Source organism: Sciurus carolinensis, chromosome 10 (genome assembly GCF_902686445.1).
Source record: "Sciurus carolinensis chromosome 10, mSciCar1.2, whole genome shotgun sequence".
Taxonomy (NCBI): Eukaryota; Metazoa; Chordata; class Mammalia; order Rodentia; family Sciuridae; genus Sciurus; species Sciurus carolinensis.
The window spans coordinates 80,428,839-80,573,017 of NC_062222.1; the positions used below are offsets into that span (position 1 = coordinate 80,428,839).

Sequence of the window (144,179 nt, forward strand, 5' to 3'; positions counted from 1 at the left end):
ATGTATTTCATTCAACCGCACATCAGCTCCAGAGCTGGTTATCAGCAGCTCAGCAAAACCATCTGCAGCCCAGAATTTCCTCATGAGAAGGAATGATGGGGGATTTGTGGGATGGGGTGGGGGTGTGTGGAATGGTTCATGGCACTTCTAAGTTGAAAGTGAATAAATTAAAGAAAATCCTGCTCTTGCTCTCCCAGCTTCCCTAGAAAGCCTTCTCCTTCTGCTTCCCTTTCTCCTCCTTCTTCTCCCTTTCCCTCCTCTCCCTCCTCTTCTTTTTCAAGCAAAGTCAAATCAAGGTCCAGTTCTGGCTTTCTGAAGAATGCAAGCTCTCCCCAAAGGCCCATGAGCAGAGATGGGGGAGCTGAGAGGGTTTTGTGGGAGCACAAGTGTGTGGAATGAGCCACGGCTCTGCATGCAGCAGGCGGACTACTGAGAATGGTCTTGAACCCATTCTTTATTTTCTCCCCTTATGTTTTTTTTGGGGGGGTTGGGGAGCTGGAAGACTGGGGGGGAGGAGAGAAGGAAGGGCAAGGAGAAGAGGGAGGAGAGAGTATTTGGCATATTATGCACAATATGCACTGGTCTCTTTGGTCTCTCTCTCTTTTCTTTTTCTTTTCCTTTTGTTCATTTTTTTTTTTTAAACTTCAGTGGTAGAAACATTATCCAGCTCAGCAGCTCCCTCTCTCTTTTCCTGTCCCCAGGTTTTTTTCCTTTAGCTGTGATGGAAGGTTTAAGTTAGTCTACCAAGGAAAGAGCTATGGACAGGTGAGATGTTGACCTAGGTCAAAAGGGTCCTGCAATGAATGGTTAGTGGAAGAGGAAAGGCATAAACAGCAATATGGTCACATGACTAAGACAAAAAGGAAATTCTCATTAGTTGTGTATGTTCTCTTCCATGCTTTGATATGCATATGTGTTGGTACGTACATCTGTATCTATATCTATATGTATATCTATATTTATACACATATATATGGTCTGTCTTTTCTCATCCCCCTATATCTGATATGAAGTGTGTTACACCTGTTAAACCTATCATTTGCTATCAAAGGAACATTCATTTAAACTAGGAAAGCAATGCATATTCTCAGAGATACAGAGACACATGGAGCAACCAGTCTTTGTTGCATACTTTTTTGTGTACTTCGTTGTGTATTTTTTGTATACTTAGTATAAGGGACAATTGTGTCATGGTAGGGCTAAAATGTTGTTATCAACTTTATTAGGAAGTTCTAATCTGGGTAAAGAGGGGTGGAATGTGATTGCTTTGAGTTCAGCATTGTTACCACTATTTTCTAAGATCTCCCTTGCAATACAGAAGAGAAGCTACAAATGACATTTCTTGGGATCCCCTTTCCTGTGTGGTTCTGACTGGAGTTTGTCTACAAGAGGTTCTGAAACAAGACATGGAAGATAGAAAAAGGCGACGGCATTCCTCTTCAGAAAGTGTTGCTGTTGGGTGTGTGGGCAGCTGAGGCTTCCAGTAGGTTCTTGAGAACCACTTCATTTCCTGTTGAAGCCTGAGATGGTGGCAAATTCCCAGAAACCCTAAGATTTAAGCACTTACCAGCTGGTGGCTTCTTTATCTTTTTCTCTCCTATTCTTTCAAAGTTTGTGTAAGACTCTAAGGTCTACATGAAATCCTTTGTTAAAAATTTAACACATATTCCAGGAATACACAGGCAGGGTTCTTGTTTTTGTCTTCTCAGAAGGACCTTTGTAACAGGGCAGAAATTCCTGGCACAGGGGTTGGTGGCAAGCATTTGTCTCTCACACTTCCTTACAACACCTTGCTTAAACTGACTTGAACTTTTAGATTCTCTGTTCAGCATTGTTGCAGTGAATTCTATCCAAGTGCCTATGGTTAGTAGAACAAGATAGTGCTCTGAACTGTTTCATGAGAGCTACTGTGTGGATCTGGTGACAAGGTAAATGTCAGCCTGGAGACCCCAGATGTTGAGTGGATGACTGCTATAGTTTGTCTGTGGGTCATTCTCTTATGTTAGTTGAATTTTCAGCACTGTAATGAAATACCTGAGTTAATCATCTTATAGGAGAAAAGGTTTGTTTTGGTTCACAGCCGGAAGGTTCCTGTCGATGACTAGTTGGCCCTATTACTTTGGGCCTATGGCAAGGCAACACATTATGGTGTGAACACACAGCAGAGCAAAAGTACTCACCTCATAGTCAGGAGCCAAGAGGAGGAGGAGGCCAGAGTCCTGTGATTCTGCTCAAAAACATGCCCCCAATGACCTAACTATCTCCCACTAGGCTTCACCTCTTAAAGGTTCTATCATCTCCCAGTAGGGCCACTCTGGTGAACAAGCCTTTAATATGTAGGCTTTTAAAATTCAAGATCCAATATAATTTGTCCTACCAAACTCATGCTAAAATTTAACTTCCACTGTAAAATATACAGAGGGTGTACACACTCCATCTATAGTGTTTAGACATGGGACCTTTGGGAAGTGATTGGGATAAGTTTTTTAGAGTAAAGTCCCCATGATTGAATACTGGTGGCTTTTTAAGAAGAAAGCAAACACACACACACACACACACAAATTCCCTGTCTCTGGCCATGTGATACCCTGTGTTACGTTGGAATTCTGCCTGCAAGAAGTTCATCACCAGATATAGTCCTCTGACCTTATACCTCCAGAACTGTAAGCAAAAATAAACTGCTTTTACTTATAACTTACCCAGTTAGTGGTTGTTGGGGGCTATGCCATGCGGACTATGCCAAGATGGTGCCTGGCAGCCAGCCAGAGGTTGTTTTGATCACATCGGCAGTCAGGAGGTTGATTGATATAAGCACACCCAGGTGATTTATCATTGACCATATTCAATTAAGTCCATGCACACAACGTATGCACATGCGTTCCCGAGTGCTCCTGCTCGGGCCTGCTCGTTTTAACCTTTGCTGTGATAGGACAGCTGGCTCCTCCCCTGATCTCAACTGGCGTGGCCCCGCTCTCCGCCTCCTGGAGGGAATATAAGTGGGCAGTAGGTAGAAGGAAAAAAGCAGCTAACAGAGAAGCAGAAGCAGCTAGCAGAGAGAAGAAGCACCTAGCAGTAAGAAGCAGTAGGCAGCGGCAGAAGGCATATCGTAGAGTGGAGAACTGAGAACACACCTCTAGGTTGCACCCTTTAGTTCACAGGATGCAGGACGCACCTCTAAGAAGAAGAAGCAGAACTCTAAGAAGAAATAGATCTCTGATAAGCATAGAAGCCTCTCTTTCTCTAAAACTTTCTCTATAAGCAAAGCCTATCTTTCCCTCAAAGTCTCTCTTCCTCTCAAAGAAGCCTCTTTTCCTCTATAAGCTAGAGAATAAGCAAGCAAGCAAGAAAGCAGCACACTAAAGAGAAAGATAATAGAAGTAGCTCAGTTTCTAGTCCACCTCCAATAAATACCCACGCAATTGTTGCTGCAGGTGGTAATAAATATCCACGGGATTGTTGCCGTGGGCGGTGACAGTGGTATTGTGTTATTGACAGTAGAAAATGTACTAATACAGTGATTTGTTAGTACCAGGATGTAGATAGAGGCTGCTTACAGCCTCAGTTCTGGGGCCCCTACAATTTCCAAAACACCTCAAACCATTGCAGCAACAAGCCTTACTACCCAGGTGTTTGACCACAGATCTACCTGATTTTGAACAGCCTTAGAGTGGGCCACTCTAGGACTTTCCTCCAGGGAAGATGTTTTAGTCGGTTTTTTCATTGCTGCATCCAAAAGAACTGACAAAAAGTATTAGAGGAGGAAAATGTATTTTGGGACTCACAGTTTCAGAGGTCTCAGCCCATAGATGGTTGGCTCCATTCTTTGAAGCCTGAGATGAGGCAGGACATCATGGCAGAAGTGTGTGGCAGAGTAAAGCAGTTGGGGATACGGCACAAGGAAGCAGAGAGAGACAGACAGACAGAGTCTGGCCTATCATGAACACAATATAAACTCCAAGGACATGCCCCTAGCTACCTCCTCCAGGCATATCCTATCTGCCACTCAGTTAATCCCTATTAGGGCATTAATCCATTGATTAGCTTAAGACTCTCATAACCCCACCATTTCACCTCTAAGCTTTCTTGCATGGTCTCACACATGAGCTTTTGGGGGACACCTAAAATCTAAATCATAACAGAAGATCTCACCTCTGCACTGGATGCCTCAGATTGTCCCATGCGCATGGTCCTGTCTGATGGCTGTAGGATATATGTGGTAGGGATTTCTGGCTCCAAGTGAGGATTCTTCTTGGGATTGGTTCAGAGCATGGACCCAGAGACCAACTGTTGGCATTTCAATTCTGCCCCCTGACCCAGTTTGTGACCTTGGACAAATATCTTTCCCTTTTTGACCCTTTATTTCTCATTCAGGCTATAGAAATATTGATAATATGTAGCTCATGGAAGTATTTAGAACAGTATCTGGCTCATAGTGGGTGCTATGTGAGAGTAAGCTATCATCATTACTACTCCAAGGAAAGTCAAGTTGGCCCAATGATGGAGCCTCAGGGTCAGAGCAGGGAATGATTCCAAGGGCAGCATCCTCTAAGCTGCTGTGGTCATTCAATTCCTGCGAGGAGCAAGAAGATCACAAGTGTGGTTCCATGAAACCACAAGACCATGGGGCCCTGTGCTGGCATCCTAACAGGACAGGAGGGAAGGCAGTCTCCCTCTTGGCAGTGAACACAGCCCAGCAGTAGCAGGAGTCAGCAGAGAGGTGACAGTGCCTGGCAGGGAGCATGTGTTTGGGAGCTGACCAGGCTTGCTCAACTGCATGCCAGACACCCTTGAGACTGCCTGAAATAGCTGAGGGGGCCTTTGCAAGGGGTGGAAAGTCCCATGTTAGCAGGAGGTGGGAGGGTCTTAAGATCCAGGCTATATTTACATCAGATCTCAGTCCCTTGAGTAGAAAAAGACTAAGAGCTCTGGTGACAGAGTCCCACCCTTGCCACTTACTAAACTAAAAATACTTAGAGATCTTGTTCATCTTATTCATTATTGGATACATAGATTCAGCATGTGGATAAATGAATTCAATATCCCAGAACCTCAGTTTCCCTCTCTGTAAGATGGGAGGCACCTAAGTTCTCTAATGAATATTTGGTTCATTTCTCTTTTATAGTAAATATTATTTCTTGGTTAAGATAGAAACTTAGTACATTTGTTGACTCAAATTGATGAATGGTGCTTTAGTGAAGTCAATAGAGTCTTTTCTACATTTGTTACACTAGATCCTTTAAGGGAAGAGATCCTACTTCTTAACAAATTTCCTACAATTTCAAGACTTATTTTTGATTCATTGCTTTTTGACAAAAACCAAAATATTAGCTACATATTGGTGAGTGCTATTGAACTTTAGAAGAGTTAGAGATTGAAGATAGGTCACTAAATAATTGAAACAGATTATTATCTGACATGGAAAAGCTACACTTTAAGATAAATATTGAATTGAACCTAAGAATGTATGACGTGTTAACACTACACATTCTTATTAAACCTTTTCTTTATGTGCACATTTAAAGTGCTTTCTGACCAATTCTGTTTAGGCAAACTTGAAAGAATGGGGTCTTTATGCTGTGACCCAAATGACTGAATCCTAAAAACCAGTGAGGGGTGATGGGGGTTTAAGAAAGACACACACACACACACACACACACACACACACACACACAAAGTGGGATTAGGTGGGACACTGATTTCTGATAAATAGTGAACCAGAGCTGTTTCCACATGTTTATTATATATGGTCTCACAATCAGGAAGTTAAAGACCATAGAGGTATTTTTCTTTGTGCATTAGAAAGCTACAGACTAGAAACATTTTTGTACCTATTCCACTACTGCAATGCTAGAAACTTCCTGTGGCACCCAGGAAACCCATTGTCCAAAGTTTCTATTAAGTGGTCAGGCTAAGAGGTCACAGCATTGTGGTTATCTGGCTATGCTTAAAATCCTCTGGGAGCTGGTGTCTAAGGTCAAGGCCAAGACTGATACAGCCTCTGTGCTGATCTAGATCACCACACTCTACATCTTTAGTTGTTTTTGTCCCAATAGCTGGTCCTCAATAAATAACTGAATGTATTAGTCAGTGTTCTGTTTTTGTGACAAAATACCTGATATAGTCAAGATTTATTTTGACTCAAAATTTCAGAAGTTTCAGTCCATGCTCAGTTTGCCAGTTGCTCTTGGGCCTGTAGGTGAGACATTGTACCATGGCAGAAGCAAGTGGCAGAGGAAGTTGCTCATCTCACAGAAGTCAGGAAATAAAAAGAAGGAAAGAGGAGTGGCCAGAGTCCTAATATCTCCTTCAACAGTATGCCCCCAATAATCTAACTTCCTTCCACCATGGCTCACCTCCTAAAGATTCCACTGTCTCCGAATAGCAGGACAGTAAGCTGGTGAGTAAATTTTAACACTTGAACCAGTGGGGGATCCTTATGCAAACTATAGCACTGCACAATCAATTGAAAGTTCTTGTTTCATTCTTGGTCCTCCTTTTTCTTTTTTCTTGTTTCCATTTTTGGTACTGGGGACTGAACCCAGGGGCACTTTACCACTGAGCTATATCCTTATTGCAATTTTAGTTTTTATTTTGAGACAGGATTCACTTAATCCTCAAGTCTGGCCTCAAATTTGTGATCCTCCTGTCTCAGCCTCCCAAGTTGCTGGGATTGCAGGTGTGAGCCACCATGCTCTGATTTGTCCTCATTCTTTATCTTCACTCTTCCCAGTCAATCCTCCACACTATGTCACTGGAAACCAGGTAATTAAACTTACTAAACCTGGCTTTAAGTTTACATCCATCATTTAATGAACAATTTCTAGTTTGCAGGTGATCCATTCCCATGGAGCAAAATGATGGGGATTTGCTGTTTTCTTCAAAATCAGAATAATACCTGGTTAGTTTCTTGGAGTTGCAATTTTAGTTTGAATGACAAAGCCTGCTCAATACTTACATGTCAGATTAAGAATGAATATTCTGAATTTAATATTTTTGAAGGGGAATAAAGCACGTATCCCACATACTGATAATGCCAAAGTACCTTAATACTACTTGAGTACATATTGCCATTCAACTCATTAAATCAAAGTGTTTATTTTTACATCTTCTTTATAAGGCACACAGAATATCTGAGCATAAAATCACTGCTTGGAAAAGTTTCTTCAATGCTGACATGCTTCAATTCTGTTTCAAGATCAGAGAGAACTTCCTCCCCTGCAGAAAATATAATTTATTGATGATGGATAAATTTTCTTTAAGAACAAGTTAGAGTTACTTAAGATGAGCAGTATTAAGCACATCAACTGAATAGCTCAAATAACAAAAATCTATAAAAATGTAAATCACTACAACCAGACACAAGCTTTTAACAACTTTAATTGATATAATTATAATTGGTATGCAATATGTCTTACATCAAATGTAGATACAATGACATCAAATATCAAAGAAGTTGCACATCTTTCCATCTTTCAATTATGTGGTTTAACTTACCCCAAGAAAGAAATCTGGTAATGTACTCTTGGTTAGCACTAATACCAATACCAACTAGCACTTTCAAAATCAAAGCTGAAATGGTACATTCATTTGCCCTCCCCTCCAGGGGAAAAAAAAAAAAAGGGCAAAGGCAAAGAAGGCGAATCAACGTGCAAATTAGCATCTGGCCCAGTTGCAAAATTCATTTCCCAGATGCAAGGGATTAAACCATGCACCTCTGCAAGCAAGATGACGAGCAAACAGATGACATCAAACCACAATCAACCCCACAAAGATATCAGAAGATCTCAGGATAGTGAAGGACAGAGGTCTATACTCTGTTCCCTAACCTCCTGGATCCAGATTCCAGTCTGTGAGACCTATGTCCTGGGCCATCCTTTCCTTTAGAGCTGAAAACCATCATTTTGGTCCCAGGCACAGTTAACCCTGCTATCTGTCAGCTGCATGGGGGTAGCAGAGCTATAATCACTGTCTGATGTGGCTATGACATAATTGCAGTTTTAGAGAATAAGTAAAAACAACACACCAGTATAACAGCAAACAAGAAACTGAGATCACTTATATATCTATGTAATACTTAAAATGTCGATAAATATTTTTTCTCCAGAAACTGAAAACACTGTAGACATGATTTCATTGATCCTCACAACACATCTGTGAGGTAGTATGGGGTGAGGTCAATATGAAAACATCAACCCCATTTCAGAAACAAGACGCGTACGTGCAGAGAGGGCAGGACATTTCATCAGGGCTACAGGAAAAAAAAAGCAAAAACCCAAGTTGAATCACACTCTTTAATCATTTGCAATCCATTGAGGAGAGGCTGCTTATCTCCCTCCTGCTCCGACATTCTCTTTAAAGCATTAGGACCAGTCCTACCCAGGGATGGGATGTGGTTGTGCAAGATCTACTGGGGCCACGTCCCTTGAATGGATCTGAACAGACTCTCCCTGAGGACATCAGTTATTGGCCTTTATTTCAGATGTGTGTATGTGTGTGTGTGTGTGTTCATTTTAAATAATATTTGTAGAATAAACTTGCTAAAATATCTTGACCAATTCAAAAACAAAAAAAATATACATTTGACAAAATAAGTTCCCACCCTTAGGCATGTCACAATGAGTATTCGGTTTAAATGGGAAGTTGTCACCTTGCTGAATTCATCTGCTTTAGGCCCAGATCCCTCTCTTTGCTAGAAGCATTTGGAAGTAATCAGTTAATTGTGCAGGTGCTCTTCTTGCCTAACAGCAGCCTTCAGTATGGAAAAACGCTTGCTGCTTCAGCGACTTATAAAAGGCCAGGGTGCCAGGGAAGAGGCTGGTGCCTCTGACCCAGTGCATATGACAAAAGCAAGGTCCAGAAGTGTACTTCTCCAAAGGTGTTTCATGGACATTGGGTCAAAATGTTTTTGGCTGAGAGGGGAAAAAAAAATGGAAGTTTGGTTTTTGAAAGCCCTGCCAAGGGACTGGAAGTGAGGAGAGGGATAATTATTCAGGCCAAACACAGTCAGAGGGGATACTCTTGGCCATTCTTTGTCATTTTTTTGAGAAGGTCCATGTCTTTTTTTCTTTTATGGTTAATGTTCAGAGACATCTTAATTCCAGGAAGCTTAATCTTCATTGCTGAGTCTGGTCATAGAAGACCTCTGAGGGTCACCCCTTTGGCACCTAAGGAGTTCAGGAACAGATTTTTTTTTTTTCAGAGAGTAGGTTGTGAGAAGTGGTACTGCTCCTGGTCTCTGGCACCAGGGGTTCAGAAAAGCACAGCAATAGTGGTTTTCCTAAACAGAGCCGTGGTGTCAAGTTTCATGTTTAGAAATCTAAACCAATGCAGGTTCGAGTTCGCTATGATGTTAGGGAATGGCACATTTTGAAATGCATGCTTTCTACTACAGGAAATCAGGACACAAGATGCCGATGGCTAATCTCAGAGTTAGAGGAAGACACAGGTGGAGCCCTGAAATAAACTCTCTCAAAACACAAAGGAATAAAAAGGTAACCATCATGCCGAGAAACAACCTATCAGCCACCAGACAAAAACAGGATAAAAATGAGACCTTGCTTCATTTTGTTGAAAATAAAAAAGTATTACTAATCTGTGTCTCCTTCCTTCACAGGGGCGATTTTAATACATCAGGGCTTCTCAATCACAGCACTACTGATGTTTTGTGTCAGATCATTCTTTGTTGTAGAGGGTTGTCCTGTGCCCAGTAGGATGTTTAGCAGTGTCCCTGGCCTCTACCCACTGGTGGTATTCCCAAAGCCTGGCAATCAAAAATGTCACCAGATATTTTCAAATGTCCCCAGGTGGGGAGGCAAAGTCACCTGTTGGTTGAGAATGATTGAAATGGTACTTTCAGAGATGAACATTGTTTCTCCAAATTTGTTGAGCAGAATTTTAAGACTAGATACCCAAGGGTGTATGCTCATATTAAAGGGAAGAAGGAATAAGGTAAGTGTATGGAGAATAAATGAATTATTTGTAGTGTCTGTTTCCTACGGAAATGCCTCATAATGCAACTGTGGACAGACTAGTGCCTCTTTTTTTTTTATTTTTGAAAAGTTTGCAGTCGTTATCTAAAAGACAGTAAGGCAATGAACCAATTGCTTTATGGGCATGAAGCAAGGATTATATGGACTCCTCCAAGCCTTAGTGGGTATTTCTGACAGTTATTGAGACTTGATTACCACTTGTCCCAACGAGGTCCTCAATGATGCTGGTTCCCCCGCCCCATGCCTCTCCTTTCCCTTTAACTAAGCATATCTCATAGCCTTCTCTTTTGGAACACATCTCTGCTTAAAGTCTGTGAGCTGGCATCCCAGGTGCATTTGGGCCACCTGGAAGAAAACAGGTAGAGGGCATGCTGAGATTCAACAGCAGCCTGCTTGCTACTTTTCCTGTAGGCCCCCTGACCTCCTCTGGGGAACGTTCCATTTTCTTCTTTCATTAATTAGGCAGCTAAGAATCAGCTAGCCAGCTTGTAGAGCTAAGCAGGCATCCTGTCAGAGACAACCAGAAATAGAGAGACTAAAAAGGAATTGGAGAAACCCCTGCTTCTTCACATCAGGGTGAAATCCTCCTAGGACTTCTTTCTCCACGTTGATAGTTAATGTAATTTCCTATAAAGAAGGTAAAGAAATCATCAAAACAAAAAGTTCCCCTAAAAAAACCCCCAGCAAAACAACTCACTCCCTCTTCCTTCATCCTTCTTGAAGTAGGTCCTCAGTGGTGCTGAAGCCTCCGCCATGGTGGTCTGACCTGGCCAGTGCAAGACTGGCCCATTGTGGTGGCAAACTGACCTCCACTCACCTTTGAATCATGGTTCTTTTGTACCAAAAAGGGGAAGTTGTAGCAGCCAGAGGAGAGGGATTAAAAACAAAAACAACCATACCAACAAAACAGGGTTTAAGATTGTCATTCAATGCGCGTCAGGTACTTGTTATGAATTCTACTGGATAAGCACTTATAAATAAAGAACAGTTATTCCTCAGCCCAGGCCACAGTCCTTTGTTAGGAGTCGTCATAGAGAGGGTTGTTGTAGTTTCCCCAGGACCCGTAGTCATGGTCATCCAAAAGCCTTCCATAGGAGGAATGCCTGGTGAGGAAGAAGACGAGGGTTAAGGTCACTTGGAGAAGTCATCCACCTAAGGACAGCCCAATACTCTACTGCCTGAACCTGGGAGGCCTACAGACCAGCTAGAGGGAGAGACATGATGTTCTCCCTAAGACAACCCCTTGGCAAAGGACCCATTCACTACCTAAGACTGGGGAGGCCCTCGTTTACCAACACCCTGTAAGTTAGGACCCGTCACCCTGGGAGCCTGATTAGTACTTTCTGTGGAGATCAAGTGGGTCCTTGTCTTTCTCCTCTATGTCCAGTGCAGAGGAAGGAGGAGGAGGCCCCATTTCCATAGTTATTTTGTAAGAAGGGATGGGAGAGGGAAGCTTGCATCCCTGTGTTCTGATTTAGTGCCTGCAGTTAATTTTCCCTGAGATAATACTGACCACTGTTGCTGTCAACACCTCTCCTGACATTTATAAAGTGTTTCTATGTTCAGTTTTTACTTGAGCCTCGAAATAAAACCAAAGGGAAAGGAATAGTTTATCCTTATTTCTCTGATGAGGACGATGGGATTCAGAGATGTTAGCTGCTGTGCTCAAAGTCATTCCACTGAGCTGGGAGTCAAATCCCTGCCTCCTGGATCTAAGTCCAGAGCTCAGAGCTCAGGTCCCCAGGGTATGATAAGCACTTGAGTTCAATGACATGTGGGTTAGACAGGCTTTGGTGGGTCATTCTGGGAAGCTATCACACAGTTATTATTTCTATAAGAAACTGAAGTCAAATGTCATCACTCTCCTGTTCAAAACCTATCAATGGTTCCTCATTTCACACAGAGTAGAAGCCAGAGTCAATACAATGGATTGAAAAGCCCTAAAGGCTTTGGCTCTTGCTGATTTCCTGAGAAAATTAGCTACTATTAAAGGAGTCTTCAGTACTAGCTCAACTCCAACCATAATGGCCTCCTCTTCATTTCCATCCCCGGCAGAGCCTTGCCTCAGGGCCTTTGCATGGACTGTTCCCTAGGTTGTTCACTACCTAATATACAAAACAGTTTATTATTTGTTTGGCTATTGCCTCTTTTCTCTAACTACACTATGAACTCCACAGAGTTCTATTTATTCTTTTCTCTACCTCAAGCACCTCAAAGAATACCTGGCACATAGTGAATCATCAGTATATACTGGTAGAAGAAGCAGTGTTTGGAAAAAATATACCCTTAGTTCCCCCAAAAGCTAATTTGTCCACAAGATGGGAGCTTCCTGATGAGGGATGTGGTCATTTCAAGACTAAAATTAATGACAGGATTGGAAGCACACCACAAAATGAGCATCTGGTGCCTCGGAAGTTCATGCTAGCAGGTGAATTATTATGTCTTGCCACTGGAAACCATGTATCCTAGATTTAGTGCAGAAAAACATGCTAACTCCTCCTAATCCTTCTCTTAGCTAGATATGAAAATCAAGCAAATAAAAATACAATCTGAGAGACACAAAATGTATTTGCTGTACTTATATCTGTTGTGAAAATAATTGTTATTGCTTTTCTGAAGCTCATCTCCCTTGGCCAGGCATTTGCAGAGATGACTTTCTGCAAAGGAGCTCATTTCAAACTCTTTGCCTTCCAAATTCTGATTTATGTCCTGGAAGTTGACTCAGCTGGCTCAATCTATGTACCTGGAAACCTGAAGGTGTTTCACAGTAGACTCTGTATTCCCTAAGGACCTACACGCAATTCCATGGATGTGGGAAGAAGAGGGACCCCAAACAGCAAACCAGACACTTGATCTACAGGAATGGGGGAGGTAGTTTTGATAAACAAAGGTCAATGGATTATCTATGGCCGGCACCACCCAGGTTAAAACCTCCAATTCCAAGTCCTTTACTAGCTAGTTGAGAACTGGAAGCTGTGGAATATGCGAGTGAAATCGGCGCATTGTAACACTGGAGGCCAGCCCAAATTTTCCGCATGACAAAACTGGCAAACATTTATCTGATAAACATACTCTTTTATTGATGAGGCACTGCAGCTTCACCTTTGTAAGGGAACTTAATTTATCACATCATTTTTATCTCTATCATATCATTTTATTCCCATAAAATGTCAGTTCGGTCACAGATATATGTCCTTGAATATGATTTTAAATCCCTTTTTTCTTCATCTATAAAATGGAGAATTAAGAAAAATCACATTAGGGTTATTGGGAGGATTAAATGAGGTAATGCATATTAAAAGGCTTGGCACACAGTAAATGCACAGAAAGTACTGGCCAATACTGCTTCTTAATTTTTATTATTAGGAAAGTTATACAAGTACAAGCTAAATCTGAAAACTGTTAAAAAAAAAAAAAAAAAGGACTCTGAATGAAAAGTGAATGTCCTTCCCACCAGGAAGGGCCTAAAACTATGCCCCAGGCATAGTTATACAATCAGTTTCTTATATTGTTATTTGAATTTTACAAATTATTGTTATGCCAAAGTGGGGTCAGAGAATTAAATATCTTCTGGCTGTTAGGTCTTATTTTCTATGGTTATTTTAGGCAAGATTATTTGGTCAATGCTGGACTCGAGTCTGCTGTATTATAAGAGTAATCTACGATGCAAACACCAGTAAAATAAAAAGACCGATCTTTGCTTTTATTTTTCTTTTACTTCCCATTTGAATGAATAGTGAGTTGAGAAAATGCTGACAAATGAGGAAAAAGATGAAAAAGATATGGATAAAACAAAATAGGGAGTTTACTGAAAACTGTAGGGTTTGTTTTTAATATATTCATAGCCTAAACAAGAAGAATTGGGTGTGTTGAGATTCAAGCCAGGTTTGGATAAATCCAATTCTACTATACAAAGAGGAAGACATTTTATGTATATGTGATGAGGGAAGAATAAATAGGGAGAAAGTGAACTTCTCTCTCTAGGTCATGGCACATTTTGGAAGAAAATAGGGAAGTTTGCAGATTGGCCTTTGGAGAGTCTAAGAAGTTAAAACAACAACACAACACAACACAACAAACAAACAAAAACCACTCCCACTCCCAATATTAGGAAAGTGGAACCCAAGGAATTTAGATTTTGTCAGTATTATTTAATGGTAGAACTGCTACTGAAACCAAGGTTTCCTGATTCTATAAGGCAACATTACTTCATCTAATTTTAATCTGAACAACAAGCTGTAGGAATGATGTCATTGTCAGGTCCAAGCAATCTTGTCTACTCGTTTTCTTAATAGTGATTGGCACCTATCCAACATAGCTAGGTTTTCTATTGCTGTGTCTTGCTCCTCTTGGATGGCAAAGTCTTGAGGGGAGACTATGTGTTGCTTTTCTTCTATCTGAACGCCTAGTAGTTTACTCTTGATGCAATGGCTATCTTATAAATGTCTTATGATGACTGCTTATATCTAGTAGTATACAAATAGTGTATTTGGAGTTGGCTTTGTCAGTGTGGATTCATATGGCCTGCAGCAACTCATTCTACAATATAACTTCAGTGAAATGAAAAAAAAAATTCATTAAAGAATGGCAAAGGTCAAAGCCACCATTATGACTTTAAGGTTAGGAAGGGGAAAAAGAATTATGGTTAAATCCCCACGGGATGATGTGGCTTTAAAGCACTCAGCACATTGTCCATAGTCCCCATCCATGTCACTGCACTTAATTTGTGATTTTGTTGTATTATTTAGTTAGCTAAAAGCAGAATCTGAGAGGGCAAAATAGGAATGGTGTCTTTTCCATCCTTCCCTCCTTCCTCTCCTTCTCTGTCAGCTTCTCTCTAAAGAAAAGCAGCCCTCCCCACTCCTACCCCTAATCGGTGACATTTTGCTGGTGACAACTGGTAAATGTGGTGACATCTGTCTGAGGCCTCCTCCACTACTGTAGAAACGGCACCTATGTTAAGATAACTGTAACGTTAATACTTAATTGTCCTTAAAAACAAGTGAGGTATTGCACTTGTATTGAAACAAAATGTATTTTAGGAAACATCTTCTCCTTTACAAGGGTCAACCCCAGTTCTCCGAGTCTCCACCTCTGACAACTACCACTACTACCCCCTCCACCCTGGAAGCCCTCTCCTCTTTCATCAAGCAAGTCTTGCCTTTCAATCATAAGTGCCTGACATGGCCTAAGAAGAAGGGATACAAAGATGATTAAGACATGGCTTAGTGCTGGGAAAACACAGCTGAACTTGCAACTCATTAGCCTTTAGTAATTAGCCTTCAACTCCTATCATCCATTAGCAAAGCTGTTTGGTGCAGCTGTCACCGTCTCCTCTTTTTTGTTTTCATTGGTGGCTCTTTTCCTGTTTGTTATTCCCTGTCTGGCTTCTTTCATTTAACTGTCCACTGAAAACTTACCATGTAAGAAATAAGCCCTACTATGGGACTTTGTAGATGCCTCAGTCAACTAAAGAGACCCAGATCCCCATCCTCAGGAAGCTTAGATCCTAGCTTGGGGGAGACACAAAATATAAGTGATCAATAATAATAATAATGATATAGTGGATGGTAATAAATGTGGTAGAAAAAAATTAAAAAGGAAGGAGGTTGAGGAATACCAGATGGGAGGGAGGGATTGCGATTTTGAATATGGTGATCAGGGAAGGTGTCATTTGAGCAGACACAGAGATGGAGGATGAGCCACATGGATGTCTGAGATACATCCTACAACAGAGGAGCAGCAGGAGCAAAGGCCTGTGGCAGGAGCAGACAACATCTGTGTGGCAGCTACTATTGGACCCTTACTGTAAAGAATAGACTTTTTATATTGGAATGGTTTTAGATTTACAGAAAAGTTGCAAGAATTCCCATACATCCTTCAAACTGATTCACTTAATACTAACACATTAAATAATTATGGCATATTGTGAGCCATGATTCTGACGCTAAGAAAATTGTGTCCATATGGAGACAACTATTTGCCCACAGTTACTGTAGTGAGCAGGGGCAGAGTATCGCAACTTGGGATCCTATTGATTTCATATCCAAAATTCCACGATGGACGCATTTCCAAACATCATTTTTAAAATCCTCTTGCCATAATGTGAGCTTTCTTTAAAGTTATTATTTTTACACTGATGTTTAAATAATCAACTTTACTCTGAAGAGACAGATCGAAATTGTTTATTTTCAAAAAATGATCTGCCAGATCCTATACTACTGGCAGACACTTATCACAGAGGGGTCTGCACATAGACACATCCGCCTATCTGCAAACAACTCCAGGGTCACGTGGTGGCCAGAGAAAGTGTGTGGTTTAACAGATGCCTGTGGCTTCCCCTTCCCCAAACCTGTTTCTTCATGGTTTGAAATAAATATTGCTGCTTCACCGCACACTTCCCTACCCAGAATCATTCTCTCATCCAATAAACATTTAAAAGCAACTCTGAAATGTCAGGTACTGCCAGGGATTTCTACTCTTCAGTGGAGGACAAATGGGTTCAAGGATAGGGAAGTCAGTGGAACCGAGGAGGCCGTGTGACAAGGAGTGTCTTGTGGAGAGGTGGCAAGGAGGCTCCTAGAAGAGGTTTCTAGACAGCTTGGAATCAGGCAGATCCAAACCAGGTGAACCAAACACCTCTGACAGACAGGACAGCATGAAACAACAGGGCAGTGTATCTGGGAAACTCCACAGCAAAGTGAGTGTTAGGAGTGTTAGGAGATGAAGAAGAGGCAGGAGTATCCAGGGCGAGGACCCTGGGCCAGCAGCACTGCGTCACCTGGGTGCTGGTTAGAAATGCAGACTCAGGGGGCGTCTCTGAACCTACTGAATCAGAATCTAGGGAGATAAGACCCAGGAAATTGTGTTGTCTAATAAGGTCTCTCATTGATTCGCATGTACAAAAAAGTCTTGAGAGTCACTAAATTTGAAAATTAAGTTAGATCTATAGAATTCCAAAAGCTGATCTGAAAGAAAAAAAAAGAACACCTGTGGAGAACACATTCTAGAAGATCTTAGCTTTTGTGGCGGCTGGGCCTACTTTTAAACTCAACAACAATCAGAAGCAATCAGTTGTATGAAATGTAATCACTATAAGGAATAAAGCAAAACAGGTGACTTCTAACAAAACCGCCTTCAAGGCCAGGCCCTGTTGTGTCTATAAATCAAGATCACATTTATTTTTGTGAAGGGAACAGCTGTGCTGTCTGTCTGAGTTCCTGGCACACCTAATTATAGTAGGGTCCACCTCTCTGGCCATGGCAGACACGGTCTCTTGCACAGCGAGATTATCTCGTGGACAAACACTTTTGAACCAACTTCAACAAAATGGACTTACCTCATTCTTTAATCATGGCTAATTAAAGACACCCTTCTGAAACAGATAGGCGGGCACTTTGCTTTCTTTTAAAGTTGCAAACAAACCCTGGAATAAACTCTTCCCAGAGATCGTTTCTATTTATGAACATATAACATGAATGCAACTTCACAGCCATTTCAGAACAGCCCCACTGCCAAAGTGGAACATGGAAACCCGCCATGCCAATATGCAATTAGAAAACTGGGATGCTGTGCTATCTTCCTCCTCCACCTCTCCCCTGTTTTGAATCCCTGATACCCACTGAGTGGAAATGACAAGGATGGGGCTGCTCTTCCAAACCCATGGGCCATAAATGGCAGCCTCCATCTCACAGAGCACCTGTGTTCCCTACGGTTCTGACAGGACCCACTGCACCATAACATCAGTCAGGCCTTCCGCCACTCACATCACACCAGGCACTAAACGTGTGTATGTGTCATAGTTTCATTCACATAACAATTCTGAGTTTGATATTGTTATTGTAATGGTCCCATTTTACAGATGAAGAGACTGAGCACAGTATGATTGACACTTGCCCCAACGTTCACACTATGGTCTTTCCATGTTCTCTACATTCATTTCTTCATTTCACCTCAAAACATCCTTGAGAGAGATTTACTATTAGCTCTACTTTTGCAGGTTGTAAAAATCAACTATAGGGGGATGATAATTTGCTCATGGCTACCTAAGGAATCAGTAGAAAGGTCAGTACAGCACTGAACTTGACTGCAAAGCTCACATTCCTCCCTCACACCACACTGCCGCTGGCTAAAACCGGGATTACTAGCACAGGAGGGCTCGGGTAGGTTCAGAGCAGTTCAATTTTATAAGCCACATCCTAAAGTGGCTCAGGCTATAAAAAGACACAGTTCTCCTGGCAGGGGACATATGACAAAACTAGAGGTTCAAGGTCCTTGGAGAATGGGAGTGTGAAAACCATGGTTAAAGCATTTTCCAAAACCTTTGGAGGAAATGAGATGGGCAGAAAGGTACAAGGATTGAGCCGCTGTTGACAGGGCTTGCGAGGTGCATGGTGTTCTGGTGGTGAAGTCACCTTTTCCAGTGGCCTCTCCCCTTGCATTTTCAGGGACATTGGCTGGGTCAGGGCCATAGCCATGGTTGTAGCCAGGAGCTAATGGGCTCCCTTATAAGCTGTGATCTCAGTCACCTGTTGCTCCAGCCAAGTGAGCTAAAAGACCACAGACAATAGAACCCTTATTGTGTTATTGTTCTCAGAATTCTGGGATGATAGAAAAAGGATAAATTTCCAGCCAAGGCAAAGCTTAACGTTGTGCACACACATACACATGCATAGGCGCACACACGCAGCAGTGAAGCCAACTGTATTTTTGATGAATGATGAGTGGGGTTTTCCAAGAATCTGACAAAGTAATATTTGAAAGGGTTTTAGAATAGCCCTAAGATTCATGAGAACCATTAACCTCCTTACATTATCATTTTGCCAAAATAATTAACGAAAATGTAGAAAGGGGGTTTCCTTAGGGGGTTTCCAAACCAGGGGTGTGATTACTTTATTCTCCTTAAGTTTATAGTCACACATTTAAGTAGCATGATAGACCAGTAGTAATATATTTAAACCATATAAACCTTTCTATTTTTGGGAGAGATAACCTACAATGGGGAGAGAAGCAATGATTAATTCAATTTAATAATTCATCGAGTTTATCTGGTGTTAAGGTCTCAGGGAAAGATAGTTTAAAATAACATTTTATGCAATTTTAATCGCCATCATTAGAACAAGTTTGTAATGTCCTACTAAAAACATTTTCCAAGTACAGTAAGTTCTACGGTGGCAGGACTGGGTCTCATCAGTCAAGTGTCAGTGTTTAAAGGAAAGCCTGGTCCATGGCTGATGCTTAACATCTGTCTGTCTGCCTAACTATCTATCTGTCTCTCTATCTATCTATACATGCTTATATTACTAGGGTTCCATCCAGTTTACTGTTCTGATGATGATGGTGGTGGTAGTGGTGGTGGCTGTGCTATGTACTTGGGAAACAATATCCATTAATCTCTCAATAATGCTACCAGGTAATTAAAATTACTGACCTTATTTCACAGGACAGGGAAATGAGGATCAGTGACTCACCATAACGTGGTCAGGCCACACTACTAGAAAGTGGTGGAGCCGGGATTTAAACTAAAGTCTCCCGGCTTCTGGAGTCTGAATCTTTATCACTATTCCAGACTGCCGGCCTATGGCCAGTGTTGGATTGAGATGGTAAATTTGACTTCTTGCCTCAAGTCAAGAGAACACATTTTTTTTTTTTGAGGGGGTAGGGAAAAAGAAGCCATAAACAAGTCAATGAATAAATGAGAAAGAAAACATAATAATAGACATTGATAACAGCCAGGATTAAAGTAATAAAGACACCAAGAGAATAAATAAGAGGCACCAAACTGGGAGAGAAGTCTGTCAGAGGAAAGGAGAGTCAAGTCAGCATTTGCCATGTGAGGAACAGCTAGAAGCAAAGCAGTTCAGGGTGGGGGCTAGGGAGAGCCAAGGTTCTGGGAAGGCAAGAACCTGTGAGTCCTAAGAATTGGAGGGAAGCCAACCTGCCCAGCCCCATGGTCAGGAGGGAGGACAGAGGTGTGTGAACCAGAAGAGGTGGGAAGAGGCAGGTCTGTGAATGATCTCCAGGGCCATTGTGAGGAGTTAAAATTCAATTCTAAATGCAGAAGGGAGCCACTGGGGGATTTTAAGGGAAGGAGTGATGGGTCAGAGCGGCTTCCATAACAATGGTACCTGGGGCTGGGAGTGGAATGTGTTGGAGGTCACTGAGTGGCTGTGTTCACCATGGCAAAACATGTCCTTCTGTCCCTTGTTACAGGCACTGAGCAGACTGGCAAATAAGACTGCCACTTGCCATCTGGTGTTTTACAGCTGGAAGGACACTCAGAGAGTGTGAATAATGTGGTTTTGAGACTTTTGGATTTCACAGAGCAATAGAAAAAAAAAAATGATGGATTCAGAGTACAGCAGCTTTCAGTTGGCTATGGAAAGTAAAATCTCAGCTGTCATTTATGATCATCTTCATTTTGTGGAAGAAAATACTTTTTATAACTCAAAATGTAAGGATATAATCTCAGAGAATCAAAAAAGCCCAGTTTTTTAGAAAATGCTACACTTTCCTTTTGTTTTTCACATTCTGCTCTAAAAAGAGTGAAAACCTCATTAACAGATCAGGTACAAATGCAGAGATGAGTGTGCAGAGCATCAGTGTTTAGGAACCATTGATCCCACTCCTCTCCCCCAGCATGTGGCTTTCCCAGGACGGTGACATGGTTGAAGGGTAGAGATCCAGGTTCATCTCATCCCATGATACCATAGTGCTGCATATTTCAGCTTATTAGCTCTGCTTTGCCAAGCTTCAGACACTGGACTGTCTACTCCTGACTAGCGTGGAGTGCACTGGTCACATTTACCTATCTACCAGTGTTTATGAGCGCTATGACATCAATTAAGAAAGAAGACCTCAGCAAAACAGCTCTCAACCTGGAGCCCCACAGAATGGAAGGCTCTTCTTTTTAAAGAAGAGTGAGGAGTGTCTCACCTGATCTTCAGATATGCTGCAACCCCAAACACCAACAACACCACAGCAATGACGGTCACCGTAATGGCGGCAATGCTGCCTGTGAAGGAGGAAAGGCAGAGAACAGAAGATAAAGGGGTGAATGTGATGACCGCAGTAGCCAGTACCCATCTTCACCTGATCCCATTTTTCCTCCGGAAGAGGAAGAAGTTATTTACTTTGGATCATTCTGCAGGGAAGTTAGAACTAGGACAAAACCCAGGATCTTTTTTTTGTTGTTGTTGTTATAGATGAATAAAATACCTTTATTTCTGTTTATTTATTTTTATGTGGCACTGAGGATTGAACCCACTTCCTCACACATGCTAGGCTCTACCACTAAGCTACAACCCCAGTCCCAAGTCTCAGGATCTTAATTCTGTTACTAGAACATTATTTATGCCAACTGAGGTTTAGTAAATGGTCAATATTTTTTTTTTATTTTAAACAAATGGGATACATGTTGTTTCTCTGCCTGTACATGGTGTAAAGGCATACCATTTGTGTAATCATAAATTTACATAGGGTAATGTTGTTTGATTCATTCTGCCATTTTTTTCCCTCCTCCCCCACCCCTCCCACCCCTCCCCTCCCTCTATACAGTCCTTCCTTCCTCCATTCTTGCCCCCCTCCCTAAACCCAACTCCAACCCCAACACTAACCCCTCCCACCCCCCATTATGTGTCATCATCCACTTATTAGTGATATCATTCTTCCTTTGGTTTTTTGAGATTGGCTTATCTCACTTAGCATGATATTCTCCAGTTTCATAGTAAATGGTCAATATTATTTCGGTATTTCTTAAGAACTTTGGTTAGCTTGGAATTCAAAGAACAGTGTACAGCTATAATGATGATCTTTTTAAGAATGACAATGGTCAGCCACTGCTGCTGCTGTTTACAGGGATAGTGGATTTTAAATCTCTTGATGTCTTCTTCGTTTATAGGCTCTGGCTCATCTTCCATCATTTTTGAGATACTGGGAGATAAGATGTTTTATTTGTGGGTCACTACAAGTAATCTGATCATTTCTTTAAATAAACCAAACTACACAGTTGTATTTTTAGAGTCCACTTTAAAAGAGTCACTTTGGTATGAGATGCACCCATTTGAATGATGCCAGCATATCAAAGTGTTTTTTAAAAAGCACTTTTGGGAAAGGCGTCCAACTTTCATCCTTAAATAGTAAATTTGGTTTCAAAGAGAATAAAGTCAAGTTTGGTGGACAAAATAAGGTCACGGCTATTTTGTTGTTTGTTGAAGTAACCAGGTACAATTATAAAGTAACAGGAATGTTTTATTCTGTAGTTTGAAATCTGGTTCCCAAAACAACTATTAATGGGCAATTAAAAAAAAAAAACCTTTGAGCACACTGCCTTGTAAGAATAACCATACTGCCTCTGAATACTACCTCAGGCACAACACGCCTTTTGTGTGAGCTTTGGTCTAATAACGTATAAATGGCAGTTTTATTCCACCTTAGAAATGCCAAGAATCGGGCTCTTGTTCCTAATACTTCAAGTAACAGTTTGGCATTAAAGGTGGTGTTAGGGACCCACTGATTCTTTCAGTCCACTGGGAAATCATTTAGTACTTCAACAGATGAATGGGAATCTTCTTAAACACACAGGAAAAATCATAAGAGGTTTGGAGTCAAATATGTGGATTGATATGTGGTCCAACCATGATTAGCTGTGTGACCATAAGCTGTTTACTTAACCTTGCCAGCTTTTGCATTACTCACCTGCAGAGAGAGAGGAATGAGAGTGTTCTACTCACCTCATGTGGCTTTAAGGGGATTAAACGAGATGTCACCAATCTAAAGAACTATCCAGATACATGATCCCAGACCAACTCCTGACCTCATGTATTAGGTCTCAAAGATGATGACTCTTCCCCACATTTCTGGAGATTTATCATTGTAGGTAGTTTTGCCATTCATCCTTTTATTTTTTCCCTTCAAATATGAATGGCTTTTATTTATTGTTCTTTTCATTATCCCTTCCACCCAAAGATTTAGAGCATAGCTAAGAAGCAAAGCTACTTATTAACAGTTTAGTAACTCCCCAAAAGCTTTGGGTGAAAGAAGGCTATATCAGGCACCCATTTCTTAGTGGTTTATAATTTCTTAAGGAGAACCAAAGGGGATCATTGCTACCATGAAGTCAAAGACTACCTCTTAATGTCTCTATGGAGACTGACCACATTCATTCATTTCAATGAGCAAGCACACTTTGGGACACTCACATATTTATTTCTTTGCTCCTGGAGTCCTTTAGCATTAGATTAGTATAATTATCAGTATAATTCTCTTTCCCTTTTTATTATGTAAAGATAAAATTATGGCACTGAATGCTCAAATGTGCAGACGGGGTCAAGTAGAGGAAGTCTGAGGTTGGATCCTTTTACGAAACCTCCATTCCTACTTTGCAAGGCAGCTCTTAGCTTCTTGGCCTCCAAACTGTGCTGAGATCAGAACAATTCAAAAGTTCACTGAAGCCTCATAACAGCTCTTTTAAGAGCTTGTGAAAGGATTATGACCGCAAGGTAAGGAAATGGGGGTATTTTAAGATTGAAAAAGATACAGTCATTGCAATTAGGAGCAGTTAAAGAAATTGACCTTTTAATTTCTCCCTTTTTAGAAAATGGGAGAAGAAAAGGAATATAGCTGATTTGCCTATAAGACTTCTTTTTGCCCCAAGGATACTTGAATATAGAAAATCTTGGGGTTGACCTTTTTCAAAGTTTCTTCCCTAACTCTATGCAGTTGGGTCTCCTCCAACTCTCCGATTTACTGGATTTATTTATATACCATTTCTTTCTAAAGATAAATCAGGCAGTTTCTAACTCCAGCACTGTTCTTTTTTTATTGTTGTTGAGACAGCAAGGGATAAAGTGACCTGCTTCTCCTCCATGTGATGGGTGGCTCCCTAGCTTTCAGGGTAACCCACCTTTCAAATGGGGCTCCTTAAGGCTACCCTTCCTTGTACACAGACGACATCAACAAGTATGACCAGAGCTAGAAAAGTGATTGCCCACCTGATAAGCACTTGGAGGCAGTTGGGCAAAGGTATGAAGCCAAAAGGTCTGAAGTAAAAGAGTTTGTGCTTAAATATTTGGATTTCTTTATTAATTATTCTGCTACCCACTGGCCGGTCTCAGAGGGTGCTAGTCAGGGTGCCAGAATTTTCTGGAAGTAGAACTTTGCCAGCCCTGAGCCTAGAAGATCTTGTGCCCTGAACTGGCTCCCAGGTCCTCAGCAGTTGCAACCTCAGAAGTTTCCAGTAACCTCAGCTCTGGGAAGTTCCACACCTGAGGGCTTCATGATTTGAGCCTAAGAGGGTTGCTGAGCAAAGATTAGCAATGGTAACTGAAAAGGCTTTATTTCCTCCTTGTGAAAACAAATGTCATTTCCCCCGAGTTTAGTTTAAACTAATCTGGAATTCCCCTTGTCTTCCTACTCTCTCTTTTTTCGAGGTGTGGCAGGGAGAATAAAAATGAGGCAGGTGTGGCTGGAGTCAGGGGAGGCTTTACCCCAAGTGGAAGGTGTAAGGTCCTCAGTGGGCTGTGTCCTGGGAATGGAAGGATGGGACAGGTGGCTGGCATTTCAGTTCTTCCTCATTGGGGTTTGTGAGTTACAGATCGGGTATGACTCATGCTGCACAGCTCTGGAATGAACGGAAACTAAGAGAGAATTGGAGGACACTTATCTGTATGTTTTATAAGCCAAGATACAGGAATATTATACTGTGCTAGAACATTCCATTGTGCCAATATATTCTGCCTCACTGAAGAGCTGCTGAAGATCCATAAACCAAAGCCTCCTTGAATTTTGTACTTCCTGGAAGTCTGGGATTTCTCAGGGTGCCTTTCTACCACTTTCCGAATGACCCAGCACAAGAATAAATGGTCACAAGAATAACCATAACTGTCTACGTTTTGTGGGTGGTTACTTTGGGCCTGCACTGTGCCAAGAGCTTTACAGCTCTCATCATGTTTAATTCCCTTTAGGAGATGAGTGGACTTATTCCCATTTTATAGATAAGGAAGTGAAGGGCCAGGGAGGTTAAGAATGTGATTGAAGTTTGACGTCTGGTAAATGATTGATCTAGCAACTGAACCCAGTACTACTGCATCCAGCTTTTGCATTTTAAATCATCAATACACTTACCACCTCCAGCCCTTTTCTCAGCTCATCAGCTCCTACTCTTACTTGAAGATCTAACTATCAACACTTCTGAGAAACATTCTCTTACACTCCCAAGCAAGCCACAGAGCTGCTGTGTCTCTGGTCTGATTCCTTCTTCATCTACCTTATAGCACTTTCCATTTCTTTGTAAGCTTTTAGCACCAAACACAGTGTCTAGCCCACAGTGTCTATCTACCTCTTTTATTTGATATTAAACAAACAAATGTGTTGGTGGGAAAAAGTGATAACTGGAAGTTTTCTGACCCCAATCACTGTGCTAAGAAAGTTCTCGAGCAGCAGTCTCTGCACCTGCTCATTTTGGAATCCCCTGCTCTAGGTCTTGTCTGAGTCCTTATTCCTGTGGTTCTACCACGCCAGTCCTCTGCCCTCCACACTGTACCTGTGAGTCCCCAGGGATGACTGGAGGGGTACTGATTTAGAAATATCCAAAGAGAGTCAGATGATCCTATGAAGCAGCCCCAGCAAACTCCTAAAAGGCTATGCTGCTATTCAGTTCTGGTCAGGCAGTGTGGGGATCAACTGTAGGATCATTTTTTTTTCCTTATTTTTAATTATTGTAAACAAATGGGATACATGTTGTTTCTCTGTTTATACATTTTAAGGAGCCTCTCTCCCCATGTCTACATATCATCCAAAGACGGGTATGCTTTCTCTTGATCACATACTTGGAGAGACTTTGCTCCTCTCTATTCACCGTCCCCAACACTTAACTGAAAGTGCCCTCTGATCTTTAGGGGTTTAGCAATATTCCCAAGTCCCTCTTCTCATTGAAGGATTTCCTCCCTGCCCTTCCCTTTAAACATGAAAGTAACGCTGCATCTGAACTCTTTGGCAGAACTATTCACAATTATATCCAACATGAAAATATTAGGATGTGCTGAGGTGAAGCTAAGTAGGCTGTGGAAGACAGAACTAAACTAGACTCTTAAAAAGGTTTGCTCTTTCTGTGAGAGCTGGGGGTGGAGAAGGTGTTGGTAGAGTTCCCAAGGTGAAAGAAAGGTGTGTGCCTCACTCCCTGCCCATAGTTCCTACTCTTGACCTGCAGGCTCCTGGAGAATTCAGCAGTCTGTGTACTTAGAAGGTGCATGCCAGAGGTTGACCAAGGTCGTGGGAGTGTGTGCATGCCTCTGTGATCTATTTAGAGAAGAGTGTTGAACAAACCTCTTGACTGTTCATCACTATTCTTGCTCCTGGTCCAGAGATTCAGGAAAAAATGGAGAAAGGAGCAGGTGGCCACTTCAGAGTGTGCAGCAGCTCTGTCAGTCAAGGTCACCAACAGGAAAGGAACACTGTGTCTCAAAGGAATTCTTTCCCTCTCAAAGTTTGTGTCTGTGGATATGCTGGAGGATGGAAGTAAGTGACTGGTGAGGAAAGGGGCTTGACAGACCGTGCGTGCCTGAATCTCTATGTATTACACTAGGCTCTTCCATCTTTTTTTTTTTTTTTTAACCAGAGATTGAACTGAGCCACATCCCCAGCCCTTTTTTATATTTGATTTAGAAACAGGGTCTCACTGACTTGCTTAGCACCTCACTTTTTCTGAGGTTGGCTTTGTACTTGTGATCCTCCTACCTGAACCTCCCAAGCCACTAGGATTACAGGCATGTGCGACTCCACCTGCTAGGCTCTTCCATCTTTAGGACAATAGCATCCTTCCTTCCAAGAACGAAAATGACAATAACAGTAATAATCAATAGGAAAAACAGAAATAGCAACTGATGCTTTCTTGTTACGTACTCTGTACAGGGATTTTCTATGGGCTTCACTTAATCTAATTCATTTAAGTCTCCTGAGCACTCTGAAATGTTCTCCTTATAGAATCCTGCTATCTCCATTTTACAGCTGGGGAAACCGAGGTACATGTGAAGGGCCAAACTACACAACTGGTACTTAGAAGGGCAGGGGTGCAAGTGCTGACTCAGAGTCAGTGCTGCTGCCCACTGGGCTCTCCTGCTGCCTTGGGCTTAGTGACAGATCCGGGTACACTTTTAGACAAAACCGCAGCTCTGGTCATCCTGTCTGCTTTTTGTTGGATGTCTAGGAGTCAGGGCATGAGTTGTATTTGGGTCCTCTTGTAGGAACTGTTGAAGGTGAGTCAGAGCTGAATAATTCATTGAAAGGAGGACTAATTAGAAGTGGATAGCAGTCACAGGACAGCCACCTAAACAAGATCCATGTCATTGGTTTCCAGCATGTGTTGTGGCCTAAAAGAGTTGTAGAGAGCTGCCACATGCAGTTCAGTCATTCCTTGGTGTCCATGAAGAACTGGTTCTAAAATTTCCTGTAGATACCCAAACCCAAGGATGCCAAAGTCCCTTATAAAAAATAGTGTGGTATTTACATATAACTATATACACTTCCAATACACTTTGAATCATCTTTGGATCACTTATAATACCCAATGCCATGTAAATGCTATACAAATACTTGTAGTACTGTATTGTTTAGGAAATAATAACAAGAAAACGTCTGTACATATTTAGTACAGATGCAATTTATTTTGTTCGAATATTTTTGATGGGAGATAAGTAAATACAGATGACTGACTGTATATTAAATAACCCAAGATATATGGTAACTGTCATTTGCTTTGGTGATGGTGGTGGTAATGGTGATGGTAGTGGTGTTATTGCTACTGCTGATGGTGTGTGTGTGTGTGTGTGTGTGTGTGTGTGTGTGAAAACATTGTAAGACAGGGAAGAAATGGTGAAAAAAGAAAACTTCAGTTCCCAAATACTACTACCTAGGCAAATACTGATTTTGTTGTTATTGAAGTTGCTTTGACTTTTGGCATTGGGTTCTGCTTGAATTTCACTCCTGTTTTTTCTCCTGCTATATTCCAAGCCAAGGGAAGCTAAGTTTGTCTCCTTCATATGTCCGATCAATCCCACAAGCCTGTTCTGAATGAGCTCATGAACTCCTCTTGAGCTGGGACAGTGTGGATATAGAAAACAACAGGCCACATCTCTGAAGTTTCTCTACCCAAATGCAAAGACAAGCATCAGACCCTGGGAGCCAAATAGGAGAGTGCAGGATGGGATGGACAGAGAGACAGGAAGGTAAGTAGGATGTGGGTGGCACCAAACTCTGTATTTCTACCGGTAACAGAAAGAAGTAAAGCTGAGAGTCTATTAAAACTGGAGCAGTCTTGGGAAGAGGTGGGAATGAAGTTATTCTCTGAAGCATGGGCAGGATTTGGACAGATAGCAGTGAAGGCTCCAGTGGGGACCAGCTAGGAGAAGAGACACCTAATGTTTCTGGGCTTGAAGCATCAGTACTGGGCATGGAAACAGAAGCACCTTGACCGGAGTCCTTATCTTAGAAATGGGCCAATCCCTGCCCTTTCCAGTTCCTGGGGATACAGGGAGGAGCAGATGAGATGAGGTGCTTTGAGAACTATCACAAATGTAGGGTAGGGGGCTGTTGACATCTTTGTATAGCTCAGCCTCTTTACTTTACAGATTAGGAGAATGAAATACCAAAGGAATGACTTAGCAACTTTCCCAAGGTCACATGGTTTACAGAAATGACATAGCTAGAAACTAAGTCTACACAAGAAGGTATCAAGGAAATTAATAGGGGGACCATGAAAAGGATTGGTCCTTGGTATCAAGTCACGGGGAACTCTGAAAGCCAGTCATGGTGTTGGATCTTGATAATGTGGGGAACAGGGCCTACAGTAGTGTTTTGGGGAGAGGGATGCACCATTTTTTGTAGAATCTTATAAACCTCTGGGAATTCACTCCTGGATGGCTGCTACTTTGAGCCTTCTTTTTCTAGATGTTTGCTTTTACTCTGTGTGGCACAATTTAGTGAATTTATTCTAGTATACAACTGATACTGACATCTGTAGCTGTGGGTAGTTATGCATATCATGCATACAGGATAGAGATGTATGAAATACACTGTTAAACTAATGATTTCATGTGAACACATTTGGCCTGCTCTCCAGATTGGAAGTTCCTGAAAGCTAGAAACACCAAATTGTGCTTCCTTATTTGTCTAGGCTCAAAATAAGTAATTCATAAAATAACTTATGTCTTCTGACGTGTAGCTATTTTTTTGTATTGAACTTTATTAGTAGCTATGATGCAAGGGAGAGCATCATATGAGGCATTTATGAGGCACGTAGCTTGCAATTCAAATATTCTACAGAAATGTTTTTAATTAACACAGCCGAAGCCTGTTTCTTTAAGTTTGACCTTTTCCCAAAAAATCTTCCCTAAAAATCTTTAAATCATTAAATGACTAGTCATTTCTTCACACAGAATGTAAGAAGTAAACTTTATCAATTAGCCAAACATTATTACAACTGGAATCTTTTGCCTCATGTTTATCCTCTCATCTAGAAGTTAGTTAGTGGGAAAGATTGGTTAGTGAACAGAATTGGGATCCAAACTTTGGGGCAGGATTCATATCTGATTCTACTTCATGTAATTAGAAGACCTGGTTTGGGGACTGGCTGTAGTTTTATCTAAAAAGCATTTGGCCTACTTAAAGCTGATAATACAGAGTAGAAATATTAATCTTGGCTGAGATAATGGAAGATGTGCACTCACACAAGCCAGATGCTTCCTTCATCTTCCTTCGTGTCCTTCTCTTTTGAGGGCACATTAGCTGTACTTTAAGGAGTAGGGGGTGTGGAGCCTAGGTTTGCAATTAATGCAAACCAGGGTATGTGCAGTCAGGACAGGTCTCAGTTACCATGGTTTTAAAGTGTCTTTACTTTCTTACAATTATCTTTTCCAACACAATTGAGACCTTTTTCTTACTTTGAATTTATTTTAACTACCTCTTTAGGTCACCTAGTCTCAGTTCTCCTTTGACATGTGTAATACAATCTAAATGGGATTTCCAAGAATGGTAAATGTTCCTCATCCCCTTTTCTCAAAGCACAGTGACTGTCTTCCACATTGCATAGCCGGTACCACACAGCAGCTCCTGCTGGGTGGTGCAGGGGAGCACTGATTTTATTCAATTGGCCTCAGGGTGCTCCCTGCACCAAAACTGCAGGGAATGAGGGACATTAGGGCCAGGTTGGGGATTCCAACTCCTAAGTCATCTTTTGTGAATGATGCATGGGGGAGAATAATATATTACAGAAAATTTGCCACTGTCTTGTCCTGAGCTGTCATTTATCTCCATGGATGCCAAGAGAGAGGGTTTTTGTCATTGTTACCTCTATGTTACTTCAGTAATGAAAATCTCTATTACTTCAATGATTACTTCAAAATCTGACTATATATGAAACAATCCTAAGGGGAGAGATAAGTCAGATTTTTGAAATAAGGACTTTTTTTGGATTGCTCTCCTTTTATTATTTCATTATTTTCTAGTCATCTTTTTTTTTATTGGTTCTTTTTAGTTATACATGACAGTAGAATTCATTTTGATATAATTATAAAGGCATGGAATATACCTTATTCAAATTAGGACTCCATTCTTGTGGATGTACAGGATGGTGGGATTCATTGTGGTGTATTCATATATGTACATAGGAAAATTATGTCAGATTCGTTCCACTGTTTTTCCGAAAAGGATGATTTTTGAGAATCATCCAGTCACAGGTGAAGGCCCATTTCCTCTGGGGTTAGGCAGCCTTAGCAAGCAAGACCTTTTATACCATCTGCTTTTCTTTTGGTTCAGAGGACATAAGTAATAAGGAAGGGTGGAACTCTCAGTGCTACGGTCTTTACTCTATTTGCCAAACAATGTGCAAATTTATTGTTTTTATCAAGGAAACTGAGTAGGGAACAGAGAATTACAGTTTCAGGTCACCTGTCCCAATACCTTCTTGGCAGCGATATTGACGTCATTACTGTAGTCCCAAGGACTCATGGATCTCCTGGGAACCATTAACTAAATTTAGCCTTGTCTTCATGTAATAATCACCAAGGCCATGTAGGAACCTGCTTTTGGACACTGTATTTACTAAGTTTTAATTTCTCCCAGACTCTGGCCCTGAAAGTTTAAGAGTTAAAAATACTGGAAAGAAAAAATAATTTCCAAATTCTAATGAAAGTTAAGGGAAGAGTACAACTGTCTACTATTGGAGGCAGGTGAGCCCCAGGCTTAATTCTATCACTCAACTTTATTTGCCCCAGTTCCCCAAAATGCTTTTCTTTCTGGCTAGAAATCTCTAGTTCTTCCAGTTCTCTAACCCTTGCCTTTGAATTTCCTAAGTTTTCTGAAAGTGTTACTGTTTCAAATGTGAACAGAGTTATTTTTCTCCTTCACACTTTTTGGTTATCCTTTTCTATATTGTACTGTTGGCAGGTACTTAAATGGACTTTTATTGCCTAATATGTACAGTAAGTATCCTTTTGGGAGTCTTAAAGTGTTTTACAAACATTCTAAGTTTTCAAGTTAAGAAAATCAAAGTCTAGAGGAGTCAAAGCTCTTGCTGGTATCCACTTGGGAATTAAGGACCCAACTGTAATAATAATAGCTAACATTTATTTAGTGCTAACTATATAAGAGGCACTTTATATACTTATCTTATTTAATCCTAAGAAAAATCCTGTAGAACAGGTACAGTATTATACTCGTACCTTCAACTTATAGATTAAGAAAACTTGACACCCAGTGATAAATGAACTTGCCCCTCAGCTTCCCAACTAGCAAATGGCAACAGTGAGATTTGAGCCAGGCAGTCTGATACTTGCATTCTTGACTTCCTGGAGTCTGCCTTTGGAACGACTCCACAATTCCTCCAAATGGAAATATAATAAAGTATTTTTGATGCCCAACTCTCATGAATTTACTGAGTTTTTATGATTTTAATGTAAGTTCACCTTCATCTTTGAACCTGTGGTCTAACCCTGAAGACTATGAGGTTAATCATGAAAGCAAGATACTACCAAATAAAAGGTCATCTTTTATTGACCAATATTTTTCTTTTCTAGGACCTGAGAAACAAGGCATGCTGAGGATAGTATCAATTCAGTATTTTTTATGTGGTTTCCTGATATACTACTCTGGACTCAATTCTCTGGGATGGGATTTTTAGATCCTTTTCTGATAAGTTGAGGGCGTGATGCTGATCTACCCTCACTTCTCTGACCAGTTACCTTGTAATTAAAAAGGCATACTCTTTGAGTTGGAAGGTGATGGTAAAGGTTCACACTGGATATGGAATCAGGAACATTCCAATCAGTTTTCCCAATGAGCCAATAAGCTGTAGATTCATTGACAACAGTAGTTGTGCTTATAAGCTAAATCTCTCTTTCTCAGTGAAGCATTTCCAAAATCACTTTAGTCATCTATTATTGGTGAAAGTATTTGAAACAGAAAATTGTTCCAGGGGGACAGAAACTCTCCAAATGTAATAAAAGGTGACATTGGGATAATTAAAATATATGATGGAGTTGTCTTGCTACTAGATGACAACAAATGGTAAATAGTTGACTTTATTACCTTGACATATATATTTCAAAGGGCATTCTGGAAATATTTCAAAACTAGATTAAGATTTAGGTAGTAAAAGTAAGCCAAAGGAGAAATGTAAGTAGAGATGAGAATTCAGAATAATTTTTAACTAAAATAAAATCTGACAGTTGGAGCTCCTTATGGGAGTTTGCTTTGCTTTAGCTAGCTTTGAGGTTTAGCATAAGTTTAAAGAATTGGGCCGAAAAGAAAAAAAATGAAACTGCAGGCTTATAACAGTAACCATGGCAGCGCATGGGAAAGTCAAAGTAGGAAGCAGAATGATGGGAAAAGAAAGGTGTGAGGGGACATGGGGAGTGAGGGGAGAAGCCCAGAGTGACTGCAGAAAGTCATTGAGACTGTCAACTGTGATGACAGCATGACAGAGTATCAGAGGTGTCTCTGTGTGCACAGTGAGACCCTTCAACTTTTCTTCATTTTCAATTTAAAGGTCAGGATTTATAAGGCTAAGGAAATAAGTGGATTTATGATCTTACACTTGATATTTCATCACCAAAATTCACTCATTTATTGACTGATTGATTCACTGAGCATTTACTGAGCACCTACACTGAGATAGGCGCTCTTGGGTGCTGAGAATACATTTGTGAACCCAAACAGACAAAGCTCCATCCTTGTAAAGAGGTGAAGGCAGTGAACTAGGAGCCACATGGATAGGTATATAATCACACACCATGAAGAAGAGATGTGACTGAGCTGGGGCAGTTTATAACTGTGAGACTGGAGCTGGATTGGGGGCCCCACAAGAAAAATCCAGAGCAAGTGATGTTTGAGCTGAGATCTGAGGAATAAATTGAAATTACCAGGCAAAGTGCTGTGTCATGAGAGGATTCAGGCAGAAGCATCCCAACAAGTGAAGACCCTCTCTGACAGAGCAGCAGGTTGGTGAACCTCAGAGGCAGCCAGCATGGGTGCTGTGAAGAGGGAGAGGCAGGGGTGTGGATGACCCAGGTGTGGCAGATAGAGGCCACCTTGAGGCTTGGGGACTTCACCCTAAGAGCAGGGGATGCCCTCAAGGAACTGAGATGTAGGCCATAGCAGGTTATGTGTGACCTGATCAGAGTTGTATTTTATCATTGCTCTGGGTCTGGTTTGTACAGAGAACAAGTCAGACTGGGGAGACTGGTGATGGGGAGGAGAGGAAGGACCAGTTAGGAGTTGATGCTGTGGGATTATGGGAGTTTTTGACCTGAGAATGAGTATAAAGAGAAGTGGATGAGTTTGGCATCTACTAACAATTCAAAATCAACAGACTTAGTGAAAGAGAGGAGATAGGAAATAGAACAGAGAGAAATGGAAAGCTGTGAGTGCCGTTCATTATACAAGGCCCAGGCCTGGGCAGGTACAATGATCTGATATTTATAAAATGGAGCCCATGGATTACTGCTTTCTGATACATTCTGGGTATTCTAAAAGAATATGATCAGGAAACTTTAACATTCTTTTATATGGTTGTCTTACAATTGTATTTTATATTAAATCATTGTTTATACCACGTTTAACCTATTTTTAAAATGTTTTTAAACATGATGGTCATTAATTCACTAGGATATAACTATTTTCACTCCCTAACATTTTCTAGGCATACTTTAAAAAATTAACCTCTTTTTTTCTTTCCTATCAGGTTATTATTTTTTCAAACCTTTATTTGTCATGAGGGATATGGATGTCCGGTTGAGCAAATGTCCCTCACAGGTACACAGTGATGTCTTGATGTCTGTACTGCTCAGTGACCTCGACTTAAGGGTACTTATTAGCACAGCTCATACTATAAATGCTGGAGTTCAACCAGCAATTTAAATTTCAAAGGATTTCACCAATTTCCACAATTTCATGTTCTATTTGTAATAAAGAATACAGGACCGCATAAGACCAGGGACACATGGATCCTATGGACAAAAGAGAACATACACTTTGCAGAGAGAAGACTGACTATAATTTTAAAGTTTGCATGTGTAGGCACTGATGACATTTTGAATGTAACTTGATTTGCAATGTTAGTTCATCCCCCAAGTATTCATTGAGTCCTAAACTGTGCATAGAACCACTCATTTTCATTCAGAGGATGAAAAGCAAACTGTAGTCATGGTTTTCACACATGAAGAGTTCTCATTTAATAACACAAGATCACCCACATTTAATATGTCACATCTTTCTTTCTTCCTTTAAAAGTCAAAGGCTGAAAAATGAAAATCAATCAAAACTCATTTCTTCTGCTATGGCCACCTGCTTCTCCTCCAACTGAGCAGCTCTACCCCTTAGACCCAGCTGGTGACATCTGACAAGATCCCATGTAGCTCATTTCCACAGTAGTGCTGGGGGCTGTCAGTCCTTCCTTTACTTTGTATCTCTACTGCTTTAGGTCAGATGGGTCAGTGAGGGAACAGGATTTAGGATGAGTGGGGCCTGGCCTGGTGACTCACTGGAGAACTTGAGTAAGCCAGTTAATCTCTTTGGACCTATTCTACCACCTGCAGAACCACTGAGCTCCCCTCAATCGATGATTCTGAGGATCAGATGAGGGCTACCTGTCAGGGATGAACCCAATTTTTAAGTAAGCCTCTTATGGATATATATGCCATTTCTTCTGCCCAGGATGAACGTTTTATAGGCAATTGTCATAGTTTGGTATGCCCAAAGGACTTGAAAGATTGCTCTCTTTTATTCAGTTTATATCTGAGAACCCTTAATGTTAGGGTAGCTAAGTGACATGGCCCATCATTGACAATGATAAACCAGAAACCGGGTATAAACTGCTATATATGTCTTAAGTCCTGAACTGCCAGCAACTTGCCCTATATATTTCTCCTGTCATTTGAATGCAGGAGAAATTAAGCTAGACTCAGAAAATCAAGGCTTGAATGTTTTATCTTATATGTGGAAGTTAAAGCAAAATAAGGGAAAGAAGGCAGTGGGGTAAGGGTAGGGGGTCGGATATCATAAATATATAGGGAAGATCAGTGGATCTTCTTTTGTAGAAGGTAGAAAACAAGAGGGACAGGAAGGATGGGAAAGGGGAGGAAATAATGTTATATGCATATATAAATATACCAAAGGAAATTTCATCTTTGTGCATACATAACCAGTACCAATCAAAAATATATAAATAAAGGAATGATCAGAAGATCAGTAGAGCAAAGGAAGGAGAATAGGGGAAGGGAGGAGGGGAGGAAAAGGTGGGGATTTAAATAAAATTCCTCATGTGTACTATTTTGTCAAAATGAACCCAACTACTATGTATAACTATAATGCTTTAATAAAAATATATATAATTCTTAGCAAGAGCTGAGTCAAAGCCTTTGGTAACTATATTGTTCTGTTGAGTATAGCTAATCACCTTATCACTCCCTGTGGTTCTCCAACACAAATACTGAGGTGCCTTTCTATTTCATTTGCAGTGTCTCTCTCTGTGCAGTCTGGGATCTGTCAAACTATGTTACTTTCTATGCCCTGTACATACTATACTGTAAACTCCAGGAGAGAAGTGACTGTATTATTTATGGCTATATTCCTAGTACTTAGCCAGATACTCACAGTAAAAGTTCAGTGTTTGTTAAAGATGGTGGATACTTTATGGTGAATGTAATAATGATGATAACTGCTACAGCAAAACAACAACAACAATAATAATAATAGTGAATAGTAGTAAAATGCCAACCATAATCATTGATAAAGACACTGCTTAATAGCCAAATTTATTATCTCATCCAAACCTTAGAATAACTCCATCATGCAGATGCTAACCTTATTCTATCTTACTGATAAAATAGGTTCAGAGAGATTAAACAACTTCCCTGGTGCTAGCTGATAGATTCTTCAATTCATTTGTTCAACAAATGTTATTGAGAGTCTGCCATGGGTCAGGCTGTGTTCTAGGAGCTGGGGTTAGAGCCTACATCTTCCTCCTTGTGAACAAGGCCACTGCTTTCCTGGACCTGACAGTCTAGTTGAAAACAGGCACTCCCCTCATAAAGGAGATAAAGTCAGAAAATAGTAGGCAATTAAAAGATAAATAAAACCAGGCAGAGGGATCAAGAGCAATGGGGTTGCTATTTCAGAAAAGGAAGTAAATAAAGGCTTGCCCTGACAATGGAGAGAGTCATTAAAGATCTGGAGAGACAATGTTCAGGCAGGGACAACAGTAAGTGCAAAGGCCCAGGCAGGAGTATTATTCTCTGTATGTTCAATAAACAGAAAGATTTGAGAGTGAAGGAAGATGAGAGCAGAGGCCATGCGGGTTCAGACCATGTTGAGTCTTGTGAGCACAATACAGACTTTGGTCTTTACTCTGATTCAGAGGGGAGGCAATTATAGAGTGTTAGAGTCAAGGAGCAACAGAATCTGTTCTGAGCTTTTTAAAAAAATAACACAATTTATTTATCCCAATATATCCAAAATGTTGTTATTTCAACATACAATCAATCTAAAAATTACTGTTTCCATTCTTCCTTTAGTGCTAGGTCTTGGAAATCCAGTGTGTATTTTACATTTACAGAACATCTCAATTTGAACTACACATTTTCATATGCTCAAAGCCACATCTGGCTATTGGCTGCTGCATTGGCAGTGCAGGTGTCAACCTAATAAGGTGGTCCTCACTTCACTTTTGACCTTATAGAACTCAGACACAAAGATGGACATGAGCACCAGTCATATCCTTGGAAAAGGGGATCAAGGTCACAGGAGCGTTTGGATTCTGAATTCCTCCTCTGACTAGAAGGCTGTTGGGGTTGGTTATCAGAGAGCACTGCAGAGTTCAGGACAAACATAAAACAGATCCTAAAGTCCTGCGAGTTTTAAAAGGCTCTCTGACAAGGGTGTGGTGAGTAGTGAGACCAATTACAGGAACAGTAGAGTAATCCACGTGAGGGATACAGAAGGATAAGAGGGGATCAGTGCAGATGGGATGGGTTAGACATGGAGTATATGAGGAAGAAAAGAGTCTAGGATGATTACCAGGGTCTTGGTCGAAGGAACTGAAAGAAGAGAGGGTAAGACCCAGGGAGGAGCACACTTAGAGGTGAGGAACTCATCTCCTAGGCTTTCATGATATAAAACAGGGATAGAATTTTATATCTCAGCGTAATCAGGATACAGATGTCATTTAAAGTCATTGGCCAGGATGCAATCATCTCAAGAGTGAGTATGGAGAAGGAGCGGGACTCCAGGATGCAGAGATCCTGGAGGGAAGAAGGCAGGAGTGGCCCTGGGGTGCTCAACATGGACAGTGCAGCAGGGTGAGGGGGTGGAGTGAGGCAGAGGACAGAATAGGTGAAGAACAAAAACAGAACCTGTCCAGGAGCTCTAGTGGAGGCAGTGGTTTAAAAATGAAGGCAGTCACCATGTCATCATTGACTGGGTCAATGGCTGCTGACAGGTTGGGTCAACCCAGTCCTGTTAATTAACCACCAGAGATGAAAAAGTGGATGGCACTGATTCCTCACCAAGGGCAGTGTGAGTGCTCACAACTGGGGGCTGGAGCTCTGCAGCATTGTGTGTGCAACATTACCTGTCAGGCCCTGAGCCTCACCTTCACACACAAGCACTAGGAACAGCCTTGCCAAATCCCCTTTTGCTCTCCTTAAGCCCTAATCCTCTTTATCTCCTGCAGCTCAGCTGCTAGCCCCCTCCACCAGGGAGCCTTCCCCAATCCCTGTAGTAGGCTTAGCTCCCAAAGCATTTATTTACCTTGCCTCAGAATTATTAATTGGTGACTATGTTCTGGTATGTGTTGAGCAGAGGAGTCCTTGGATTAATAGAAATATGCTGTGTGAACCCACTTGAAATAAGCCAGATGACCACACAAAAATTTGGTCTTATGCTGCCACTCCCAGAGGCAGCACATGAGTCTCTAAACAAGAACATCCCTGGTAGTCACCAGAGGCAGAACCTCAAGAGGAGCAGTGCAGTAATGTTGGGTGGTGACAGGGACTTGATTATGGGTTAGGAATCTGGCTCTGGGCCCAGTTCTGCCACTGAACTGTGTGACCTTCAACAAGATACTTTGAACTTCTGGGATGGAGTTTCTTCACCTTTGAAGTGAACAGATTGTACCACTTTGTCCCAAAGATCCTTCCACCCATCTCAGTTCATTCTCAGAAACTAAGGGTGTTGAGAGTTCCCTGTGTTTGTGTCCTTTCTCTCCTTGAACTACGGAAAACTCAAAGACTCAAACATCAGGTCTTACACTCTGCATAAAGCACAATAAACACTATTTCATTTACTAGATCTTAAGGGAAAATCCTCTCTGGGCTGTGAAATGTACCCAGTTTCATGCTTGGTTATCTCCTCCCCACCTGCCATGCCAGTCTTTTCTCCATCCATCCAAACAGTCCTTCATTCATTTACTCTGGAGTTCCTACTGTGTGCAAGTTCCCTAGAACCACAGAGGTTCATGGCCCAATTCTACCACTAATTTGTGCCTCATGACCCAGCTGAGTTGAAGATATCAAGACATGTGGCCTAAAAATCAAGATGAAATAATAGAACAGAGCTCTTTAAAAATCCAAGAAACCAGAGTACTTGTAGAAAAGAATGGATGTGTCAGTTATGAGGATTCAAATATGCCAAGCTCAGACTTTTTTTCAGGACTATTGATCTTCCATGTCTAGACTATGCTGGAGGGGACAGAGAGTAGAGAGAGGGAAAACGGTTGGAAAACAGAAGTAGTGCACAGAAGTGTGAGCAGAAGACTGAATCAGGAAAGAGAAAAGTGATGGGGGTCATGCCTACAAGGCCGTACTCAGATGTCCCCTTTGTAAAAGACAGTCTTTAAGATACCCACGCAGCTCCAAGTATTCCTCTATGCCATCGATGTTACTCTCATGATCAGAGTGAGGGGTGTGGGGGTTGGGATAAAGACAGAGACAGAAGGCACATACCTATAGCACTGTGGTAAGTGCTGGCCTGCAGGTATAAACAGGGTGCTAGTGGGGCAGGGACTGGATGACCTCCTTCGGCCTCTGCAGTTCTACCCTCCACCCTTCTCTGAACAGTCATCCTGGAGGCTGACCTGTGGGGACTACACTAGTGGGTTTCTTTGTTCTTGGTTTCTGGGTCCACATCAGGGAGAGGGGGAGGGGAAGGGAGAAAGATAGGGGGAGGGGGAGAGAGGAGAAGCGGGGAGAGGGAGAGGGAGAGGGAGTGGAAGAGGGAGAGAGAGGGCAGAGTATTTATTCCCTTCCCAGGAAGTTGGCCTTGGATCAGTGGTATCCCTCAACCAAGAATCACTGCTCCCATCAAGACAGTCTCTTCTTCATGTCTCTCCCCTCCAGATTCTGGTCACGACTCCCTCCTTCCCTCTCAGGCCTGACCCATAACTGTCCTGTGATCACAACCCCCCCGTGAATCTCCTGTTCCCCTGTCAGACTTTGTAATTAGTTCCTTTATTTCTCAGTTTGCATGTCCCTCTTGCTGGGACCCTCACTGATATTCTGAGCATTCTGAAACAAGAATTACCATTCTTGGGACTTTTTCCCTTACTGCACTGTGGACTCTTCCAGGAGGCACCAGGTCTTCGCTAATCTTAGTTCTGTCTTCATGCCACACTGTCTAGCATGGTTTTTACTTATAGTGCTCGTTAATCATTTGTTGAAAGATGTAGATTTCTTCTCAGTGACAGCCTTTCATTTGACCCTCGCTTGTCATGCAAGATCCTATCCAGAATATTCTAGCCCATGCTGGTCACAGGCCCACCCAGGGGAAGGGCTGCAACTCCCTTGCCCCCTTCACCTTCTGGCTATTCTCACCTCACTGTATCTCAGCCAAATGACCCAAGCTACCCTCAAAGGCTTTTCCTACCCCAAACCCTAAAATTTATAGCTTTACATTGACAGCAGATAGATGCAGCCTCAGAAAAGACCCTAAATAGTGCCTCACCATAATTTCCAAGATTGCAAAATGAAGATAAAAACAACAACTTTACAGGTTGCTGGGAGAATAAAAACAAATGTTATACCCTGTAAAATGTATTGTCTTTCTCATGAAGTACATCAGTGACAATAAAGAATAAGCAAGCTCTCTCTACCCCCACCCTACTTCAACTGGTTCCCAAGCGGTAAACACTTCTTTAAAACACTGAGCAGAATAATAACTAACATTTCCTGAGCACTTACTCCTTGCCAGGAACTATTCTAAGCATTTTATATGTCATCTCATTTAATCTCCTCAAGAACAGTATGCAGTAGAAGCTATTCTGTGCCCATTTTACACGCGAGAAAAGAGAAAGGCACAAAGAAATGAAGTCACTTGCCCAAGTTGGAAGTCAGAACAGAAATCTTGGAAGCTTGACCCAAGGGCATGATGTTAATCCTCTCAACTATACAGTATCACTCTTTTACAATCCCTGTGACATTATAAGAAGACAAAACAGGTAGGTGACCGTCAGCTACAATGAATAATATGTCATGTGGAAATTATCAAGTGATGAAAATTAAAGTTTGCATTCTTGTGGAAATTCTTGCAAGATATCATTATCCCTAGGAGTCACACTCGAAACTCAAATCATGTCTGGGTAACAACTGGTTCTTAACATCTCAGCATAGGCAAGAACACTTGTGTTTTCTAGATGGAGACTCACCTGAACTTAATGCGTGTTCCACCTCCTGCATGATCAGAAAAGTGGTGGTGGTCTCAGACTCGCATATCACTGTGTCTGGCTCAGTTTCCTGCTGTGTTTTATCCTTGGGCACTGGCACGGCTGTGACCCGGGAAGTGGTTGTGTGACCAGAGCTGTGCTCCTCTGTTGGGGACTCTGGTGCAGCTGAAGCTTCTGTGGGCTGGGTGCTGGTCACAGTGGTGCTGTGGTTGGAGGTGATAGAGGGAACCTCAGGAGGTGAGGCTGACGATGAGGAGGAGGAGGGTGAAGATGCCGGAGCTTGAGGGGTGATGGGTGTAGGGGCCTGTGACCCTGCAGCTGGCATGCCTACTTCAGGACTGCTGGCGTTGTGCTCGTTGGGTGTGGGTGTCAAGTGTACCACACTGCTGGTTGATGAGAATCCAGGAAGTGAGGGGTCTGGGTTTGTGCCTTCCCATTTCGAGGCTGGGCTGGTGATTGCCGCTTCTCTGGGTTCAAGGGACACATGATTGGGCAGTGAAGATGTCGGAGCTGATGCTGTGACTGGGAGTACCGAGGTATTGTGAATGCTGCTGGCTGAGGACGCAGTGAGGGCCGCCGGGTTCTGTGCAGAGCTGTTCCAGGTGGAGGCGGAGGCCGATGGGGTAATTTTTGCCGGAAGAGAAACAGGCAAGGAGGTTGACGTAGGCAGGCTCTGGACCCTCAATCCTGTGAAAGAGCCAGTACAAAGGTGTTTTATATGTGAAAATCACGTAATGCGTGAAATAGCAGCGAGGTGCCTGGACTGCAGCTGTTTTATAGTACTGTCGCAGGTATTTCTCATTTTACACTGTGCCCTCCATGATTGTGAAGGTGACTTTTAAAAAAAATATTCTTCCCACTAATTACTTTCCCCTTGCTTTGTGACTCTCTGTAAGAACCAGCCTGAAGGCTCTGTAAGAGCAATTAGTGGGTCAGTCAGCTTAGGACCAGCAAATAAGTGGAGTGAACTAGACTCGCCCTCTGCTTGCTTAAACCAGTGTTCTCCCAGGGTGAGACCCTCCCTGGATGGCTGGAGTGTTGGCCTCACAACATCTGGGAGGATGCTGAGGTGTGTGCAGTGGGGAGAGAGGAAGGTGTGGTCGGATGTGCTTGCTGACTGGCAGGAGGGGAGGCTGTGTCGGCAGAGGGACTTCAGTTCCAACCCACTCTGCAGCAAAGCCAGAGGACCTCCCTGACTGGTATTCCCTGTCTCTGTCCCTTGGGCACTTAGCACAGGGAGGCAGGGCCTGGTGGCTGTGAGGAACACATATGTGAGCCCATTTCCAGCCAAGGAGGAAAGAGGTGAGCGATCTCAGAACAGAAGCTAGAAGGAATAATCTGAGGTTTAGAAATATTTTCTCAGACTGCAACCTAGTTGGCCAAAATTCTAGCCTGGGGTTTTTACCATCCTTTCATTGTGCCAAGTGCTCTTCACGTTTTGTAGAATTTAGAGTTCCTTTTCTGTCCCTCCCTCTCATCCTTCATTTACCCATCTGTTTCATTCATTCATTCATTGTCTACTGAGTGGCTTCTATATGCTAGCTAATACTCTGGTAGACATAGGGTTAGGATCTCACTTTCTAGGTAATACAAATCTTGTTTGCCTCCCCATACCCTTTTTCTTCCCCCAACTAGCTTTCCCCCTACTCGTTTCCATCTCAGTAGATGGGACCCCCATTCACAAAGTCGCTCATTAAAACCTGGAACACCATCCTTCCTGCATCTTTATCCCTCACACACCAGGTCAAATTAATTAATGAGTCCTGAGGATACTACCTTGAAAATGTCTGGTGTTATTGGAGGGTAAGACTCTTGGCTCACTCTTTGTTATTCCATCATGACATATGACCACGGCTGATATGTTGTTAGTTTTCAACTATTTAACTTACATACCCTGACAGATTTCCTTGGAGCGGGCACATAGGTAAAGGCCAATCAAGTTCAAGATTCAGAAGGAGGAGAACATAGACTAGATACCAGAATAGAAGAAAGGGTAAAAGACCAATCGGGAGGCATTCAGGTAAAATCTGCTGACTTTTCATTCTACCATGTGACAGATTTGAGAGCTGATGGAAAACTGTGCTACAGTCTATCTTCAACGTAACATTTGGATTTTCATCAAAATAATAGGTTTTATTTAAAAGGAGTTGGTGGGGGGTTGGGGTGCAACACAGTAGAGTACTTGGAGTACTTGCATAGCATATGTGTGGCCCTGAGTTCAATGACCAGCACTGCAAACAAAACCAAAACCAAAACCAAAAAACATAAAAAAAGGGAAAAAGAAAAAAAATTAAAAGGGTCAAGACCATGAACTACCAGAGAGTTATGTAAATAGGAAATCAGATAGGCTACATAGTATTCCATGCTGTTATAATGGTCGTTTGGTAGTTATGAACTGTAAACAGTTTTAGGATGAAGACACATTAAGAAATTCTTGAAATATGGATAAAACAACAGTTGGGACAAATATTATTAAAACATTGGACCTTCTTATGTGACCTTTGGAACTTACAGGGTGTTTCCTGGCACTTGCTGTGGCTGATTAAAGATTCTAAGGGCAAAAAGATGACTGTTTAACTACTGTTCATTAGAATCACAGATTGGCAGATGGAGGCAGAGAGCCTCTGTTTGGTAGCCCAGTCAAAGCATCTCTGGAAGTCTGAGACAAACAAGGATCTTTAAAGAAGCACCTATTCATTCATTCATTCATTCATTCATTCATTCATTCATTCAAGCTTTTATTAAGCAGTTTCTATGTCCATGGCTCTGCCTTCGGAGAGTTCTCTATAATAGCAGAAAAGAAAGGATATCCAAATTCCTATAGTATGATGTGGTAAGTGCTTTATAAAAGTAAAACCAACTTGCAATAAGAGCCCTGAGGAAAGATTAATAAGTTCTGTAAGGAGAACACAGAATGTAAAATATACAAATGTAATTTTCAAATGACATTTAGAAAAGTCACAGAAGAGATGACATTTGAGTCGGTTCTGAAAGGATAAGAATGTACATGATGCTGCTTCAGATGTATGTTATTCAGGGTGACACTTGCATTGTCATTTCCAGGGGAGCTAAAAACTGCCTTCTGGAAAACATTACAGTACTAAAGATGACATGCTCCAAGAATTAGTTTTGTTGCTGCAGACTTCCATTTTCTTGTTTAATTCTTACTAACATACTTTTATACTCCTACTCTGCCTGCTTCCAAAGAGGACTGGAAGTGGTCATTCATTTCCCATGATTACCTACTGTGTAATTATTTAGAGTACTTTATAGTCAAGTTCAGACAATTTCTACTCCTAACAAACCAATGATGCATGGAATTGTGTGACAGCATAGCTTATCATCACTTGAACGAGGCATTCGAAACCTCTGCTTTGCCATGTTTGATGGTACATTCCATGCTGCCCTGACTGCCTGAGGGTGAGTCTTGCTTCCGTATGAAGATGGTCAAGGCTAGGCACCATGGCTGTCCTAGAGAATGCTAGCTGTCTCAGTTCACTTGGGCTGCCATAACTAAGTACCACAGATTGGGTGCTTAACAATAAATTTCTCACACTTCTGGAGGCTGGAAAGTCTAAGATCAAGGTGCTAGTCGATTCAGTTTCTGGCAAGGGCCCTCTTCCTGGTTTGAAGATGGTCATCAACCAGCTATGTTCCCATGTACCCTTTCCTTGGGAAATCTGGGTCAGGGGAGGTCGGGGAGAGAAAGGGAGTGAGTGCAGATGCTCGTGTGTCTTTCATAATGGCGATGATCCCATCATGAGGGTCCTACTCTCATGACCTCATCAAAATGTAATTATCTCCCAAAGGCCATATCTCTAAACCATCTCACTACATGCTAAGGCTTCAGCATTCAGAAGCTCTAAGACATTCTGAGGAAATATGGTTTCTACTTTCTTATATGTACATTTTATGTTTCCTGAGGAATATCAAACTGAATTAAGTCTAACAGGGAAGAATACATACTTTCCTAGCATTTCAAAAATATTTTCAGGGCCAGAGAGGGCCTAAGTAATAAGTGAGTACAGCCTCTCATTTGCAAATCAGGGGATAGAAAGGAAAAATGGTATGTACTGGCAGTATCTGCTGAATTGTGTAAAGACAGAGTCGGAACTGAACACCCTGTGGACACTCCCTTGTGCCCCAGCCTCAAGAAGGCTGGTAAATCTTACTGTAGCAGCCTTTATTGCAGAGTAAGCAAGTGGGAGTCCATGGAAAACTGGCAACTGAAGAAGGTAAACAAATGCACCCCCATACATTTTCCCACCTGCAGGAAAGTCATTTACCTTTGGGAAAAAGTAAAAAACAATCAGTTTTAATATTTCCTTAAGAAAAATGGCAGTTAATAGAATGAAGAAGTCAAACCCATGCATTTCTCACATGGAGGTGAATGAGCACTGTTTAAAAACAGAACGACAATGCTGGACATGGTGTGTTCTGCCTAGTAACAGACAGGCCCACATAAATGAAATGGAATGAATCCAGAAAGATCTCTCTTAGACTTAGCCCAAATGTGAGGTCAAAGGGCCTGCAACCATCCTAATCTGAAGTTCCTCCTTGTGAGTTTACAAATGGTGATCTTTGCTGGAGTTTAGTCAGACTCAAGCTTCCATGTTGCAGGAATAGCTGACAGATTGTTGCTCTGAAGAAAAGCAGAGTCTTAGTGGGATAGAAAACGATTTGTTTCTCTGTGTATTGTCTTTTATGGGGGACCAAGATCATTGTTTACATCCCTCTGGTATTTGAAAGTTGGTTTTGGCTTTGTCCCTGGTTTCTTGCCTTATTAGGAGGAGGGATGTAGGGGCTGATGATTGGGACATGCAGGCAAGTCCTCCAAGTGCTGAGAGGAGTTACAAGGCATTACAGACTGGAGAGTCTGCATTCTGTACCTCCTGATCCACCTGAGTATCAGGAATGCAGGTCACTGAGTGGCCCAAACTCTGCCATATTTCCTGGATTTCATGAGCAGCAACCTGGGCTAGTGTCAGAGTCTAGGCTGCCTGATTACCTACATTACTCACCTGTTTCTCTTTTTTTTTTCCTCTTTGCCTTGTCCTTTCTTGCCCCTGGCTTGTCAAGTACCTGATGAAACATGTGACAAAGCTTTGGCAAATCTGGTGAAACTTGATCAAAATGCAGTCAAGCCCTCTCCTGCTATTGCCAAGTCAGCCGGGTGTGGCCTGTGCCCTCCTGGCTCAGGCCCCGTGGCTGCTGGAGGTCTGTGTGCTGAGTGATTGCTAACAGCTACTCCACACAGCACCACAGGGAGCTTCCGAAAAGGCCAAGGGGACACACCCACATACCCACACACCCACACACACCCATACACACTCTGTCAGTGAAGGAGCTGAGTGCTCTGTGCAGGGTCCTATACTGAGCATTTTACGAGCATCACCTCATTTCATTGTCATATAACCTCCACAAGGTGGGCGCCTTCGTTATCTCAGTTTCACACATGATTAGACAGAGGCTCAGAAAAGTTCAGTCACTTCCCTAAGGTCACACGGCTAATGTGTGACACAGTTGAAGCTTGACCCCCAAACCGTCTTGCTCCAGGCCCAATCTGTCAACCACTCTGTGGTACTGAACTGGGAAGTGTAAGGCTATTTTTGAAGTCTGGGCCCCCTGTTTGTAAGACAATCAACCCTCAATTTTCCTTGGTCTCCCCTAATAAATTCTATAGTAAGGACCCCTAGAGTGATCTTAAAAACATTGGTTGTAGGAATCTTCCCCTTCTCTTAATCCTGTCACAGGCTCTTACATGTCCTGGGGATAAATCCTGAGCCCCTTGGCACAACGTGATACTTTTTTGTGGTCTCTCCACTCCATCCTCCTAGACCCTGAGATCTTGAATCATGGTGAGTTCTTGAAATATTCTAGAACAATCTGCCTCCCTGTCTTTGCACCTGTTGTTCTTCCTACCCTGCCTGTTCCTCCCTGACTCCCCTTGCCATCCCAATTCTGAGCAACCCAACTGGATGGGGCCCTTCTCTGTGCAGCTATGGCCCTCAACACAGACTCACTGTGGTGCACATTATCATGAAACATCATTTCTTGCTGCACTTGTCTCCAATCAGGTCAGGAGCCCTGAGAACAAGAATTATGACTGAACTTTTTTGCCTTAGTGCCTGGCACAGAGAAGGTGCTTAACACATATTGAATGAAAACATGGATTTTCTGCCCCTTGAAAACCAGGAATGTTGTTTGGCTTATATGCTGAGTCACCACAGCAGGAATATATCCTCCCTTGGATTAGTTTTTAAGTTCCATAAAAATGATCAGCTAACATTAAATTTTGGATGGGCCTCCTAATAGGCTGCTATTTTTATTTACTTTTTTTTTTCAGAGACTTCTTTTTATGCATGACATAGACCTGAGTCACCAGCTCTTGAAATACTGACCGTGTATGTATGTTTGTATGTGTGTGTGTGTGTGTGTGTGTGTGTGTGTGGTGTATGTGTGTGTGTGTGTGTGTATACACAATATTTTCAGTATCAAAGCTGGGTCTTAATGCCTGAAGGGTTGGGTGAGACATGCCCACACAAGTTTCCCACATTGTCTGGTTGAGGCTGCTAAGGATACCCAACACTCTAGAAAGTTCATTTAACATCTGCAAAACCATTACTAATTGGCGTGTGGTCCACCCATATGGTATCTGAAAGCATATGTCTAGACAGAATGTGTATGCCCCAAAGTCATCCAACTGTGTTTAAGAAGATACTGTTTGAAGTAGAAAAGCTATATTCTCCAGAGTGTTTTGTTTATGGAAATTAGACATAATTCTGTCCAAAAAGAGGAAAGAGCTTCTGTTTTCTGGCCACCAAATCAGAACCTGCAGACCTGGCATATGACTCAATTTCTCCATCGATTAAATCAGTAAAATCAGTACTAATGATATCACCAGGCTCCCTGTGGGTGCTATGAATGCTAATGAGAAAATAACATTTGTGAAGAATCTTGTGCTTCCTGGGGAAAAAATATGACATTTTCTTTCTTTTCTCAGGAGCAACATCTGTCTTTGTCAGTCAAGTGCTTCCCAACACTCACTGCTGCCCCTAGGCTGGGAGGTTGCCCCCAGGGAGGCTGTACTGAGCAAGGAGGCTGACACATGCCTGAAATTCTGAAGGTACCATGTTGAGGCTTCTCAGGTGTGACAGTGGAGAGGAGGAATAACAGTGGAGGAGGGCTAGTAACTTCTTTTTGATCATTTCATGGTTGAAAGTGGGTAGTGTAGTGGGTAGTGGCAAGGGAGAAGAAGAGGCCCTCAGGGCATGTTCAGTTATGAGGGATTTCCTGAGGGACAATGTCATGTTCTCTGTTTCTTCCCTTTCATAGGCCCAATCCTAACATTTGTGGGGTCCAAGAAAGAGCAAACATAGAATTCCACACAGATGATGTCAGATATGCAACTGTGATACACTAGGATGTGGTTGTGGCCATAGCCTGGTTTGTGCTCTGTCCAGGTCTCTGCAGCCCACTCACAAGGGATCTCTGGTGACTCCAAAGCTAAGGGGACCAGGGAGCTGCTGGGGCGGTGCAACCAGAACTGGGCCTTGGTCTACCCAGACCCAGGATGGAGCTGACCTGGACATGTCTCCCCAGGCATCTTTGTGTGCAGTTTCTCCTTCCCCATGCCTCACTTTCCTTAGCAGGATTTTTAGACATTCCCATGCAGAAGGGAAGGAGCAGATGCAGGCCACACTTAGGGTGATTTGCCAGTGGCCAGCTTTCAACAGAGGTAGCGACTCTGGTCCACAGAGTGATTCTTTCCTTCCTCCCTCCCTGTGTGCTCTAGGCCATGCCCTCTGCCCTGCCAGCCCAGGTCAGTTCCCAGGTCCCTTTACCATTTGCTCAATGGGTTACTAAAATTTAAAATGCCTCATGGGATTGGAAAGAAATATGCTTTTGTGTCTGGATGTTTGTAAAATTCAGGGGTCTCTGGGCTGGTTGGGGGGTGGCATTCTGTTCCACCCACCTCTTACAAGCCCGAGTTACAATCAAGTCATTTCTCATCCCTGAGACCCTGCAAATAACCAGAACTTAGTAAAGCCCGTACTATTGTCCTGCATTGAGTCCCTTTCTTCAGGGGTCTTTTTCAGGCTTCCAGTGGCCCAGATGGCTGAGGTGGCCCACATACCTGTGTCCACTTCTTTTCTCACATTGCTTCCAGCTCAACTGCTGGCACCCTCCATGACTCCTTGTTCCATAGAGAACAGGAACCCACTGAGGGGCCAGCTCCCTGGCAGTCTGTCTTTGGAGGTACAGGTCTCCTGGGCACCCAGGCAGATGCACGCTGACCTTTCCACTGGTGAATTAGCATGAGATCTGACTGCTCACAGGATGACACCTATGAAGTGCAGTCATGCCTTGTATTGCTATTGGCTTCATTACCAAAGTCACAATGTCATCAATGGGCAGGCAAGAGATCAGGACAGCTCCAGGACAAAAACTAAGAAAATGACTCAGGATATTTCTTCTGATCCTGGAGAGGGCAGCAGGGACCTTCTGAGAGAGGATCAATAAGTTGGGACCTTGGTGTGCCCCTTTCTCTGCCCCCAGTTCTTCTAAAATTTTCTGCTCAAGATGCCAGTCATGAGTATGTTTCAGGGTTTCTTTCTTTCTTTTTACTTATTTTTAAAATGAAAATAGAACTTACATGCAGTAAAATGCACACCTCAAGTGTACAACTCCATAAAGTTTTGCACGTGTCCACACCTGTGTTACCACCACCCAGATGGGAACTCAGAACACTTCTTGCACCCTGGGAAGCTCCCCAAGTCCTCTCATAACGTGCCCCCCTGACTCTTGTCCCTTAGCTTTGTTTTGCCTGCTCTTGAACTCTACATAAATGGAATCTTGCAGTGTGTGCTCTTTATGTCTCTGTTCTTTCACTCATTCTGAGACTCACCTGTGTTGTGTGTATTTACAGCTCTGCCTTTTTTCACTGGTGAACTGTGTTCAATTATATTGTAAATGTGTTCAAATATACCATGATTTTTTTGTCTGTTCCTCTAATAGTGGACATTTTGGTTGTTTTCAGTTTAGGACAATTACAAATAAAGCCAGTTGTTTCATAGCTTCTCACCAAACACTTTTCTAATGCTTATTATGTACGATATTCTGGGTAATTTGCAAGTGTTAAATCATTAATCTTCACAATATGCTTAGGGTGAGCATTATTGTTATTTTATAAGTGAGCAAACTGAGGTATGAAGGAGTTAAATAATTATACAACTAGAAAAGAGTACGTCTTGGATTCAAACTTTAAAAAGTGGCCTACCTTTATGACTTGCCCTGTTAACTATGGCTGCAATGGTTAAAACTAGAAGTCAAACCATTTATGTGCTGTGTGACCTTGCCCAAGTTTATTAATCACTCTGTTTCTTCATTTACAAACTTGGGATAATAACACCATCTTCACTCAAAGTATTATTGTGAAGATTAAATAAATAATTCATGTAAGGATAATGCTGTTGTTTACCTTATCCAACAGCTACTTCCAATCCCTTCTTGATATCTTTAAATAGAGAATATAAAAGCTAAATTCTACCTTCCTGTCATCCTTTGCAGCTAAAGGGTATCAATGTACTCCAGTTCTATGCAAAGAAATTGTTGGAATATTAGGCTAAGAGACTCCTGGAAAAGTTCCGTCTCCTTTAAAAGGGATATGTAAGAAGGGGACTTTCTTTAATGCTTGTCTGTCCTGCTCATCTTTAAGGCAGATGTGATGTCTGGCATGGTGGCAGTCATTTTTGTAGACAAGGATGAAAGTTAACTCACTAAGGATGAAGAAAATCAAAGAGAAAAAGAGCCTTTCCCCTCGACCTGGGAAGTCTATCTCTAGACTTCATGTTAAATAGACAGCACATACTTGGGAATTAAGGTACTGCTCATCAGGTTTTCCACTGCATGAAATATAAATGGTATCAGGTAAAAAGGTTTATCACAATGTTTGTCACAAAATAAGAGCTCATCAAATATTAGGCTATTAGGTTGATTTCTGTTGGACCCTGAGCCTGAATGTCCTTACCCCTTTCATCAGTTAACGATTTTCAAAAGGCATTTTTAGGCATTATTGGAGGGAGACTCCTCCTCATGGCATTAGCTGTGAGCCTCAGGGATGCAGTGTTTCACACATCCTTCAACAAAGTCATCGGCCGCTGAACCTGTCAGTCCCTGAGGTCTCTCTGGGCTGTTGCCTAATGAAACCCAAGCTGCCTCACATGCTCACAGAACAAACCAAAAAGGCAACAAAAAAACAACCCCCCCCCCAACCAAAAACAAAAAAAGCCACCAGCTAAATATAATTTGTATTTTTCCACCTTATTAAAAGAAAAATTCAGAAACTTCTGGGGCAGTTTTCAGAACGAGTCTTGATACGACATGCATCAGGTTGAGTGCTTCCAGGCATGGAGGAAGCAGGGAAAGAGCACTCAACCACCACCAGGCACCCAGGCCTTGTTATTTTTAGGCAAGCTGGCCTGCCTTTATCAGTGCTATGAGGCACAAGCTGGAACACACTCACCAGAATGGCATTCTACTATCATTTTTAAATTTTAAGCATCACTTAGCAGTTTATGTTTTTAAAATTCTATTCAAGCTTTGTTTAGGTCCAATCTGACAACCAGGTACCGGGTGCCTGCTATGAGCAAGGCACCTAGGCATCTGAATGGGATGGAGGAAGGCTTTCTGGAAGAGGCTCACATTCACTCATATTTCACAGTCTGCCCATTGACTGCTGCAAGTCAGCTCTGTCTCCTCCCGGTGCATGTGGACGCTTATTATCTCCTGCACTTGTCCTTCTGAGTGAAGGTTCCTGATACTGGGAGAGTGGTGTTTCCTCCTATATCAACTTTTCTTCACATAGATTATCTATTTAGTCAAACATACTGAAAGGACAGGGATAAACAGTAAGTAAAGGGATTAGTAAGTGGTTAAGTAAAAGACCAATAAAAGATACTCATTAATTAGAATTTCTCTCCTTTAGTTGTTTTTCTGTCTCCTAAACTCCAAGTTTTAGAACTTACTGAGTCAGGATATAGTTCTTGGAACCTGGAGATCACTGTCCCCTACAGATGTCTAGATGAGAATGTGGTCTGTCATTCACTGGAGTGTTCCAGGCTGGAAGGGCTGAGGCGGAACGTGGAGGCTGAAGTCTGTCTGGCTTTGTGGGTTTCAAGGACAAAGCTCTTGGATGAGTGGATTCTCCTCTGGGATACCTTAATTATGAACCCGCTAGTCCATCAGGGTCCCTCAGTATTGTCCTTAGCTTCTCTGCTGTGAGGGGTCATTTTGGAAACAGGTTGACTGGAGGATGGACACCACGGCCAGAACCACACATACAGCAGGACCCAGACCATCACCAGAGACTCCGTTTTCTTGTGGACTGTTTCCAAGTTCTGACATTCTGTTAAAGACAGGCAGACCATCCTAAGGAAGCAGGGATGTTGTACCCTGCTTCCCCTGAATGAAGAGAGGGGCTGGAGATAAGAAACGCAGTCATTGAGAGGCTTACAGGAACGTGCACATGTTTGTGGGCTTGCACCAAAGTACCAATGGCATAAATATAAAGCAGGGCAGATCTGACTTCCAGTTTAAGTGTGCTATGGTGTGAATGTGGCCCCTGAAGTCCATGTCTTGGTAACTTAACCCCCAGTTCAACAGTGTTGTGAGCTGATGAGGTCATGAGGGCTCTGCCTCCATGAATGGGCTGTTAATGCTATCATTTCAGGAGGGAATCAGTTACTGTGGGGTGTGGTCATGAGGAAAGGGTGAGCCCATTTCCCTTCCTGTGTACTCTCTCCCTCTCAAAGGCAGGCGTGCATGTGCAGGGATGCTGTCTTGCCATACTACCTTCTGCCATGGGATGATGCAGCAGGAAGGCCCTTGCCAGAATCCAGCCCCTTGATTATGGACTTCCCAACCTCCAGAACTGTCAGAAATAAACCTCTATTCTTTATACAACACCTAGTCTGTGGTATTCTGTTATAGTAGCACAAAACAGAGTAAGATAAGGTAGTATTAAGGCAACATATTAATTTTGTAGGAAAGAACCTCTACAGAAATGAACTAAATCAACTGAAATCAACACAGGCAATCATGCTTTATGCAAGAGAGGTTGTGGGTAATAAATTTTAATCACATACTTTAAGTGACAAGGGGAAATGGCTGTTTGAAGAAATTCCATGACAAATCCTCATTTAATGTGATTAATTATCTCCCAATTTGTCACCTTGGAAGCTGCTTTCAGAGCTTTAATTTGCTTAAAATTCTAGACCTAAGCTTTTGCTTCCTAACACATTCACTACTCCAGAAAGAGGAAGCTTATTCTTCTTACTCACCAGAGTTTGCCTCTCTGCTTAAAATTACTTAAATCCCTGCTGGGGCACATACAGTCACACAAACATCTTCTTCAGTGCTCCATTTGTTAACCAGCCCCCAAGCGCTGCTACCCGCAGCATCTCCTGAATGCCTGCAGCATGGCCACCTCTGCTAAAGGAAGTGTCAGCAACACCAACTGGGGAAGTGTCTCTGGCACTGTGATTGGAGTACAGCATAGTTTGATGAAAGTCTTCAGGATCCATTAAAATGCTACTCTGCAGCCATTGCTGACAGACGCTATTAAACACATCAGACTGGAAGGACAGAATCTGGCAATGTGAGCTAACTCAGGAGAATTATGGAAACTGTAGAAAAATTGACTCTGTTGATAGTTCAACACAAAGAACAATTTTGCTTTTAGTATACTTATTTAGAATAAATTTAAATTGTTGCTTAGAAAAAAATACTCAAAAAAATAACTCTCCATTTTAAACTTCATGAACCACTTCTTTGATATATTCCTATGTTCTCTCTGGTAGTGTTTGGATTACATAGCGACACCCCCAAACGCACATGTGTAGTTTGAAGCAGAGTCAGCTTGACTTCATGACTGTCTTTTAAAGGTGACTCCAAGATGTAAATATCCAGCTTTGTGTTCTCTCCTGCATTCTAGTCCTCTAGCTCCAAATGCCTTTTGGGTTTTATACTCCAACTCAGTAAGTCTAACATCAAGTTTATCTTTCCTCATCAAACCAGCTTCTCTAGGCTTCCCTTCTTTTCATCATCACCCTCCCCGCTTACTGAAGTTGCAATGCAAAGTCAAATAGCTTGTAAAAGGGAAAGCTGGGGTTTGGGCCCCAATAAATCTGACTATCCCAACAATTCTTTAGGTTTTTTGTAGGGAGGATCTTATTCTTATAGACATGGAAGCTACCCCTCTCCCAATACAAAAGTTCTCCCAAGAGAACTTATTTTTGCCCGGCCAAACATACAAATTTTTCACATGATTACCCAGAAATAGAGTGGGTCATTTTTGAGGTCATAGAATAGATGCCCACATGTCCTTTGGCAGGAATACCTGCCAGCCATGCCATTGACCTGCCTCTGCTCTAGCTCAGGAGCTGCTTTTAGCACCACAGATTCACATCTGTTCCTAAAAGCGCTTACTAACTGTGAGCCAGGTCTCTGCAGACTGAAGCTCAAGTGCTCCAGCATGGTATGGCTATGGGCTGTAATTGCATTCACAAGTCTTCATGCAGAAAATCTACCTTTTACTAAGTTCTTATCAAATAATGATATATGGAAGAGCCAAAATTATTCTTTGCAAGATCAGAAATAGCATTTCTATTCACTGTGTAATTCAATCAAGAGCATTTTAGCTTTGGCTCCTATCTCTGAAACGAGCCTTTTGCTCACTATCTAAGCAAAAAAACAGCACAGTATAAGACATACAAACAGATTTTCTGAAAAATGAAGAGAAAATTATTTCTCCTTCCATGTATGATTGCACACATGCCTACATATCCTTTGGCAGGAATACCTGCCAGCCATGCTATTGCATGTCAAGGAGTATGTCTGGTAATCATTTTTATTTCTGTTTCACTGCAACAATCTAGGTAAATGCTACTGAGCAGGTGGAGGGAAAAATAGTTCTCTAAGAGCAAAGTGGTAAAATCTCCAGGAATTAACAAATCTGAATCTCCAATGTCATTCTCATATAAGCCCAGATCCCATCACACAGGGCATTTCTTTTTGGATGACATCTTAGCACCATATTCAATAGTCAATCTAAACTGAGAGACTCCTTGCCACCTATGTGGCTCCAAAACACCTTTCCTAAGTGCCAACAGTACTTGTCAGATTTAAAGTCTTCAAAGAAAGTTTGATTTCTTTCTCACTTCTGTTTTCTATAACCTATCAAAACCAATCCTTAATTTTTCTTTCATTTAAAAAATTATCTAAAGCCCACCAAGCATTATGTACCATGCTAATGTTGGGAACAAGATAACAAAATCACTGCCCTCAGAGAGCTTATTATTCAACGGAATGAGCCGATTATTAACACAGGGTTAGAATGCAGTGTATTTCAGGATGGCACAGGGCACTGCCCAGGCCCACTGGAGGGGGCCTAAGGCGGTTCAGGATGGAATATTAGAGCAGATTTTCTGAAAGAGTCACTTTCAGATTAGACATGGGAGATGAGTAAGTCAGTTCATGAAGAATGAAGGGCAGGGTGTAGATGGAAGGAGAACAGCATTTCCAACTTGAAGAGGGTTGTGTCCCCAATTCCTAAAATGAGAGAGCATGAAGTCTTATGTCTGGAATCTAGAATTCAAAATGAGAGGAGTGAGAGACAAAGCTAGAGAAATCCTCGGGGACTGGGTCAGAGAGGCACATATAATAGCTTTGTACTTTATCCCTGTGATTTTGAAAGGCAGGGAGGTGTGATCATCTTTATGCTCTTGGAAGATCACTCTGGTGAGAGTAGAGAATTGACAGGAGTCGACATGGCTGGAGGCAGAGAATGTAGACAGAAGCTCCTGCAGAGGGAAGACGTTGTCTTGGACTAGGGCAGAGACCCTGGAGAGGAGTGAATGCACGCAGGATCTGTCTTGGGCTTGACTTTCTCTAACAGCACTCTCAGTAGCTTATCACAAGGTCCATAGGCAGCGAATGCTGGGGGGATCGCATGCAGAATTCTGGAGCGAGACTGCTCCATCTGAACACTGCCTCTGCTCTTCACTGACTCTGGGACCAAGGTCAAGCTATGGAATCTCTTGGTGCCTCTGTTTTCTCAGATGTAATACCTGGGTATGCATTCCACGGTAAATATACAGCAGTTAGGTAGTTAACACACGTAAGCACTGAGATCAGTGCTGGCCACGTGAGAAGCACTCTGCATACATTAATAATTTACATTAAATGTGTTTGGGATTATACTGCCATTTCTTTTATTCAAAATCTCATCACCATGGATGATGATATATAATGGGGGTGTGGGGACTGAGAGAAGAATGGAGGAACTTTAGATTATGTAGAAGGAAATGAGAGGGAGGGGGCTATGAAAAATGGTAGAATGAGACAGACATCATTACCCTATGTACATGTGTGATTACACGAATGGTGTCAATCTACATTGTGTACAACCATAGAAATGAAATGATGTACCCCATTTGTGTACAATGAATCAAAATGCAGTCTGTAAAAAATAAAAATATATAAATAATTGTAAAAAAAGAATAAAAAAATTCCAAGTGAAGTTTAAAAACAAATCTCATCACATCTTACCCAGTCTACCCCATGATGGCAACATAAATACCCTTCCTATCTCACTCTTTTTCAGCCTAACTTCACCTTGCACATGATTTCTAGGCTAATCTTCATGCCCTCGTTCATAATGTTATTCTGCTCTTGTAGATCTTAAAAGCCTCCCGATTAAGTTCAAAATCCTTAACTAACATTCAAAAAACCCTTCCTTCACTTGATCTTATTTACCCTTCTCCAAATTTATTTCCCAGTATAGTTATGTCTTAAGGTATGCCCTTTTAGTTTCCAAGAACTTAAAATTAAAAAAGGTTTCAGGTAACATCTGCATTGGTTTATGATGCATTTATTCACAGCTATGAGAACTGTTTTGGATTGTGTTGGATTGTGTGTACTTCTCAAATAGCTGAGCACCAGGAAATGATAGGCCCTTTGAGGTCATCTTCCCAATGGTGAAGTATTCCCGGTACTTTTGGTTAGCAAGTTTATAACAGTGGCAATCTTATGCATCATTTGCATTGCTTTTATTGATTTATTTTATCTTTTATGGGCTAAAAAGGAACAGCAAAGGTTTAAGTATAAGATATGCAGTAGTTACTGATGAACAGAATTAAGGCACTTAGTCTTGTCATAGAAAAAATAATGTAGGGAAATTGCCTTGGAAAGCTATGCCTTGACAATTAGTGTCACCTAGTAAAGTGATAGTGTCCATTTTAAGGGGATCTGATGTTTTTTTAGTATAAAGTGGCTTAATTTCAGGACTCAGGATGTATCAACATCTCTTGAAATTAACAGCAATTATGTTTTAGATTTAGAGGAATTTGCCTCATCAGTTTTTAGTAAGAAATTACCCTTCAAAGGTAGAGGAAGAACATTTCTCTGCTCAGGGTTGGACACTGACTTCCTCTTCCCCTCCACACACCGGAACAATTTCTGCTTCTTGGCTTTCCAATACTCTCCCCTCTGCATTAATTACCTCCCCACATTTCTTCAGCCATTTCATCAAAGCCTAACCTAATTGCAAGGTCCCTGTGCAGTCTTTGTAATAATTACAACCCCCTCTGAACTTTCTCTTCTTTAAAACTCTGTTATCTGTTCTTTATACTTTTACCTTTTTGAAGTATAATTGACATAATAAGCAACTCGTACTTCAAGTTCACAAAACTGCTTAAAGGTGACATCTGCATTCTCCCATGAGACCATCACCGATTACCAACTGAAAGGACAAACAGACTCTGCACCCCCGGGTGATTCCTCAAGCCCCTTTGTAATCCCAACCTTCACACCCAGCCCAGTTTCCAGACAACCACTGGTCTTTCTGTCACCAAAAATAAAAACTGTCATACATTTCACTTCTTCATTTGTTATAAAATCACAATTGACTGTTGTTATTTTTGCCTTCAACACTCTTTATATATCTTTTGAAGAAATCTTAAAAATAAGGGAAAAATTATTTTATATGTATCACCACACATGCTTTCATTTCCTCCTTTCTGGTGTATCAATTATACATTGCTGCATAACAACCCCCAAAACTGAAATGCTTAAAACAACATTTTTTCCTCAGTTTCTGAAGAATTTGGATGCAGCTTAGCTGGGTCTTTTCTCTAGATCTCTCAGAAAGCTGCAAACATGGTGTTGGCCAGGGTGCCAGGCATCTCGAGACTCAACCAGGGAAGGAATACTTCAGAGCACACTCACATCCCCATAGGTAGGATGCAGGTCCTGGTGGGCTTTTGGACTGGAGACTTTTGGACATCTCTCCATGGCTCTTGTCCAGAGACCACTCTCAATTATTTGCCACATTGGGTTCCCCATAAGGCAGCACAAGACATAATAAATGACTTTATCTGAGCAAGAAAGTGAGGAGAAATAGTGAGCAAGATGGAAGTCACAGTGTGTACAACCTCACCCTGGAGTGCCGTCCTATCTCTCCTGGTATTGTATTCATTAGTATCAAGTCTCTGGGTCTCTCCTCCACACAAGGGCAAGGGATTTCACCAGGAACTGGGGATCAGTCAGCTATTTAGACACTGACTGCTCCTACATCTTATTTGTATGTATGTTACAAAACTCATAACACCATGTTATTATTTTTGTTCTAAGAAGAAAAACTAATTCCTAGAGCCCTTCATTCCTTTGTTTAGATTCAGATTCAGATTTCCATCTGGTGTCATCTTCCTTCTGCCTGAAGGATCTCTTGCATTGCTTGTCCACCGATAGAACATTCTTTCTGATTTTCTGTCTAAAGAGGACTTTACTGTGCCTTCGTTTTCTAAAAGATATTTTTTGTTGGGTACAGAATTCTAAATTAAATATTTCTTTTCTTTCAGTACTAGAGAAATGCTATTTTACTGTCTTCTCACTTGAGATTTTTTCCAGTGAGAATTTTGCTATTATTTTCAGTTTTGTTGCTGGTACTAATTGTGTTTCTTTTTCCTTACGGTTGTTTTAAAGTCTTTTTATTTTTCATTGATCTTAAACAATTTAATTGAGGTGTTCTTTGATGTTCTTCAATTTCTTTTGTTTGGGTTTACTGAGATTCTTGGATTTCCAAGTTTATAGTTTTCCTCACATTTGGAAAAATTTTAGCCATTAGGTCTTCAAGTATTTTTTCTGTACCCCTCCTTTACTTTGTGGTAATTAGTTTTACCACAACTCTTTGTTCCTCTATTAGTTTATTTATTTATTTAGTCTTTTGTTCCCTCTCCGTTTTATTTTGAAATTTTCAATTGCCTTGTCTTTAAGTTCACTAATTTTTTGGTGCAATATATATGGTCTCTTAGTTATATGCAGTGTATTTTTCTTATTAGACATTGTAATTTTCGTCTCTAGATGTTTGATTTGGCTCTTTAAAAAATCTTCCACACCTCTTATTTAATATGCTCCTACTTTATCTTCTTGAACATATGGAGTATATTTATCATAGTTACTTTCATGTTCTTTTCTACTATCTATCATGTTTATCATTTCTGGATCAGGCTCCACTTTATTGAGTTTTCTTCTCATTATGAATCAAGTTTTATTACTTCTTTACATGCCTGGTAATTTTTAATTAGGTGATAGACATTGTGATTATTTATGCTGTTCAGGTTTATTATTATTTTGCAGTATCTTAGTTGTTTTAAATTTCATCTTGGGAAAGAGTTGAATTGCTTGGAAACATTTTGATCCTCTCAGCTTGCATTTGAGCTCTGCTATTATTAATTTGGCCTCCTACTTGGGCAACACTCTTCTGTGTCCTCAGTCACTGATCCAGGTATGTAGGTTTTCTCCTCTGGCTGCTGGGAATGTGCATTCCTTTCAGTCAGGAATCGCTTGGTCAACTCTTTCCTGCTGGTTCTTCCTTCGACTTTAGGAAGTCTGCACACAAGCAGGCACTCATCACTACTCAGCTTGGACTTGAGGGGGATCATCTCCAGGCTCTAGAGTTCCCTTTCTGTGAAGCTGTGGTACCCTGCCTTGGGAATCCTAGAAGTTTCATCTTGCTCTAAAATTCTCAATTCTGCCCACTCAACTCAGGGATACTGCCTGGCTCTACTTAAGTTCCAGTAAACTCTCTCTAGGTAGTAGGCTGAAGAACTGCAAGACTTATTTTGTTTTCTTCCCTTCTCTTACAGATTACTGCCCATTTTCCAATGTCAAAAAGTTATTCATTTATTCTGTTTGTTCTTCCAGCTGTTTACCATAGAAAGTTACACCTGTTACCTTACTCCATCATGTGTAGAAGTGGAAATCTGGTCTACTTGCTTTAATATTAAGAGTTTACCCCCATAACTTTTCATATATCCCTTATGCTAATGAGAAAGTGCACCTGGAGGTTAGACTCACGTTATCTGACTTCTTTTACATCTAGCACAGTGCTGTGTGAATATTGAAAAATATGTATCACTATTTACATAGTCACTTGGAAAAGTTAGCTGTGAAATCCTCCCTTTTCCTCCAAAATAGTATACACTTTTGATCCTTCTCTTATCTCTGTCTTTCTATATCTAACTCCTCAGATCATTCTATAAACATAGGAGATTCTCTTCACGATGCCACCAAATCTGATGGTTTGTTATTACCTTTGTTAAAATCTGAGTGGTAACTTTGCAACACCAGATGGCCTCAAACTGGTATTTATGTGCCAAATATTTTAAAGGTGAACTCAGGTGAAAAATTCTGCCATCTGGCAAAATTAATCTGATGATTTTAATTACAGTACTTAGCTTGGTTGGAAATCACTGTTTTGACCTATTCCTTACCTTCTGATCCTAGTGTTCTACTCTCCACTGAGATTCTTGGTCCAGTAGCAATTTGTGACTTTCCAAGATTTTCCCTGGATGGTTTAAGTCCTTGTCTTTTGAATCACAAACAGAACCTGAAGTATATTTGCTGTTTCTGATACTTGTGTTGAGGTCAACAGTATTTTGGAGGAACTCACTAATCCTTATTTATACTGTAGTTACAAAACTCTCCTTCCAGCTAGAAAAACTGATTTTACAGATGAAGATGTCAATGAAATTATTTCACAGATGAAAGTATTACACACACACACACACACATTCACACACACACATACACACACTTTGCTCTCACTTCAAGGACCGTATATCCAAAATTTATCTTCCCTGCCAATCTGATCTTTTCCCTGTGATCACTGTTTTCATTAATGATGACTTCTATCTCCTAAATAGGTAAACTCGAAGCTTGGAGTTATATTTGACATTTTGATTTTTTATTCATTGTATCTTATGTGCTTCCTAGTTCCAAAAGTTCCCCTTCCTCTGCAGTTTTACATTTAGTATTATGTCACAAGACATAATTATTATATGTATTATAACATAATAAGTATTATGTTATGGATTTTAATATTCTAATATTTTTCATATTTGTCTTTTCCTCTGCATTCCCATTATCTCTCCCTTGCTACCAGATGTTGTCCCTGGTTCACCTGCTTCTAGCATCACTAATCATTCTACACAGCATTGCCAGGTGATTCCCTCTGTGATATTGTATGACTGGTGGCTGATGGGGGCTGGTCACCACAAAGACCAAGGTACTATCGGAAGGTTGAGGGTCTCAGCTCCATCTCTCAACCCCCAACTTCCAGTTCTGAAGGTTGAGTTGATCACCAATGGTCAATGGTTTAATTAATCATGTCTACATAACAAAGCTGCCATAAAAACTCAGACAGGACAGATCAGTTCTCAGATAAACAAACATGTGGAGGTTTCTGGGAGTGGTATGCCTAGTGAAGCACTGTGTCCCTTCCCACTTTCCTTGTTCAATGCACCTTTTCCATCTGACTGTTAGTCTCCTTTTTTTTTTTTTCTTTTGGTACCAGGGATCAAACACAGAGTCCCATAACCACTGAGCCATACCCCCAGCACTTTTTTCTTTTTATTTTGAGACAGGGTCTTGCTAATTTGCTTAGGGTTTGAACTCACAATCCTCCTGCCTTAGTCTTCCAAATTACTGGATTACAGGCATGTACCACTGTGCCTGGCATCTGCATCTTTTGTAATAATCTTTATAATAACTGATGAATTTAAGTGTGTTCCCTGAGTTTTGTGAGCCACTCTAGCAAATTAATCACACCTGAAGAGGTGGTCATGAGAATCCCAACTTATAGCCTGTTGGTCAGACATGTAGGTGACAAACCTCCTCTTGAAACTAGTGTCTGAAGCAGAATGTTGGCCTGTGGGACCAAGACCCTAGCCTGTGGGACTTTTTTCCAGGAAGATGATATCAGAGTTGAACTGAATTAGATTCCACCCAGCTGGTGCAAGGGCATTCACAGTCACAGTGAGTAGGTCTCCCACGGCAGTGTAAATGTACATGGCATGGAGGCATTTCTGCCACCACTGTGTAAATGTGACATTTCTCCTACAAAAAGGTCATCAAGAAAACAGACCACACCCCACTCCTCCTGACTTCACTCCCAGAGTCTAACCCAGGGCCTCACATGACACACAGTAAATGCCAAATTGAACGGAAATGAATTCTCTGATTTAATGAAATAATATAATCAAACAAGAATCAGAAGGATACTTATGATCTGTTTATGTCTTGAATAATTGAAAAGAGGGCAAAGATCATTTAATATCCCCAGAAGTAGGTGTGGGCTTGCTTCTTTGTATTTGACTTTAATACTTTTTAAAGCAGAAACTAATTCTGTCCTTATTGATCAACCACAAAAGTAGAATCTGACAAGTCTGGTTTATTCAAAAGGTAATCAAGCTAAGTGACAAACCTTAATAAAACTTCACACTTTCATCTATTAACCTTGTCTAATACCTCAAACATTTAATTTTCAATAAACAAAATGAATATTCACTGTACCTATTATTTCAAATTTAAAAAGAATCTTTACCAGTGATTTTACTTCATGATTCCATTTAACACTAAAATAGGGTTTGGTTTACATTCATCCTTCCTTAATGTAACTGTTTACAGATAGGACCGTTGGAATTTTCAATCTCTCATTTATAACTACTAATATTTATAATTAATAAAATATTATGAAATTGCTAAATCTTCTTTAAGAATTCATACTCCAAACTAATAAAGGAATGGACCCCTGTGGTCACACCCAGATACTGATCCTGTCCTCCAATCACACCTGATTGGACCAGAGGTGAACATCTTACTGGTTAATCAGATTTCTTTTTCCAAATAATTGGGACTGAAACTCTAGGTCATCAGTAGGAAGTAATGTTTAAATTATAAGGACATCTTTCCAAGTGCATAAAGAATAAAGAGAAGCCACTTTGCAGAAGGGAAAAAAGGAAGCAAATATGAAAGAGAAGTACAAATAATTTCGAGCATTTAGTATGTTATGTACTACCTCATATAATTCTCACAGAGCTCAACCAACTCAAGAATTTGGAGTCAAGGAAACTGAGGCAAAGAGAAATTAATGAAAGAGGCACCAAAAAGGCATGAATCCAGCTATCCAACTCCAGAGCCCAGCTTATTAACCGTGGCGTGGTCTTCCCCTGGAGCAGCAGAGCAGGAGTAAGAGAACATATGATTCCAGAGGGCAGAGATGGCTGGCTTCCTTAGTGAGATGTTCTGATCATGCCTGGGACTTATCTGAATTTTCTGCTCTTGGATATTATGAGGAAGACCAGTTTTTTGCTTTTAATTCTTCCATCTTTGCTTAAATCATTTCGGAGGTTTCAGTTACCTACACACCTAAGGTCCCCTAGAACTGCCCTGTCCTTTTCATGTTAGGCCATAAGGGCCGTAAATGGCCACTGCCACTGAGTTTCATGTGTATGCTCACACTTCCATTTCCAGCAGTCTCTTCTGCTGTGTGTGTCTGTTTTCCACACATACATACATCATACCCAGCACATCTTGCACCTGCTTCTATACTATCCATACAAATGGGTCCTTTGAAAACAGAGAATAATGCAAAAAGTTTGGAGGAAAATGTTTGGGACTTTATTTCATTGATGAGGCTGGTTAAATAATGAGGAAATATTTTATTATGAGCTGCTTTTCATATTATCTACAATTAATTCTTTTAGTGTAATTAGGCAGTTCAAACATTAGCTAGAGGAAGATAATTGAATCTGTATTTCATATTTCAAACAGCAAAGGAACTTTTCAAAATAACCGTGAAAGGTAAAACTTAGCCAAATCCATTTTTTAACCAGGGAAGGTCTTGGCAGGCCTTGCTGGCATTGAAACCTAACATAAATCTTAAAATGGTTATTATGCATCATAGGCCATATACACTGTAAAAATGCCATCTCTCAGCATTATCGTTATTAAAAAGAAGGCAAAACAATGAATTGCTTTCTCAGGTATATACTTTAAGTTTAGTACTGTGGTTCTTGGCTTCCTGCTAAATGAGCTGAAGCAACTGTATGTTGTTTGTGCTCTGCAGACAGATCAGGATTAAGTCACTGCTCCCCCATACTAATTATGCAACCTTGGATGTTACTTTTGGCCTTAAGCAAGTTGTTCTGTTACTTTCCTTTTTCTGAGTCTTTCTTCAATCACAGATGGGACAGTAGAAGTACTTCCTTCTTAGGACTGTGGTGTGGATGAAAGGGACAACCTTATTGGTCAGGGAAGTCTTCAAGGGGTCCAGGCATCAGTGTCTGTCCTTGCTGAGTGTGCCAGGCTGTTCTCTGATACCAAGACACTTCTGTAGCTAGTTACACAGACAGCAGAGCAGGTCAAGGTGACACAGGACACAACCCTATGACTATGAACTCCCCAGGGGAGTTCACTACCAAAGATGCTGAGCCCCTGGTCCTAGATCCTTCAGCACAACTGCCTGCACAGCTGCCAGCTGGGCCTCCATGTCATGGGGGATTAATGGCCCAGGAACCAACACTGCCATCTGATGCTTCTGTACTTTGTGTGCTGCATACTGCCTTGTTCTGACCTATGGAATCTCACTGGATCCTTCTGCACTGCCTGGAGTTGGGCAAGCCAGTCCTCCTGCTGGCCTACTCATCTTTGGTGCCTTTTCTGGAGTCCTTTTACTCCTTGCCATTCTCTGGGTCAGGGTTGGCAAGCTTTTTCTCTGAAGAGTAAGATAATAAGTATCTTAAGCTTTGGGTAGAAGGTCTCCATTGCATATTTTTCCTTGTGCATTTTTTTCTTTAACAACCTTTAAAAATGTACAAATCACTTTTAATTAATGGATTTGACCCTAAGTCTTATGAGGCTGGGATTTTTCCCTTGTATCCATGTAAATAACTTAAAATAGTATGAGCTATATTAATGAAAAAAATTTTAAATTAGCAATTTTTATTTTGTTAATCTCTAAACTCAAGAAAACTCCACTGGAACTCCAAGGATTGCTTTCAAATAAGAAGGGAATTTTCTGGCTTCCCAACATAGTGCCAAGAGTAAGTTCCAGGTGTAAGGATGGACATTGAACCCTCAGCCTCCAGGGAAGCTGGTCTCCCTCATCTGCACAAATGATCACTTTCTATGTGTGCTGAGGCATGAAAAAGGTTGTTAAACCTGACTTCAGGTCATTAAATTACTGTTTAGTAAAGTAAAGCTTTGGTGTATAATACAAGGTGGTTTTCATTTTTCACCCCATTATTTTCAACAAGACTGTGGTTGGTATGGAAGTCAGAGGGGCACAGCTCCTTTACTGATCCCAGGTGACTGCAGATGGTTTCTCCCCAAAGGACAAGATGCACTAATAATTCACACTAAGTGGTTAACTCTTAGTGGTCCAGCTCAGAGAAGGTGAACACAAACAGCCAAGAAGACAAAGGAGAATGAAGGGAAGGACAGGGAATGGGAATAAGAAAGATAGTAGAATGAATCAGACATAACCTTCCTATGTTCATATATGAACACAAGACCAATGTAATGCCACATCATGTACAACCACAAAAATGGGAAGTTATACTCCCTATATGTATGATATGTCAAAAGACATTCTACTGTCTTATATGTCTAAAAAGAACAAGTTAAAAAAAAAAAGGAAAAAAAAGACATCTGTGATATTATGAATAAGGACTACAAGATGTCTCCAAGTATTGCTTAACTAGGAGACAAAGGGATGAGGGAGAAAGGGCACTGATAATTGAATGTCCACAAGTGCCCAGGCATGGGTCAGAGTTGAAAAGCAAACTCTCCAGGGCCAAACCAGAGGAGAACAGCAGGGGGATTGAGAAGTAAATGGTGGGGGTAGCGGGAGTGTGACATCACTGTACCACGGAAGTTCCATGGTCACGACCTCAAGTCATCCTGAGAAGCAAGAATGATGCACAGTCTGTTTTGTTTTCTGAGTTAGGCAAGTGTACATTGCAAGGATTTCCTTCAAATATAGTTATGAGCTATGAATTTTTTAAAAAATCCCTTGGTAAAAAGAATAAAGATTTTAGTTTTCCATGAAACCTTATTCTCAGACCATATTCTCTGACCAAAACCACACAAAAATCTACCATGTACTGACATCTACAATGGATATAAAGATGTGAGAGGGGCAGAGAAGACTAATGCTCTGGATGGACTTGGTGACACATGTCCTGGTCCTGAACTATACTCAATTCCTCTGGTTTCCCCTCTAACTTAGTGTAAGATTATGAGTTGTTATTGTAGGTACATGGCATCATCTGGTCCCTGAAATTTTTTTTTTTTAATGGTGTCAGTGGTAAGGTAAGGCAGTGGGGAGCTGAGTTTTTTTCCTATTACAGTGTTAATGGAAAAGTCGGACAAGGAACGCCTGAGACTAACAACTGTACTTTATAGGGTCAGAACAGAATCCTCTGAATAGTGAGCTGATTGACTCAAGGGGTGATAATGATTTTCTGTATAAAAGGAATTAGAACTAAACTGTATGTGTCTTAGAATAATGGCAACTTAATTCAGGCATATCTTTGGGGAAATTGCTTTGGATTTTTTTTCCTTTAAAGTTAGACTGAAGTTCTTTAAAAACGTTCCCAGAGGGTACTGTTTCTGAAAGTTATGCTGTAAATGCAGGGCTGTTACCTCTGGAGCAAATTCACGTTTGCCAATGGTATAGCAGGTTTCAATCCTTCATTTCAGAAGTCATTGACTTCATTTGAAAAATATACTCAAGAATTAGTGTTGAACAGTGATGATCTTTGGGTAGTAGGAAGAGGAAGTTTCTATTAAAACAATGCGTGTTTGTCTGAATCTTCCAATTTTCTATGATATCTACATATTACAACTGAAATAATGGGAAGTTCACTAAAGAAAAAACAACAACAACAAAAAATACCCAGCTGTTGGGAGGGTTGATTATATGATTATATAGAGTTCGCTGAACTACCAATTTATTTGTCTAAGTAACCTAACCAAGACAAGGAACTAATCTAACTGACACGATTAAAGGAATTAAAGGCAACTCACTATAAGTCTTTTACAAACTTCTATGGGACATAGATTCCTGTAAAGTTTCTGGGAAATGTTAAAACCTAGCAAGGATTATCCCTTCCCTTGTGTTTACAGTCATTGTTGTATCTTTCAACTCCTCCCAAACTCACATAGTCAATCAAGGAAATTGAGACCATTAAACTGCTTCTGGGTAGAACTTCATGTTGCATGCTTTTGTTTTGTTTAAAAAAAAAAAATCACAACGTAGCATGACTGGAAAATGCAAAGTTCTCATTAACTAAATTATCTGGTTGTGTGTCATCAGAACTCATTTGACTAACTAACCAGGTATTTTGTTTGTTTGTTTTTAAAATGACACATAAGAACTTAACGTATCAAGGGACAACAATTCTCAGTGACCCATCCTTCTGGGTATCTTTGCTGTGTCAACAGGGAGCTGGTGATCTGTGATGGCTAATTTTATGTGTCAATTCAATTGGGTCATGAAACATCCATTGTTTCTGGGTGTGTCTGTAAGGGTTCTTCCAAGTGAAATTAGCATTTGGATCAGCGGATTCTGTAAAATAGATTGCCTTCCTCAAAGTGGGTAGGCACCACACAATCCACTGATATCTAAACAGAACAAAAGTTAGAGGAAGAAAGAATGCATGCCTTCATTTTCTGCCTCACTGCTTAATTGGAGACATCTCATATCCTCCAGGCCTTAGACTGGCTTTCCTCATTGTGAGGCCTTCAGACTGGAACTGAATTATACCAATGGTTCTCACCTTTCCAGCTCTGGATGGCAGATGATGGGACTACTCAACTTCCATAATCTCAAGCACCAATTCTCTATAACAACCCCCTCCCGACTTTACACACACACACACACACACACACACAATGTTTCTCTAACCCTAACGTAGAAGCCCAGTGTCCTGAAACCTTCCAATTGATGACCTGGTTTTCCTTGCCAACACCATCAGAACTCACACACACACACAATGTTTCTCTAACCCTAACGTAGAAGCCCAGTGTCCTGAAACCTTCCAATTGATGACCTGTTTTCCTTGCCAACACCATCAGAACTTGTGTCAGGAAAGAGGAGACAGCTGGGAATCTGCATAGTGTGGACAATATGGCTACTATCTCTGAAGAATGCACATTCAGTTTCATGCCCATCTTGAGGTGTGTGAAAGAATGTTTCTCGGAGGATCAGAGGTTATCCATATCCTCAGGGCACAGTTCTGTATTCAGTTTGGACTCTTCCAGAAACCACATGCAGACAACGAACCTGACTCCCCAGTGACCTCCAGAAGGCAGACGACCCCAGCCTACTCCTAGACCACGCTTTAATCCTAGGGGACAGTGGGAGTCCTTGACTGTTTTCAAGATGCTGAAATTTTTATGGAGGAAATAAAAGTCCTTTATATGCTGAGATTGTTTATTCTTTCAAATACTTTGAAAGTCTGTTCATATTTATTGGGAAGAAATGTGACTGTGTTCCACATATATTCTCCAGCATTTCCTAGATGGCAGGTTTCATTAATTTTTCTACTTCAAGTTTATGTTCCATACAATGTGTATATGTGAAAACATCCAGATTTTACACTTTGTTGATTGAAAAAACAAAAACTAAAGCCAAAATTCAAACCAACAAAAAATTTAAGGCTTCCAAAGTAGTATAGAAATGGGAAGGAGTAAATGTAAATACCTAGTATGTGATGGGATTGTAGAATGGACATTTTTATATTATTTTATATAATTTTCAGAAAAACAATGAAATATGATTGTTTCATTATTTACAAATGAGGAAAAAGAGGTTCCAAGGACAAAAGCTCATATGGCACTTCAGGGGCAGAGCTAATGATTTATTATTTGACAGAAAACAAAACCCTAACTTTCTCCACAATACTGTATGATCTTCCAGTTGTCCCTAAGCTTTCAGTTCCCAAATTGTAAATTTTCATTTCACCTTACTGCTGGATACATGAGGGCACCATCAGGACTTACTACTTCAAACTTTTAGAGAATTTAGAGTTTCCTGTGAGATTCTGCCTAGATCATGTTCTTAGGGTCTCTGCTGATCCTAAGAAGTGGTAGAGTACTACTTTGTGTATTTGCCAGGAGAATTTTCACAAGTGTGTTAAAGTAAATGACAAGTCTCTCAAATATAACTCTTGATTCTAAGAAGCTATTTATGGCAGGATGCCAGAGCTTGCATAATGCTACTGAGGAACTGCACTAAAAGAAAATTTTGAGAACATTCAGATCCATTTGTGGACGCTTAAAAAAGGCAAGGGTTTGAGAAAGGTTTTAATTTCAATGTGTACTTCTTTCTGAAGTCTCCTTATTGCTATGAAACATACAAATACACAACTCAGTGGTAAGTGGAGGTTCTGAAAGGAACACAGAGGTTCCAAAGCCAAATGAAGAATATAGTTGAAAAGAAAGGGATGGCACAGGCACTTTTTAATATTGTTAAAAACAATATTAAACAAATCCAATGTTTAAGCCAAAAAGCAGGGATCCCCAGCAGTAGAGCCAGGGCTTACAGATGCTCAAGTGATTCCAGAGTCCTGTGGCACTGTCTCTGGCTCATGTTTGCTCTTCTCTGTGATCCATGGGAAGGTGGTGCAGCAGCACAGCCCTACCAGGCACAACTCAGAAATTCCGTGTTTCCATCCCTGTTCTGCTCTGCTCGGAGGCAGGGCACATGTCTATATTCTTGCTCACCCTTGCACTATGACCTCAAGCATCACTACCTCAAGCATGTGACTTGCTCATCATGCCTGTAACCTCAAGCATCACTACTGGTGACGTCAAGATGTTACATGGGAATGAAAAAGTATCTGTGACAGAAAATCATTATGCTCCTGGCTGTAAAATAGGTCCTGTGTCCATGGTAGGGGCAGACACCATTCAGCAAATTGGTGCTGGAGAAAGAATATCTTTCAATACCTCAGACTTCTCAAAAACTTTGGGAATTGTCTCCTGGAAAGAAGAGTCTAGACTAGGTTGGGAGATTAGGATTAGAAACATGGTTATTTGAAGGTTAAGTCAGCTCCTCATTTGCCCCACCAAGGAAGGAGGTGATGGAATAGAAAATTCAGTAAATCAGAATTCAGAACCTCAGAGAGGAAGGAGGCCTGAGAACTTGCTTAGCTCACCTGCTTTACTTTCTGATTAGTAATCTCAGTTCAGCAAACAAATCTAAAACATACCTACTATCAGACACACTGCTATTTTATGTATCATTAAGAATAAGAACAGAAACCAAATGCTTCTGATAAACCATGATCTGTGACTAATTGTGAGTTGCATCCTAGTTCCACAGGTGGTGAATGTAAAAATAAAGATTAAAAAAAGAAGAAGAAAAGAAAAAGAAGAAGAAAAATAAAGAAAAGAAAAAGATAGAATTGATTAGAATTGATGAGCTATAAGCTATAATAAGCAACTTACTCTCAATCGCTCAGTACTCAGTTGTTAGGTCTCTTTTTGTACCCCACTACTATGCACCTTTATTTCACAGGTGAGAAACCTAAAGTCCAGAGGTTGGATGACTTACTCAAAGTCACAGAGCTAATAATTAGGAGTAGAGCCAGGGATTGGATGAGGCCCCTGACTCCTGTGAGCTGGCTCCCACAACTCTATATGGCCTCTCACTCCAAGGGATTTATCTCTGGCTCTGGAAAACAGAACTAAATTAGTCTGCAGAACATTTGCCTCCTGATTAGGTTTTGCTTAGGATAACATAAAAATTAGATTGCTGCTCTGCACACATGCAGGCAGGTTGGAAGCAGCTTGCGTAGATGTCTGCCAATCTGAGATCTAGCAGCTAGCATCCCGAGATAGGAAAAGTACTCAGCAAAACATATAAAGTAGGCAATCCATGTGCCAGGCAGTGGAATAGCTTTGTCATGGTTGGATTTGATGTTTAACTAGACCTATTGGAATGTGGGAGAGGGTGAGAATGATTTATTTTTCCCATAGGCCTGGTTCTTCTTTCTACCACACACACGGATGAATCTCTACAATTTCTCCAAAACTCCTGTGCCATTGTTGAAATGGTGGAAGTTTGCCATGCTCTAAACTATATGCCTTAATGGCTGACACCAGCCCTATGTGGCCCAGAAGCCCCTCAGACTTCAGAAGAGGGACACAGACACACAAAGGAGAGTTCTCTGTGCCTCCACTGGCCAGGGTGGCATCAAGTCACAAATTACTGTTGGAAGAGAATGATCTGGAATGTCTCATCTGACTGGGGCCCACAGAAAATTCCAGAGACAGTATCTCTCCTGTTCACACATTATCACTTCAAAGTTTAGCTTGGGGAGGTGTGGCCTCTAACTCTTCATATGGGACATGCTTCCTTAAACTCAGAGCTGGAGTATACGTGTGTGGAGACATTGTCACTGCCCACCCCACCTCCAAGAACCTATGCTGCTCATCTGCGATCAATTGCCTTGATTTTCTGAGTGAGCCCATGACTCCGACAACAACCAAGGTTGCATCCAGACTCACTGGGCCCCTGTGAGGAGGCCTGGGAGCTCACCTGATGGATCTTAAGATGAAAGTGCAGTGTATATCCATTTCTACTATCTCAAAAACAAAGGCAAACAACACTCCTGCTGCTCCCTGGCCACTTTATTGTGGCCTGCTGGTTGACAGCAAGATGTTGAGGGGTACCCAAAAGGGAAGGAGCAGCCAATATGCCTATGCTGGGACAGGAACAAAGGCATCTACCTTCTCATGAGGGATTCAGTTCCATCACACAACCACTCAGTGTTCTGATCTTTATTTTCTTTGCCTTCCCTGCCTGGTGAAGAAAGGTCAGTCTCAGAGCTATGTGTCCAGACCAGTGCTTGAGAAAACACCTCATTCCTCTGGAGACACTGGGTGTTTTTGCAGCAGGATGATACTTTTGCTTTCATGATGAAACATGAGGATGTGCATCTTCTCTGCCTTCCTCTGGCTGTAGAGGGCCACCATGTGAGTCTGCATAGCACAACACACATGCTAGCACTGGGAAAGAGGAAGTGGCAGCTACACCCATATTGGGTGTTTGCTTGCAATGCAACTTGCAGGGTACAACATTCTTGGTGCTGTGCTGCATGCCCTGGCATTTAAGTCCTTTCTTACAAGTTAAGTAGGAGTTCAGGTTTGTTCTTTCTCTCTGTGTGCCTGCAAATCCTCCTTAAACCCCAATAGTCAGGAAGGGTTCTTGGATCCGCCAGCACCACTGCCAGAGTCCTGTGAGCTTGGTTTCCCAGGAAACTTCTTAAAGTGAGAGAGAGCAGCAAGAGGACCCCAATGGCTCTTTTCCACCCATCATTAGGAGAAGCCCTTCCTGCACACCATGATCTGCATTCACAGTAGTCAACCACAGGAGTGAATGGCCGCCAAGCATATGTACCTGCATGCCTATATTCAGCCCAGAATGGTTCTCTGTCTGGAAGGTTATTTCTATTTTTGAACATGAACCACTTTGGCAAAAGAGCGGCCCATAATCTATTATTGTCTTTCAAAGCATTTCTTCAATGTGGGAACACACCACAATTCTCAGAATGATTAGAAATAAAAAATCCTATGGATTTACCTGTATTTTTAGAATTCCGTTTTGATATCTTCCCCCAAGTCAAGCTTCATTTCATTTTTCCCAAAGAAATTATACCATTTATTTTGCTACTTTTGGATAATGAGGAAATAGAAGTAAATGATCAAAAAGGAAGCGTTCCTTCTTCCAGAACCAATGAATGAATAAGTAAACAGGATGATTACTGGCAAAAGAAAACACAGTAGACAACTGAGCCCAAATTTCTTTTTCTGCCGTCAACAGGACCATGTCAGGGGATCATGGCTAGTTTCACAATTAATTTGTTTCAATTAATTTACAAGGTAGCATTATTTTTCCTTCCTCTTCACCCTTCTATGAATACCAACAAATAATCAGGGTGTGGTATACAAAAATTTCAAATCTTATTTGAGGTTAAGATGGCATAGAATTCAGGAAAGGCTAAAGCCTTATTATAAAATACAGCACCCACACAAAGGGTAAGACTTAAAGTCAGGATAAATCACCTTTCTTGTTTCCTGACCTGTACAAACTTAATTATCTAGACCTGATATTTTAGTAATCTGATTTTCAAATGATACAATGTTCTTTTCTCTTAATTTTGTCTTGAGACAAATGCTATAATTTTATTTGCCATGGTTAGGGGAAAGCAAAGTTCAATGTCTAATTTCTCTGATATATTTAGATCTCTTTCCCACTGCTTTCCAGGAGACAAAATAGAGAAACAGAAATGGGATCAAATTCTATAAATAAATTATGGTTGGCTTGTCCTTAAATATCATAAACCGCTGAAGAGAAATGAAGTCATAGACATACATTAATTTTATTTTGAAAGCTGGCTAAGAGATGGTGTTAAAATTAAAGAGTTTTGCAAGGAGGAAAATGAAAGGAGGGGAGAAAACCTATAACACTTCAGAAATAATGAAACACCTACATTTTCTTGCCAGACTCTTCCAAGACAACAGAATTCTGTGTTTGGGGCTTTACCCCCAAAGCACTGAGGGTACTGGCTGACAATCTGTCCATGTGTTGCTTGTTCATAATGGTTAAATTTTGCCCAATATTCTGGCCACAGTTTCACCTTCTCCCTATATTAAAATATCCCCTAGGGAAAAACCACAAGTTAAATAACCATGGAACAAGAAGACCTCACAGGTAGACAAGTATTTGGATGGATTTTAAGACCTTCTTTCATGTTCCTTCAGAATATTTATGAAGTTGGAAGAGTCAGACTGTGTTAGGCTATGATTTTTTTTTTAACTGAGACCTAAAAAAGAAAGAAAGAAAAGAAAACCACCTTTGAATCTGAGTTTTCACCAGCCAATGTCAACTTATGCTGGCCCTCCCCAACAAACCCTCTGCCTTAATGCTCCTGGTGATGCAATCCATCTCCTTGCAGACAGAATCCTAGGGTATCTCCACAGCCAAAGTCAGGTGGAGAAATGGGGCTATTGTGCACATGCTTTTAAGTCAGAATACAGGGTGAACCAAAACTGATTCTGTTTGGAATTGCCTGACTGTTCTCGTGTAATCTTTTTGGCTTTGCATGGCAGGCACTCCTCCAGGAATTACCCAAATGACAAACAACCATGACATTCTGCCCCAAGAGAAATGCAAAGCAGAGACTGAATTGATCAATTTTTGTGAAGTTCTGCACACCTGGATATGTTAATTTGAATAGATGTGTTAGACTGGCACACAAGAAAATAAACGTCCTCCTGTTGTTTATCTTCTTCACCTAATTTGACAGTTTTATGAAGAATTCACATTTGCACTATATGTAAAAGTCTTACATCTACAAAAGCATCTTTGGACTGGATAGATCAACGTCTTTCAAGGTTTTTAACCCTGGGAGCAGACTGCCGGTCGATGCTAGGTACCAAGTCATCTGTAAAATCACAAGCCTAATCCCAAAAGTTTGCTGCCTCCAGGCCCACAAACCAATCATTTTGGGAGGAGATTGGCCAATCCTGTAATCCCAATGACTCTGGATGTGAAGTCACAGGGGGAATCTGCTTCCAGGCTGCACCATGCCAAGACTATGATTGCAACTAAATCATATGGAGAGGAGTCAAGCTATCAGGCAAATGCTGGCAGCGCAGATGCCACTCAAATTAGAGTCAGATGGTATTAATGTGACTGACGATGACACAGACTATCTCCTCCACCCAACTTCAGTCAGGCTCCTCTGAGCCATCTTCTCTGCCTGGGCCCCTGTCCTGCCTGGTCCAATCTTATCATGAATCCTCCTAAGTCAGTCCAGTGACAGTCCCTCTACCCTGCATAGTTGATCAAGTTTCTCACCCCACCTCCCCACCCGTCCCTTTGCTGCATAAGTCCTTGGACTGCCTTGAAGAAAATCCTGTTAAGTTGATTTGGCAAGAATCCTTCTCATCTCCATGTCTGCTCTCAGTGATTTTCTGTCCACTGACCTCCACCCACCGATACACATATTGGCTATAAATCCTCACTTTTCTTTTTTGTTATGTCTGGAGTTGATCCTGCTCTTTTCCCTACTATGATTACCTTGACACAATTGCAGTAGCCCTGGATGAAGTCATTCAGAGCAGTTCTATCTTTATCAATTATGATCATGCTACAATAGCAAAGGATCAAGGCACTTTGGTGACAATAAATGTCATTATCCACTAGCAGGGACCATAAGTTTTCCTTTTAAAATTATTTTTAAGTAAGCTCTTTTTTTAACCTTGATTATTTATTTTACTTGCTTCTGCTACTAGTTTAACAGGGGGACAAATTGACTAAACTATTAAAATTTTTGAGGAGTTTTATATTTTTAAATTTTTTTAGTATTGGGGTTGAACTCACGAGTGCTTAACCACTGAGTCATATCTCCAGCCCTTTTTTATTTTTAAACTTTGAGACAGGGTCTTGCTAAGTAGCTTAGGACCTCACTAAACTACTGAGGCTAGCCTTGAACTTACCTGCCTCAGCCTCTGGAGTCCCTGGGATTGCCGTTATGTGCCACTATGCCCGACTGAGGTTTGACCTTTATATTATCTATTTCCTTGGATGGAACTGGAGAATAGTGTGCTAAGTGAAATAAGACAATCCTAAAGAACCAATGGCTGAATATTTTCTCTGATGTGCAGATGCTAATTCACAAAGGGAGTGGGGAGAAAAGAGGTATTTTGGATTAGGCAGAGGAGAGTGAAGGGAGGGGAGGTGGTATGGGGAAAGGAATGATAATTGAATGAATCAGACATTATTCCCTATGTGCATATATGAGTACATGACCTGTATAACTCTACATCATGCACAACCAAATGAGAAGTTATACTCCATTTATGTATGATGTGTCAAAATGCATTTTATTGTCATGTAGAACTAATCAGAACAAATAAAAAATTTTAAAATATAGAAAATGCTAAAAAAACAGAAAAAATCTATTTCTTTTGGAATAATCTTAGCTCTACAGAGAAGTTGCAGATATAATACAGAGGGTTACTGGTTTTCTCCATTGCTAATATCTTATTTTTCTTAAAATTAATTAATTACTATAAAATAAAATCCAGATTTCATTTGGACTTCATTAATTCTTTGACTAATGACCTCTTTCTGTTCTAGAATTCAATCTATGCATTCAGTTGTCATGTCCTACCAGTCTCCTCTAGTCTGTGGCAGTTTTGCAATTTTTCCTTGCTTTTATCACCTTGACAGTCTTAAGAATACCTGTGAGGTATCTAGGAGAATGTCACCAATCTGTGTTAGTTTGATGTTTTCCCCTTGATTAGACTGGGTGTATGAGTTTTTGGAAAGTACACCATGGGAGTGCAGAGACCTTCTCATCACATGATCATGTTTCGGTGGCAACTTTCAATGTTCTGCACATTGTAAATGTGGCAGCCTTTGTTCACTAGTCTCAGGGCAGGGCTCCTCATATCTCATCACTGTCCAAAGTAAAACCCACTACCCAGGACATTAGGGAGGGATTTTGCCAACAATATCATGGTGGAAGGTGAGGGATGGGAAGGAGAAAACAGTTACATCGCATGTAATACAAAACAAGTTAATGGACTGCCCCAGATAAAAGTTTCTTCCCCTTTTTAATAAGGAACATCAGTCCTTGTATTCTCCACCTGCACAGGCAGTTTCTGAAATCCACCAGCTCCAACCCACAGGCACCTCAGAATCCAGTCTTCCAACTCTCTTTTATGTCTGCACAACCATCATCCAGTTCAAAAAGGCCCTTCTGAAGCCCATCTACCCAGAAGGCAAGTAGGGACCATAAATAAGAAACACTCTTTCAGTCACAAATAACTTTTTATTTATTTAACACAAAGTGAGGTTTATTAAAAACTTTTCTATGCACAATCTGTCAGTGAGAAGTGACTTTGAGGTAGTGTCCACTGATCCAAAATGAACTGGAGGGTTGAGGCCAGTTATTTTTTCTCTTTTCTGGGTGGTGGAATATATAAGAGCTTACTTTGTCCAAATGGTTAGCACTGTACTTCCTTAACAGTCACATTTGTAGGTAATCACAAATTCACTGATAACTTTAGTTGTTTGCCACTTATTCCTCCTCTGTGTGTCTTAAATTGTCTTTAGTCGAGACTATCCCTAGATTTCCCAGAGAAGTAGAATTAACCTAGAATTCTCAGGAGGAAAGGTAATGTATTCATTCATTCACTCAACTAAAAATTATTATTTGTATTTAGTTGCAAAGTAACTAGTTTCTACCCATTAATAGTTATTCTCTTCTCGACTTATGTTTTAATTGAACAGATATTTACTGTTTTCCTATTAAGTATCTGGGACTGAACTAGACCCTAGGGATAGGGTAGTAAATGAAATAGGCCCAATCTCTACTCTCATAGAATCTATAGTCTAACTAGGAGATAGATGGAAACTAAAAACATAATCATAAAGTATCATTACCCACTGTGACAAAAGGCATAAAGAAAACATCAAGGAAGAATGCAGTGAGTGTATGTGTATGAATTTGTGTGTGTGTGTGTGTGTGTGTGTGTGTGTGTATTGTGGGGTAGGGGGAAACTGGTTTTCTTGAATGGGGTTAGGGAATGCTAGTCCAGGAGCAACATTTGCATGAGACCTGAAGAATGATTAACAGTTAAACTAGCTGAGAAAGAAAGTGCAGACTAGGCCGAAAGCAGGGCCTACTTGAATATTCTGGGACTAGACCACTGCGTGTTTGGAGTGGAGAGACTGAAGTGACCTCAGCAATCACACAGGGCCAGGTTAAGATCAAGTTCAAGATGGAGAATGCTATCCTTCATGCAGGGCACAGTGGGAAGTGTTCAGGAGGGCAAGAGTTAAGTACTTCTTGATGTCATGGAATAGTACTGTTTGTAATACGAATAAAATGCTAACTGACCTGTCCCTATTTCCCTTAGCTACCAATCCTGGCTCCTTCCACACCCAAACCTGTCTTAGAAAGGAGGGGAATGAGGGAGCAAATCTGAAGTACCCACTCAAACTCCATGACAACACCTGCCATTTCTTAACTAGGGTCTTCTGCAACTAAAGGTTCAGACTTCTCTCTGCAGAAGGAAACAACTACACTTATGTAGATTAGGTACCATAGCAGTGCCGTTCAGCACCCCTGCCTCTTAGTTCAAGGGAAATTAGCTACACTGGATGCTGTAAAGACTTATACCTGCACTTGATCACCTCTCTGTCTCTATCTTTGGTGGAAAGATCTTTCTCTCTCTCTCTCTCTATATATATATATATATATAGAGAGAGAGAGAGAGAGAGAGTGTACATATATATATACGTACACTCTAAGATTTGCCATTTTAACCATTTATAAGTGTAAAATTTGGTGACATTAATTACATTCATAATGTTGTTCAACCAATACCAGTATTTCCAAATTTCTTTTTTTTTTTTTTTAAACTCAGGGTCGCTTGATCACTGAGCCACATCCCAACCCTATTTTGTATTTTATTTAGAAACAGGGTCTCACTGAGTTGCTTAGTGCCTCGCTTTTGCTGAGGCTGGCTTTGAACTCATGATCCTCCTGCCTCAGCCTCCCGAGACGCTGGGATTACAGACATGTGCTACTGCACCTGGCCCCCAATTTTTTATTTCTCCAAATAGAAATTCTGAACACACTCATGGAATAGTACTGCAATCACTCACATCCCCTGGCAATAATTAATCTACTTTCTGCCTTTATGGATTTGACTACCCCAGATAGGAAGAATCGTTCAATATTTGTCTTTTTGTGACTGACTTATTGATAGGCACCTCTGTTCTCTTGTAAGGGACCACTTGTTAGAATATCTTTTTCCATCCTTTCATATGCAACCTATTTGTGTCTTTAAAGGGTCTTTGTAGTTAGCATATAGTTGAATAATTTTTGAAAGTTCATGCTGCTAATCTCTGTCTTTTGTTTGGAAAGTTTAATCCATTTACATTTAAAATAATTACTGGTAAGGAGTATTCTGTCATTTTCCTTTTTTTTTCCTATGTGCTTTAGAACTTGTTATTCCTTATTTCCAGTCTTCCTTTGGGTTATTTGATTTTTAAATTTTTGTCCCCAGTGCCTTGTTCCTCTAACTAGGTACCACCTCCCAGTAATCCATTCAGCCATCAAAGAATTAATCCACTGATGAGGTCAGAGGCCTTATGATTTAATCACTTCCCAAAAGCCCTGTCTCTGAGACTTTGTGGACATTTCAGATCCAAACTAAAACAGTGTCCCAAAGCATAAACTAACAACTTTAAGTATCAGTCCCTTAAATATGTAGAGGACAAAATGTGAAGTTACAAACCAAAGTTACAAGAATATTAGCTGCTATTCTCTGGATGTTAAATGTTCCCCAAAGTGCAAGTGTTAAAGTGTTGGTTCCAAGGGTGGTGCTTTTGAGAGGTGTTTAGACCTTTAGAAGGTAGGGCTTTATGGGAGATTATTAGGTTACTGTGGGTGTGTCCTTGAAGGGTATTGTAGAACCCCCTCTCTTCCTCTCTCTCTTTCTGCTTCCTGGATTATGATATAAGCAGTTTGCTTTGGTACATGATCCTACCATGATGTATTGCCCTCACAAGAGGCCCAAAGCAAAGGGGCACTTAATTTTGAACTGAAATCTCCAGAACTGTGAGATCAGATCAACCTTTCCTTTTTCACAGTTAATTGCCTCAGGTATTTCATGATAGTGATAAAAAATTAATAATATTAATATTTTAAAGTTAATGGTTTTTTAAAAGTCTCTTAAATCAAGTAGAATATAAAAAGTGAAGTTAAAACCAAAGTTAAAATGATACCAATTTTTAAGTTGCCCAGGTATTTATCTTTACTGGGGTCTTTATTCCTTCATATGGTTTCAGGTTACTATCTAGTGTTCTTTCATTTCAGCTCATAGTACTCCTTTTAGCATTTCTTGAAGGGTAGCTTTAATAGTAATGAACTTCCTCAGATTTTTGTTTATTTGGGAATGTCCTAATTTCTGCTTTATTTTGGAAGTGTAGTTTTTCTGGATATAATATTTTGTTTGTTTTGCTTTTCTTTCGGTACTCTGTATATATCAGACGATTGCCTTCTGACCTCCAAATTTTTTGATGAAAATCTTACTAGATTCCTTGTGTGTAATGAGTCACTTCTCTCATTGCTTTCAAGATTCCTTTTGTCTCTGTTGCTTATAGTTTGATTACAACTTGATTTGGTATGGGCCTCTCTGAGTTCATCCTGCTTGCAGTGAGGTTCTTTAATGTTTATATTTATGTCTTTCATAGAATTTGGGTAGTTTGGGGCCATTACTTCCTTGAATAATATCTTTTTCTTTTTTGCCTCTCATCTCCTCCTGAGACTCCCATAATATATATGTTGGTCTACTAGACCATGTCTCAAAGATACACTATACTCTTCATTTTTCTTCATTATCTTTTGTCTTTCTCAGCTTGAATAATTCCTCTTGTTTTATCTTCAAGGTCACCAATTCTTTCTTTAGTATGCCTTAAACTGTCTTTGAATCCCTATAGTGAAGTTTTCACTTCAGTTATTTTCTTTTTGGCTCCAGAATTTTTGTTTCTTTTTAGGCTATCGATTTCTTTATTGCTCGTACTTTGTTTCTCTGAATTTTTCCACATCTTCCTTTAGTTCTTTGAGCATCACTAAGATGGTCATTTTAAAGTTTTTGTCTAATAAAGCCCTTATCAGGTCTTTTTCTGAGACAGTTTTCTGTTGTTTTATTTTCCTTTGAATGTGTCATATTTTCCTGTTTCTTTGTATGTCTTGTGACTTTTTTTTTAAACTGTTGTTGAAAATTGAATAATTGAATCTAAGAATGGAGTAACTTTGGAGATTAGCTCTTGCCCCTCTCCAGGGTTTACTAATTTTCATTTTTGGTTTTTGATACTGTAGACGGTATCCATGGTGGCAGTCACAAGCACAGGTATCCTCAGATCTTTTATAAGCTTGTTCCTTGGGGCTAGCTCAGTTGGTAGGGTGCTTGCCTTGCAAGCACAAGGCCCTGGGTTCAATCTCCAGCACTGCAAGGAAAAAAAAAAAAAAGCCCAGGTCTTTTCCTGAGCATGTGTTGTGATTTTCTAAATTACCTGCATATATGTGGTAACTTTTATTTTTTTCTTGGAACCCAGGGTTTTGTACATAGTAGGTGCACACTCTACCACTAAGCTATTGCCTCAGCCTTATGTTGTTGCTTCTGAATGTTCCATACTTTAGATCTTTTGCCTCCTATAAGGAGGAAAAGAGAAAATGAAATTGGAGTGTTGGGGGTCAGGGGAGAAATAATAAGACAAATGTGTGCTGGCCCTTTGGCTACCCTGGAAGTTGCCTCAGTCAATGGGAAAGAGGCTTGCAACAGAGAAGAAGGTGCAATAATGACTCCCAACCACGTGTCTTCACCTCCAAGATCAGAAGCAGCCACATGCAATAAGAAGATATATCCCCAATCTTTTGGAGGACAGACATTTTTGTTCATCCTAGCTCCCACGACCTGTCTGCAAGTTACTTCTGAGTTGCTGCTACACAGACTAGAAGTTGTGAGCTGAAATTAAAATTTACCACAAGTTTTCATTCAACCCTTTCCCTGGAAGTTGTAATCCTTCTAGTAGATTCCAGAGTTCAAAAGTAGTTAAGTCAGAGAGATCCTTCCAGTAATTGTTGTCTAAATGGGGAGACAGATTCCTGGTGTTTCCTATTCCACTATCTTCTCCCAAACCCCTGATCATCCTTTCTTGACCAATGACTTTGCTAAATGGTTTGATAACCTTGATTTTCTAATAATGTAGAATTTGGACTTGTGTTTTTATAAATGATTTAAGATTTATATTTTTGCCAACATTCGTTTAGCACTCAGGTAGAGTAATAAAAATTAATAACAACACATCAGCAGCAAAAAAATTATACTAGTTATGAAAACAATAGTATTGGGTATTTCATGCTAAATGAGCTGCTACCAATACATAATGTTCCTATTAGTATTTGTCAAAATAAGGAGCTAAGTATCTGTCAGTGAGTTATGAGTTATACCGTATCTACAGGGTGCAGCGTGTGTATTATATGAGAAACAAAAGGTGGAGAAATGTGCCTGGTGGAGGAAGAAGAGGAGGCTGAGAGGGACGTCAGAGGACATGATGCTTGGGCAATAGGCACTTTCTAAAGTGGAAAGAGCACAATTTAACCAGACCTCATGATAATGAGACTCTTGCCCAGGGAGCCAGAAGAGCTGCTGGAGTCTAGGACCATGTCTGTCATTAACTAATTATGTGAACTGGGCATGTCAATGACCCTCTCTTACCCTCCTTTTCCACATTTGTAGACTGGTTTCAGGAGGGGAGGATGAGAGCTTTATTTCAACCTCTAATGTCTCTTATAAGTAAAACATTTAGTGAGTTCACGGCTCTAGACCTCCACTGTCTAATAGAGCAGTGATTAGAGTACATGTGGTTATTGAACTTAAATAAAATGAAAATTTAAGTTCCTCAAGTATACTAGTCACATTTCAAATGCTCAATAGCCAGACTGAGTAGGACAACACACAGAAAAAGACTTCCAACATAACGGAAAGTTTAATTAGCTATCCCTAGTCTAGACCTTTCTTTTAAAAGATCCTTGAGAAGTCTAATGTGAATATCAATTTTCTTTGTGGGGGATTATCAGGAATTGAATTCATGGGCACTTAACCACTGAGCCACATCCCCCTGCCCTATTTCGCATTTTATTTAGAGACAGGGTCTCACTGAGTTGCTTAGCTCCTCACTGTTGCTGAGTTTGGCTTTGAACTCATGATCCTCTTGCCTCAGCCTCCTGAGCTGCTGGGATTACAGGTGCGTGTGCCACTGTGCCTGGCATTGATGTGAATATTATTTCAGTTCTTATGCAATATTATTGATTTTATTCTGAAAGTGATTATTGCTCTTAATGGGTGCTACTGAGGTAACATCTGTTGAGCACAACTTCCTGTGAAAATTGTTTTAAAGTCCATTTCGACTCAAACCTCATAACCACTCTGCAAGATAGGAACTGTCACTATGCCCATTTTTGTAGACGAGGGAAGCAAGATTCAGAGTGAAACAAGATTCTGAGTTATTCAGAGCCACACCTTAGAAGTGACAGAGTTAGGGCTTGAGTCCACATGACTGTCCTAATCCAGATCCCCACGTTTCACTCTGGTCCCATGCTTGGTCTCTGATCCCACTGCCTATGGCCATGCCTTACAGATTCCAGAATGCATTATGGTCTCTGTTTACAAGTCAAGTCTCCTACCAGACTGTTTTCTTTAAGATGAAGCTGTACCTTGGTCTTTTTTTTGTCTATTCCCAATTGGAAGAAAGTTCTGAGTCAATGAAAGTATCAAAATATCTTTCCACGATGAAGAATCATCACTATTCAACCACTACAGCTCATCAATATGCTTTCTATTGTTCTTGGAATGCCCACTTTAGATGCCATTCATTGCCTGCGAGCAGAGGGCTCCAGCACCTCTGGGAGCAAAGTAAAACAGACAAAAAACAACAACAAAAATAAATATTTCTCAGATGCAGTTCTTCCTAAGAATCTCTGCAAGAAGTCTGTCACCTCCTACTGCTGCCTACGTCTACCAGTGCTGATGATGTTTTGTCCACATTTTCTACCATGCACCAGGCTTTGATAACACTCTGGGCTACCTGCCTACAATGACAGAGGCCACCTAGAAATATACAAGTCTGTTAGGATGCAGTTCGGCTGCTGTCTTGCTTTCATGCCGCCCCAAAGCAATGGACTCTAGCTGCTTAACGTAAAAGTTGTTTGCAGAACCTGGGTATACAGTTAAAGACACCTGGAAGTCCCACACATTCTCCGAGGAACACAACAGCACCACCCTATTTCTCACCCAGATCTTTGCAGTTCTTCACCCAAATAATTAACAAAGGAACAAAATGTTACTCTGACTTTCCTTGTCCTCAAGAGTCATGGACATACTACTATTTTGAGCTATCATTTTGCTTCTGTGTTTTAGAAAAAGCTGAGGTAGGCTCAAATTTTAAAACAAAACAAAACAAAAACTCGAATCAACCTAGAAAACAAATCAAACAGCAAAATCAGAGTTATTACCTGAATAAGGTTAGGAAGAGAAATACTATTTATCAAAGATGTCTTTCATTATTGGAATTATTCTGGGTAAATTAATCTCCTATGATCCAATAATTCTAAAAGGTATGCTTAATCATCTCGTTTTACAGATGGAGATATTGAAGCCCAGACAAAACTACTGAAAAACAGAACAAGCTTGAACTTCACGGCAGAGAGATCTGAGTTCAAATTTGGGAGCCACTAGCTCTGTAACTTGTATGCTGCCAGGCAGGAATTTTTAGGGGCAAGCAGCAGTACTTGCTGGTAGTGGGTTGTGTGTGTTTTGGGGGGGGTGTGATGATGCTGTCCCTTGAAATGACTATTAACATTCCTTCAATTTTTAAAAAATTTCATATAAGGTCCTTCAGGAAGAACCAGCTAACATAACTAATTGATGCCAAGTCACTTGGTAAACTTAGAGTAAATTTTGCTCATTATAATCTCATTTTAATGCTAAGTTCTCTGCCCAGGAAGCATTCTCATCCACCATTTCTGAACATGCAATATATGAAGAAGAACTGAAGAAGAAAAATTGAGCATGCTCAGGAGTGAGTCCATATCTGCATGTCAGGATGAGACTTTCCAATATGAATATGTATGACTCACCCCTCCTCCCCCAAACATGCTTCTTGTTTTTCTTTGTTTATGGAGACACTGCTTTGGGAGTTATACTCAGTGCTCTTGTTACTTGTTCTAGTAAAAAAACTTCTTTTCATTCTTTTATCTCCTGGTTGTCTTTATTTGTTTTATACTCACCAAAGGGTGAACTTGTTGTGTTTGGTTACAGTTTTAGGCAAATTTTGAGCCTCATTAAATTTGTTTTTTTCATGTATAAATAGAGACCAAAAATACCAACCTTCCAGGCTATTGTGGAGTCAAATATGAAAATGTCTGTCGAGTACTTAATGTAATTGGCATCTTATTAGATTTAATAAATATGGTTTCCTCTTCCCTGTCTGTTGCATGGCAGAGTTAGAATTCAAAAGCAGTGTCATGGGCCACCACACCAAAGTTCTTTGCAGATTTGTAATAAGGACTTGTCTAAGCTGCTCCTCCATCACCGTGGTGATACAATCAGACTGGCTGAAATTGAATGATTCCTTTATACTGGCACACCACAGTTTGTTATTTCATGTATCTATGCCCAGATATAAATCTCTTAGAAGTCAAGATCAAAATGCATAAATCATGCATTCTCCAGTGCATTTTAATGCACCTTCAGTCCAGACTGATCATAAAATACCTTGCCCAGCCACTTAATGTCATAGACCTATTTAGGAAACAGGCTTAATGTTGGCAAAATCATTATCATCATCATCATCACCATCATCATCATCGAATAATTACTATGCTCCAGCTTCTATGGCATTTACAAAAAGCCAGTAAGACATAGGGAACAGCAATAGCCTTTCTCGTCCTAAATATTTTTTGCCATCCCCTTGTTTTGAATCAGGCTGCATTTTCCTCTGGAAAGTGCAAGTCCACAAGAAATGTTCTTATAAAAAGTTGCAGGCTGCATTTCCAGCTGGGAAAGATTTCATTCTCAGTAGTTTTCTTGCTGGCCATAGGTATTTTTGTCTTTTGTTTGCTTGGTATGGAGAAAGATTCTGTACTTTCAGAAAAATTTTCAACCTTGGACTCTAGAGAATGCATTGTCTATCTTACTATGGAATTTCTTTTATAGACAGCTCCTACTCTAATACTTGAGTCTATAAAAATTGTCTCACCAGGCCACATACTCCCCAGCTTGTGTGCCCCTCCCCTATGCCTAATGTGGGGAAACACCGTAGAGATAGCTGAGATGCCATGAACAAGTGTGAACTTGTAATTATGAAATCAGCATTGAGTTCTAGTTCTGCCCTTTACTCTCTGACTGTGTATATATTACCATAATTCTGTCTTGATTTTTCTCATCTCTAAATGGAAGCATTAGCTGACTACCAAAAGCTTAGGATGACTGAAAGCCAGGTTGCGACTGAGGATTCTGAGGAAGCCACGGGTATTCCATGAAAAAAAAAAAAAAAAAAAAAACTCAATTAGAATCTAAAGAACAGGAGCCCGAAGAACTCTATGCTCTGAGTGTTATTTCCATTTTTACACTCAAATTCAAACTTGCCAGTCTGATTTCTTTGGATCAGTTCTTATGGGGTCTAAACCTTGGTGACCTCTGCTAATATATAAATTGCCTTTATGATAATCTACATAATGGACTGTAATGGAAGGCACACCAGACCAAGAAGCCAAAACAGCCCTGACTGCTTGCCCTGCCCAGTGACACACCTTGGAGCCCTTCTGCCCTCCACTCCCTGGTTGGTAACTTGAGAGGTCAGACTCCGCCTTCAAAGGTGACCTGAGGGCAAGATGAAAGCCTGTAAGAGCAACCTGCAGAGTGCTACGGCACCCATTCAAGTTAAGCACTGGAACATCCTGAGGAGGCTTATGAATTTTCAAAGAAAACCTAAATCATTTAATCATCAAATTTAATCACAAATGGATGTTCGATGGTCTTAACCTTACTGGGAGCACAGAGTTCAGGTACTAGAGAAAATCCATGGATCTTCTCCCAAGGAAAAAAAATGCATGTAAGTACATAAACACGATGTTTGATATAATTTCATGCATTTCATGGACTTCCTGATACTCCTTGATGGGTCACATAAGTTTTGGTAGACCTCAGGTTAAAATGCTATTTTTGATCAAAAAGAACAGAGACTAATGATCATCATTTTAATTCTTCTGATGGATGACAATGGTGCTGTTGAACTTATCAGTGACCTTACCACCATGATTAAATATAGTTTCAGTTAGGTTTTCTTTTCCATTTTTCAAAATCTGCAACTTACATTACATAGAGTAAGTTCAGTTATTTGAACTATTTCAGGTACCAGAATATTTCATTTTTTATCCCTGTGAAATTGAAACAACCTTTTGCATATCTTATCCATTTTCCATAATATAAACTGAACTGGTACCTCAAAATAATGCTGTATAGCAAGAAAATACAGATTGAATTAATCCAGTGGTTAAAATCAATTAATCCAGGACTTAAAACCACACTAAGGCTCTTGGAAATTTTATCCACATAGCTTATGTTTAAATTCTCAGATAAATTTTGGTTTAATAATTAATCAAGTTTTCTGAATTTACACAGCTCCTCGCTAGTTGCCTATGTTCTGGCAAATACCTTATCACAAGAAAAATCAAGTGTTACTTAGGTCTGATGCTAGGAAAAAAAAGCATTTTTAATAATAAAATGAAGGAAATGCACAGCAGTTTAATCACATATTTAGGAATCTGGATGAGGGACAACATTACCATTGCAGATGGGCTTTAGGACAGATTCCCTTTCCTCTGTCCTCAACACCATGGGCAATTGCTTTCCTGCAAGTGCAGCGTTGGTGAGTGTCTTCTGAACATGACACTAGAAGGGGCCATCAGCACCACAAAGGGAAAGGAAAGTGAGCAGGTAGAAGCACTGAGTGTACAGCAAGGTGGGAGCTACACATCGTGCTCTGTGTAATTCCAAAACACCAGCAGCATGCTTTGGTTCAGCATTATGAGTGGAACACAGGTCAAATGTGTGTGGTTACAAACCTTGTAGTTAATGCTCAGCAAAGAACACAGGCACACTTCCAAATACAAGCTGCCACTGCTGGAGAAGTTTGACCAGAATAGACCCAGCTTAAGAAAGAACATGCACAATGACACTTTTACTAGCAAAGTGAAGAGTCAAATGGCACGTGTCAAAGAACCGGTCTGCTTTGGTTCCAGTGTTCCGTGCCTTCTCACAGTCCTAACACTCAATTCAGAAATCAGGTCCTTCCCCAGAACTACTGCTTCTTCACACACTATCTCAGAAGGCTTTTGGTCCTGGGACGCTCCTGCTTCAATGGCAAATGTTCTCTTCCCACTAATCTTGAGAATTTCCCGTGATGCTGAGCATTTTTCAGAAGATATATTCCAGACTCACTGCCCCAGGTTTGGACTCATGTTCATGTCAAGTCTCAAGCTACAACCCATGCCACCCTGGACGAAGTGACCAGGCCAGCCACGGGAGCAACCTGGGCTGCCAAGAGAGATAGTTGCTCCACCAGACATGACCCACTTCCCTCCCTGTCCTGTCAGGCCCTTTGGGGTCAGAGCCCCAGCTGGCTCCTCTGCTTCCCTCAGTCAGGTATCTCTGGAGAGGCCAGGATGTTCTCAGATATCAGTGGTGGTGGAGATCACTTTTCAAACTTTAATGTTTCTTCTCACTTCTTTCATTCTGCAAGAATTATCACAAATACGATCTTCCATGGAAATGTTTGTTCATCCTAAGCATGTGCACCCAACCAGATATACGAGCTGGTTGACCTGTTCACCCCTTACATAACCTCAGATTTCCTGATTAACTCTTTTAATCGTAATTGTTTTAGGGGAAAAACAAAAATCCCTCAAACCTCTAAAACTCTTTACTCCTGGTCTCCTGGGCATCAACCTTGGGTCTCAGGCTGTCTTGTCACATGACTTTGGCAACACAATGACTCTCCCTGGGATTTTAAAATATCATGAAGCCATTCTCCTGCTTTGTGACTTTTTATCTCAGCATGAACTCAGTTCTCATCAAGGAGCTTTGTTTATAGTATGAGAGTTTTAAATTGTTTTATCCCTTACTGAATAATTCAAATCAATAAAGGCTTTAGACAGTAGACCTCTCATTTTTCTTTGAATATTTCTCTTACCTATATAAGCAAATTAAGTAATTAAATCTCCTATGTGAAATTATATTTTTTTCCCCAGAGGAAAGAGTTTCAAATGCTGATTTTCATTCTGACTTAAAAGGATAGCCATGATTGCAAGAGAACATCAAATAGGCAGCTACAGTATCAAACAAATTTCCATGCTCACCTAATAAATATCTTAGTTATTAATCAGAAAAAATTGGTGGATATCATTATGGTTCTTAAGTATATAAAATATTCTACATACTTTAGGGGAGGAAAATAAAAATTTAAATTTTTAAAAAAAATTGTTCTAATTAGATGTACATGACAATAGAATGCTTTTATACATTTTGATAAATCACACATAAATGGAGTGTAATTTCTCATTTTTCTGATTGTACATGTCGTAGGATCACATTGGTCATGCAGTCATATACGTATATGAGGTAATAATGTTATATGTCATACTAGATAAAGGTGCCAAAAACATTCACTGGAGTAAAGATAGCCTATTCAACAGATGGTGCTGGGAAAAATGGAAAGCCACACGTAACAAAGTGGAGTCAAACCTTTATCTCTCACCCTGCACGAAACTCAACTCAAAGTAGCTCAAAGACTTAGGCACTAGAATGGAGACCCTGAAACTACTAGAAGAAACAGTAGGCCCAAATCTTCTCCATGTCGGCCTAGAATCTGACTTCCTTAACAAGATCCCTAAAGCACAAGAAGTTATAGCAAGAAAATAAATGTTTTATACTACAGAAATATCTGAATCCATTGTATATTAATATTTCCTAAAAAAATTCTAAAATGCAATTTGAATGTTCCCATTTTTAAATTCTTTTAATTATTTTGGTAAGACAAGAAACACACACACACACACACACACACACACACACACACACAAACACACACAGACAACCCTTCACACCAGCAAACAGAAATCCACTGTTCTAGAATGTCATGGTATGCATTTTTCCATGAAAGATTCCTGTGGCCTCTTATGTTCCCACATCTAATAATACATTACACAGAACAACAACAACAAAAAGACATTTTGGGGTATAAGCTGAGGAATGGGATAACTGGGTCAAAAGGTGGGTCCATTCCAAGTTTTATGAGGAATCTCCATACTATTTTCCAGAGTGGTTGCACCAATTTGCAACTCTACCGGTAGTGTACAAGTGTGCCTTTTTCCCCACACCCATGCCAACATCTATTATTGTTTGTGTTCTTCATAATAGTCATTCTAATTAGAGTAAGATGAAATCTTAAAGTTGTTTTAATTTGCATTTCTCTAATTTTCAGAGATATTGAACACTTTTACATATATTTATTAATCACCTGTATATCTTCTTCTGTAAAGTGTCTTTCCAGTTCCTTGGCCCATTTATTGATTAGGTTCTTTGTATTTTTGGTTTTGTAAGTTCTTTATTAATTTTGGAGATTAGTGCTCTATCTGAAGTGTGTGTGGAAAAGATTTTCTCCTACTCTGTAGGCTCTCTTATCCCACTCCTTGGTTTACACCCAAATATTTTAAAATTAGCATACTACAGTAATGCAGTCACATTAATGTTTATAGCAGCTCACTTCACAATAGCTAGATTGTGGAACCTACCTAGGTGCCCTTCAACAGATGAATGGATAAAGAAACTGTGGTATATATACACAATGGAATATTATGCAGACATAAAGAAAAATAATATTATGACATTTGCAGATAAATGGATGGAATTGGAGAACATCATGCTAAGTGAAATAAGCCAATCCCAAAAAGCCAAAGGCCAAATGTTTTCCCTGATAAGTGGATGATGATATATAATGGGGGTGGGGGAGTGAGAGAAGAATGGAGGAACTTTACATAGATGGAAATATGAGGGAGGGGTATGAAAAATGGTGGAATGAGACAGACATCATTACCCTATGTACATGTATGATTACACAAATGGTATGAATCTACATTGTGCACAGCCATAGAAACGAAAAGATGTACCCCATTTGTGTGTATAAATCAAAATGCAGTCTGTAAAAATAAATATTTTTTAAAATGATAATTTTTAGAAAGTGAACCCTTCCCCACACCAACAGAAGAAAGGTTCCATTTATATATTGCTATGAGCTAAACTGTTTGAGCAGGAGGTTACTTTCACCTCCTATAACTTTAAACTTTTTGCTGTATTTTATACTCTTCCTAACTCAAGGCAGGCACAGCTTTATTTTTGTGGGTTTTTGTTTGTTTGTTTGTATTTTGGTACTGATGATTGAACCCAGGGGTGCTTAACCAATGAACCACATCCCTGGCCCTTTTTAGCTTTTATTTTGAGGCAGTCTCGCTAAGTTGCTTAGGGCCTCACTAAGTTGCTGAGGCTGGCAGTGAATTTGTGATCCTCCTGCCTCAGCCCCGCAAGCTGCTGGGATTACAGATGTGTGTCATCGTGCCTGGCCAGGCAGTTTTGTAAGCAACAATATATTATTAAATATGGTGGCGAAGGACTGAAATGGTGTTCAAAATTTGCCATATATATCCAAAAGAGTATTCAGGTTACCACTAACCCTGCTCAAATCAGAATGTCTGTAAATCCACTAGAGGCCTCTCACATTTGGCAGGCTGGCAGGGTAACCAGAGCTGTCACTGCTCAGTACAAAGAGGGACATTAAACCCCTCATTAGTTTAGGCTGTTGGTTTTCAAAGAGTCTGATATTTTGAAAGTGTTTGAAGGTATTTCCTTCCTCCTTTACTTCCTTCCTTCCTTCTTTTTTTCCTGATTTTTTTTTTTTTTTAACTTGTCATGCTGTGATGGGCTGACAGATCTGGCTCCATGAGAATGTTTTGGGCCAGACTCTAAGGGAAATGACTAAACAGACTCCATTTTGCTCTGAGACTCCATGTTATGTAGGAAATAAGTTTCTCCCATGGGAACACCCCGCCTCTGTGCCCATCATCATTTACTTGGTGTGACATGTTTAATAATATACAATGGCAACTCCTATGTAGTAAAGAATTGCTCTCTTTTGATTCCTATTGCTCCTAAACAATGTACCATGTGAATGGTGATTGTGTGGATGTTAGTAACCATTCTTTAGTTTGTACCTAGGTAAGGATCATTTTGACCCACTTCTCCCTCTGTCGATGATCTCATAATGTTAATGTGTAATTTTGAATCAGCAACAGACACTTATGATTAATGTAATTTTTGGTATAAGAATCCCTACAACCCTGTGGTCGGGGCTGTTCTCCCAATAGCCATTTTTTGGGGCATTGTGTGAGACAATCAGCTGGCCAGCTTAATAAAGACTCTCAAATTTGAATTTCTCAGTGGTGATTGGTCTGTTCTTAAGTTACACCCCATATCAATGGGTGCTACAGTTATTTAATGGTCAGAGACTAGGGAAGTCCATGATGGTTGAAGAAATATCACTCTTCAAATGCCTACAGTACTCAAGTTGAGAAATGCCTGATTTAAGTAGTGTCAAACCAGTCTTTTCCCAGCAAGAACAATAAATAAAGAAGTAAACAAATAAAAGTACTTCAAGTGATAGCAACTGCTATCTTGAATAGAACTGATTAATACTTGATTAAGCTATTGACTACTTTTTTAATCTATGGGGAGAGTCTTTCATAAACATGGTTAATTATGAAAATAATGTAACTGTTATAGGTTGAACTGTGTTTCCCTAAAAGGATATGTTGAAGCCCTATGCCCTGGCAGTTGTGAAAGTGACTTTGTTTTGAAATATGGTCTTCGCAGATGTCATCAAGTTAAGATAAGGTCACAGTGAATTAGGGTGGGTCCTAATCCAGTATGACTGGTTGGTGTCCTTCCCAAAAGGGAATGTGGACACAGACAGGAAAGAGCAGGAGAAAGGCCATGTGAAGTCAGAGGCAGAGGTTGATATTATACTGCCACAATTGTGGCCAGGAATGCCTAGGACCACCAGAAACTGGAAGAAGTAAGGAGGGATCATTTCCTGGAGCTGCAGAGAAAGTGTGACTCTGCTGAAGATGTGATTTCTGTCTTGGAACTTCAGAACTGTGAGGGAATAGATGCCTGTTGTTTTAAGCCATTCAAGTCTGCGCTAATTTATTATGGCAGCTCTTGGAAACTCAGACAATGGCTAATCTATATTTATCCCAAGTATGACAGGTTGGCATAGTTCAAGGGGATAAGTAGCTCATTGTGGTTTGCAGGGAGTAATGTTCAGAGACAAGACACTCATCTCGGCACCCTGTGCTGCTGGGTAACTGAAAAGACAGCAAAAGTATATCCCTTCCTGCCCAGGAGGGCATACTTCATTCCAGATTCCTCTGGTCTTGGTTGATGACACCAGGACAGATTTCTAGAGGCCCAAGTTCAAAGGAAGAGAAGTGACATAAAAACCCAGAGAGGAGATGAAACTTCCTTCTTTGTCACCCCTTTGTGTTGCAGAAACAGATTCTGTTAAATACGAGAAAGGGACCACAGGCACGTACCTCTTCTTCATTTCCATAGGACTTGTTTGCCATCATGAACTCATGTTTATTGCCCTCGTTTAGGTTGTTTTGTCAACACATTTCAAAGGTTAAACTGGATTGCAATGTTAAAATAAGAAAACCTTCCTACACAGAAACACAACTCATATCTTTTTTCCACTGAGTATAGAACCCAACAAACAAATACATTTTTCAGAGGACGTATGCACACTGTCTCTTTCCTCTAAAAACCTCCCCTGAGCTTTACACTGGCTAGTTCTATCTGTGGACCTTTCAAAAAGACAATCTTTATTGCCTTCACTTGTCTAGAGTGAAATTTTATTTTACAAGGATGCGCAGGTGAGGGTGTTTGCCCAAATAGAGCAAAATTGTCTGGAAAGTGGTTATAATTCCTTTCCAACTTTCATTTGCTGATGTGCAATCACAGGAAGCAGGTGACCTCCATCTCCACAGCCTCTTGCCTCTCCCTTCTGTGCTTCCTCTGTGTCCTTCTAGTTTTCCCTGCATTCATGAGGCCCCTCTGTGTAACTCCTGATCCAGGTGTGTCACAGGTCCCAGGTCACTTTCTCTACCTCGACATATTTCTCCTGTCGGTCACTCCCTTGAGGCTGTGCTCTCTGCATGCCTGTGCGAGGCACCAGATAATCACTTTCAGCTACTCTAAGTTGATGTATTATTTCTCTCAGAGATCATAAAGGCCCTAAATCTTAATTCTTAAGGAGAAAAGAGCAAGGCTGAAGGGACTTTGGGGTCCATGAAGTCAGGGGACACAGATTTTCATGAGCTTTGTCATCTAAACTCAGCTACTATCTAGCTGTGAGACCCTGGGTTCCACATCTCCGGACCTCTGTCTCTTTAGTTCAGTTTGACAAGCTCTGAGCACCCACCATATATGAGTTCATACAAGAGAGGAGGGGACAGGAAACTATGACATGATCCCTGCTCTGCCTAGGCTAAAGGACTAGTAATGCCAACATGTGCAAACAACCCAAGGAGAAATTTAAGCCTGCAAACTGCAGAGAGCAGAGTATGGCACTCTAGAATGTGGAAATGACCTGAGAGCCTAAAGGTATGTGGCAAGTGTTCCCTTCTTGGGGAACCTTTCCAAACAAGAACGACCTATCTGCTTCTGTGGCCTCTCATGTCATACTTCCCTATACCACATTTCTTTGGTTCTGACTCTAATTCAGATCCTAAGCCATTTGACAAGGTTTGGACTTGTTTCTGTAAACAATGCGGAGATCTGTTAGACACTTTAGACACCTTAAAAAACGTTTTATGATGGAGAAATGTATTCATCAAGCAGGAGAGAAGAGTATAGTGACTCCCCCCATGTTTCCTTCACTCTGTTTCTACAATTACTAATTCACAGTTTTTTTTCTTATAACATTCCCACCTATTTTCCCACTCTTTATGATTTCAAAAAAATTGCAGCATTTCCTCTGTAAATATAATGGTATGTGTCTCTGAAGTAGAGAAATATTTTTGAACGTCTAATATCGTGTGTGAAGTGCATACATACACACCACTGATTCTCACTGTTTATGGGTTCCATATTTGTAGATTTTTTTTTATTTGCTAAATTTCTTTTGTAACCCCCCAATTAATAGAGTGGTTTGTGGTCATCTGACGACATGCATAGAACTGAAAAATTAAAGTCAGCTGAAACATATGTTCTCAGCTCAGGTTGAAGTAGGCTTTCTTTTTTCTTTGTTCATACTATAAATGAGTGTCATTTTCACGGTCTGTTTTAATGTCATGCTTTTTACATTTTTGTCCTTTTTGCTCTGATTTCACTATTTAAAATGGCAAACAAATGTAGTGCTGAACTGTTATCTAGTGTTCCCATTGCAAGAAAGCGTTTTACCCCCTCCCACCTTACATACTGGGGATTGAACCCAGGGGTGTTATTACCACTGAGCTACACCCCCATTACTCCCCCTTCCTTTTTTCCATTTTTAGATAGGGTCTTGCTAAGTTGCTCAGGTTGGCTTTGAACTTGCAACCCTCCTGCCTCAGCCTCTTGAGTACCTGGGATTATAGCTGTGTGCCACTGGGTTGGGAACAGGCTTTTCTTTTTGTGGAGAAAATATTTGTGTTAGATAATCTTAATTCATACATGAGTGAGTTATGGTACTGTTGGTCATGAGTTCAATGTTCACTAAGCAACAATTTGCATATATCAAATAAGGTGCCTTTAAACAGATCTGTTGATGAAATGTGACTGAGGCTAATGGGAATCTAACCCTGCATTTCTTCTAGGAGCAATGATCCAGTGTTCACTAATTCATTGCTTGCAGTGACCTTATAGAACATATAAGAATAAACTGTGTGTGTGTGTGTTGTGTGTGTGTGTGTATGAAAAAAAGAGACATAAGTTGTTGAAAGCCTAGGGACTACATCATTATCATGCTTAAAATATTAAAACCTTTAAATCACAGAATATCTAGTCAATGTTCAAACTTGTGATTGTTTCATAAATGTCATCATTTATTTTTACAGTCTTGGTTTGACTCCAAAAAAGGTCCACAACTGTGATTGTGTGCTATGTCCCTCAAGTCTTTTTTCAGTCTACAAATTTTCCCTTCCCCCAACCCATCTTCCTATCAATCTCTTTTTTCCCTTGCAGTGTACTTATTGGAGAAAACAGTTTGCTCATCCCATAGAGCTTTTAATTGCCTGGGATTTTCTGACTTCACTCTCTTGGTGTTGTTTAACATCTTCTCCAGTCCTCTGTGTCTCTTGAAACTGAGTTGTTGGATGTAGAGGCTGGATCAGACGTAGGTTCCTTTTCATCTGACAAGACTGTTTCAAAGGCAAAAGTGTGTGTCCTTCCATCGGGAGGTAGAGTCCTGGTTATGTCACACTTCATGGTGTTGGCAGTCACTGATGAATAGCAGCAAGATGCACTAACTCATTAGGCTATGTGATGACAGTGATATTCTGTTCCCATTGCACCTTTTTTACTTATAATAAGCTAAAATATTGCATAAGACAATCAATTAGCCCATCATTTAGTATTTGATCATCTAGTGGTACCCTTCACAAAATAAAGGTAGATTAAGATAAATAAATAAATAAATAAGATTCTTTCTAGTTATCTACCATTTTCCTAAATAATGTGTTGGTTTATTAGATTGATTATAGAAGATTGATAAAGACTGCATCATATTATTGTCTTGTTTCTGGCATCATTTTGAACTCATGGGTAAATGTATTCAGTGTGTTCCTGCAATTGCTCTCTCCATCAACTCCCATCTTTTGTCTGGGAGCCCAAATTGGTTCTTTGTTCTTCTGACAGGATGTTAGCAGTCTTTGAGAATATCTTTGCTCCTTGTATATTAAGATATTCTACTCATACATTTCCTAAAACAGATCTGCCTGGATTTAGTCACTTCTCCAAGGATCCTTCATTCCTGCTAGTGGATATGGAATTTAGGAACCAAAATCGGAGCACCTAGAGGAGTCTTTAGCAGATTGAGATCTGTATCTCCTCCTTTCGAGAGGAGCTGGCTACTTGACATGGACTGAATGGATCCCAAAAGATTGGTGTGAGAGCCTGTCAGCCTCTAGGGACTACATCATTATCATGCTTAAAATATTAAAACCTTTAAATCACAGAATATAGAAATATAGAGGGTGACCAGTTAGGAGTTACTGCCTTTACTTAGGAAGAGATACCAAGGTTCCCAAAGAAGGCTGCATCTGTGGGGATGGAGAAGAGAACCAGAGTGGGCAACACAAGAGGAGTTAGCAACTGATTTGGCAGTTTAAGGCCCTGGGGGCAGAGTGGGTAAAGATGAGAGATGTAGGTTATTAAACCTGCTCTGCTACCTATTAGCTATATTCTCCAGAGTTCTTTACTTAACTATTGAACCTCAGCAATCTGAATTGCAAAATGGGAATAGTATTGCCTACCTCAAAGGGTTGTTAGGAGGACTAGGTGAGGTTGCAGATAAAACCAATGTAGCATAATGTGTGAAATCTAGTAAGACTAAAAATTTAAAAACATGACCCCCCACTCAAGCCAGGGAGTCTAGTTTTATCTATAACAGAGGGCTGACCTAGCTTATGTCAAAGCTTTTTCCTGTCCTACCTGCTCAACCGTCTTCCCCAGTCACACCTACATGTGTTCTCTGATAATGCCATGGAGGATTAATAATGGATCCTCTAGCATTTGCCCAAACCACATTTTATTGATTACTTTATGGAAAAGATGATATAAGAAATTTAATGTTGCCAAAGGAAAAACAAGTTACATATTCTTCTGAGTGCTATTTTTCTTATTTAATATCTAAGTTGGCAACTTTCATTTTGAGCAACTTAGAATAATGTATTCAGAAACTGTCCTTAGAAGTGATAAAATCTGAAGAGATTAAACAAAAAATATACACCTAACAATGTACCTTAAATACTGATAAGTTAGCTCAGAGCCCCTTAAAATACTATCCAAGATGGTCATCCCAATCAATGATTTAAAAAGCACTCTAGTTTTAGAAAATGTAATATTACTCTAGGTCAATTCCTTCCTAGAACCTTCCCTGCTCATTACATCAGCAATGCTTTGCAAACCTTTCTGAGGTTATTTGCTTCTTTAAGACCTCATTTTTGATGGCTCTGTCAGAATGCTTTTTGATTCAAGAGTTTGAGGATTAAAACAGCCACCTAGTAGTCACTATGGTCACATTAAAAGTTATTAAAGAGGGACTTGAAATATTCATAATATCTTTTTTTAAAAATTCAGGCAGGGAGAGAGAAAGAAAGAGGGAGAGAAAGAGAGAGAGAGAGAGAGAGAGAGAGAGAGAGAGAGAGAGAGAGAGAGAGAGAGAGAGAGAGGTGTGTATGTGTAGAGACAGAAACAAGACTGAAAGAGAGAGAAGCAAAACTGAACCAAAATGCACTTGCCAGAGATAACCACTACATCATTCCAAACCTTTCTCTGCAGGCACATACATATGCATAATGTGTTACATGTTTCATCACAATGCCATTTTATTCTGTAGCTTGCTTTTTCAATATTGGAAAATATAAAGTTACCACATATTGATTTAACATATTGTAACCACTTTTACATGCTGGTACATAATGAACCACTCCATTCTCTTAAGCAATTGCTTATTATTGCCCAGTGTGAATGTTAAATGTATGCTGCTTGATTGGCCAGCTTTTTGAGTGAGGTAGTCATTTGTGCTCTTTCTATACCACATTTGCCTTTGAGGTTTTGGGTGTCATAAGCCTTCTCTTGTGTGTGCTCCTTTTCCTTGCAGTCAGATATTAGGCCCTGCTTTTCATCTCACTCAGGGAACATGGTATCACCCATGGGAGGAGGGGTGGGGGAATGGCCACCTGTCCTCCAGTGCCAGGCTCACAATACCAGACACAAATCCTGGGGCCTCCGCCACAGGTCAGGGTTTCTCTCCTTTGCACATCTCTGCTTACTGCCAAGGCTGCTGAACTTCAACATGGTGGAGTCTGCCCTCCTCGAGAATGGGCAATGGACCTCAAGGAACCAACAAGGTCAGTGTTTTTAATAGTATCATCCTTCCCCTTCTTTGCTTTATTTATAAGTTGCTCCTGGAGTTGATATAATCAACTTGATTATTGTTAGTTTTTTAAAGCTCATATTCCTTTTGGCAGCTACTATATAACTAATCATTCCTATTTTGAGTAAGTCAAAAAGTATCAGGAGTATTTACTGCATGATGAAGTTGGGGGATATGCCAATCTGGGTGACTTTAATAGCAGCCATGTCAAGAGGTGGCAGCTCAGCAGGGTGGATGATGTATCTTCCCTCCACCCCCAGGAAACAGGTTTGATTTGAATCAGAACTTCTGCATTACTTCTATTGCTCAGTCTGAAACACAATTTGTATTTCAGAATTGCTAAGGAAGGTAGAAGGTGGGATACTTCGAAGAAAACTCCCATTAGGTTCTTGAGTTTATTAGTTACTAACTTACACTTCCAACACTCAGCATCTAAATTTACTTAACTTTCTCAAACTTTACTGGGAAATTGCCAACTGAGCTTCCTTTAGAGTCAAATCACTTTTCATTACCAGGCTATTTTTAGTTATTCAGAAAGCTCTCGAAAATGTTCAAATGGTAGAGATAACAGTACCCTCCCTAGCTGAGCTCAAAGGTGACATTTTAATTGGCCACAGAGTCGAAGAAGTTTCAGTTATTTTAAAATGATGTCCATGGGGGAAAAAAAATAGCTTAAAGCTTACATTTTAAAATGAAGCGTTTTGTATGTGTATAGCTAAAAATATAGCTGATTTTTAAAGTTTAGTTTTTGAAATCCTCAGTGAAGACTAAAGGCCTGACCATTGCTTTTAAAAAAGTTATTTGGGAACAGTAGACATAAGTACCTGAGAGTAAGCAAGTCTGCGAATGTCTCGTTTTTGGGCGATCTAAGGAAAAAATTTGAATTTTCATTTTGCCAGACCTCAAAAATATATTTTAATCATTCAATTCAACAGATAGATTTTGAGCACCCACTATATGCTACGCAGTGTTTTTGAACTGAGGAATACAACAGCAAACAAAAGAGATGAAAGCCCTGTCCTTCTGAAGCTGTGTTTTAATCAGAAGTAAGGGGGAGGGGAGGGAGAGAGACATTACGGAAAGTGTGGAGGCGAGAATCAGACAATGGGCACTGGGAACATGGTGTTGGCAGGTGGAGCAGTCTGCAATTTTAAGATGTTGGTCAGGGTAGGTCTTATTTAGAAGGTGATGTCTGAGCAAAGTTGCTATAGTTAGGATCTGGAATGCCCCCAAAGGCTCATGAGTTTAAGGTTTGGCCCTCAGCATGGCACTATGAAAGGTGGTAGAAACTTTTAAGAGGTATGGCCTACTGGGGTTTTAGGTCATTGGGGCCATGCCCTTGAAGAGGATTCCAGGATGCTGGTCTCTTCCTCTCTTCTTTCCCCTGCGCCCTACCATGAGCCAGTCCTTCAAGGCTATGTGCTTCCACCATGATGTCCTGTGCTGCCACAGGCCTAAAGCAATGGGGCCAATCAGTTAGGGACTGAAACCTCCCAATTAACCCTTCCCTCTTTTTAAGTTGATTATCTCAGGAACTTGTTATAGTAGTGGCAAGCTCTAACATAAAAGGTTTTTAAGTCGGTAAGGAAATTAGTTACAAGGATATCTGGAGAAAGTATGTTCCAGACAGAGGAACCAGCCTCTGCATACTATAAGGAGGTCAGTGTTTTCTATAGAGTGAGCAAAGGAGAGAGTAGAAGATTGGGTTGGAGAACAAATGGAGTACCAGCTCTTGCAGTTCTTGATGGTCACTTTAAGTGACATCCCCATGTATTGCCAATGGATCAAATGTTGTTATGTAGAAAACAGACCTTAGGAGGGAAAAGCTGAGAGCTGGCAGATCTGGAGTAGGACACTGCAGTATTCCAGGAGAAAGACAATGGTGGCTCATTCCAGGGCAAGGACAAGGGATCCTGTATATATTTTAAAGGTAGAGCAAACAGATTGTCTTGAAGGATTGGGTGAGGGATGTTGAAAGAGAAAGAGGACCTAAAGATGACACATGATTATCAGCATGAGCATCTAGAAAGTTGGAGTTGCCATTCACTGAGAAGATCAAGGCTTCAGGTGGAGCCTCTGGGGGAAGGCAAAAAGTCTAAGAGCTCAGTTTTGACATGTTGGGTTTGAGATGTCTATAACATGCTCAACTGCTGATTTTCTTTTTATGACACCACAATTCCTCATCCTCAGAGAATGTTAATTCCCAGAGGGTAGAGTTCTATTTAATTTGTTATTGTTATCTCCAGAAACTTGAAAGTATTTAGCACAAGTAGAGTCTCAATTAAAATTAATAAAATGAATACTTATTAAGCACCCACTTTGTTTCACTCTGCTGGGGATACAGCCACAGATCAAACAGCTAAAATTTGTTTTCATTTCCACTACAATATAGTAGTGGAAGGCAGACATGGAAAGGAAGTAAAATAAAATAAATCTATCCATTGTTGTAGATGTTTAATAGACACTGGTTAAATGTCCACCCATAAGGCACTCTACCCATAACATACCCATCCATACTCTACCCAGTATCATAATACTATGAGGGAGAACACTGAGATTCTAGAGGTGGCATTCCATGAAAACTTATACATACTTCAAAACCCGCTTATATATACCGTGTTGCTTCTCATATATAATAACGCAAATTCCATCCTCACCTGATAAATATCAGGACTGTGTTTCTCTTCATGTAAGCATTAAAAGGAGAATATTCACAATAGGACTATTTTAAAAGTAGTCTAGGAAGGCTGCCTGAAAATGAGCAACCAGAGCTAACGACGTTTCTGAATGAGACTCAAACACCTGAAATTACAGAACACATTCCCATGAAGACTTTGAATATGAAGACTGGGTATGTTTTTGTATTACCAACGATTATAGACTTCTAATATTTAATTATCAGTGTGGTTCAGTAAGCCTTTCCCTGACTTACCTATCCTCTACACATGTGTACACATGGACATGTTGAAGATATTTCCTTCAGTTCATGTCTGATAGGTTGCTTTGGGTCTAAAATTCAAATGGGATTAATTGATAATATTCACACTTAACCTTAAATACCTATGCAGTCATGTTGGGGGAAGGTTATGATATTACCTCAGTACCACAAAGTTTATTTCTGTACTTGAGTTCTTCAGTTACAGAAAGTAGAAGTGATTTAAATGGCACAGTATATATACACATATATATCATTTTATTATCTTTTAAAATTGATTGGAGCCCTCTTAAAGAAATGAACATGTTATGTATGTTTGCTACCTGGATTTTCCTGAGTAATTTGAGGGAATATTTCAAGTTTCAGTAAATAAAACAAACCCTTTGGGAGAAAAAAAAAAAAAGAAAAAAAAAAAAAAAAAAAAGAGCAACCTAGGCCACTTAGCCCTCCTTATTGACCCAAACTATGCCACTGAATTCATCTTGACATCTCAGGGCAATTCTTACTTGCTTTTTTTTTAGTACGCATTTGACCAGTGAGCCAGTGAGTTACACCACCAGTCCTTGGGGATTTATTTTTTTAGGTCAAGTCTCACCAAGTTCCCCAGACTGGTCTTGAACTCCTGGGCTCAAGCACTTTGCTAGCCTCAACCTCCAAAGTGCTGGGACTATTGGTACTCATTGTAGCTGGCTATAAGACATTTTCTTATTCTATATTCCACTTTACAATGCTGAAGGTACCTTAATTACCTGCTACAAGGGCTGCTGAATTGTTTAATCTGACTCCATTTGCAACCTTTCACAGAACTAAAATGGTATAGTTAAATAAACTTTATATTCATATACATTGAGGAAGTATTACTTATCTCCCCTAAAAATGAAATGATGAATTTTTCATTCCCAACACTAGTAGTAGTAGCAGTAGCAGCAGCAGCAGCAAGAGGTGGTTTGGGCCTTTGTACACTCTTATTTAGGCTTCTGATATTATCTGAATCTCATGCAATCTTGATTATATTGATGTAATCTCTATAGCCTATGCAGAAATGCTGAAATAGCCCCTTCTCCACCGACATTTTCCTACAAGGTGAATGATGAATGATCCTTTACCCTAAAAATTGATAGTCCCTTTTTCCTGCTCTGACCTGTTTGATCAGCTTTTCAAAAAGAGAGGGAGAAAGAAAGAGAGAAGGAGAGGGAGGGGGAAAGGGAGAGGTAGGAGGAGAGGGACAGAGAGAATGAATCAGGGATCAGAGAGAGAATGTCAGGGATCTCCTCTTGAACATTATCTCCATCAACAGTTTAATTTTTAATACAAAACATCTTGTGTTTGCTGTTAGTTGAATGTGATGATGGCATGAGTTTTTGTGCTGTCCCTCACACAGCAGAGCCCATCAACAGGAAGAATTCGCATTATTGGCAGAGTTCAAAATTCACTAAGAACTTGTTTCTTTCCCAGGTCAAGAGACAGATGTCTCCATAATTTTTTAAGATTGTCTAAAAAACAAGTGACAGAAAGGTCCCTCTTATGTTGTAATTCTGAGATATACTGAAATCCTCTCAAAAGAAAACATATTTTAACTCAACAGAATGACTGGGATCTTTAACATTTCCCTAAACACATATAGACAGTGCACTGTAAGTATTATATAGCACATGAAAAGAATACCCTTTTATTCTTGCAATAATTGCTACTGTTCTTCCTGAAGAATCCAAATTACAATACAAAGCAAGGTATGGAGAGTTTAACAATCAAATCAATGTTCAACACCTGTTTCATGGTACCTGCTGGCTACCTGTGGGGTCATGCTAGGGTATAAATGTTTTTATCCCCCCAAAATTCATATGTTAAGAAGCTAACCCAAAGGTGATATGAAGAGATGGAACCTTCAGGAGATGATTAGATCATGAGGGTGGAGTTCTCTTGAATGGGATTAATGTCTTTATAGAAGAGGTCCTGAAGAGCTGCCTTGCCTTTTCCGCCATGACAACACAAGAAAGCACCATCTATCAATCAGAAAGGGAGCCCCCACCAGACACAGAATCAGCCAGCACCTTGCTCTTGGACTTCTCAGCTTCTAGAATTATAAGAAGAAAATGTATGTTGCTTATAAGTTACTCAGTTTATAGAATCATGCTTTTATAGCAGCCCAAATGGACTAAGAGCTTATAAAAAGCTTTTCCAATGAAACTGAAAACATTTCAGAAGAGATAAACAGTGCCAATAACCTATCTGTAATAAGGTTATGCTTCGGACTATATGAAGTTGGTAAGAATATCACAATGTAAAACATAACATATATTTTATTAACACTATATAAAGAAATATAATGTTATCTAAGTGGGAAGTCTGCATGGCAGCTCTAAGTTTACAACCATGGCCAAATAAAAAATGAAATTGTCTCTCATCTAATTCCTTTCATGTACAACACCTGGACTAAAGTTCCCATATCCTTATTTTGTTGCCCATGGAAAAGAAAATCAGGTGTCAAAATTTGAAATGTAAGTGAAAGATATTATCATCAAAGATGTATTATACTACTCACCCTTTATACTGAATAAACATATTTTCTAAATATCACACGTAATTTTCTGCAATTTTTTTTTAACAACGAATAGTTGGCAGTTCACAAATTTCATCTTAGGTATAAAGGATACACATTTCCAACATAGTTCAATTGCTTAAGAGATTAAAAAAAAATCTGCCTTAAAATTCTGTCTAATATATTGCTTCAGGCTCCGAACAGCCACAGCTTTTAAGTGATATCAATAAACCTACCCAGCAGGACTTATAAAACTTATATAATTAATATTTGTAAGATGTCTTAAGATCTTGGCACAAAAGACAGCACTAAAATGCAAAGCTATTCTATAATTTTCTTTTTATAATCAGTTGCCAGACATATTCTAGAAGGTTTCTAGTTCCAGCTCTGAGGCAAAAACATTGCTATTATGAGACATATACTTTTTTTAAAGGAAGGGTCAAAAGGGAATCGTTAATGTAGGTCAGGGAGGCACAGAAACTCCACCAATTGTTTAGAAGCACACAGCAATGTACAGTTAACAAATCTGCAATCAGAATCAAAATATATCACTGGAGTAAAATCTGCCCCTAAATCCTAATCCACGTGGTTGCCAACAAGGACAGCTGCTCTTAAATCTCCATGTTTCCCACAAGCAGATTATATTTAATGAAATGGAACAGGGCAACCAAATCTCTATGAGGCAAGATTCAAAATAAAGCTGATTTTACATCAAACCCATTGCATAGATGAACTGCAGATAAAAGGCCAAAGTCAGGTTGCCAGGCAAAATATCAGACACTCAGTTGAATTTGAATTCAACATTATATATAACATTCTTAGAATTGTAGTTTATTTGAAATTCAAATTTGACTGGGAAACCTGTATTTTTATTAGCTAAATTCAGCAACATGAGCCAAAAAAAAATTAAGATAATATATTTTAAATTGACATTATACCACCCTGCACCAATGGAAAGCAAATGAAAAGAATTTCATAATTCTCTCTCATTTTAATGATTTCTATTACTTACAAAATGGCAGAGATCGCTAAACAATGGTAAAGCAGGTGAAAAAAAATAGGCTTGCAGGTGGGAAGGTTTATGATGAGCATTTAAAGGTCCACATATCAGAAAACCTGATGTTACATAAACTCCTGCCACCTAAATAATTTAAGATGCAACTAAAATAAGAAATGTTGTAAACTACATACACAAACCAGCCTTATCTGATAGTCACCTGGCTTGCCCATTAACTGGATGATAACTTACTAGCTTTACATTTCCAAGTAAAAAGCAATGGTTGGTTAAAGCAGACGCTTAACTACCTGACCACTTCTAAGAACTACCATTGACTTCTACATGAAACTTTAACTTTTCCAAGCATTAGCTTCATTTGATATCTCATAAGAAAGGCAAATATCTGATTCCTAAACTAACCATTTTTTGTTTGTTTGTTTCAGGAACAGATACTTTCAAAAAGAAGCACAATGTTGTAACTACTATTGCAGGATCCCTTTCATTTGCCACAGATTGCTCTTAGGAGATAAGATAGCCAATACCTTTTGAAACATTTGAAACATGTTACTTTCCACCATTTCCAGTGGGTGCAATTCCCCCCAGGGAAAATTATGGCTTGTGAAAATCTGCTTAAACAGTCTAAATACTTGAGCAATATTTTCTTCATGAAACACAAGCACAAATAGGCCAGGTCCAAATGCTAACATTAAATTAAGGATCTGGCAATTACTGATGATTCTGGGTTCTGGAGAGAGCCATTCTGAAAATGTCAGAAAAAAACTGTTTGTCTTTTCCTAAGTAGTTTTTGCCCAAAATTTTGTGCTCTGAGTGCCCGACCTTTAAGGTTTAGCTGACTTGGGCGTTTGAAACACAGTAGTTTGCAAAAGTCCTTCTAGAAAAAATGGTGAGACTTTACTTTCATTTGTTACTGTATACTTTTTGAACTATTATACTAACTCTGAGCTGGCACATTATTAACCTTTTCAAATTAGGCATTTAGTAGGCTCAGCTGAATATTTTCTTAATTTGCACATTGGGTTTGCTGAAACAGCTGGCATTGAAATATTAGTTGAGATCCTGATTTACGTAGTCCAAGTGCAAACATAAACTCTGCTTTTGAAGAGGATGGCCTGCCTATTTAGTAAAGACTGACAAATTTTATTAATGACAATAGCAACAAGAGCTAACACTGCACATTACCATGATCCCTGCACTGTCAACTTGCAGGTATGTTCAGATATTTAACACTTTTCATACCTTATGAGGTCCTACTTTCCCTAATTTTGTAAGATTAAGAAAATTCAAGGTTAGTTAAGATCCTTGCCCTAAATTACACAATTAATAAGTAGTAAAACTTGGTGTTGTACCTAGGCAACCTAATTGGAGAATCTGATACTTCTGTAAATGCACCAGGTAACAATGAAGAACTTCCACCTTCTCAGTTCAGGGTTCATAAGAAGGAGGTGTCCTGTCTTTGACTGTGACCACAAATTTCAGGTGAATAGTGGTTGACTGGGCCAAAAGAATGAAAACAACTCTCACCTACCACCCATAACAAACCAAAGGCAACTCTGCCATTCCTGTAAATGTGTATGCAATTTTGGTTTAATATATTTGTGATAAGGCTTCTCAACTTATGCGTATCAGAACCAGAAGTATGCACAGAGTTAACCGTGTAAGGAAAGAACTTCTTTCAAGGATATGGACATTCTAAGTACTGGTTAATTGGAGAAGAATGACAGATCTAGAATACACAAAGGATCCTTTGCTGACTGGTAGACTGGCAATTGAGCTCTGCTATTCTTTTTTTTCCCAAGAGATCAATAAGTTTGCCCAGAGTGTTTAGCAATGGTATGGAATACACTTTTCCTAAAGGGAGATCAGGGCCAGACTTCTCTGAGGGCAAAAGTAGGATCATAGGATTTGTGCCTCTCTTACCTATTAGGTGTTTCTCTTTTCTTGAGTGTTTAAAAGTAATTGAAAGTTCCAGTATATCTCAGTGAAGGAGTTTAAAAAAAAAAAAAAAACTTAGGACATAGAATGTCAAAGGGCGGCAATGGTGGTGGGAATGAAGAATGAAGGAAGATAATCCACAGGTGAGCAGGGTAAGTCTGAAGATGAAAGTTACTCAATAGCAGGCCATCTTCCCTCCCTGCTTGGTTCCGGTGCCAAACCTTGGAAGTTCCAACTTGCATTTTAATTCAAAAGCAGTGCTCCTATATGCCTTGTACTGGCATAATATAAGGGGTGTCTGAGAATAGTTTGTAACATATCGGTGCTTGTGTGTGTGCTACCATAATAAGCTTTGAGAGAACTGAAGTCCATCCAAGATGTCTCTGTTCCTCCTATTTAAAATACAGGTGGGTAAATGTAGAGCTTTACCCCGACTGGATTGTTGACAATGCACAGATCATCTTCAAATGCTCATTATAAACCCTGGAGGAAAGGCTATAGTATATATTGAGAGGATATGTTAAGACAAAAAATAGGCTCCTGCCTAACCCTTTTCCTGGCTCAAGAAAGTATCATTTTAAGGATTTTACAAAAAGATGTTAAAGCCTCTAAAGCTGGAGGAAAAACAGAAAACAGAAAAGAAACAATGGCCTGGGGGAAGTTCTTACTAGAGTTTTGCCAGGGGAGCTCCAGGATAGGTGTGGAAATATGCCTGCCACTCCGGAGAACCTCTTTGCAACACATCTGTTTTTTTTTTTTTTTCCACTTAGAAAAATGATATTTTAGATCCTGAAAACATTTTACTTTTGAATGCAAATAATCACAGGAGATATTTACACCAATTTTTATATTATTTTTCTGACAATATATTGCAAATAACTGTAACAATGAACTGAAACCTAAAGAGATTGTTTCAGAGGCACAAGCTTCAGAGGTAAAGACAAAGCTTCCATTAGTTCCTCAGCTCTCTGGGATAGGTCCATAGAGACCTAACCAGGGGAAAAGAGGCAGTGTGCCTTCCTGGCTCTCGGGAGCCCAGGAACTGTTGTGATCTTATTGTCTCTGATCCCTACAGATGTACATGGGGGTACAGATGGTGCTGCTCCGCCAGTCCCTGGCCCACCAGTCCCCTCTCTTTGGCGGTGGATGAGGACAATATTCCTTCTCTCCTAATAATGAGGTAGGCTGTTAGGTTGGATTAAAAAAGAAAATCTTAAGCTTAGAAAAAAGATGCCAAAATCAACTGCTTGTTAAAGTTAATTCCGGTTTTGTCGAATGCCTGGACTGTTCAAAGTATAGAAATATAAAATAAATATAGAAGCAGCTACAAATCAAATTAGCAAAGAAGCCCATCCACTGGTTTGTTTTCTGAACGTTCTGAAAAAATTTTTAGGTAAAAGTAAAGGTGCATTCCACGTCATTTCGAAAACATCTCTTGGTTTGAGGACTATGGAATTACCACGCATGAGAGACCATCCGGGAGCTGCGGACCAACGCCAGATTACACCTTCCAGATTCCAGCTCTCTCACCCCAACCCGAGGCTGCGCAGCCAAAGAGCCCGAGGGTTCCGGTACCATCTGCAGATGAGTCTCCAAACCGTGCAAATTCCAAAGCATACGTTCAGCAAGTAAAGAAAATAACATGCTTGTACCTCGACTTGGGAAACTTTTCCTTAAAACTGTCTGTCCTTTGTAAGCTGTCAGGGAACCACTAGTTTCTTTTCGAGGGACTGTAATGACTCAGAAGCACAATTACAGGAATCTTAAGGAACTTGGAGGGGAGAAAATACACTAACTAAATAAAGCTTGAGTCCAATGGGCTTGCACTATGTGGCTTCGGATCGTTCTTAACAGACCAGTGGCCACGCACTCGGGTTACTTTTATTCACCCGTGCTGTTGTCGTATCCACAATCGTCCCTTGTCAGGATGCATTTTCTGGAAAAATTGGATACCCAACTCTAGACTCAGCATTATCTAACTCTCTCTCCAGCCCCTACCAAGACGAACTCTTGTCTGCTGGCTCCACTCTCCCTAGAACACCCGCCTAAGGTCGTGGCGGCTGGTAGTCCTAAGACTTGAGAGGCGCGCGTGGGGACGCGACCCCGAACCTGTATGGGAGAAGTGAGAATAGGGAAATGGGTGGAATTGGGGTGAGGGGAATGCTAGTTTTAAACAAGTTCCTAGTTTCTTCCTAACGGTACATTTTTGGAAGGTTCCGGGACTCAGGATAGACCTGCACAAACCCCGGGGTGAATTCGCGAGCTTGACCTCAGCCAGGGCCACTGTCTCTAGGACCTCTTGTGCCACATCATCCCTAAGGCTAACTAGAAAGGGACCTTCTTGACCCAGAGACCTCCAGGTCTCCTGAAAGCAGACCAGCCCCGCCGGGCAGGCAGTCACCGCCCAATCCTTCCGAGATGCCACTGTCCCGGAACCCCACTCCTTCCCCTGCTTTTGCATCCCTCCCCAGGCTGAACCGCGACCAGAAGTCTGATCCCGACTCTGGCTGGTGCGCTCAGAGACCTCGACGAAGAACGCGAAGACTAGAAAAGCAGACAGTGTCGCCCTTGGGGTTTCGAACGTGCTGTGCCAGCCAGCCACCTGTTCCACAAAGCAGGAGTTTGTGCGGCTCCGGCTGCAGTAGGAAGGCTCGGTCATCCCTTCCTTCCGCACCGCTTAAGACTGCCAAATCTAAGTGCGCACACACCTGCGCGCAGCCCCGGAGGCTCGCACCACTCAGGACCCAGCAATCGGCGACTTACTTCCCGGTCTACCCGCTTCAGGTGGGGCCCCAGCTCTGGCCGCCGGGGCCACACCGCGCTTGGCCCCTCCTTGAGGTCTACGCCAAGTACCTGCGGTGAAGATGCACAGAGCGATGAGAGTCTTGCAGACCATGATATCCCGGTGCTCGGTGCCGAGCCTGGGGCGGGCGGCAAGGAGTTTGCTGGGGCCGATCGAGCGCTCCGAGCGCGGGAGGCTCCTTTTCTGCCCGGTGGACTGCAGTAGGAGCCGGGAAGTGCAGACGGCTGGGCGCGTTAGGCTGGGGCAGCTCCGGTGGCAGGCGGCGGGGCGAGGCGAACGCGGCGCGGCTCAGTCAGCTGCGTGCCCTCCGGCGCCCAGCGCACTTCTGCTCCATCCCAGCAGCCAGAGGCCGGGGCCGCCTCCACCGCCAAACCCCTCCCACAAGGGCCCCACGGCGTTGACAGGGCCACCCCCTGGCTTCCCTCTCGCAGCTCTCAGGCCCCAGGAGCTACAGCCCAGGGCGGCCTCTGCTGGACAGTCAGTATGGGAGACCGAAGGTTTAAGTGGATTCAATAAATGCTTAGAGCGCCTTGCACTGTGCTAAGGGGATGTAAAATGTGAGCAGATCTCTGTCCTCAAGAATTCATCTCAGTTTTTCTTACATGAGTTACAGCCTTTAAAGAGGTGAACTACCACATTTCTTTCCAAGTATGAAGAAATTTCTCTTCGTTTCTCCGGATATTTCCAAGTATACGTTAAATCTTCACCCACACTCTACTCCACTGCACTTCCTGGTCTTCAAGGTAGGGTGTCTGTCACTTCTTATTTAACTTTCTACCAGAAGAAATAATGTCAGAACATGCATCGTGAGATAAACGAGCAAGGCGCTATTTTGGGTGTTGTATCATGTCTCCTTTTAATAACAGCAAGACATGAAAATTTTTACTACTCGATTTTACGGATGAGAAAACAAAGACACTGAGAGGAAAAATAACATGCTCAAGATTACATAGTTGGTAAGAATAGTTTGTGCAGCAGACCCATAATAACAAAAGACTGATATTTGCTGAATGATTGCTGTGTGCTAGGCACTGGACAAGCAGCTGTACAGATCTTAATCAAGTCATTTACTCCCCACGACAATCCCTGGAGATGGGTGCTGTTGTATATGGGCGTCACAGTATATTCATCTTCAGGGAAGGAAATTGCAGCAGAGAGAGATTTGAATTAAGGTTTAAGACTTGCCCAAGTTCACACAACTAGTGAAGGTAATAAGTTGCCTGAATAAGCAAGCTGGCTAAGGCACCCTGGCTCATCTTCTGTATTCTGCTGCCTCTACAAAGCCCAAAACTCTTCCGAAGAACAAATCAAACTGTCCTTTCACTTAATTCCCTGTCCCCCTTCCTTATGCCTTAGACTTACTGAGTTCTCATCCCTTAGTCAAACAAGATTTTAGATCCTCTGATGCCTGTTTTTATGAGCCTGATGGTCCCTTAGTCACAAGAACTGGGAACTCCAGGAGTTGAGGAACGTTCCTAAAGAAGTGAATTGCCTGGTACCATTAACAACTCTGGAGAACAGCTTTCTTTAATCTGTGACTTCTTTCTCATATGCCAGGACTCTTTCCTCACTCTCTGGGGTGTCATTGATTTTTCTGTGGTAAGGTCAATTTTTCTGCCTGATCCCACTATTACCACGTGCAGATCTTGCTTACACTTCCACGATGAGGATACACTGAAATCATATTTTTCTTTTGTCTTGGTAAATTTATTGATTTCTGTTGAAATGAGAACTAAAAGATACCACAAGCAAATGTCCATCCCACTTACCTCCTCTCTGGTGGTAGAAACTGCAAATTCAATTTGTTAAACATGTTCTTCGAATCATTTTTGACCTCAAAGTCCTTCTGGTTTCTAGTGTAATCTAAGTGATTATGAAGAATTTCTGCATCTGGGTTTTGGTTGTCATGGAGGCAGGGACCACACACAGAAGGAGTTTTGCAGGGACATTCTATAAGGCACTAGTGCCTTTAAATAGGGTAATTTAAGTAAATGAATAAAGGTTTTGAAGACTACGTCACAGAAAAATGTATTCAATTGAAAATCAACAAAACTTAATGGGGGCCCCCTGGAGAGTTAAGCATGTGTGACTCTATCAAAGATGATGGTTTGGTACTTAAAGGATAGTGATCCCTATGTACTAATCAGTTAAAATTTCCAAGACTTTTGACTGTACACAGAATCAAGTTGAAATGATTTATTTAATTAAAATCTATCATTTTAATTGCTAATTAAAACTTTTCAATCTATTAATTTAATCAAAGCACATTTAATCACTTACTATATGCCAGACTATATGGTAGGCTGTGGAAATGCAATGGTTGCAAAATCCAGGGTAGGTTAGATTATGCTGCTGAAACAAGTCAACCTAAAGTCTTTGACACTTAAATAGAAGTTTGTTTCTTGCTTATCAAAGTCTACTATGGATCCAGTTTACTCCCCAGAGTAGCCATCCTGTATGTCAGGACTCAGTGTTGTACCATTAAATCAAACCCTGCATCCACATTTAGTGAGGTGAGAGAAGAGAGAAGTGAAGAATTAAGTGTAGCATTTAAAAATCTATCCAGACGTGACACTTCTGTGTGTATTTCATTGACTCAAGTAAGTCAATGGCCATGCCCAACTTTGAGAAAGAAAGGAAGCACAATCCTAATGGAGAGGAGAAATGAATAGCCGGGAAGAGTTGTGATGTGTGCCACAGTGTTTAATTTCTTCTGCCATCAGGAAACTTATATTCTAGTAGGGAAGAGTCAAATATTGAATGAACAATCCCAAAACTATGTGCAACAATTCATTATGTTAAATGCTATCAATAAGAATATCTACTAATATTTGTTGAGCTTCTACCATGTGTTAGGAATTATTCCATTTTATATATATTCATCTGTTTAAATTTTACATTTTATGAGACAGTTAGTGTAAGCAGAATATGTCACCTCAAGGTATGTTGCTTTGGCATTAGGATTATTTTGAGAAGATAAGTTGCACTTTTGTAAGGGAAATTTTAATTTATGGAGGAAACCTACATTTGTAAAAGTGTTGTTATGGCTTGGTTATGAGGTGACCCCCCAAAGCTCCTGATATTCCGGAATATTCAGAGGTGAAATCATTACAGCTATAATCTAGTCAGTCCATCCTAGTTTGACTAGATGGTAACTGTAGGCAGATGGGGCATGGATGGAGAAGGTGGGTCAGTGGCAGCATACCCTGAAAGAAAAAGGGTGCATCTTCCTGTGACCACCTTGTTTTCTGACCCTACCATATGAGCTGAGCATCTACTGGTTCCTTCCTGCATGATGTGCTGCCTCACTTTAGGCCCAGAGCAATGGAGTTGGCCATCTGTGTCCTGAGACCTCTGAAACCATGAGACCCAACTAAACTTTTCCTCCTCTAGGCTATTTTTGTCAGGTATTTTGGTCACAACAATTAAAAGCTGAGTAAAACTGTTGTCTTCTTAGTACTGGGAAGAGAAGGATGACTCTAATTTGCTGGAGACTCAGCACTAGAGAAGGCACCAACTCAAATCTGAATAGCAAATCTTATTTCTTTACCAAGCTTCTTCTGGTCACTTGCTCACAACTGCTATACCCCAACAGCATTATTTTCTTGTTTCAGCTGAAGATGGTATTTATGCCTAAATCCTAAGCCTTCTCTTTGAGCATTTCTCATTTTTGTGGTTATTTTCCATTTATATATGAACTTACATGTTCATAAATGTTTGTTTTCTCTTGTTAATATGCCTTTCATTATAGGGGGTGCCAGCTAAGAAAATACTATCCTAATTTGGCAATAAAGAAACTGTAAACTGAAGAGCATTTAACTATGAAGGAAAACAAAGGATGCTGAGAGATGTAATAGTGGAGGACTATTAGATGCTTGGTGGGAGTAATAATGCAATATGCATATTACCCTTTAGTAATGCCTTATAGCAAAAGCCAGTTTCTTCACAGAATTCTCTTGGTTTTTAAAATAATACTCCCTTGGGATAAAATCTAAGAAAAATCTGTCTTTTTCTGACTTCCACTCTTTTTTGATCACAGTTAAAATGAATTTCTAGTATTTTGAACTTTCAACATCTTACCAAAAAAAAAAAAAAAAATGCCCTTGGCTGGCTTAATTTTTGACATCGTGAATTTATTGTAACATATAGATGATGTTAGATAATATACATTAGATGATATTGAAGTATTGTTTCTGAACTCTTGGTTTCCTCATGGCTGAGAAAAGAGGGAATAACATGTTTAACAGGACTGGAAAGTCAGTGTGTGCAGTGGTTACAGGATGGGTCAGAATTGCCTTTTGTCATCTACTAACCAAGTGGTTAATTACTTGGCACTTCCTTGCCTTAGATTCTGTTAGTCTACTGGGGCTGCTATAACAGAATACTACAGACCAAGTGATTTCAATGACAGAAATTTATTTTTCAAAGTTCTGGAGGTTGATTGTCTCAGACTAAAGTGATGGAAGGGCTGGTTTCCGGTGTGTCTTCTCTCCTCAGCTCGCAGAGGGCAGCCTTCTTGCTACGTTGCCATATGACCTGTTTTGCACACTCAAGGTATCTCTTTTCTTATAAGGACACCAGTCCTAGTGGATTAGGTGTCCTTATAAGAAACATTTATGTCTTCCCTTAAGCTTAGTTAGCGCCTTAAAAACCCTGTTTCTAAATAGTCACAGTGGGGATTAGGGCTTAACGTACGAATTTAGAGTGGGGGGATAAATTTAATCCATAAAATTCTACCCTCTGTCCCTTCAAATTTATGTCCTCTCATGCAAAATGTTTTCAACCCATCTCAGAAGACCCAGTCTTCTCATAACCCATTCCAACAGTAACTCTCAAGTCCCGAGTCTCATCAAACTATCATCTAAAACAGGTGCAGGTGAGACTTGAGAGAGGATTCATACTGAGGCAAAATTACTTTGTAGCTGTTAAACTATGATAAAAACAAGTTATGTGCTTCTAAAATACAGTAGCAGGAAAGCATAGGACAGTTTCCTCCCAACATTACTAGGAGGATTGAATAGATTACATACAGAATAGACTCAGCATGTTCTAAGTGCCTATACATGTCAGCCATTATTAGAGAAGAAACTTAGAAATATATTACGAACATTTTGTGATCCAAAATTCAAGAAAACAGTTAATACCTATTGTAGCTATTCTTGATGCACCCACCTGTGTGACTATTATCCTTCATAATTCCACTCCTGCTACAATTTAACTGGAGTGGAAAGTGCTGAACAATCTCTGACCACCTAAGCCCCCTCAAAAGGCAGGAATGTAACAGACTCAACACCCTGGTGCGTTTTGTGTTGACTTCATATGTCTCTCCAAACATGCTACATTTGCATGCAAGAGTATTTCCTTTGGGTCTGCCATACTGGTCCCTATCATTTTGCTTTCCTATTCTTAACTCCCATTCTCTTATTTTTAATATTAATGGCAAAAAAGATTCATGCAGGCAAAAGTGTAAATTTGAAACTTAGCTAAGAAATATGTGCTTGAATAGAGCAGTTTTAAAAGGGCATGATGAAACATGATTGTTACCCTGATTTAAATAACATTGTTTGAAGTTGCTTGAGCTATTTGAGGACAATAAACTATGTGACAGTAACTTTTAATCAAGGATAAAGCCTTTAAAATATTTCAGGAAGGAATGAACTAGTTTTTTGGAGATGATGCCCATAATGAAACCCCTTATTTGAACTAGTGTAAAGCTTAATTGAATTAATACTGATAGTCCAGCACTGACCCATAGAGATAAAATACAAGCCACATATGAATTGTAGCAATTTTACTAGCCACATTTTATTTTATATTTTTACAGTGCTGGAGATAAAACCCAGGGCTTTCTGCATGTTAAAGTATATACTGTACCACTGAACAACATCCCTAGCCCCTGTGATATTTTTTAGAAAGAAATGTAACAAATGGTATTAATTTAATAGTACCTCTATTTAACCAAATATATCTAAAATATTTATCATTTCAAAAGGCAATGATTATAAAAATTTTAATGAAATATTTTACATCCTTTTTCATTCTAATTCTTCAAATTTCAGTGTAGATTTTAGGCTTGCAAGACATAACAATTCATACTAGCCACATTTTCAGGGTTCAGAAACCAAATGTGTTGATATCATAATGTAGTAGGTATCACAATCAAAATGTGGTTATAGAACATGGACAGTCCCTTTCTTTGCCTCTGGATGTGTGCAGTAAGAGTAAAAACAGTGTAAGTGAGACTTTCTTGACTGTGTAGTAGTTGGAAGCTGAAGGCTTACTGATTGCATGGTCTGTTAGTCTTTCTAGATCTCATCTAGACCATTTCCCATCTATGAAATGGGGGTGGTAATAATGTAGGACAGATGAGACTGGACACACAAGGAATTTTCAGGAAGCAGTTTATTTAGCTGCAGCAGTCCAGAGGGGACCTGGAAAAATCGCTGACCTGAAATCTGGAAATTCGTTAAACCTTATACTCAGTTGGGTGGTTACATGTCAGTGGGTCGGTACTTAAAGTTACTCTTTGTCCCATTTTCTTAGCTTAGACAGAGGTTATACAAGTTTTTATCAAGAAAATGGAGATAGTAACTTTTGCATAGCAATAAACTCTCTTTGAGACATACTGTATCACACCTTTTATGTGCAAACCTGACACAAGAAAGAGGAAGCTTCAGACCACAATGCCCTCTGCAGAAACCCCGCTGACATTCTGTTGATGTTCTTTGTAAAATCTTGGTGACAAAAAGCATAAATATGGGGGCAGTCTTTAGAGAAGTTTAATTATGGCAAGGGTCTTTTGGGTGGGGGTACTTGGTCTGCTTTGTTAACAATATCTTATTTCAAACAATATCTTATTTCAATATCTTATTTTAAATGTGTAGAGAGCGTTTTGAGCTGAGATTAGACTACAAAGACTTTTAACATTTATTTGTTCTTGTTTTGGTAGAAATATTTATGATAGTGAAAAATTAAGATTAATAGTAAAAACATGTCAAATATTATTGTAGTATTTAGGAGAATTGGATTTCTTACTACTCAATGGCACTGGCAATATTACTTGTCCCTAGAAGTTTACATATACATAGTTTAGAGCAGTGTTTTTCGAACATTTTAGCCTTAAAACTCCTTTGTACTCCTGAAACTTATTAAGACCCCTTAGAAATGCTTACTTATGTAGGGAGAGTATTTTAAGATCCCTGCAGATAATTGTGTCTTTTCTTCTTTTGTACTGTATCAATACCTTCCTTCCTGGGAAAGCTTTATTTTCATTTGGTCCAAGGCTTGGGAGGGGCACCATGGTGGTTAAAAAGCTGCCTAGGGGTTGAAGGGAGAGACTCAGACCAAAGCCCTGATGCCAAGGGATGCAAAGGAGTCCCATTAAAGGCACTGTGCTCCAGGGTCTTCTAGTGATGTTTGAGAGTAAGTCTTTGGGACCCGTCAGATGGTGGAGGTTAGTCAAGTGGTCCCCCATCTTCTTGATGAGTTCCACCTCCTTATCAAGCAAGTGGGTCTCCAAAAAGTCACAGAAATGTGAATCTGTGCAGGTAGAGCCCAAAGTATGAAGATCCAAAATGGTTTTGTTCAGGTTCTTCTCCAGGGTCAAGGCAGCTTCCATGGCATCCAGGGTGTTTCCCCACTCATCTCGAGAAGGTTTCTGCATATCCTGGAAGAGGGTGGGAGTGGTTTTGAATCTTCAGGAGATACTCAGAGGCCTCACACCTCTCCTCAGCCAATTTGAGGAAGAAGTGGCCCATGGTTTCCAGAACCACATCATCATGGTTGAAATAGTAACACAGAGACAGGTAGGAGGCACACAGATGCCAATTGACCAGGTAGTTGATAGCAGCCTCCACCTGGATGGAATATTTCTTTTGAATCTTGGAGGTCATGGTTGGTTGTCAATAAGAAGCTAACAACAAAAAAGGGAATTGGCTGGTCCTGGAAGCAGGAGATGGGTGAGAAGTTGGTCCCAGAAACTGCAAATGGAGATCTGATTGGAAGGTGGATGGAAGCTGGAAGAAAAGCCTGGGTCTGTTCAGTCCAAACATTGTTGAAGCAAGAAACAGATCTGTGGGACCTCTAGGCTTGGTCTTTTTAATTTTTTTGTAGTGCTAGAAATGGAACCTAGGGCCTCATGCATGCTAGGCAAGTGATCTACCCCTGAGCTACACCTCCAGTTCAGTAGTTTCTTAAAAGTTCCTTGTAGTGTGAAATCTGAAAGCATATCGATGTAGTTTTCATATTCTATTGCATTAAAATTCATTGTTCTGTCTTGTACTTTGACTATATATTTTATCCATACATGATTTTATAATGCCATATATTGGCCACATGGAAAATACTGGTTTAATGAGTTAGGCACATTTTAACATATTAATTATACTATATCAAAAGATCACATTTGTTAATATTTTCACCTGTATCAACAGAAAAATCTTTTAAGTATTGGGAAGCTGTGAAACTAATGGTAAAAGATATAAGTTTCACCAAATTTTAATTTTCTCTTGAAATCTTGAATCTTATAATTGGCACAAAATACCGGCAATTGTTTTTCTTGATGTGACAAGGTAACTTCATGGCTATAGTGTTTCATGTCTAAATAACCATGGTGTATCTATCACTCACTCTTTCCAGTTGTTTCATTAAAATATGACTACTTTACTTTGTAACTCAAATCACCACACAAATGCATTTCTGAGACAATTTTCTTTGGCATGCCAGAAATATATTTTATGGATATTTACCCTTTATCCACACAGAATATTAAAAAGATGTATGATCAAGATCACAATTTAATAAAATTAATAATTTATTCTCCTTAATCAAGGACATTAATAAATGAAAACTACTCCCCCCCCTCTAAACTTGATAGGCCTCATGGTGAATAATTCAGTAATTATTAGCTTAGTTTGATGCCAATGCTTTCATTTGTGCTAAGGCACCAAGTTTCATCCACAATTACTTTTACAGAATTAATGCAAAAGTTAAAAACAATCGACCAAAAACAGCAAAAGTCAATTTATATCTTAGTATTATTATGAAAATGGTTTTGAATTAGCAGATCTCAAAGAATCTTGGACATTCCCATTACCCTGAATCATACTTTGAGAACTGCTGGTTTAGGAAAACAACATGCTGAGGACATTGACTGTTTAATCTGTTCAGAGCAAAATTATCTTTAGAGCAATGCTCTTTCTTCTGCTGCTTGAAGTAAGTGGTTCCAATAGTGGTTGCCATTTTCTTGTGGAGGCTGCCTCTCCCCACTACCCCTCCCCCAATTGGTATAAAATAGATACCAGTCTTTGTTTGCCCTACTCAGTCACTTTCTCAAATTCTCAAACTTGGGCCCAGAAAATGTTGCAAATAGTTGCTCTGTGGGAATGGAGTTACCAGGTTCTAGCACTCTAATGAACCATCCCAGCAAATAGAAGAAAGTAATCTGAAATAGAATAGAGAAGCCTGATACTCAGAGAGAAGCAGATATTGTAGGCTCAATAGCATTCCAATCACTTTTTCCACTTGTCTCTAGGGTCCAACCACCCTTGCCCTTTACACCACTCCATATACATTTCAATAAATTTTTCTTGCCTTTAAATATACCTTATGTTTTCAGTCTTTGTAAATTTGTACAATTAAGCTTTATTTTTCTTGCATGTTTTAATCCCCATAAGTTATAACACATCTTAGTAGATTCCACTTCAGGTTGTACTGAATTCAAGTTTTCTCAACTTCTTTGAAAATATTCTTGACTGTAGTTTTACTCAGATGATTCATAAAGGCTAATTTTCCACTCACTTCAAACTCAGTATTGAATTACCAAATAACAATAACCAAAGAGCATTGGTGTGCTGCTCTCAGAAAAGATTAAAGTAGTTCTCAAGAGATACCAGTTAGATCCCCAATAAGTGAGTTGTTATAAAAGAGCAACCTGACCCCTGAATCATTCTCTGGCTTCCTGTCTTGTTATGTATCTTACCCTCTCATATAAGCTCTCACTGTGATGCCATTCATTATGATGTGAGACAGCAAATGTGTCATTGTTCACCAGAGGCTGAACAAATTGGGCTCCCTAATCTTGAACATTCAGCCTTCAAAACTGTGAGCTAAATAAACTTTTTATCTTATTGATCGATTGATTATTGATTGTGGGTACTGGAGATGGAGGAATCCAGTTACATTCTGCCTCTGAGTTACATCCCCCAGACTTTTTATTTTATTTTGTCATAGGGCCTTGCAAAGTTGCCCAGGTGGCCTTAGAACTTTTGATTCTCCTGCCTTAGCCTCCTGAGTATCTGGGATTACAGGTATGTGCTGCTGCACCTGGCAATAAATCTCTTTTCTTTATATACCTGGTTTCAGGTATTTGGTTATATCAGTGGAAAATGGACTAATAACATTTTCTTTCCTTTTTCATGTGGCATGAAGTCAAGGTTCTTAAAAATTACCTTTTGTATCTCCCTTTGCCATCATGTATATATATTTTTTCCTAGCTTATCTTTTCATTTAAGCTGTGGCTACCCTTAAAAGGCCTCAGCTTTATGCAAGAAATTCAATTTTATTATTCCAACTTATGCAAGTCAAGTCCTTATCACTTGTTTCCAATGCAGCGGTGAAACCAAGGGGATCTACAGTTTTAGCAATTGTTGAACATTCTAATCGACTCCATTCCTACTTTTTTTCTATGTGCCCTTGAGGTTTTCTCTTATTTTCTTCTGAGCCCTACTATATATTTATGAAAAGATTATAGCAGATTATCTAACACTTTCCAGGCAGTTTTAGTAGTAGTTTTTTCCAGAAGACTAAACCTCCATTCTTATGGAAGAGAAATTCTCTTAAGCTTTTTAGCCCTGTTCTTCCTTCCCTTTTCTTTTTTATCCTTTCCTTTCCTTTTTCAAACTCAAATTCTAATTGAAGCCTCCCATCACATTAGGTTGGTAGAAAACTTCTGTTTTTACAAATGACTTTTGTTTTTTGAAAATATTTAAAGCCAATATCCCAGAATTTTGTGCAATGCTAAAATTTTGAGTAGAAATAGAACATCCAATTAGTGAGTCATCTGCTTATTCTCAAACCTAGGTTACTACAGAGAATGTCATTCTCTTCAATATGGTTCTTTAGTACCTGAGGTCCTCTGCCCAGCATGGGGTGTAGGAGTCTGTACAAAGTTATCTAGATGCCCACTAAAATTGTCATTTCAATACTGAAGGATTTTAGCTCCTCTAGTGGCTATGCAAAGCAAAGAGGTAATAGGTCCCTCTGTGTTTGGACTCTCAGACATCTCCGGGCCCATTATTTAACTTATCCTCCTAATCCCAAGGATTTCTGGTTTTAGGGAAGTCATATTCCTTTCATGATTCTAGCCTAGATACTCTGTCTATTCCCTAATCTTCTCTGAGATTTAGGGATTTTGTCTTTAGAAACAGATCTGGAAGATTACAAAGCAATTTCTGATTTTTGCTCCTCCACGATCCTTCCCTCCTTGTTCTCTCTCCTCCAAGCTGGCAGTGAGAACTGGATTAATTTGTTTTAATGGGGACAGGATAAGAAAGAAGTGCAGCATCATTTCAAAATTATATTATTAGCTTAAAATATTTTGCTTCCACATGTTGGAAAGTGATGGTAATAGTTCTGAAAATGTTGATGGTAGTTGGTATACAGCAGAGGCAGTCAGGATGGAGAGGAAAAACTTGCTTTGAGGTACACTTTGAAGTAAAAGCAACAGGACTACTCAGTGATGACAAGATGCAAGAACAAGGGCAAGGATCAAATGTGACTTTTAGATTTCTGTGGGACCAGTTTTGAGGCCCTATTATTCATCTATGGAATTCTGTAGAAATACAGAATCTTGAGAATATTTCATGCCTCTTTTCCTCTTTGAATATAGGATCATGTCTCTCTATGAAGAGACTGTGTAAGAGTTAATGTGATAAAGAATAAACCATTATTACTACTGTACACTATCTCTGGTCCTCCACAGAGCAGCTTCACTGAATTGGGAGTTTCTTTGGCTTTTAACATAGTTGTAAATACTTTAAACTTGACAAATCTTTCATATTTGTTTGATAGAATCATTCGGCTATTAAAACTGTAAAAAATTGCACACTGGATCACAAATTTTAAACTCTTTTCTATTGTCAGATTCCTAAGTTTCAAACCACAGAAACTGATTCTAGTTAATTTAAGCAAAGAAAAGAGGTTTTCTGAAGGATATGAGTAACTTGAAGGAAAATTTAACATGAGGCCTCAAAAAACCAGGGATACTCCAGAAAAAGGGTAGGAGACCATTTCTTTAGTGAGCACCTCAGGATACTTAAGAATTTTTATCTCCGTTCATTCTTAGATGATTAGCAATCATGAAAGAATGGGTCTGATTGGTCTAACCTGAGTAAATGCCACTCCTTGGCCAAGGAGGTTCCCCAAAGGAAAACAAATGCGAGTACCATAAAAGTGAGTAACATAAAGAAAATGACTCTATAGCCTTCCAGGGTTATAAATTATTTGGATAGCTCTCTTTTCTTCAAACCAAGGAAGACACACTTTTTCAGGTTTTCACTGGACACCAGTGGTATGTTTAACCTTGTGTCAATGTGTAACCAATTTTGATGTTATTACTACTCTACACAGCTCAGGAAGAAAGCAAACTAAAAACAGTGTTACTTTTCTACAAAAATTGACTCCTACATCACTTAATCCTTAAATTAATACAAGTCACTCTCTGGAAGGAAAATAAGGTCACATAAATTATTGGGTCAGCCCATCTGCCTCTGGCTGATGAGCATAATAAATCTGCCACTCCCCCAGGTAACCAGGGTGTGAGAAGTCACTGGTGGTGAAATGAATCACTGCCCCTGCACTGCATCATCAGCCATGAGAGCATATTGATTATTTAGGGGAGCAGAGATATTCAACACAACAGCCACCATCTTGAGCATAGCATCATCACTGCACATTTAACTTATTAAATCAATGTGCCCTCCCAAAAATATTAACCTGTGACAATGTATGGCATTTTCATAAAATAGGAATGCTTCCTTTAGTATTTCTAAAGAGTGCCTAGGATCTCCAATAAATTTGACTGTTAAATGTAATATTTTTTCCTGTTGATTTTACTTGCCATTTGGGCATGTATTTACTATTATTTAGATAATATTGTCCTTGTCTTTAGACATGACAAGAATTCACTAAAGTCAGTTATACATCTTTAAATTATTCTTCTCCTTGAAGCTAATAAAACCAACCCACTGAGCTACATTTTTGTTCTAATTTAAATGATGGTTATTCTGGGTATGAATTCATACTACCTTAACTTATAATACTGATAATTAATAAAGGTAGGCTTCATGATTAGAAGAGACTTTGGTCATCAAGGCAACATTGAAATTTTTTCGGTCACTTTGTTCTATCTATGTAAAATTTTTACATACTGTTCAATGAAGCTATATAACAACTTAAAAAACTATAAAACTTCAAGGAAGTTAAAAGGAACTTTGTGGAATTTATTCTTAATCTTTCAAAACATCCGTATGAGTAAGGCCTTATTAGGGCCATTATTTCAGAGACAAAGTAAAGCAGAAATTTATATAAAGAGCAGTATACACACTGCTGAATTGGGAGTTGTTTTAGCTTAGTTATCTGGATTGGTGTCACAGGTTAGCCATCCTCTAAAAACCTGAACTCTCCTTTTATATATTGTATTGTCACTGGGAGAAGAGTCCACACAAGGACTCCATTTCTCAGGTGTCCTTACTTCTAGATGTGCCAAATGAGTCCTTTCAAATGGAGCGTGATCATAAATTATCTGTGTCCCTTCCAGGCTGGCACTGGTAAGATGTGAGAGTTCTCTTCTGCCATTTCTTCTTCACTTCCCAAGGTAGTAGAAGCCTGGGCTTTAGCCGGCCATGGAGAAGAGAACTCCTTTCCATCTATTAAAAACTCTTATAATAAATTATCATATGACCAGATAATTACCATCTGCCCAAATAATCACTGTCTGTTGTGTTAAACCACAGAAATTTGGAGATTTGTTACTTACTAAGCTTGTTATTCTGGCTAATATAGTATCTTTAGAAGAAAACTTGTGTGATCTCTAATCTGTCTCTATTTACACCTGTCCACTTGTCTATCCATCCATTCACTCAACAAATATTACTTTGCATCTTTGCATTGTGACTCAGTGGTAGAACACTTGACTAACATGTGTGAAGCACTGGGTTCGATTCTCAGCATGGCATACAAATAAAATAAAGGTCCATCAACAAGTTAAAAAAAATATATATATGTGTATATATATATATATATGATATATGATACATATATATATGATATATGATATATGTATATATATATATATATATATATATATATATATGATACTTTTGAGTGTCTACATGTTCCAGGTAATATGCTAGGTCAAGGAAAAAATACAATATCCCCTGTTATTTATAGTATAAGGGTTAAATTCATTGGAATGAATGAGGGGAAAGGATAAGAGAAGACACATAAGTAAATATGATGAGTGAAAGAAGAAGTACAGGGAACCTCATCCAAGTCAGCCCTCCAGAAAGAACTTCCTTTGAAAGTGACTATTATGCTGAAATTAGAAGTTTGAGTGGAATGAGCCAAAGGCTGAGAATTGAAAGTGGGAGTAGAGGTGAGAGTAGAGGTGAGGAGCTGAGAGAGCATTCTAAACAGAGAGAACAGCATGTGCAAACACCTTTGGACATAGGAAAATGTATGGTATTCAGTAACCAAAAGCTGTTAGTCAGCTTTTCATCTCTGTGACAAAATACCCAAGACAATCAATTTGGAGGAAAGATTTATCTGACCTCTCGATTTTAGAGTTTTCAGTCCAAGGTCAGCTTGGCTCATTTCCTTGGACCTGAGGTGAGGCAGAACATCATGGTGGGGGAGGATGTGACAGAGCCAGCTACTCACCTCAGGTGGCTGGAAAGCAGAGCTGACTGACGCAGGTGGGGGTATGAACAAGATGTACCTTTCTAGGGCTCATTCCCAGTAACCTACTTTCCTCTAACTAGGCCCCACATCCTACAGTTTCCACCACTTCCCAATAGTCTATTCAAATTACTAGTCCATCAGTAGATTAATTCATCAATGAAGTTGCAGCCCATGATCCAATCACCTTTCCAGAAGCCCCATCTCTAGACATTGCTGCACTGAAGACCAAGCCTTCACAATACAGGAGTCTTTGGTTGTCATATCAGATTCAAACCATAATAATGACTAATATGTTATTTCATTTACAATATTCTTTAGTAGACAGGCAAATGAAAGCCCTAATATTTTCAAAGGTGTCTAGTGTCATGGCCCTTTCAAGTTGGACGTGGGTTTCAGTGCTATATGGAATGTAAGCTAATGAGGGCAGTTAGCGTGGCTTGATCAGCTGTGCTTTCTTCTGTGAGCCGCCCTGGTGCTGCGTCAGGCTAGGAACTAGACAGCTAATTATCAACAGCCTATTAGCAGCTTTCCTTGATCAGTGAGGCATTGAGGCATCTCTGGTTCCCCAGCAGTATCTGTTTTAAATATTTCATCCCATTACTTTTTCACATAATTGCACTTCCAAATCAGAAACCAAAATTGGTCACATTGATTCACTTTCTTCCCTTTTGCATTTCCTTTCCCCTCCTCTTCCTGCCTCTTTCTACAATTCTTTGGGGAAAATTACTATAGGCAAAGAATATATTGAATTATTATATTGTACATCTATAGGGAATCATGAAGAACAAAAAGCAGTTACCTATAATCTGTAGAAGTCTATAGAATGTAGGAGCCATGGATGACTGTTCTAGAAATATTCATTATATCAAAAATATTTCTTTTGGAGATGTCTCTCTTTCATCCCATCCCCCATCAAATTGACATGTCTTTATGGGCATTGCTTTTCTCATGTGTAAAACAGGAACAGACCCCAAAAGGAAACAAATCAATTTGGCAAATGTCTGTGCTGAATTACACTATAACTTTGAAACCTATAGAAAAACACAAAAGATTTCTCTTAGAAGAGAGTTAAGATGAATTTTTTGGACCTGGATTCAGTTCCGTTAAAATCAGGAGGAACCAACTGAATACCTATCAGCCTGAGAGAATTCCTTACTGGTGAGGTCTCTGTTTCCCTCTGGTTGTTGTATATAACAACATAAACAACAGGCACAACAGCCACCAGAGATTGTATTCCTATTATTTTCCAGCTGCTATTACATTTATTTTCTTCAACAAAGCAAGTAGTTTGGACAGCTCTATTCTGATGCACCCAGGTGGGAAATAGACTGGAAGTCAGAGACAGGACGATTTGTTGAAGTTCTTTGAGTCAATGTGACTGTTTCTGATATATAAAAAATTCTTTTTTGGTTTTATTATTTTCATTTTATGGATGAGGAAATGAAGTTTCAGAAATGTTAAATGACTTTCTTCAAAGTCAGACATCTAGTGATCGACAGAGCCCAGAACATTCCTAAATCCTTGCTGGTTCCTTCAGCAGTGCCTCTTCCTAAAGCTGTCAATCATCAAGAACCCTGAATCTGTCTCTGTCATGTGCTCTGCATGCTCTCTGACTTGTCCCCACTCCTTTGGCACTGTGGGAACTGGAGGAAAGCAGGAAACTGGAAGCTCTGTGTCTCTGCAGTTACCTGCTTTGTTGGGCCCCTTTGCTGCACCCCTTGGCCAGAAGGATCTGGGTTTCTTAATAGAATCATTTCTTCAGTTTATCTACTTCAGGTTCCTCTTTGGATTTGTTGATTCAGCTTCTCCCTGAGCTTCTTGGCTCTGTACTCTGTGGTGTGGTTGGTTTGGATTTAGTTGGATTCTCTGCTTGGTCTGATTCAGCTCCAGATCACTGCCTCATGTGGACTCCTGCACACCATCCCAGACCCTGAACCTGGACTTGCTAGAAAGGCGGCAAGAGCACTCTGGTAAAAATGAAAAGAAGAAAAAGAGGAGGGAGACAGTAAAAAACAACAAAGTAGCTTGCCATAAGGGGGCTAATCTTTCCAGAATTCCATGATTAATTTATAAAAAGAGAATAACAGCATCTAATTTGTCAAATTGTTTTGAGAATTAAAGAGGTAATGATTTTAAGTGGATTCAGCATGTAGCAAGCACTCAATAAACAAATATTATTTATTGTTAGAATCACATTGAAGGTTTTAATGAACCTTGCAATATAATGAAATTTATACAAAGATAAGACATCTATTAAACTTTAGGCATTAAAAGACATCTTTGAAGTAATCAAGTGCAAATTATTTTGTTACACCAGGACACATTTCCTATTTAAATCTAGGTGTACCTGTTACTTCTCTAATTTTTTTTTTGTTTGATTTATGTTTTTTAAACATATTTTTCTTTTTAATTAATACATAACAATGAATAATTATACATATTTATGGGAAACAGTGTGACATTTCAACGTACACAATATATAATGGCATCAGAATAATTGTCATATCCATCATGTTAAATATTTATTTATTTACTTATTTTTAACATTTTTTTAGATGTTGATGGACCTTTATTATTTATATGTGGTGTAGAGAATTGAACCCAGTGCCTCACATATGTTAGGCAAGTGCTCTACCACTGAGCTACAACCCCAGTTCTTAAATATTTATTATTTGTGTTAGTAACATTCAATTATCTCTAATTACTTTGAAATACACAATCATTGTCAACCATAGTTATCTGACTGTGTCCCAGTACAGACCATAACTGAAACCCTCTCTCCTTTTGTTTTCCACTATAATATTGTCACCTTGTTTCTGAGTCTCTCCCAAACATTAGTGTTGGTGCTAATTCCTTTGCTATAGCACATTTTGACTAAATAGCCTCTGGTTGTTCTCATTTGGGTGGTCTTTATTTGTTTTCCCTGACATCTCATGAAGATACATTCTAGACTTCTCAATGCTGTGGGCCAAACCTTTAGCCTGGTGCAGTGATCAAAGAGGCCCTAATGCCTTACAGCTTATGGGCTTGCAAGTCAGGGCAACAAGGTAAGTCTGTACCAGACCTGAACTTTGTTCTCTTTGCATTGTATTTCTTGGATATTTATTCACAGTTTGATATGTAGGTTTTCTTACTGATTTTGTTTGGCATTTTTGGTGGAATCAATCCATTTCATTTTCATTCTTCTCTATCCTTTTTCTGCTTTCTCTTTTGTGTCATGCTGTCTAATAGTGTTGTGTGTCACAGGAAGAAGAATCAAAGAGTGGAACATAGGCAATCTCCAAGCTTATTGTTCCAATTGGCCTATTGACTAGTGTAGTTTTCACTGACTGGCATCCATTTGGACAAACTTTGCTGAGGTTCTCCAATAAGACTGGATAAGGTTTTCCTTTTGTCCAGAATTTTGTATGGACAACTTGGCTTCAATTCAGAGAAGGCATTCTCTGTAGGTTTTCATCTGTCAAGGGGAGGAAGGAGGAAACCAAATTGTCAGGTCTGCACACAGGCATGGTGTGATAGCTACTCTTTTGTATCAAATTATCTGGGCTAATGGACATCTAGATAGCTGGCCAAACATCACCTCAGGAAGTGTCTGTGAAGAGATTACTGGAAAAGATTACCATTTGAATTGGTAGACTGAGTAAAGACAAAACCTGCCCTCACACTGTGGTTGGACATTATTCAATCCCTTCAGGACCTGAATAGAACAAAAAGGTGGAGGAAGGACAGGTTCACTCTTTTCTTGACCTTGGATATCTATCTTCTCTCACTCTTCATTAGAAGTGTTTTTTCTTGGGTCTTGGCCTCAGAGACTTAGAAAAGCTGCACCCCGTCCTCCCAACCACTTCAGCACCACTTCCAAGACCTTCAGACTTTGTGTGAATCACACCACTGGTTTCTGGTTCTCCAGCTTGTAGAGAGCAGATCATGAGACTTCTCAGTTTTCATAACCATGTGAGTCAATTTCTACAATAAGTCTCCTCTTAAATACGTGTACTTAAGAAACCATGATTATTTTAGGTGGCGAACATCAGATTAGAGACTCAAGACAAAAAGTGCACAAAAATCACATTGGGCTGACTATTGCTAGATTGAGTTTTATAAATCTAAATTTTGTGCTTTTTCAAGAAAAACTCCTGCCTCTTATATGTACTTTTATTTTCATATTTATTCATATTATTATATTGTAAATTGCATAACTTTATCAAGGAGAATTTGGACCTTCAATGACCACTCAGGGGAACATTTAACTTGAACAAAATTTCTCATTTAAAGGGTGCCTTAGAAAAGAATAGAAATAAAATTTCTCAAGCAGGGTGGACAGCAATTTTTAATGTTATGCAGAGGGCTTGGAGTGTTTTGTTTTTGAAAAAAAATTGTCAAATGAATTTGTTCCTGAGGTAAATAATGGAAGTACAACCCTGCAAACCATAAATGAGAACATTGAATTCTCTGAAAATTTTGTTTAAATTCCATCTTACATAACAGAATGGCATAGACTAGGAGGCTTAAAAACAATAGAAATATATTTCTCACAGTTCTGGAAGCTGGCAAGTCCAAGATCAAGGTGCTATCAGATTCAGTGTCTAGTGAGGGCAAGCTCTGGTTCACAGATGTTATCTTCTAGTTGTGTCTTTTTATGGTGGAAGGGACAAGGCAGCTCTCTGGGAATTCAATTAGATGCTCACTAATCCCATTTATGAGCACTTCATCCTCATGATCTGATCATCTCTGAATACCATCAGTGGTATTATCAATTATCAATATATTGGTGATCAGATGTCAATATATTCAGGAGAGAGGCACAAACATTCAGACCATAGCAAGCAGTTATCTCTAAATTCACTGCTGAAGATTCATGAAGGGTCCATATGCTCTATTCTCTTTCCTTTCTCTGAGTACTAACTTTATAGCAAAAACCATATTCTGAGTTGTTGAAAAAGGTACTTCAGTAACTTAGAACAACATTATAAATCAAAGCTTATTGAAAACAAAAAGACAAATTTTATGAATTTATATTTGGACAAAGTACATTGCATTTAGTTTCATAAAGAACTAGTTCGATGTTGAATATTTCTTGAATGAATTCCAAATTCTGTTATCACAAATGTGAAATGGGGAAGTTATAAGTTATGATAGTATATTTAAATATATTTGTAGTTTTATTTAATTTTATTTTTATCATGGTAAAAGCACCTAATTTGAGATCTACCCTCTTAACAAATTTCAAAGTGCACAGAATAGTATTATTAAATATTTCCAAGCAAATTCTAAATAAAAATTTACTTCACTCAAGATTTCTTGGTCAAAGGTAATGACAAGTTGACAAACTTAAGCAACAGCAATTAAATTCATCTTCTTGATAAACTCTCCCTCTTCTTCTGCACTTGCCTCTCTATTTAGGCCATGACATAGCTAAGAAGGACAAAAGGCTTTCTTGCCTAATAAAGACCATCCCAGCTTCTCCTGGACCCCTCACAAAAAGACAGTCCAAGAATTTCCAGGTTTAACTGGATCTTGCAGACTTAGATGCCAGCATTTTCTGAGATTGCGACATCTCCTTATGAATTGACCAAATCCTTATTAAGAGACTCTCTTCCAGGAGCCCAAACATGAACAGGTCTACTGTAACATGAAGTCTCTTCAACAGCCTCTTTCCCTGAGTGTCTGTAGTAGTTTCCTAGAGTTGCTGTAACAAAGCACCACAAAGTGCTTTGGGAGCTTAAGACAGAGAACTGTATTGTCTCATAGCTAGGCTAGAAGTGTGCAATAAAGGCACTGTGTGATGTGTGCCCATTCTGAACCCTGTAGGAGAGGGTCCTTCCTTGCTTCTTCCTGGCTCTGCTGTTTACCGGCAGTCCTTGGTATGTCTTGGCTTGTAGATGCATCATTCAATTTCTGCCTCTGTTGCCCTATGGCCATATTCTTCCCATGTACCACCTTTGTCTCTTATAGATACCTCACTCATACTGGATTAACAGCCTATTCTGTTCCAGCATGAACTCATCTTAATTTAACTAGTTACATTCGCAAAGACTCTTTATTAAAAATAAAGTCCCAAAATGAAGTATGGGGGTTAAGACTTCAACATATCCGTATTTGGGGGACAGGAGGGAGCATAATTTAACCTATAATAGCATTCCTAGTTCCAAAAATGCCCTATTTGTGCATGAATGAAATGGATGAGCCCTTGTGGTTTAAACTCAACTTCATGGGAACTTGATCCTGACATGGTTGCAAAGACCCTCTATTCTTAGCTGCCACTGTGAAATTTGTTCATGCTTCTGCTGACTGGTCTTAGGTTCTCAGCATGATTTATCACACAATATAGATATGACTCCTGGCTAAAGTTTTATTATTCTCCCTCTCATGTTAGAGTTCACTGTTGTATCACCCTGAATCCTGCCACTCGCCTGTCTCTGCAAGAAGAAAAAGAATCCCATGATCATTTCACCTTACTTTTAAAAATTTTCTGGACCTCACTAAGATTTATTAGAACCTCCAATTTGAAACTCTGTCCTAATATTATTTATTGATGGATTTTACTCAAGACTAAAACTAAAACTGGAAGTTATCAAGAAGGATATATTTTAATTAATTTAAACTCTCCTTTAGATAAGATCAGATGAGATGCCATAACTTACTATAGTTTCAAGAACTTAACTATCCAAAAACTATAAAGCAAACATTAAATGTGAATATATATGTGTTAACCAGCTTTCTAGAACTATGACAAATATCTGAGATAATCAACTTACAAAGAGAAAAGGTTCATTTTTACTTACAGTTTTAGAGGTTTCAGTCTGTAATTGACTGGCCCCATTGCTTCTGGGCCTGTGGTAAGGCAGCACTTCATGGCAGGGACATGTAGTGGAACAAAACTGATCACCTCATATCTAGGGAATGAGAGAGAGAGAAAGAGAAGGGGTCAGGTCCCACTGTCCTCTTCAAGGGCACCTCCACTGGTCTGAAGAAATCCCATTAGGTTCCACTTCTTGAAGTTTCTACCAATATTGCCACTCTGGGAACCAATTCTTTAAACTCATGAGTCTTTGGGGGACTCCCAAGTTCCAAACTATAGTAGTTTTAGTCAGTTTCTTCATTGCTGTGACCAAACAACCTGATAAGAACAATTTTAGAATAGGAGGTTTCAGAGGTCTCAGTCCTTGGATTGCTGAGTCCATTGCTCTATGCCTGAGATGAGGCAGAACATCATGGCAGGGTGTGGTGGAGGAAAGCATCTCGAAACAGTGCCAGGAAGGGGTGGGGGGGAGGGGGAGAGAGAGAGAGAGAGAGAGAGAGAGAGAGAGAGAGAGAGAGAGAGAGAGAGAGAGGGAGAGAGGGAGAGAGAGCACTCTTCTCACACTGACAAAATAAATATCCCAAAGACATGCCCTCAGTGACCCGCCTCCTCCATTTATACCCTATCTGCCTACAGTTACCACCCAGAGTTAATGCCTATCAGGATTAATGCACTGATTAGGTTAAGGGTCTCATAACCCAATCATTTCACCTTTAAACTTTTTCTTATTGTCTCACATGTGAGCTTTTGGGGGTTACCTCATATCTAAACCATAACAATCGTATATACAAATAGCAAGTATGCTTTTGAAGTAGTATGATTTGAGGATGCTTTAGAAACAAAGAGGATTTTTCACCCTCAACAAAATTGGGCACCAAAATAAGGATCTTTAAATGCACTTCTACTTCCTAAAGATATGACTGTCATAAAGGTTGAGGCCCAGACCAAAAGAGATAAGAGGGATTCTAAAGGAAATGCTCTAGCAGGTTATTATGACAAATCTTGATTAAACCCTCAAAGGAAAAAAAAAAATCTCTGGAGTAATTAAAAGAGACCAGTGTAAAGTATCAATGTTTAGTTCGTAGTTTGGAAAAGGAAGAATGAAAAGCATGGTTGTAACCTTCAGTCCTATAATTTTTGCCACTCTCAAGTTAAGTATTTGGTAATATCAGATAAGGTTAACATCATAAAATTTCAGGTAAGTATGAATTAAGTTTCTGCATGACAATACTCATCCTGACACAAATTGGTTTTTATTATCTTAAGTCATCATATATGGGGAAACTTCAGAAATGTCCATGTGCATGGAGCTGAAAGTCATGTGCATGTGCCATCTGACAATAATATAACCCTGGTAAAACTGGTGAGACAATGCCAGGAATAGAGCACTAAGAATCCTTTTAATATTATCAGATGAAATTTATCCACTCTCCACCCTCCTTAGGATTCAAATATGTTACAGTTGTTATGTGTCTATTTTCAGGGAAGGATTGAAGCAGCCTTTCCTTACTAAAATGTTATAGTACTTTCAATTGCTAAGAAAGCTGCTAGATTTTATGTTTCTAGCCTGGAGAAACCAACTTTTATATCCAGTGACCAATCTATACACTTTAATAAAACTATCATAAAAGAAGTCAGTAAGACATCACTCCTTACTCAGAAATTACACAAGGTACTAATTTCATTACCTACAACCTTCTGTAAAGCTTGAAAAAAAAAAGAGTGTCATTTGTAAATTAAAATTAACAGAACTTTCAGAAATCTGCACTCCCATGGCCAAAGTATTTCTATTGTTCCTTGTAGCTATGATTCACTCCCTTGGAGACATATTGGCAATTCTTCTATGACCTGTTAATGAAAAGTACATGCATCAAGAAGTTCATCTTTAATATGAGGCACCATCTTGATTCACAAAGACATGGAAAGATTTTGCAAGAAACTCTTTTATTATACTAACAGGTAGGCCACCATTCCATGATTTCTGCCTAAACGTCCTCTTAGTGGTCCTCAATCAGTAGACTTTTTCTTTGTAAATGACATCAGAGAAAAACTGCTCCTGAACATTATTGAATAAAACCTTGTAAAGTATTGTTAACAACAAATATAGTTATGAAACTACAGGGATTCAATCCTTAGGTTCACATTTCAGTACTAAATAAGACACAAGAATCTCACACAATTACAAAGCTACTCCAACAAAGGGTCTCAAAATGAGAATTTTCAGACGTCCTCTAGAAGTGGCTAATCTTCTGGAACAGACTATTGACCTTTGGAGTAAGCTGTTGGCCTTACATAGGCAATAGAAGCCACTCAAGATGTGGGACCAAAATCCTGTATTGTTTTGTTTTTCATTGCTTACTCATAATCATTATTCTCATTTTCTATAAATCCCTGGTTGTCAATTACTTAAAATGATTTTCTTTCCTTTTTATGATAATTTTTAGATCAGGCTATACTGATTTTAATATCTTTAGTAGGTTATCCCAAAGCATAATTACTACTCTCAGTACTGTCCATTCTGGACATTCCACCCATCACTGGATCCCCCTGATGAAACCTCTGGGACATATCTTAGTCTTATTAAATGAGATCATGGGGGAATTATAGCTGATAGTGTTTCTACTTGCACCTATAAGGGACAAATAACTTGAAACAAGTTTCCCCATGACTTTGCCATGATCCTCTCTTCTAGAAAAAGAACCATCTACTGAAAAGAACCTAAATTATTCTAAGTTTCAATTTAACTATCTGCATAGAGCAATGGAGCAATTACTTGCCACTTGTTGTGGTTTAGATATGAGGTGTGCCCCAAGAGCTCATGTGTGAGACAATGCAAGAAGGTTTAGAGGTGAAATGATTGGGTTATGAGACCCTTAACCCAATCAGCAAATTAAGCACCTGACAGGGATTAATTGAGGGATAACTGTACATTGGTAGGGTGTGGCTGGAGGAGGTGGGTCACTGGAGAAGTGCCTTCTGGGTATATATTTGTTCAGCTGAGCTTAGTTTCTTTTCGCTTCGGGATGTGATGTCTTGAGCTGCTTCCCTCTGCCACACTCTTCTGCCATGATGTTCTGCCTCACCTAGAGCCCTGATGAATGGAGCTGATCTTCTATAGACTGAGACATCTGAAACTGTGAACTCCAAATTAAACTTTTCCTCCTAAAATTGTTCTTGTTGTATCTTTTAGTGACGACAATGAAAAAGCTGACTAAAACACCATCTATGAGAGGCACAGAGACCCAAACATGTAACATAACTATTATAAGGCATTGGAACTGACTTCATGGCATGAATGACTTCTTTTTATTCTGTTTTTCCTTGTATTTCTAATGGATACCACTTCCTTCTTGCTCAGAATTCCTGGTCCTGTTTGCTTGAGACTAGTATCTCACATACTTTAGGAATAGTATTCTGAGATTTGTCTGTGCATAAAGATCCTAATTCTGTAAGTCACCAAGACTGGAAATTCTGATTTAGTCATAAGCTCCCAAACAGTGCCAGTTTTGATTATTCATTATTCTGCCTGAGGAAATTTCTGAGTCATTGTTGATGCAAACAATCAGAGTAGTGTTTCCACCTGTGGGAATCATACAAATAGAAAAGACTGTTCAGAAATTTATCTCTAATTTTGGCAAAAGTTATTAGTGAAATCACCTTTGCTTTAGATGGAACACAGATCAGTCTCCATTCATTGGCTTGAGTAGTGATGGACAAATCCTTTGCTCTAGATTTCTTTTTGGCTAGTCAGTCAGACATTGGTGCCATTGTTAATTCTTACTCTATTTATGCTAGTGAAATAGTCAAGGTACAACAGGTTGTAAATCACCACAATGAAAAAGTTACTTGTTTCTCTAAAGTTGAGCACCATAGCTTATCTAATTTGTTCTTAGCCTGGTTTGGACAAGTAGAGATCCTGGTTCCATGCCTCTTGCAGAAACTACTGATTGTTCTTGTTTTTGTCATGGTGGTTATTACACAGTTCTGTTGCATCTGTCCAGAACAACTGCTCTCTTATGAGGTTGCCACGATGATTTGAAAAAAAGATGAAGACAATCTTGCTGTGCCATTGAGTAGGAGGTGGGTGAACAATCCCTAAACATTGAAAATTGGATCTCTAGCTTTCTCTGAATTGGTTCACCTCTCAACAAATGAGATGCTGACCAAAAATGAAGACCAAGAAACTCATGTGCAAACAGACAGTGGTCAGACCACACCTGACAATGGGACTCTGACCCACAACCTCTATAGCAAGCAGGTTGGTAAATCAAACCACAATCTCTGCAGCAATTCTACAGTTGTCAGGATGTGCTCAATATCAGCTAGCTTCTCTGTTTATTCCTTTTGCTTCTAACTCAGGACCAGAGAAAGCCAAATATGTTCCACAAACCAATTATACATGATGCTCTGTTTTTGTTATCATTCCTCTAACTCTCCAATGCTTACATTTTATAATCAGAGCATACACAAAACTTTCTATCTCTTTTCTTTCCCCCATCAAATTACCTACTTCCCTATCTATCTTTGAATCTCTACTGAATGCAAGGTATGGTGGTTGATTTCCTTGCGAAGGCAAACTCTGAATAAATAGCCTCTGTTCATTCTCATTTCAACTCTCTTCCTTTATTCCTATAGTTTCCAATCAGGGACTCAGTTTTGTTTTAGGGTAGCTATAACAAAGGACATAAAGATACTAAAATTATAAAGTCAGCCTTTGACATGAAAGGTGACTATTAGGGGTACTAAGAAAAGGTTCTTTTGTTAAAAATGAAGGTAAAGTAGATGAAAAATTTCCTAGAAATATCCTGCAAAATATGAAGGGGATGAAAAGAAGTGATTTTTGGGCATTGTGAAATGACTTGATGGACTGGATGGAGTTCTTATTTTTTACAATAATAAAAGAAAGGAAAAAAATGTTCAGTGCTTTTTATCTGAGAGCAATCTTCTTAGCCAGATTCTAAAAGAATTTTGCAAAAATCATCTGTAGAGTGTCAAGGATTATAAATCCTCTTTCAAAAATGAAGTGAGAACACTTTTGATTTTTTCCAGGGGAGTAGAATAAAGATTGTGTACTCTCCCATTAAATAGTCTAATAATTATTCTTGCATAATCATATGTTAGTGGGTATGGTAGATTTTTTTTTATATATTGTGCATGCTATGTCATCTCCTAACTATTTACAATAAAGAATCCAGTAAATAGTTGTTGACACATAAATTTAGTCTGTTTTTCCCTACTATGTGAAGAAAGCTGGAACTAAATTACATATTTATATGGAATGGTTTTATGGCAAGAAGTGATCCTCATCCCCCTGCTCCTGTCCATACTACTTTCAATCATTTTGAATTTATTCTCCTTGCCTTGGTTCTACAAAGAAGCAAAAATCTTGCCATAATCTTCAATTTTCTGCTTTAGTCTGGAAAAGTGCTTTAACCTAATTCTTTGAAGCTAGGTTTATTGCTTCAGATTCCATCAGAAATGTTGCCCCCTTGTCCCACCCACCACTTTGGAAAAACTGAGTTAAGTATATAAAATGCAAGTTTACTACACATTATTTTAAAAGCACAATTTATTAATAATACAATCATTCTTACATCTTGAGAATGCCTCAAGTGTTATCTGGAAATTCCAAAAGGTTAATCTTAACCACAATAGCAAGTGTATGCCAGCTGCAGTTCTTTCAGCAGAGACGTGGTCAGTGAAACACAACAGCAGCAGGACTTTCTATTTTCGGGAAGTCTGGCAGAGGAGCTACCTTTACAAGTGACCTTTCCTTTTGACCTTGTTTCCCTCACTGCCAATGTTAAAAGAGGACACTGGACTTGGGCACTACCACTTCTTGCTGAATGTTGAAGATGTTTTTTCCCCTCAAGGACTTCTACTGAACTGTTGCTGCTGTCTTCCCTCAGACATGATGTAAAATACACAGCCTAGGCAGCCTGTGTGGTCCCGGCTAAGCCTGCCAACCTGCTCAGTGTTGCTTTTCTAATCTTCACACAGACCTATTCCTTCTAAAAGCACTTTATTCCCCCATGTTGGATCTTCTTTCCTTAAAACTGCAGCGTCACCTCCTAGTCTTATTATTCACACTTCTCAAGAGTAGAATGTGACATGGAAATACGAATCTCTCCCTATCGTAGGTCATTGAATATGAAGTTTAAGATTTGCTCACTTGTTTCCACATTGTTTGTTTTTGTTTTGTTACTTTTTTTTTTTTTTTTTCCGAACTCAGGGGTACTTGACTGTTGAGCCATATCCCCAATTCTATTTTGTATTTTTGTTTAGAGACAGGATCTCATTGAGTTGCTTAGTGACTTGCTTTTGCTGAGGCTGGCTTTGAACTTGAGAGCCTTCTGCCTCCGCCTCCCAAGCTTGGATTGCAGGCTAGCATACCATACCCACAAATTTTTATTCATTTATTTAGAAAATTCTCATTGACCACTTATTTACTGTATATCATACATTCTGTTAGGCATTGAGGTTGCAATGATGTTTAAGATATATTTCCTTACCTTGAGGAACAGTCTCTGATCATGGGGGATAGAAGGTCAGCTAGTATAAACCAATCTGCATAACCCAGATGGCAGCTGGTACCCTTTACCCTTGGACATTTGAGAAAAATTGCTTAAATAGTTACTGCATATGCTAGGAAAGTTTATTGCCCTTGATGGGATTTTTTTGTTGTTTTAGATTCCATGGGCTTAGAGTCTCAAGGTCACCTCACTGTCCTACCCTGATGACTCTAATAGCTTGATTTTACATGTGTGTCACCTTCTGTGGTTAGTCTAGTTTCTATGCTCTCTGCACACCCAGATGTGGAATTCAGCCCCCTTACCTAGTTTTCCTGCAAACATAGGGCATAAAATCCTTGAAGTATGCATTAAGGTTTGGGGTGATGTATTGACAAAGAACTACATACCTCACTGTGAATATTACCCATTCTCCTTTTAGATTTCCCAGGCCGCTCCAACTACTAGGAGCTAGTCAGTCTTGCTCCACTGACACTTATCTGTGGAGCCTATGTGATCATTTGCTCCTTTCTATAGTCTTCTAGAAGACTATAGAAATGTGGAAGCAGCCTCACCTTTCTTCCGTGATCTGCTTCTAGTCTCTCAAATTCCTGCTCATTTTGAATACCAAGCAGTTGTATTTTCTTGTTTCTCCACTGGCCCTTTCCTAATCATACTCTGGGGTCTCTCCTTTTATAGGCACAGTGGACTGTAAGCCTGTTCTGTTGAATAGAAGGCTTTCTACTCTATGGAGAAAATTTTACCACTCCCTTGGGGACAGAAGTGGCTGCAGCGAGTTTGGGTTTTAAACAGCAAGGCCATTTTCCCTCCCTTACATGTGTAAATAACATCCTGTGCTAGGAATCACTATGGAGATTTAGCCAGAGCGTGTTATGTGCTGACAGCTCAGAGAAAGCGGCCTGGGAAGTCAGGAAAGCTTCACAGACATGAGAGCTGAACTGGTTTTAAAGTAGAATGAATTTACCTGTCAGAAAAAGAGATCCATTTTTTAATCCTGCTAAATATTTATTATTATTTATTAATAAATATTAATATAACTAAACGAACCTACTAGTTATAATTATATAAAGTAGGATAAATAACTTTTCATCCCTCCTGTTGTCATTTTCAATACACTCTCCTAATAATGAATCTTTTCAAATCCTCCCTCTCATTGAAGACACCACCTCTGCTGCTTATTCCTTGAATCCTTTCCTGTTTGCATCTGCTTCATCACCCTGTGCTCTGCTAGTTCAACGGTGTCCTTTGCCACGCTTGACTCTGTCACCACTGTCACCTCTTACCTTACACTACCTGTTGGTTCTTTTTCCAGGGGGTTGGAGGGTACTGGGGATTGAACCCAAGGGCGCTTAACTACTGAGTCACATCCCCAGCCTTTTTTATTTTTAGTTTTGGGACAGGGTCTCACTAAGTTGCCGAGGGCCTTGCTAAATTGTTGAGGCTGGTCTCGAACTTGCAATCCTCCTTCCTCCATCGCTGGGATTGCAGGTGTGCCACCATCGCACCCGGCACTTGTCAGTTATTTTATTTTATTTTTTCATTTATGGATATGGGGACTTTAAAAAAATTTATTTGTTTTAATTAGTTATACATGACAGTAGAATGCCCTTTGATATGTCATATATAATGGTGTATAATTTCTCATTCTTCTGATTACACATGATGTAGAATCCCACCCCAGCAGTCATATAGACTTATAGGGTAATAATGTCTAATGCATTCTACTCTCCTTCCTGTCCCCATACCCCTCTCCTCCCTTCACTCCCCTTTACCTAAAGTAACTCTATTCTTTTCTAGACCCTCCCACCCCACCATTGTGAATTAGCATCCACATATCAGGGAAAACATTTAGCTATTGATTTTTTGGGATTGGCTTATTTTTGCTCCATCCATTGAAGTAAGATTGGCTTATTCTCCAGCTCTATCATTTACCAGCAAATGCCAGAATTTTATTCTTCTTTAAGTTGAGTAATATTCATCCACATTTTTTATCCATTCATCTGTTGAAGGACACCTAGGTTGGTTCCATAGTTTAGCTATTGTGAATTGAGCTGCTATAAACATTGATATGACTGCAACACTGTAATATGCTGACTTTAAGACCTTTGGGTATAAACTGAGAAGTGGGATAGCTGGGTCAATGGTGGTTCCATTTCAAGTTTTTGGAGGAATCTCCATACCCCTTTTCGTAATGGTTGCACCAATTTGTATTCCCACAAGCAGTGTATGAGTGTACCTTTTCCCCCACATCCTCACCAGCATTTATTGTTGCTTGTATTCTTCATACTTGCCATTCTGACTGGGTTGAGGTGATATCTTAGTTTTATTTGCATTTCTCTAATTGCTGAAGATGTTGAAACTTTTTTCTTATATTTGTTGATAGATAGTATTTCTTCTGTGAAATGTCTGTTCTATTTTGTACCATTGGTCAACATGTCTGTTTTGGTGCCAGTACCATGCCATTTTTGTTATTATAGCTCTGTAGTAGAGTTTAAGGTCTGATATTGTGATGCCTCCTCCTTCACTTTTTATGGTAAGTATTGCTTTGGCTATTCTTGTTTTTATTTTTCCAAATTAATTTCATGATTGCTTTTTTCTAGTTCTATGAAGAATATCATAGGGATTTTAATTGGAATTGCATTAAATCTGTGTAATGCTTTTGGTAGTATGGCCATTTTGACAATATTAATTCTGCCCATCCAGGAGCATGGGAGGTCTTTCCATTTTCTAAGTTCTTCATCAATTTTTTTCTTTAGTGTTCTGTAGTTTTCATTGTAGAAGTCTTTTTTTTATCCACTATTGTTAGATTGATTCCCAAGTATTTTTTTTTTTTTTGAAGCTATTGTGAATGGGGTAGTTTTCTTAATTTCGCTTTCAGTAGATTCATCACTGATATGTAAGAATGTGTTTGATTTATGGGTGTTGATTTTATATCCTGCAACTTTGCTGAATTCATTTGTGAGTTTTAAAAATTTACTGGTGGAATTTTTTGGTTCTTCTAAATATAGAATCATGTCATCAGCAAATAGTGATAGTTTGAGTTCTTCTTTTTCCTATTTGAATCTCTTTAATTTCTTTCTTCTGTCTAATTGCTCTGGCTAGAGTTTCAAGAACTATGTTGAATAGAAGTGGTAAAAGAGGGCATCACTGTCTTGTTCCAGTTTTTAGAGGGATTGCTTTTAGTTTTTCTCCATTTAGTATAATGTTGACCTTGGGTTTAGCATATATAGCTTTTATGATGTTGGAGTATGTTCCTATTATCCCTAGTTTTTCTAGTGTTTTTAACATAAAGGGTGATGTATTTTGTCAGATGATTTTTCTGCATCTATTGAGATGATCATATGATTCTTATTTTTAAGTCTATTTATGTGATGAATTACATTTATTGATTTCCATATGTTGAACCAACCTTGCATCCCTAGGATGAATCTTATTTGATTGTGATGAACTAACTTTTTAATATGCTTTTGTATGCAATTTGCCAGAATTTTATTGAGAATTTTTGCATCTATGTTTATCAGGGATATTGGTCTGAAGTTTTCTTTCTTTGTTATATCATTATCTGGTTTTGATATCAGGGAGATATTGCTCTCATAGAATGAGTTTGGAAGATTTCCCTCCTTTTCTACTTCATGGACTACTTTGAGGAATACTGGTATTAATTATTCTTTGAAGGTTTTGTAGAACTCAGCTAAGAATCTGTCTGGTCCCAGGTTTTTCTTGGTTGATAGGTTTTTGATGGTATCTTTTATTTCATTGCTTGAAATTGATCTGTTTACATTGTGTATGACTCCTGGTTCAGTTTGGGTAGGTTGTATATCTCTAGAAATTTGTTGATGTCTTTGAGGTTTTCTATTTTATTTAAGTATAAATTTTCAAAATAGTTTCTAATTATCTTCCGTATTTCAGTAGTGTCCATCAGTTATATTTACTTTTTCATCAAAAATTTTAGTAATTTGAGTTTTCTCTCTTTTCACTTTGTTAGTGTGGCTAGGATTTTATCAATTTTATTTTTTAGAAGAACATACTTTTTGTTTAGTCAGTTTTTAAAATTTTTTTTCTTTCAATTTTGTTGATTTCAGCTCTGATTTTAATTATTTTCTGTCTTCTACTACTTTTGATGTTAACTCATTCTTGTTTTTCTAGGGTTTTGAGATGTATTGTTAGGTTATTTATTTGTTGACTTTTATTCTTTTAATGAATGAGCTCAATGCAATGACTTTCCTATTAGCACTGTCTTCATGGTGTCCCAGAGATTTTGATATGTTGTATCACTATTCTCATTTATCTCTAAGTATTTTTTTTAATTTCATCTCTGATTTCTTCTGTTATCCATTCACCATTCAATTGCATATCATTTAGTCTCCAGGTGTTACTGTAAATTCCGTTTTTTTATCCTATCATTGATTTCTAGATTTATTCCATTATGATCAGATAGAATGAAGGGTATTATCTCTATTTTTTTATTTGCTAAGAGTTGCTTTATGGCATAATATATGGTCTATTTTAGAGAAGGATTCATGTGCTACTGAGAGAAGAAAGTGTATTCATTCTTTTTTTTTTATTGTAAACAAATGGGATACATGTTGTTTCTCTGTTCGTACATGGCGTAAAGGCGTACCATTTGTGTAATCATAAATTTACATAGGGTAATGTTGTTTGATTCATTCTGTTATTTTTTTCCCTTCCCCCCCCACCCCTCCCACCCCTCTTTTCCCTCTATACAGTCCTCCCTTCCTCCATTCTTGCCCCCCTCCCTAAACCTAACTCTAACACTAACCCCTCCCACCCCCCATTATGTGTCGTCATCCGCGTATCAGCGATATCATTCGTCCTTTGGTTTTTTGAGATTGGCTTATCTCACTTAGCATGATATTCTCCAATTTCATCCATTTGCCTGCAAATGCCATAATTTTATCATTCTTTATGGCTGAGTAATATTCCATTGTATATATATACCACATTTTCTTTATCCATTCATCAATTGAAGGACATCTAGGTTGGTTCCACAATCTGGCTATTGTGAACTGAGCAGCTATAAACATTGATGTGGCTGTATCTCTGTAATATGCTGATTTTAAGTCCTTTGGGTATAGGCCAAGGAGTGGGATAGCTGGGTCAAATGGTGGTTCCATTCCAAGTTTTCTAAGGAGTCTCCATACTGCTTTCCAGAGTGGATGCACTAATTTGCAGCCCACCAGCAATGTATGAGTGTACCTTTCT

General features: G+C 39.8%; 1 protein-coding gene and 1 pseudogene across 1 annotated transcript; both read right to left on the reverse strand.

Moving 5' to 3' along the window:
• Positions 1 to 7,359: 7,359 nt before the first annotated feature.
• Positions 7,360 to 111,002, reverse strand: Parm1 (prostate androgen-regulated mucin-like protein 1). The gene is made up of 4 exons (XM_047567238.1): positions 110,717 to 111,002; positions 41,176 to 41,880; positions 20,925 to 21,003; positions 7,360 to 11,092 (listed from the first exon to the last, which is right to left on the reverse strand). The coding sequence occupies exons 1-4, from the start codon at positions 110,757 to 110,759 to the stop codon at positions 11,008 to 11,010; spliced, it is 912 nt and encodes a 303-aa protein (XP_047423194.1). The 5' UTR covers positions 110,760 to 111,002; the 3' UTR covers positions 7,360 to 11,007.
• A 6,832-nt stretch (positions 111,003 to 117,834) lies between these two features.
• On the reverse strand, positions 117,835 to 118,558 carry LOC124994251 (ferritin light chain-like; annotated as a pseudogene).
• Between the last annotated feature and the right edge of the window lie 25,621 nt (positions 118,559 to 144,179).

What these genes read in the sequence shown, in the direction of transcription:
- Parm1 (XM_047567238.1), bottom strand. Translation starts at nt 110,759, where the DNA reads ATGGTCTGCAAGACTCTCATCGCTCTGTGCATCTTCACCGCAG. An exon ending in TCTGTGCATCTTCACCGCAG is followed by an intron (nt 41,881 to 110,716) that starts GTACTTGGCGTA and finishes GCTCTTTCACAG; the next exon opens with GATTGAGGGTCCAGAGCCTG. An exon ending in GGAACACGCATTAAGTTCAG is followed by an intron (nt 21,004 to 41,175) that starts GTGAGTCTCCAT and finishes CCTCCTTCACAG; the next exon opens with GCAGCATTGCCGCCATTACG.